The sequence below is a fragment of the Bombus huntii genome, chromosome 6 (genome assembly GCF_024542735.1).
Source record: "Bombus huntii isolate Logan2020A chromosome 6, iyBomHunt1.1, whole genome shotgun sequence".
NCBI lineage: Eukaryota > Metazoa > Arthropoda > Insecta > Hymenoptera > Apidae > Bombus > Bombus huntii.
The window spans coordinates 7,759,776-7,881,671 of record NC_066243.1 but is presented as its reverse complement, the minus strand read 5'-3'; the positions used below and the strand labels follow the sequence as shown (position 1 = coordinate 7,881,671).

Here is a 121,896-nt window from a genome sequence, read left to right as displayed (position 1 = left end):
TACGAAACATTAGGAAAATATAACTATCCTTATTCGTTAGATTTGAAGTTTTTATCTTATTACGAATTTCGGTGTTCGATTACATCGTTGCCTTACAAGACCCAATTAGCGCAATAGAAGGAAAAGACGAGATCAGAACGTTTTGCTCGTTTAGTGACAAGATGATACTGTGTATTAATTTATTGCCGCCTTATCGTAGATGTAAATTTTTGCCAACAAACAAAATGTCTGACATATGTTTGCAAACAAGAATACGAACGTCAGAAGAGGGATATTTCCTACAAGTCATGTCAAAATTGGTTAATAACTCTTTCGTGACTTGTACGTTTCTTTGTGTTTGAATGACATTGGCGTGATACCGTTATTCCTAACATTAGCAAGTAGGTAAGTAAAAGTGGCCGAAATATTAAACGAACCGGCTAGATATGATAGATAGCATCTGTTCGCTATGCATTACGTATTTCCTTATTTGTCAGTTAAATTTTTTTGTTTCTGTTAGTGCGCAAAGGTAACCACAAATCAGGAATATACGCTACATACATACGTTATTCGGTTACCGCAAGCAGAGACACGTGCATTCAGAATTCATAGCCGGTTGGTAATATCGTTTAATTATCTTAGTAGCCGTGATAAGAAGATTTCAATCGGTTTCGCAACGTCTTCCATTTTTCTTACTCCAAGGTTACCGAAACTGTTTGAGTTAAACATTGTTGATTACTTGTTAAACAGAAAAAGAGGATCGTCAACGAATAAAGCTTCCTGCTTGTATTTTACGTACTTCATTTTTCGATAGCCGAATTTTATATAAATCATACGATTAAGAAATTGGATAGCAAAATCAGTCCAAATAAACCAAGTTAAGATTTCATATATTTCAAAGGGTATTAAAATAGCGAAAGATGAGCGTCGTTTTTAAATACAAAGAAAACATTCTCATAAGAGACACAGTAGCGCTTTATCGATGAAAATAATTACTGGGAACGTTAAGAACTGGTCCTGATATCGCCTCTATCGAATAATCGTTTCTATATTTAACGAAACAATGATAAATATAAAATAAACATAGTCGAATTATGAGCAGCAAAGAAAAAGACTTTCAAACTAACATCGTGAAATTTCACCGTTACCTAATACTTTAAAGAGCGATCTTTCTTTGTAGAAACGTATTCTTCATCGCGATGTAATTGTATTTTTCCGCTTTCTTTTTCCAGTGGTATACGACCACTAATTAACGTGAATCGTATAGGTTAACGTGGAAAATCTCAAAGTATCTCGAGGTCGAAGCAACTACGACAACACGACCGCAGGCCGATCCATTCTTCGATGGAAAATTAAATTTCAGCAATTAACCGCCAGCTATTAGCGGTATAGCTGTTTGGTGTGTGCCATTAGCAATGCGCGGGAATAGACGGAAGAGTTTACCAGCCGCGTAGTGTGCGCGTGTGTGTACATCACGTCGGCTCTATTAAATCATAATGGGTTCACAATGTGAGACTCTGCTCCCGGAGGTTGACTAGAAACGAGCATAGACACCATACCCAAAGCCGAGGCTTCGTCTATCTTGCTGAGATCTGTATCTTTCGACCAAGTCCTAGTTGGGAATACCCTTTTTAAGAATGAGACATTGGAGGCAGCAGACGATGAGATAATTGGAGCGAATTTCGCTTAATGTACCTTTATATTATCATAATTGTCAATAGACATATAAGAACCGACGTTGGTACTTTTCTTTACCGGCCTATCTGTTTACCATAAAGTTTCAATTATTTCTTGGAATTAAGCTAGAAGATTTTTTTCTTATCGGTGTTCTCTAGCACATTATAGTACGTATTACATTTCGTATTATCAAATATTGTCCTCTTGTTACTTATTATTATCTTATTATTATCACGAATCGTATTATCAGCTTTTTAGTGGGTTACATCCGAAGCATTCGAGTGATTTTTATTAAAAATGAGTTTGTAGTATTCTTTAACACTCGTGGAGACATAAATGCTGGAGACAGCGGAATAAATTAACACTACGTTTCGCCGTTGTTTAGCGAAATATCTTTTTTATATCTAATCGCTTAACTTTCCATTTACTACAGGGAAATTGTAACTTTACCAGTAGCGGTAAGACATCGTATCGATGAAACGTCATTGATCTTTTGCTCGTCAATATAGTGCTCTATTAGCCCACAATTTTCTTCAAGCTATTCTCTGTTTTCCATATAGCTATTCTATATAGAAAGTAATTTTCTAGTCTACATTGAGTCAGCTCCGAAGTAACTTTCATTCTTATAAGGTCGCATTATCGACATGTCTCCGCAAATATAGATTATCAAAAGTAGACTTTTCAGGATGGAGTCAAATACAAATAAATTCTTCTGATGTTTAAAGAACGGAGAGGAATACAAATAATGGAGGAAGAAAGAAGGCGTGCGCGCAAGAGAAAGGGAGTAGGCAGTAGATCAGACAGTGAGCGAGGAAATAGAGGGGAAGGAGACACGATGTGATCGCAAGAGAGGTAGAAAATGTGCCCGCTTGATAACAGCAACGCGAACCGAAGTACCATAGATGCATCACAGTTCTCCGCGTCGTGATCCTCTGTCGTCCGATCGGTTCTTCGGGGTCGAAAGTGGGGGTCCGCAGGAGATTTCGAACACGGTTTCATCTGTGTCGCTCTCAGAAGACAATTTCAGTCGGAAAGGAATATCGTTCGTTTTCGGACACAACATTTACACATTTTGCAAGAACCGTGTCGTAATTGCTTCGCGAGACGAACCTGCCACTCCATAGGATTCTTATAAATATTTTACTTATCCTTTCGGTGGCGTTCCGGGTATTGGTCCAGCCATTATCCTCAATCGCTTTCGTTTCGACAAAAAAATCTTTTTTATCTTACGGTAGGTGTGAGTGAATTTTGTAAGAGCTTTCATACTTTTCAATTGCCTCGTTTCGAAATTTACATCGATTGGTAATTATCGAGTTCGACGTGTAGTTTTCATGGCACATTTTTAAATTGTTCTATTCGTTTATTCCATTGAAATTTATCTCGTGTATTTATTTCTGATATTACGTATTTTCATTGCTTTTCAAATATTTGAATTAGTTTAGCCAGATTTAACCAGATTTCGCGATTTCTCTGGTGATTACCGTTAACGCTACTGAATGTTAGGAATAGTTGTAAAAAGATAATATATTAACGATATCGGTTAAAAGAAGGCAAAAATCTACTGCAAATAAATAGACAAAGCCAAATAATTATTTTGATATGAAGATAAGGAAAGATTTGAGGAGTTACTTTTATCATTGAATGAACTTTGTTTTTATTGATTATATCTAAATTAAAACGAATATCCCCCGATTTGAAGCATATACAATGGTACAGAAAATTTGTAATTACATACGTACTTTCACATTTCCAAACGTCTGCTTCCATTAGTCATCTGTTCTTGTTATGTATCATCAAACTTCAAGACGTTTCGTATAACGTCAATATAAGATGTAACGTACATATGAAATGTCATTCTTAAGGTTTTCGTGAGTGATTAATGAAAGTGTACTCATAATCCTGTCCAAAAAAAAATCATTAGATTTCTAATCTGACCGCGTATATCTTCAGGTTAAAGGTCATCGACATATCTTGATCGAGTGTCAGAATCAGATCGACGCACGATCGGCTTTAACCGCGCGATACCGAAACATGGAGAACACGTGACCGTGGAAAAGTAAAACAGAAGTAGAGTGAGTAGAACGAGAAGCGCCGAGGAGCGTGTTGAAGGAAAAAAGCGATGCCAAGGGCCGCGAGAACAGCGGACGTCGATCGAAAACGTGCGATCAGCGATTGAGGTCAGAGCGATCTCGAAGCTGCAGAGTGGCTAAGTAGTCAACGCGTCGTCGACCAACATGAAAAATAACACGAGCAACCACGAGAAGAACGGGCCGGAGAGCCTGAAGTTGTTGAGGGTACCGTCCACGCCGCCGACTACCCCAACGACGCCTACCACGCCGAGTTCGAGAGGTCTCGAAGACATCTTCAGAGATTTACCCATCACCGACGAAACCTCCTGCGGGATCTGGTGTATACGGAGCCCGACCCTGCAGAGATTCGCTAATAAAAAGGCTTATGTGTTTCTGTACGGTGTGCTTGGATGTATATTCTCGGCGAGTTACGCGTATTTCAACGGTACCATTACTACCATCGAGAAAAGATTCAAGATACCTTCGAAAACGACAGGTGAGAATCGATAAACTTTGACGAAGACGAAGTAACATGGTGTGCTTCCTAACATTGCACGACTTTCAGTCATCAGCTGAAAGACTATTGTACGTAGAATACATACAAGCGTGTAAATTTTCTGATCGAGTTTAGGTTTTTACAGTTAGTAGAATGAGAATAATTCAGATCTTAGATAGGTACATTGAAAGAACTTTTTCTTTTCATTTTAATTTAAAAGCACACCTTTATATGGTAAGTTTTATGTTAAATAATCAGGTTCATATAAAGGGTAGTTATATATTTCCAAGTATCGTAATACGACATGGATGAAAACGATTTCTCTGCGATAATGCATATGATAGCGAATGATCCAATAGCTTTGAGAGATTTGCTAAACGGACAAGAAGTATGCGATGTCCTTTTTAACGTGTATCGAGTGTTTGTACTTTATATCATGAATCAATAGGAGCGAGGCAATTTAATTATTTCCACTGATCCAGAACATTAAACATGCATTTTTTTTCTAGGTCTTATCTCTGTGGGTAACGATATCTCGCAACTGTTTGTATCCGTGGTCCTGTCTTATTACGCAGGAAGGGGTCACAGGCCTCGATGGATCGCATTCGGGATTTATACTGTGAGTTTTAACGAAACAACTTGCTCGTTCACAGTCACTTAAAAACATCCTGAGTTATTTATATACATATGTACTTGATTTCTTTCTGTCTGTCTCTCTCTTTCTCTCTCTCTTCTCTCTCCCTCTCTCTCTTTCGCGAAGACCGTAGAGAAAACTATCAACTATCGGCACACGCCCCGAAGAATGAACTAGGAGACGTCATAAACCAGCGGTTGGTCAGTTCTTAATTAAATTAGGAAGCGTTGAAATCGTAGCTCTACGCTCATTCACGCCTCTTTCCATCGTACTCTCGCCACAGTATGCTTAGCTAAGCACTCCATTCATTGGGCAGTGAAAAGGCGCTGCTGGTATGCGTGAACCAGCTCGCGTCACGTATTTTCAATAATTATGTTGAAATAATTCGCGTTTAGTTAGAAGCCAGTTTGTATCACGTCTATTTGGAGCATTCAGAATTCTGCTTGGTTGTATTACGCATAATTAATATTTTCGGAAGTATGAAAATATGACGTTACTATGCTAAATAACGTGGAATAACAACGTGTTCGTATCAGTGACATTTCGCTCGATGTTTAGGTAACTGAAAGAACTTCTCAGTTGCATCGTTTAGAAAAATTATTTATTGCTTTTTCTCCTTCTTCTTTTCTTATTTTAGTCTATTTCTTTTCATATTGATTTGTAAACTATTATCAGTAGAAACATTTTTAAACTGAAGATAAATTTATATATCGACATATTACGTGAAAAAAGGTATATAATAAACCAGAGTGACATATAAAAATCTGGGGATCAATTTCTATCGACATAGTTTCAGTCAAGAATTGCTTGCGCATGGTAAAAAGGTATCTTTACACTCTGCTTACTCTGCACTAATCGTATTCCATGAAACATCGATTTTTTAAGAACCAATGACCCTTAAGAAATTAATAAATCATTATCGAATATTTGATTTTCTAATGTAACAATATAGAATAAATAGAAAATTAAATTTAACAAAAGTTATGCTTCTTTTTTTTTTATGTATACGTAAAACTGAATAATGTTAATAGGATAAAAATTCATAGACCTTATAACATTTGTTTGTAGCTGTTTTTCATAAATTAATTATTAAATGATGATTAATTCATATTCTAATTGTTTGAGATTGTTTTTGAGTCCTTCAACATCTTTCGTTACGTCTTTTCGATGAATTAATTACTCAACGTTTATCTCGCATAAGACAGTCGAATACGCGATGAATTATTGTCAGAGCAATCGTTAGATAACGTCATGGTAACAGTAACGGTAAACATGACTTGTAGACAATCGTGTCTAACGATCGTGGATATAACAATTTCATGAAGTGCATGGCATTTTCCAGGCTGATTTTATTTAAGGTATTCACTCAAACTACCAAAGCAATACGTTTCATGATAACCAGTAATCACAAAAAATATGCAATATAAATCTTCAGAATCTTCATTTTATTTGATCTTTATATTGCACTGAATCATTGTCTACCAAAGATATCGTGTCTAGATACCTTTATCACGTTTACAATTTTTAATAAATTGACACTCTCGCCAATATACTATACATCCACGTGATTTACAGGGTTTCAGTATGGTGGAATATAATGAAAATTGTGCCATTTCTTTTCGCAAAATTTTCTAATTATGCCTATTTTTCGAATACAAAGGCAGGTTTATCATTCAGAATTAGCTTAAAAGATTTGAGTGTTAACAGTAGCGTACCTTGGTATTGGTTAACAGTATTTTACTTTGGCTCATTGTCGATCGAATCGTATCTACTTTTCTGTCATTAGAAAATTTCTTAAATTTGAGGAAAATATGAAAGTATCGTTATTGATATGCATGACTTCTCTTTTCAATCGCATGTTAAGGACATTTTTAAAATATTGAAAATCTTCTTTTTTTCGATTGAAACTAAAGCGAGACCGAAACTTGAAAAATGCGCACATTACAGTAGGCTCAAATAACGGTTCAAACGTTGGATAATTTAGTCTTGTTTCTTGAGTAGATAGCATTTAATCGATTAATTAGGGAAAGTTTGGAAATGAACGTTTTTCAAGATTTTTTACAACTACTATCTCTGTACTTACGACTATCAACAGCACAAAGTGAAAAAATAATAATTGGCTTGATATGGAATAAATACAGAAAAGGAAAAGATATAAATTTCACTTATTTCTAAGTATGGTAGTTATGACACTGAAAAATGTAACTTTGTTACGAAAGACGTAATAACACGTCAGCAGTTATTAGTGTGTCAAACATTGGTCATCGATAATATTCATATTTTAATATCGTAATTAAACTAATGCTAACAACTTATGAAACAAACGAATTATTCCTATTGTAGGAAGTAATAAAAAAATTTACTTGCTTTGTTCTTTAGGTAGTTCTCTTTTGCTGTTTAACGATGCTGCCGCATTTCTTATATGGTCCCGGAGAAGACGCTCTTCTGCTCACGAAAGAATACGGAGCGAAACCGCAAGCTGAAAACTCGAGTCATATACCTGATAAATACCGGAAGTTTTTATGTTTCGGGAAGGAGAGTCGAGAGAATGAATGCGACGATGACGATGGAAATTTCGCGCCTCAAGTGTTGCTGTTTATAGCACAGCTAGTATCAGGAGTTGGTGGCTCACTTTATTATACTTTAGGAGTATCCTACATGGACGATAATATACAAAAGTCAAAGACGCCAGCTCTAATCAGCTTTTCGTACTTCTTGAGAATGTTGGGGCCGGCCATTGGTTATGGTCTAGCTTCGTTTGCCCTCAAATTCTACATCAGCCCTACATTAACGCCTACGATTACAACACAGGATCCAAGGTACGCTAAATAATTCATAAAACAGATGGGTAGTTCGATTTTTTTTGCAATGAAAAATAACATCGTTAGAAAATAGTGAGTGACAGAGTAATAAAATCACTTAAAGTCAAATTTCAGAATATCAAATTGAAATATATATGATACTATTAGCACAATGATTCGCAAAAGTATTTAAACACATGGCTTTCCTTTTTAATATCTATATTATATGTACAACTAATTTACGTTTATAACTGAAATCATAATTTTCTGCCATTTTTGATAGAACAATGTTGTACGATTATTATTTTAAATTATATTATTATTATAAAAACGCCGATGTATCAGTAAAACGAATGAGAAACGGAATATTAAGTGACCATAAAGTTACATAAACGGATGATACTTCTAAGAATTGGAAATTATTATTGAGCATATTCTCAAAATTTTGGTTACACCATTAGAATACTCAGTCTGTTATATAACTATAAATTAAAACTTTCCTTTATATGTCTTTAAAGATATATGTGAATCTCTCTCATTTATTACAACAAAATATCAATAAGGAATTCTATCATACTTAACGCGTTAACTGTCATGGAAGTCATTCATCAGTCAGATCAGGAGCGATCGGCGAGATCAAGAAATCAATTATAGTTATCTAAATCAAATATCCATAAAGTTTTGAATACCTTTGATGTTACGATAACAGTATAAAGTGATAGATGCACCATGAAGTTCTTAAATAATTTGATTGTTTATAATAAAATACGTTACCACCGGATCATATAAAAAACATATATAATTCGTGCGCAAAATAAATTTGATAGCAGTAGTTACACTGCTAGTTAAGTTTTCTATTAGTATATCTATATTTTCTATTAATAAGATGAACTTATTGATGCTTGAACGTTAATAGGTGGTTAGGTGCCTGGTGGCTGGGTTGGATTATCCTAGCGTTCCTTCTTTTCGTCTTCGCAAGCATCATCGCGCTTTTCCCCAAAACGCTGCCCAGAGCTGCAGCCCGTAAAGCATTAGCGTTGGAGCGAAACAAATCGGCAAGCAATATAAAAGACGACGAGGAACCAGAGTTACCCGCCTCTATCGCGGACATGTTGAGGACGTTCAAGCGGCTGCTAACGAACACTACCTTAATGTGTAACAACCTAGCAACTGTCTTCTACTTTATGGGATACATGCCTTACTGGATTTTTATGCCGAAATATATTGAAACACAGTACAAACAATCCGCTTCCGTTTCCTCGTTAATTACTGGAACAGTCGGTTTGGTCTTCAGTGCTTTTGGAATTCTTCTGTCCGGTTTAATCATCTCCAAGTATAAACCCAAGGCCAGATATTTAGCCGCGTGGAACGTGATGGTTGGCGCTATATCGGTTGTAGGGATGATCTCTTACGCGTTCCTTGGCTGTTCCGCCAACGACAATCAAATTACAGTTCAACCGGATGGCGCCTTGAAGACTCTACTACCGTGTAACGAACAATGTCATTGCGATTACGTTACTTACAATCCTGTTTGCTCGGAACATGGGAAAACCTTTATATCAGCTTGTCACGCTGGATGTCGCAATATGAAGGTTCGATATCGCATTTTTTCTAAATTTAAATTAATACCTTTTTTATCGAAGTATTGAAACTATTTCTAAACTAACGCTTTTACTGCATCATCTATTTTATTTTCTACGATTTTGTTTAAAAGTCCAAGTCGCGGATATTATTTAAGGACAAAAGGGAAAAACGAGGAACGTGATAAAATAGTTTTGCTTCGAAAGTTCATCCGTAAAGGAACAAGATTTAATGAATTTAACTATATCCTTTACAGTATGAGGTTTATGCTTCTATTAGGTGTCAGAAAAATTATGGACAAAGAAATAATTGTTATATATTACATTAATTTGTCTGTCAGTCGAACATTGCAAGTTTCTATTATTATAAAAACAAGGTCAGTTATTTCGATATCGAGATACAATAGGACCTTGATTTTCGATTCGAATCGGTCGTTCGATTATCCAAACCACATCGGTCAGTAGAGAAAAGCGAATATATGTATATTCTAAATATGCCTGTTTAATGTCGAGAACAGAATGTAGTGTACACGATGACAATGCCAATAGAGTACATGAAATTACAGCAGGTAGTATGAAATATAATAATATATTTGATATATTATTATATTAATATATAATTATTAATATATATTATTATATTAATATATATTATATATTATATAATATATTAATATATTTGAACGATACACTGGACAGATTGAAAAATATAATTAACGAAGAAATCATTGAAAGAGTTAAAGGAGGATTTAATAATAGCGAAATAGCAATGAAACAGATGATGTTTTTGTAAAGGATATTCAACATATGCACACATTCAAAAATATCCATAGCAACATAGACAGGTATTACATGATATGAAAGATAAGAGGAAAGTAATCCTGTGGAATTACTTATTTAAATGAAAAAAGAAAAATTGAAAACATTCTCCGTTTTCCCCTAATCTTCTAATTCGAATAACGTTTAAATACTCAGCTCGTAATAAACGTTTGTATTTAAATAAGACGATTAAAAGAAAAAGAAAATTATAACTTAGACGCGTATTTTAATTTCAAATTTTAATAATTTATTAATTTTGTAAATGCGTAATCGTTACATTTCTATCCAATTATTTCTAGATGCAGGCTAATGGTAGTAAGATGTACACGGAGTGTAGCTGTATCAAACCAAAATTCGCACGTTTGCCATTTTTGTTTGCAAACAATAATTTTACGTATACAACAGAGGATCCGCTTGAGACTCCAGAACCTGATGGGTCAGCTCCTTTAGGCACCGCGGTACCGGGAGCCTGTCCCGTGGATTGTATGCATAAATTTTACGTCTTTCTGGCTGTGGTTTGTCTGCTCAAGTTCAGTGGCGCGACTGGAAGGGCGTCGAACTTCTTAGTTTCCGTTAGGTGCGTCGATGAGAAGGATAAAACAGTGGCTATGGGCTTTGGATTAATGATTATGAGCTTATTTGCGTTCATACCATCTCCCATCTTGTTTGGATTTATTTTAGGTAAGACACGTTATTTAAAGAGAATAGAAGTTTTTTCTCTATACCATATGGCGTTTCGATTGGTTTCGACTGAACATTGTCAGTACGTTCTATAAATATAAGTAGATGTTATCGAATTTTACTAAATTTACTATAGCTAATAGAATTTTAGAACGTAATATTTAATTTATCGAATATTATTTTTATGGTAGATTAAAAGTGTATGATATAAATTGCATTAGAACTTATATTTAATGCGAGAGAGTTTGATATAAATATGTCTACTGTATATGATAAAGTTTTACGGTATGATATGGATATTAAATATTTACATAAACATAGACCATTTGGTGCCTGTTTTTGGTGCCTTAAAAAGATTATAATAAATGTGTAAAAGAGAGGGAACGATATTTCTGTTTCCAACAGCACTTAATTTTACAATGTTAGACTTTTAAAAATACTAATTTTCGTACGAAGATTTTGTATTGATCCTCTGTGACGATAATATGATGTGAGGATTTTTACTGTTATAATTTTTTAATGTGGCTTCAGAAAAGAAAAATACTTCTAGAATAATTTCTTATTATTTAGCCTCACAGAACATATTGGCAATCATTGTCGAAAATGAACTAGGATAGCCGACATACAGAAAGTACAATAGTAAAGTATATAAAACAGGTTGTGACAAACGAAATAACACAAATTCAAATTGTCATGTAAGAGATGGAAAATTTATTTTAATGAATGAAAAATTTAGACTATATTATTCAAAGTGATGTTCAATCTGTAACATTAGGAAATAATCTGTATTTAATCACAAGAAATCAAATATTTATTTACATATACATTGAATATTTCCGTTTTCTGTTTAACGTGTGTCTGTCATTTATTCGACTAAAGATTGGCTAAATATTTCTCCTTACATATTTGCCCACAGATAAAACGTGTCTTGTTTGGGGAAAAACATGTTCAGGTACAGGAAATTGTTGGCTCTATAACGGGGAAACGTTGAGATATCTACTGAACTTTACAGCAGCCAGTAAGTTTGTTGTTCGATTCGTTTTGGAAATGTTAACTCAGACTTAGCAAATATTTCACTTCCAAAATAATAAAATCATATATCAAAACAATTTCGTGCGCCTTTTTGCATTTACGCTCGTTATCGAAATGCCTTTAATTCTTTTATTGCACTTATGAATAAATGGAAAAGTAAATGGAAAATATGGTATTATTGTGAAAATGCCAAAAATCGCACGAATTTTATTTTGTATCAAATATCGCTTGAAATTTCGATTTATGCTACATAATATTCTACCTTTAGAATAATAATAATCCGTCTCGCAAGATAAGTTCGTTAGCATTATGATATTTTTCTTCTTAGCGTTCGTAACGATTGGTACGTTGTTTGACGTGGGTGTCTGGTATTTCGTGAAAGACGTAAAAATCTTCGACGAGGAGATCGAGCTGAAAGACATAGCCGAAGAATCGGGAGAGACACTTTGAAACTGAGCCACCAACGATCGAGCTAGATCGCTTCGTTTCAAGGAAATGTGGAGTTAAGGTTGAGGGGCGAAGTCATTCGTGAAGAGAAAAAAAAGACGGGAGCGTTGGAAAAAAGGAGAGCCGACGAATAAAGACTTTACAAGTACCTTAAGCAACTTTTTGGATATTTAAACGCTCGTAGTACCTCAGGTAGAACTTACTGTTGACTAGTTCACTCGTGAGGCATAGTATTTGAAGAAGAAAATGAATTTCATTTTTTACTGTCCCCGTTTTATTACCACAATTAATAATAGTTTTCATCGCTTATGAGAAGCCTGACACCCTCCTATCAGATACAAACAGCGTAAGAAAATACGAATGTAAAGAGGCTCACCAATAACAGTACGAGACATTCGAATTAGTTATAAACCTGCGTTTCGTGTACAAAATATAGTCTAAAGATAAAACTTTCAATCCATTGGTGAAAGGAGGTTTTTTTTTTAATTTTTAATCGAATAGCGTAGCGTAATGTATCGTGTTTCTTCAAATCAATGAAGCGTTGCCATGTTTTAGAATAATATTAAGATGAAAATCTGTTCGAATACGATCATTATATATATACATATATTTTTTACTCGAAGCAAACTAATTTACGTAACATAAACTCGAACGCAAAAGTTGAGGAGTTATTGAAATTATATCGTATTAATATCGAGGTTCGATTGGTTGCAAATAATCTGTCAATTGACTTTTTTAAATCGTTAAAGAAGAAGGAAATTAATAAAAGTACATAGTATGAAAACATTCAGGTATATTTAATTTTTATTTGCAGCACAACTCGGAAGAATGTCACTTAATAAAGATACAGTGTTATGTGGAATTCTGTTGTCGTAAACAATCCCTGTTAAAAATGAAATTGATATCATTAACAATAGAAAAAAGCAATAAATTAGGGGATTTCAATTTGAAATAGAAACTTATTATTTTGAAATTTTTATTTTAATAGTATATACACGTGTTTCAATAAAACAATTTTATCTACACCAATCTGTATTTAAAACCAGCCGACTATTTGTAAGGATGATTCTTTATTTTTGAAATTCGAAAGAGATACTATATACCTATATATACCTACTTTCTAATTAACGAATTAAAATGGTACATTTATTTGCACAATTACAGTTCAAAATTTGGTGATTGATTTTCATTTTTGTTTGATTTACGCGATTGTATAAACCATTCAAGAACAAATAAATGAGACGAACAAGTTAATTAATAACATATTTGAATAATTTCGTAATAAATATATAAAAGAATTTAACAGATATATATATTGAACGTTGTAGTATTTGTATTTTATACATAGATATATCAAAGAATAACAATTTGAGTCAAAATTTTTATTATATTTTTGTTGAGTCACATTTTTAATACATAACCAGTGTATAAAACAGTTTATTAAGGTAAGTTAGGTATATTCTGCCTGAAATACATAAAATTAAATAAAAATGGACATATTATACAGTGTTTATATAAAAATATTTCTAAATAAAGAAATTACTATAATTTTAGATATTATTATTAATTATATGAATATATATGAAATGCATCGTCATATATATGAACAATTTAATTTTTCCGATTACTCTTTAATTTTATTTTAATTCGTTCGTCGTTGGCAGTGTTATATAAAATTAATTGTGGTCATACAGTCTTTCTTGATACGTATCGGTGATTAGTTATGTCAATTTGTTTCTTTTTTTTTAATATGAAATAGATGTGTTACATGAACATAAATCTAAAATATTTATTTTCTAACAGATTCTAATGAAGTACGAAATTCATCTATATTTTTAGACGAAGAAAACCTGTACTTAATATATTTCATAAATTTGTTATCGACTTTCAATAATCTTGATCATTTCGCTTGATAGTAAATATAAATTTCCACTCGAGTACTAGAAAATCCAATACCACAGAAGAATTAAACTAAAAATAAAGTAACGATACTTTTAGGATAACTGACCGTATGTTATCTTAACCGCTCCACTTTTTTTCGCCGATTCATTATCAGTGGAAATAGATCGAGTTAATTATGTTTGAGTTCTACAGCTAAACACTGTAATTTTCATTGTACTCTAAACATTAATAATCAATCGATTTAATTGAATTGGAATTTTATGGAAATTCTGACTGCTATATTTTTTTCCTATAAATCTTTTTATAGTATAGATATAGTCTGTAGATCGCTAATATTCTTCTACTGAAAATTTTTACCAAATTCAAATTATTGTCAATCACCTGTAAATTTGTACTTTCTATATCTGTTTTGGTCAGTCGTGGTTATAATGGTATTGTATAGCGAACTGTTTTCATTCCTCCGATATAGATAATTACCAATAAAAAAATATAACTTGCATATTTTTCTAAATATCCAAAAATTACTCCTTTGTTAATGTTATTTAAAAACTTGATCACTTGTTTGGTGTTCAAGACAGTTTTAAAAAATTAGATATGATTGAACTTTAGCACTAGTTTATGTTTATACAATATAATAGGAAAAATATATTCTTTTCCTAAAAAAATATACTTTCATGCTAATAAATAATACTGACCTCGTAAAATTTGGAAAGCAAGTTTGGGAAAAATTTATATTTTATCTTTGCACGTCGCATTATACTTCCTCCTTCTAATAGAAGGAGATACTTTATACATTTTTATATTATTCTTAAGTTACATCTTTTTCTTTAAATGCAAAGAATTTAGTCTTCAAAAGTCATAAAAAAACGTATTTTTATGATATTAATAATTTTTTGAGCATTTTTCTGAAATTTCAGGCAAAATTATTTGCTTAAAACTATCTTTGATATACAAAATACTCTCTTTAATTCTTATTTACCTGTACTTAGAAGTATTTTAATTAATTTACTTATACTCCTTCTATTCTACAAAGATTCAATTAGTTATATGTTACTTTACGAAACTACAATTCAGCGAAACAAATTTTTTGCAACATATGATTTCATAACATATGATTTCATTAAGATTAAAGAACTTACTTTTACGTGGTAGCTCACGCTTTAACGGTTTATGAATAATTGTGCGTATTATAGAATTAAGATTCGACAGATAAAGAAAACTAGCCAAAAGTGTTAAATAAATAAAGTGTCTTTATAGATTTTCGTATAAAATTTCAAAATAGAGAACTGATATGTAACATAGTTGTACATCAGAGATCAGTGCGCAGTGTTCCTAGACTGCCTTTACTAGATGCTTTTGTGCTAACGCTTTCGCGGGATTCGGATCGATTTGCAGGAATCTTACCATCCGTTAAGCTGCCGAACCCTGATGAATATTGACTCCTCGAGAGAGGTCTTTTCGGTGCCATAGCTACTAGCGGGATCCCTATTTTACTTTCCATGTGAGTTCCGTTTTCACTTGATCTGAAGGACTCTTCGCCTTCTTCGGTTTGCTGTTCAGCGTTTAGTTCATATCGATCAATAAGTGATTTTACACCTTTCGCGGAAGCACGCGAAACAGGAACATCTACTATTGGTATACCAACTTCGTTGAAATCTCCCTTCTTCTGTACCTCAACGTCTTGCCTCTTTCTCGAAAATTTGAAACTGCTGGTTTCCGAAGAACCATCTATGTGTTTCGCTTGTCTCGGATCCCCGTAGTTATCCGGATTAGGAAATTCACGTCTAAAGAGCGAGCTTTTCGCGGAAGAGCTGCGATCGCTGGTATAAACAGAATCGTAGTCCTTCCCCATAATACGCTTCCGCGATCTTGGCTCCACGCTGCTTAAATCACTTTCTACATCGGAATCGAGATTCAACGGCTTGTATGCTATCCTTGGACTCGATTTTTTTTTGCTTTCTTCGTCGCTAGAACTTAACTCGTCCTCCGACTGTAAGTTTCGAATCATTGACTTTCGATTTTGCGTCGTTTGATTCAGCGATGATTTTGAGTCCGTTCGACGATCCCCAGGACCGATGGGACCATATTTCAGAGTTGTTTCCTCACTCTTGTCTTCCTCTTCTTCCTCATTCTTCTTTGACAGACTTTCATTTAGGGACCTCGTTGATATATTCAATTCCTCGTTCGCGATATCTACTCGAACTGGCGTGTCATCTAAAAAAGGATGGTTTTAATTTAATCGTTCCACTTCTTAGTAAAGATAAAAGCTGCATCAATACGACATTTCATTTACGATTTTTCTAACACTGCGGTTAGGAAAGGGATGCCAAGCATTTAATTAATATTCTTTCTTTTCGCTATTATTTCTTTCTTCACTGGGGTCTTTGAAATTTACGAAGTTCACGATAATATATTTTTAGACTTATGACAAACTAATCAGTCGTTGAAATTCTTCTTGCATTTCTGATTTTCGTAACATGCTTCTATGTTTATTACTTCCAAAAGTGTTTATGCATTATTTCACGGCTTGTCTAATTGTTTAATTACGACACGATACAAATATCGCTACATATGAAAGATCAGATAACATTGTATCGATGTAATTTAAATAAAATTATATATACGAAGAAAAATTCCGTTCCGTAATATTTAATCATAACATATAAGAGCTTTAGAATATTTTTCTGAACAATCATGGCTTCAAGTTAAATACATCTTGAATTATAATAGATTTGCGTTAAATGGTAGTTGTTCTTAACATCAGTTGAAAGTTTTTCTAAGTTTAATTATTAAATTATTAGATTATTAATTATTAAATACTTGAGAAGGCTGATGTTCTACAAATCACGGTTGCCAATGTACTTACTATCATGGTCAGGCTTAGTTGGTTCCTCTTGTTGACTAGTCGCAACGTCAGGATTGCGCATCAATTTTCTCAGTTCAGTCGCTGCTGCTGGTTCTTCGTCTTTCTGAATATAAAGCTCCAAGTCTCTGCAGAAGAACCACACTAGGGTTTTCAATATGACAGACAGAACTAATAGTGAACCTGTCATGTAGCACAGATAGTTGCCAAGCTTCAAGCCATCATGGAGATGGCACACAGATCTTTGAGTTCCCCAATGTCGGCACGTTAGATTTGCAATCACATCGTAAAGAATTTTTCCGGGAATATTCGCAAGTATAGCCAAGCACGACATCCACAAGCCTATGCTGATGGCCTTGTCCTGCGTGTTGACTGATCTCAAGATTATCAATATATCTCCCACGAAAGTTGATGCAACTAATATGCACGTCAACAGACTTCCGGACTAAAGGAGAGAAAACTATCATTGACTAAATTATAATCGTTGCTACGTAACTATGTTAAAGAGCTAAATTTATGAAATCCTAGGGTTTCGAAATTTAGAAAATTAAAAATTGTAATTTAGAAAAAGAGATGAACAAAAAAAAAAAAACGAGAGAAATTGGAAAGATATATAACATTTCAAGGAATAGCAAGATACTTGCCTCGAAAAGTATCCAATTATTTTGACAACTAGTAGAAGTGCAAGGTCCATCGATCACTTCCACTTCCATTCCTATCTCTTCTTCTATGCAGCTGCAACCACTGTAAATTGTTACGCCATTTATAAATTTGGAAGAAGTGCATCCAGCGTGACAAGGACTATAAAAGACAAAGGTGCCTTTGTTATCGCAGACTGGACGAAAATCAGCGTCATACGAACAGCCGCAATTTCTGTTACAATACTTCAACAGGACGAGACTAAAAAAAAAATATATACTGAATAATAATGACTAAAATGATTATTGAATTAGCTATTCCATTTGCTGATGATGTACTTACGATCCGTTTCTAGTGGTACCAACAATAGGCTTTTTCTCACAAGTTGAGGCAGACAATGAGAAAATAATTACAGATGCTAAAAGTACGACGATGATACTGTAACCAATGATACACTTAGCACCAGGTTTCGCCTTCGAAATAACTAGGCCAGAAACGATCACGATCAAGGCGACTAGAATAGGTTTCAAGATATCTGAAAATAGGTAATACGTTAACTTAGTCATACGTTATACGACATTGTTATATCTCAAAATTGTATCTCAAAATTATACTGAGATGTAATTCGTATCCTACTTAATATTAATCTTGACGAAGCTGGATCCTCGAAGCCGAGTAACATCCCACTTGGCTTCGGTACGTGAAATCTTGATTGCGCAATGAGATTTTCGAAACTAATAAAATGCACAATCGCCATAACGTAAAGACTACAAGAAACGACTTGGCAAATCAAAGTTTTATTAATGAGCAGTCTACCGACCGATGGCCAGAAATTGGAATTACCAGCTTTTCGGCTAACCAATCTGCGAGATGTTCGATTTTGATTGTTGGAACTATGTAATAACGAGGCAGCAGCTTTTTCGACAACCTAGTGGAAGAAATATCGTTTTATAGATACGTGTTTAGTATCATTAAACAGGCAAAAATAGTTAGATAATCACCTCAGATGGTAGCATTTGAGGGAACCATGAAAGAAGCAAACCAGGAACTATGAGTAGTATCGTTAGAATTGGTAACCCTAACCACCATGCGCCGATTTGTTCTCTGTAGGACTTTATCAAGCTCAAAGTCACTGCGTCGACTCTGTATGAATAAAAGTTTTCACAAAGCATTGAATATATATTTTGCGTAAGTTATATCAGTATTTTAAATTTTGATTTATTAAAAAATAATTTTGGATATCGTTATTCTGGCTTTTACCAGAACATTGGTGCTCAATAACTTTCAATATTTTTTTTAGAATATCATATATGCAGAACTTTACAGTGGTATCTGCCTTTAAAAGGTTATAAAATAATCGAATTTGCGTAAATTACAATGAAACATAAGTAATACATTTTATTTATAATTTTAATTCGAATGAATTTTCGTTAATTCTATGAACATTTGAAGTCGTTATTTCTTTCTAATTGAATGTTAGTTTGCTATTTATAGAATTTTAAATAAGGCACATTATATATATTTCTGATATATATATATATATATGTATAAATTAGAAATTTAGCTCACCTGAGACAAATCCACGCCAGGATAGATCCTAGAAGAATGCCGAAAATCTTCGCAGAAATGAGAACACCAATGAAAGCAGCTATGTGTTTTTTCTTTGTATTATCGTCTAAATAGGATATACCCAACGCAAAGTACGCAATGTTCGCAATACCAGATATAATTTGTACAACGAAGATCATTGAAAATGTGAAATAACAGGGCTGACTCTCCTTTGCAACAATCCTAGAAGAAGCGTCGAAACATAGATCTCGACTATCATCTGTAAAATGATATGTTAAAAGTTGTACTTCTCTTCTTTTATTATGTAATACATCAATATCCTATTACTAGGTGTAAATTATAATTTATAATTTAGAAAAATTGTGTTTCCAACGAAACTTCAATGCTTCTTATTCTATTAACTGATACGAGAAATTAATCGTATTTGTAAATGTATAAGAAAATGAATTTACTCACGAATACATAAGTCTATTGATAATGATCGAATAAGAAATGTATTATTAATATGTATTATTCACCTGCGTATATCGACATATGTGTCATGTTTTCGGTTTCTTCGATAACTTTGGTCTGATGCGTCAGATGAGGAATTATCATAATAAAATACGAAATGCTTTGCAAAAGAACTATACCGCCAATCCATGCAGCTCTGTGAATTCTATCACCCCAATATGCAACGACTATTCCAAGAAGGAAAGGTGTCAAATCAGATATTATAAGTACCCATTCTGCAACATTCAAGGATAGTAATTAGTGATTATCGTTGATCTCCAAATTTCTGTCTTAACGTTCGTACTAAAAATACTTTTGAAACTTTATTTCACAGAATTGTGGTATAATATACAAAAGCCGGTAAAAATCTTCGTCATAGTTACGAATAGACCCCGGATTTATATGCATTTACAGTGAATTTAGTGGAACAAAAATGCACAGAATGCACAAGATATAAAATATATAAAATATTCAAAATTGTGTACTCTTTGTAATGTCTAAGAGATGAAATGATTCTCGGCTTAGGTTCTATTTCTTTAATTATGTTTAGAAACATATGAATTTGAACAAATATTTGAAATCTAGTGGCGAAAAGCATTTGTACGATGATAGGAATTTTAGGAATACATGCCCATTACATAAGGATCAAATTGAAATCTTCTTCCGATCGTAGGTCCTGTTATGAAAAGATACGCGTAAGCAGCGGCTTGAATCAAGCCAACCCATGAGAGTAAGCCAACGAAAAGTCGGCGAGTTGCAAATTTTGCTAATTTCGGACATGGTAGTAGTCCACAACCGCAATCTATCGACTGATTCGGTATCGGATTAGCTGGACCAGCAAGGCCACCCTCCACTTCTGATCGCATCACTTCTTGAAGATGTATAGCCATTCCTTTAAAATAAGATCAACTGATAAAGTATTTGCGGTGTTTTTACGTTTCTTCTGTTTACATTATAAATAAAGTTGGTCACGCTACATAAAGAAAATAAATATACATATATTTATTACTGAATTTTTAAATCTCCGCTAATGTTGAAATACCACTTTTAATTTTCCTTGCAAACACGTACGATAACATGTTTGTGTTAATATTCTTTCAAAATAGATAGATATTAAATTTACCGACTGGATATAACAAATATAATAAATATCTACATTGTACTCTGCTAGCAGAATTAAAATGTTTCATACTTCAGTAGGTTTTGAAGACTATTAAAGCAATATTGAATTACATACTCCACAACTTTGTAATATAATAAATGTTAAACAAAAGTAATACAACGAGTAATTCTAAGTGTAAAAACATGACAATATTTCGTTCGTATTTCGTCATTTTTGATGGGTTAATGATCAATTCTGCTATTACCTACATATATATATATGTGTGTGTGTAACACCAGTTGTAATTCAATTAGCAATGTATTTCACGTGTCTAGCGATTTATGTGTCACGATGAATCACCTGGTGACGTCTCTTAGAACTCGTAGTTTAATTTTTACTGAGATTCTCTGTACCGGAGAATCGTCGTATTCGGCATAATCAGCATTTTACATATAAATTATTTATCGTTTACGACGCGTATATCAAAAACTAGTTCAGTTTTATTGACCATTTCAGTAGCCTTTGTTAACTTACTTTTGTGAGAAGTCGATCGATCAACAACTTCTATTTTTACGCACTGATGAACACGCCGATGTCTGTATCGATGTAACCACGAAAACTCGATGTGCAATCACATGTTGGCATCAATCACAACTGGGTTTTGAGTCGTTTTATCACGTTCGATTGCACGGTTTGTTTCGTTTCACGAAAACGGGTTAATAAAGCGCAAACCTACTAACGTGAGACCAGAGGCGAGGCACTTTTAGTCGACGCACGTTATCTTGTTACAGATACGCTGCTCAGATATCTTTCGATAAAGGTAGAGTGTAATATACGCATGTGCTACAATAGGAGACGGTAATACTCGTACCTCGAGTCAGACAGGAAAAATATTTATGAGATGCGTATGTCGATCGCCGGTTAAGTGATAATCCATAAATTCAATATTTAAATGCGTGAACGATGTAGGTAATAGATAAAAATCTTATCGACGAAAATCTTTATCTGCACAATTACGAGCTCGCACGTATAATATTTAGTAGTCTTATTACATGATTGGAGAAATTTCATTGTGAAATATCATTGATTGATTGAGCAATTTTCTGACAAATTAACGATGAATCGTACGTAATTCTTCGATAATCACGTTACTTATAACGTGGATTTAGTTTCTGATTGAAATTAAACGGATTAAGTAGGTTGTTTTTTTCATATTTTTCATCCTATTTTAATTAGAATTATTTTTCAATTAATCGCGCAAGGGAAAAGTGTGCAGATCAAATAGATGCTTCAGAATACAAATATATCCGAATTTGATTTTATTTCCTTAACCATAATTATTATATCAAATGGTATAAATCATTGCAAACTTCGTACGTTTTGGCAACATGTCTTCAATTTTTTTACATAACATGTGTCTCACTGCGAATAATTTGATATCTCGCTGGTAATAATCACGGTTTACAGATATTTATATCCTAAAGCATATGTTTTACTTGCCTAGTTCTTAGAACAAATGATAACTCTGCGAATTAAAGATAACATAGTTATCAGCTCTTAAGATTATTAAAGAATTTAGAAATTACAAGACCTTCTTCGATACATCAATCAACAGAAAGGATTAAGGAAAGTGAACTTTAAATACAAACAATTTATATAGTTTTTTTTATATAGGTAGATTAATATATGCCGAAATAAAAAGATGGCTCATAATAAAGGTCAATACACATTGCTACATCTAATTCCTTTACGTTATTTACAGACACATACAACTTTTCATTACTGGAAAGTTTGAAATTAATTCATTTCTTCGGATGAATATATTAACATAAACTTGCATATTTAAAATGGCATAAAAATGAACGAACGTTTAATTAATCACCGAAACCCTACAATATCTGGAATTCTTGGGACATTAAGGATATCAACGCCATCAATTCCGGTGTTTGTGGTGCCTGGGAACGAAAAATCTATGTTATAGAACGTATTCGTTCAATTTGGTATTCCGGGTTGCCTGAAACAGCGAGTTGGCAAGGAGAATCCCGAAACTGTCCAATTTCGAAAATGGCATCGGCCGGTTCCACGAGCTTGGCCAAGCTCTAGCGCTTCCAGAAAGGAGTTAGCACGCTTAAGCACACTTAAGTCGCTGCCATAAGAAAATGACGAATGCCAATTAGCATATGAAAAGCTTCCCTCGTTCGCCAGTTCGGTTGGTCGAGCTGTGCTCCACTCTTCGAGGGCTGTTCCTTCGTTCGGGATGCTTGGCAGGGCGATCACGTTTTTGAATATTAAGGGCAGGATTACACCGAGGGCTTAACGCGCAAAATTTAGTCCGGCGGAGCCAGAAACGAAAAGAAATCACCCTTAAGACCCCAGCGTAACGGAGGAATAGGAGACACCAGAAAATCGGCAAGAGGACCGACCAGGGATATACGGCCCTTCCAACTTCTCGACCTTCTCGTCAGCCGCGTTATGCATCATTTTCTTAGCCAATGACACTCTTTTCTAATGATAAATGAATCTGTCTGCTGCTGAAATGGGAATCGGACCGGCCTCTAGCACGCTACAAAAAAATGAATGATAAAATTTCACGGAATTCTCGCTTTGAGAGATAATTGAAATCGTTTAACAATGAAACTACCAAATATTATTTCGAACTTGTGAAAATGACAGGTTACAGATCTTTTATTTCTTTAGCCATTAAGTTACCTCCTTTCTTCTTTCTAGGATAGTTCCTTAAATGAAAACTTTTCTAATCGTGAAATTAAGAGTTAATAATGACAGATTTAGTATGTAGAGACATAAGGATATAAAGTAAAATATGCAAAGTAATTACTATCTAAGAGATTGGCAATTCGAACGACGAACTCTGTTACCAAGTTAGAAGCACGCAGGTGCTTTCGACAAAAGTAATATCAATTTTTATTGATGCTAATCTCTATGTCACGGGGGTTGTATGTACCTGTTTACTAGAAAACAGAATATATAATACAGAAAGAACACAAAAAGGTAGATCATTTCGTTAAATTAAACTTTCATGAATTTGTCATATATTAATTGGCAATTTCAAAGAATTTTATCGTACGTAGAAAGATTGTGAATAACGTGTAATTGTCATGGTAATTATCATGGCTTATAAAAGATTTCCTTTCATTCAAGTGAAACATTCGTCATTTATTTGATAACATACATAAGTATCCAAAATGAATATCGTTTTAGCGACACCGAAGAATAAATAAAAACAACTGCACGTTTGAAACAATAGGAAAATTCAATTTGCCAGATAAGTACGAAGAGGGATAAATGTTACAAAGTTGCATCAGATAACTGGTGTACGTATGCTTGGAGTTCTGGATGGATGCTCATCAAGGAGCCATAGACGGTAATATGCTCGTTCATAACGATCGCACAACGCTCCAAGTATTATAACTGAAATATAGAAATGTATTTATATACACGCGTATGTAAGTACATCTATAGATATCTCACACAGGAGGATGCAGGCTTTCCATTAGCGGAGTAAGTGACCACCGCTCGCATTTTCTTTGATGTTGGTTAATTTACTAATAACATCGTTCCACGGTTACTCTTCGTCCACCCTCTAAATATTTGTATCGCCAACATATCGACTTGTCCTCGTGTAATTAAGCTACATTATTATTTGAGTGGAAGCAGCCGGGAAAAAGACCCGCGACGTCGCCAAACTTCAACTCCTCCCAAAATGAACTTTCCATCAACCGTACTGCTGAACTACCGCAGATGAGTTTCTACCCTATGTATGCAAACTAACATAAGCCAGGCAAATATGTGTGATTACTGGAAGCAATTGATTTGTTTAAAGAAACTGATATTGTTCACGCAGTAATTTAGTACCAAATAAATCGAATATTTAACAAAAGTTCATAAGAACGGTGTTAGTTAATTCTACGATACAGTCATATGCAATACTGTGATGTTTGATCAGATAGATTTTTTACTTTATGTACACAAGAGTGATTTTAATTAACACCGAGAACGAAGGTATGACAAGTAAAAGAAAATGATAGAACAAATGAACACTGTTTTTATACATCTGTAATATTAATTCAAATTATATACAATATCGCGACTGTATATATTAGTATTGAAATTATTGTTGTGAATTTTACATTGGAAAATCAAAAAATTACAATTACAAACTCATACGAATAGAAAGATAGGTATTTATAACAATTAGATCATCTTACAAATAATATAGTTCTTTTATAAAGTTAATTTTTATATTTAGTACATGATTATATCTAGCAGATTATTGTATTTTCCCTTGTTTTTCGCAATTGTTACTACCTTTCTACTAAATTTTTCACTCTTCTTTTATAAAATAGACGTGACGATTATAGTGGCAAATTGCATATTCGTCAGAAAAACTGTATTACATAACAACACGACTTAAAAACACGCTCGACCCACCAAAGTGGCGAACAAAGATGTACCAATAACAAGTATATCTTAAGCAAAACAAAGATATTGTACAGGGAGAAACGTTTTAGGAGCTGTTTGAACATTTCACAACTTCCTTACACGCATCTAACCGAGAACTTTCTGAAAGCATAATCTTGAACGATCAGCGTAAGATGAAAAAAAAAGGGTAGGAAAAAGAAAGACTATCGAGGAGGGTTGAAAATCACGAACGGCCGTCTCAAAATTGGAGAGGGGCAGAACTAGAGGAGGGATCGCCAGTTCGGCGATCTTAGCAGAGGATTACGTAGAATTAAATCCTGGTCGGGGGCGTGCCCCCGTAACACTTAATTTTTCCCCCGATTTTTTAATCTCCCGGTAAATATCGTCCCACTCTGTCCCCCTTTTCCCAACCAGTCGGCCGTTCACGTCTTCTGCGCTCTCTCTTACCATCGTCAAAGGAGAACCCATTTAAAAACCTCATCAATGCTTAAGCCCCCGCGCTACCATAGGAACTAATCCCTCCTATTTTAACGCAGGACGAAGGTGAGAGAAGGAACGAAGCGGGTAAGAAGAAGAGAAGCAGCGGTACGCGCTTTTAAAAGTAAGACTCCGCCTTTATTAGTAGATACAACAGTTTTATTTCCACCGAAAAAAGGCAAAGGAGGCAAAAGAGAGATCCCACGTATCGCGTCTCTCGTTGTTTCTTTCTTCTTTCCACTTCCATCGAGTTCTTAACTCGAACGAGGCCCCCGTCTTCGAGAAACGAGCTTACCCAGTGCTACGACCTTTCAGACACGCCTAATTGGCAGCCTCTGTCAACCGGGCAAAAAACTGGTAACACGTCGCCTCTGAAACTTTAACGATCACGTAATCGATATATCCTTCATAATATCGTTTTCACGGCTTTCGACTTTCATTTGGGTGATCAAACCTTTTACCTTGTATATATTGATATAGTTCTGCAGCAACTAAAATTCAATTTCGTACGAAATGTAGCCAATTAACGATGCACAAGTGTCATACCGAAGATATGCATATTTCGATTTTATGGTTACTAAAGTTATATTAAAGTATTGATTCACGTTTGTCACAACGTTTCAAAGCGTAAAGCGTCTAAAATGGATGTATACTCCGAAAGAGTTACATGCACCGGTTCAGTTCTAATTTATTCCGAACCAAAGTGATCTTTCCAGTCAGTTTCGCTATTCTACTCTACATAGGTATCTCAATACCTTATTTACATATTCTATTCTATTCTACATAGATATCTCAATATCTTACATATACAGTTTAGTAACGTTAAAAAAGACTGTAAATGTTACGAGCAGCAGATTTCTCGTACGTCGCAAATGTTTCAATCGAGCTGGTACATTTCTTTGAAAACATATTTGTTGAAAACATTTTTCACGAGCATCGAGCTTTGGCCGGGCTCGTGATACGCGGACGAAACAAGCTCGCGTCGCGACTGTAATACGCTTTAAACTGTTAATAGAGTATCGTGGACCGTGTTTGGCTGCGGTTGAATCTCAAGTGTTGGGCTAACATTCATGATGAAATTAATCTGGAGCGGCCGATCGGGGGTAGTGTAGCCGTCGGTTAAAAAGCTCCTGGCTTTCGTCGGTGGACCATCCCATAGGTTTGTCCCCTTCTCGTTGACCTCGACCCTTCCACGGGATTCATTCAAATACGAACGCGGTTGTTGCCGCTGTATTCGCGTGTGTAAATGTCCGTCTGCGACTCTAACTTTGACCGGTGATCACTTGTGGCAAGAGTCCACTGACAATATACCGTGCGTGTTGTTGTACGATTAAATATATTCGTTGATTTTTATCGTTTTACTCTGCGATTTCGTGCGTTTTATCAAAGGAAACGTACAGATTGCGGAATATATTTCTAACATTCGGAATCCGGTGTTGTGTTTGCTCTGTTCGGCCGAATTTGTTGCGTAAAACAAATCGAAGTAATCGTTGAATGTCTATCGATTCAAATCTTTTTCTCTTTTTTTTTTTTTTTATTTCACGTTTTGAATCGTTCAATCCTTTCGATACTTGATAATACGGAGCTATATTACATTTGACTGCTACATGGATGCTCGTACCGACAATTTGACTACATCAATTCATCCTTTGAAGTTTATGGTATAATAACCTCAGTTTCTTTCTCTTTGTTCCCCGTTTGCTTTTTTAAAGGAAATACGACGCAGGGTTTTCCATAAAAGCACTGATGAGATAACAGTCTTCGACCTAACGAAACCACGGCAGGGGTGAAAGACGAGCGCTTAACATGACAATAGCCACTCAGGGAAACTCACACCACTCGCCTACAACGTATTCCCATCGGACTCAATGCAAAGGTGGATCACGACTAAGAATTACAAACCTTTTATGAATCACAGATCCTGATAAATCGTTCTTTCAACGCGTCTCCCTCGTTAATCTTTACTATTTCTCTGAACAAATTAGCGATTCTCTTAAAAACAAGCAATTTTTTTTTAAACAAATCTTATCGTTCAATTTTATGTCACGTATAGATACATATGTTATAATATGTGAAATACATATACGATAAAGTATCTAGTTAACTAACATTCAGTATCTAATGATTTAACCTTCAGATTCGTATAAAACAATTAAACTTGCTATATACAATACTATGAGACACTTTTCATCTTTACCAATATCTATAGTAACGAAACAATGATAAAATATTACGTACTCTAGTTTCAATAAGAAAAAATATCAAAGACAAGACAATGACTAAAATAACATATAGCAGAATTAATTTACAACGAGGAAATTATTTGAATCAAGTAAGAATTTCAGGCTTACATGAAAGTAAAACATTGTAGTGTTATTGGGTCGTAGGAAGGTTTTCGTTCGCTGAATATAAAACAGAACAAGTAAAACTGTAATTAACGAAATAATGTAAATAGTATAACAATAATGATTCTCATTCGACACGATTATTTAAGACTTTGTTTCCCTGAACTCCCTATAGGAAGTACGACAAAGGTACGGAGTATAAAAATAATGTGTAAAGAAAATCCGTATAAACACTCTCGTGTGTCAACAATTCCAAATTACAGCTTATTTTCTGTTATAATTACTTACTGCGTAGGAAAATTTCAAGGAGCATCTCTGATTTCAATAAAGACGTGACCACGTTTTCTCGTGAATTGTTGAAGTCGTTCGCAAAGATCGGGCATAACATAAATTTTCACGATAGTCATAATCTTAATAAACGTATCCTGCTTCACTAAACTCACTTTGTGTACTGACTGGTCGATCCACGATACCTGACTGTGTTTACGTTTGGTTTCATAATCCTCCGAATCTTGCAGAAAAACAGTAAACAAATATCCAACTACATTGTGCCTACCATACACAGAACGATACAGCATATAGTAGACAGAACAGAATAGAATAGAATAGAATTTTTTTGGGATCTTTGTGTCCTAAATCCAATTCTACTTAATTTCTCAGATGCAACGAAATGCGTACTCTATACGTATTTACAATATTGACTATAAGTATTAAATTCAACGTGATTTCATTATTTTCACTTTTACTTTAGATATATATTTTGTATCGAAGGGAATAAAAAGAACCAGATTAATTCTGGTTATTCAGTACTGTAAAGTTCTGCATTGTTCAGCGATGAGAGATTTGAGTATAGGCAAGCGATAAAGATGTTAGTGTATAGTGGGAGAAAAACTTGGTCGAGTTCTATAAGAATGGAAACATCTAACCCATTGAAATGTAACATTTTTTTGCATTTTCTTTTAGTTATTCATCAACGGATTAAATAAAAATGCTTGCTTAAAAATTGCAACATATTTAATGTAAAATAACAAATAAGGTGAAATTTCTTAGAATTTCCTAAAGAATTTAACGAACGAGTGTTCTAATACTTCTGATCGCTAGTGTGTATTAGAACTTATTAATTATTGATTGTTATAATTAATATTCCGCAGCGATCGCAGACTACGGCAAATATCTCGGTTCGCAATGAAATTACGGAGTTTTATGCCAAAGACTATGTACATTTATCAATATCGTAGTCCGATGCATAGATAAAATTGTGTAAATCGTTTGTATACACACATAGAGAAAAGTTGAACTTTGAAAAGCAAGTATTTGCTACCAGAAGACTAAACTAGCAATCTGTTAAATCAACGAGAACCGCGGAAAAGGGAAGCGACATCAAGTTTGTCCACGCTAATTTTCCCTGAAAAAAATAATTGCCAGACAAATAAGGAATCGGGAGGAAAGTTTTGCGCGAACCCCTTCGATGTATCCGCGCATAAAAGTAAAGGGACGGAACGTCTCGGACGGAGGCGTGGGAAGGCTGAAACAGACGTAGACAGAACATCTTTTCCCCCCGGTGATTTTTTCAAATAAGAGTAAGAGTTTTATAAATCAACGCATACACGCAAACAGATCAAAAGGCGCGTTTCTGATAATTGGTAGAAATCTTTCCTTCCAGTCCCTTCGACCCTCCATAAAGAAACGAACCCCTTCGACATCGCGATCCTGTATACACCTTCGTTTGAAGATTATGCACATTTGACGGTAGCCGCTACGGAAAAACATGGTATATTTATTTTATACGCTCGATACGCGAAGCAGTCATAGTTCTAAAAGGTAGTGGTTTCAATGGGGTATAAGAGGGGCTCGATGCAGTCTGGTATCGACAAGATCGGGGGTAGTCGCTGGTCGTACAGTTCAACCAGACGAGGGGCGGTTGCCGCCGGATGTCTTTGCTTTACGCTTTACTTTTATTTATCGCCGTGAAAGACGGAATTCATGGCGGCGCGCTGCTACCGTCGCAGACTTTTCACGAAAGAGGGAAAAAGCAGATGGTTCCCCTCCTACCATCGTGCTAAATGATACTCGGTAATTTCATGAGTGGAGTCGTTGCTTTTTTCTCTGATGAACTCTCCCTCGTCTACGATTCTACAAGAAATAAAATATTCCATGTAAACCAGAAATGTTAACGTCTAAAATTTCCAAGTTAAATAGAATCGTCGCGTTGCATCGCACGAGATTGTTTATCGTTTCGCATTTTCTTTTCTTTTTTTTTTTGGTATACTGTTTACGATGTTTATATCAAAATTGATCCATGCGAGAATTTCGGAAAGAATGACTCAAATTTCTTTCCAATTTCCACCTGGTATGATATCACGAATTTATTTAATTGGCATTCTGTCTCTACATAGAAAAATCCGAAAGAGATAGTAATAAAGAGATCTATTCTTTAGCAAAGTATTTTCTGTAAATTTTTGGACGATAGTGGTAAATTCGCACAGTACATCACGATATACGCACGCATAACTCGGTTAGTATCTCAGCACTCGATATCGACGTATTCCGATCTATAAACCATAGATCATAAAATTCGGTAGATTTCATACTAAATCGAGAAGTCTTGAAAAGGGTTGAAATCCTCCTTAATTTTGGGACGTAGATTCGAAAGAAAAGAACGAATGAACGAAGGAAGGGGTTAACTTCTAATTGTTTTGTTAAATGACGCGCGAGTAAGAATCTCTGGAAGGACTTAAGCTCGAAAGCGAGCGCCAGCGGCGGTTTCAGTTCGTTTCGTCTTCTCTCGTTCTTCCTGTTTTCTTTCTCTCCGCTCTTCCCCTGATTCTTCCACTCCTCTCCGCCAAGCCTCTCTGCCGCCTTAATTCTTAGCTTTATTCTCTTCTAAGACTCTCTCTTAATTTCTTATTTCTCCCTCCACCGACTCCAGCCTGCGTACTATCTTACCTTTCGCAATTTATACTCGAGAAGAAAGAGAGAGAGAAAGAGAGAAAGAGGCCACTGAATGCCAGGCTTAAGCAGACAATGCTTCGCTTTCAAACGGCGGCTTCGAAGACCTTTCTTTCGCATTAGATACTTTAATTCTTTAAACGTGTCTTTCCGCCGGCTGAGATACCCTTCGCCGTTACTACAAGCTTTTCTCCAAAACTGTTTCGATCCACGGAAAAGATTTATTTTCCACGATATTACATTTAGTTAATGATTCTCTTAATCCGAAGAAAATTAATTTCTATGAAACATTCCTCGTGGGAAAGTTTAATTTCCGAAATAATGTGATACATGCGATGAGTATGAAGATATCCATTACCAATATAATCTTCGCTCAGTCGTACTTGTGAAATACGACAATACCGATTAACTTTCTTCAAATACGTATACGTACGAACGTGTGTTAATTCGTTAATAAGGAAATAACATAAGATTTACTTTCTAGGTTATAGCAGCGTTGATACATTAAACGTTACTGAAAGGATGTTACTTAAGGCGGAAACTATCGAATAACTGTCAAACGTTAGTATAGATAGTTGACAATGAGTTGTCGAACTCTTCGGAAATGTCGCTGCAAGTGACCTAGACCCTAGACCAGATATGAAACTAACAAAAGCTGTCATACAAATGTTTCAGACTATGGTTCAATTACAAAAATTAATATCTAGCTACGTATGTAATTAACTTATCGTTAAAAAACACGATGACAACTTTCCTTCCTTTCGTACAAACTAGATACAAACTAAATAATCTGAGGTTTCCAGAAAAGAAATTCCAAGTTAGAAATTGATCGTAAAATAGATATTTATGCATCAACTTCTACTAATATTATAGCTTATGAAGCAAAAATTCTTCTCTTCTCTATTCGACGTAGATTTATGTATCAGGTGAATGCAAAAATTGGGTCGGCTGCTGCATTATCACCAACATTGATTTTGTAAATAAATTACGATAAATTTAAATGAAAACTAATACTACATAATAACTTTGCGTATCCTACTTTAAGAATATATAAAAAATGATGAATTTGTTTATTTTATATCAACGATTGAAGTGGGCAAATGTTAAAGTTCAAAGTTGCATGGATTAAAGTTCGTACACCTCGTTGCATGCCATATGAATTTAAGAAAACTAACAGCGCAGTACAAAAATCTGTACAAAATATATATCGCAAGTATGATGATGAAATTATAAATGAAGAAATTATAAAGGATGATTTATTCGTTTTTATTTTATGGGTATTTTGCTTGAAGATGAACTACAATGAAGCGGATCATTTACAAACGAGGAACAAAGCAAACGGGCATTGGTGACTTCATAGACTCTAGGAACCAGTAGTTCTTTGCCAGAGGTATTATATATATTACATATATATTATACACATATATAATCAGATGAGGAGTATAGTAGTTGGAAAAGAGTCGCAGAATTAAATAAACAGCATATGAACACAGAGAGAACATTTAAAAATGTTAAAAACACTTGTTATACCTTCAGTACGTAAAACTGATAGAACTTTTATATTCACGTGTTATATCTTTTTTAGTTATTGCTCCTCCTGGAAACGAGTAATATCTCAAGCACCATTTATTGAAAAATTTAGAAAGATTGACTTTGACATATAAACGCGTGACTTTACCTTGATCGGTATGGTCCGATTTTTGCAAGCAAATAATTCCTGTTCTATGATCTGATAGTGTTTCATAGGAACACCGACCAACGTAAACTGCTATAATTATTCGATACCTCTTGACACACCTAATTGGACAACTTGGCCGGTAAATGGTACCGGAAGAGAGCAAGATGGAGGAGATAGGAAGAAGTTGGTGGTAAGGGGTAGAAGAGGGAAGAGACGATACTGACCGTCGATTTCTACAGACCATCCATGGACCAACCATCGGCTCGTAATGGCCACTTTGAGGGCCCGCCATAAGCTTTCCCAAAGAGACGAACCCTTGCCCTAAGTGGTCTTACACCGACGTTTCGACGAGGTAGATACTTACTTTGCCTATCCGCAATATGACCTAACCTTTTGCTCTGTTCTGTTATCATTCTCTCTCCCCAATCCTTCTCTATCTTAAGTTTACCTTTCCCTCTGCTCCCCTTCTTCCTCATCGTCTCTATAGCTTATACGTTTAATTAATCGGATATCGAGTTTCATATTTTCGAATGCTAAACGATTCAATACTTGCAACTATCGTGGAAAGAAATTAATCCCACGATCAGTGCAAATTATTAACTTCCTTATTGTTAATCTCAATTAATCTGTTAATCGGATCGCCACTTAGAGCTTCTATAATTACGGAATGAAAAATCAGGGAAGACAGATCAATTTCAATTATGTCGATTTTAATCATAGCGGATAAAAGTAAATATGGTAGAATTGGTATAAATGTAAATGGTATAATTTACTTTTGGAAATTAAGAATTATTACAACCAAGAAATTGTGAACCTGAGAGATTTCTCTAGTTTACAGGCTAATCACAACTGAAATATCGCAACTGGTTCAAATCGTTCAATGAATTATTAACAAAATCCGTAGCTATATTTCACGATTATTATAATATTCATGATGATATCGCAGAATGACACAAAATCTTCGATATTCATTCATGAATTGTTGAATCGATAACAAACAGTGTAGATAACAATTATTACAAACTGGTAGTAACAGAAATTCATCGTTACAGTTTCCTCGTATCACGTCCCCATGTCTTAGCTAATTCACACGATATAAGATTAAACATGAGATATTCGATCTTCGGTCACGTTGCTTTAGCGATCTGCAGATATTCAGATTGTACAGAATAGAAGTTCAGTTCGACGGTTTTAATATCGCGAAAACCAATTGACTCAGAGGAAGTCGAGAATAGGGGGGGGGTAGGAAGGTAGAAGAGCAGAAGTACCATCGAAACAGGGGGTTCAGAGACTAAATGGAGGCACTGCAGAAGCAAGGGTTAACTCAATAGAGTTATAAGTGAATTACTTATCGCGTACACCCAGTATACAGACTAGATGCGTTTAGCTATAGGTCACGGATACTCAGGGAGGAGAATAAATTTCATCGACGTGAATAAACACACGTAACCCTTTTTCCTACCGCGACAACTTTTTTGAAATTTTTTCCTTTGTCCGACAACGGTAATGGGATTAAGCTTAACTTCGTTACGAAATTCGAGTTCCACATGAACCTTTTTTATGGACACATGGGAAGCATAGATTAAATTTTCTTCTTTTTCAGCGTTGCCAACTCTGTTCGAGAAGGTACTTCCGAAATCATTTAACGTCAACTGCATTTTGAACAGACTTTTATTATTGGAAATACCAATTGATATAAAAAATAGTAGAGATATGGAAGGCTATGCACGGGAAAATTCTTTATATATTTACTTTATTGGTACATTCGTTTTCCTTTCTATTCGATTACGTGTCGCTTACCTTTCGATAAATGGAGCTAACACTTTCTGACAGTGGTAAATTGTAGAAAACCAAATTCTAAGGGTTATGCCCTTCGAAAGCCCTTACGAGGTCTTCCAGTACTGGGATCTTTGATGGACGCCTGGTTGCTCAAGAAAATTCAGTTAGTCCGTAGCTTTGTGTCCTATCGCGTTGTAGGGGTTGAGGGGTGATAGTGCTCGGACGGATGTCTCTGCTTGGAACTTAATTAGCCGTCGCAGCCTTAATTACCGCTTGATATTGCTCCGGAACAATTAACGCAATTAACCGGAGAAAGTGTTGCGCATCCAGTCTTCTTTCGAACTTCTTCATCTTCGATCGTTTGTCGTTACAGAAGTGTTACTCATACCCTATATCGAAATGGAAAAATTATGGAGAAAGAATCAATTTCATTTCACTGTTGAGTCATCTCGCATTTAGTTCCTCCTATTGTATAATTAACTTGTGAAAAAATAATTTCATTCTTAATGTAATACAGTAGATATCGATAGTAGTAGACAGGCACTAGCGATATCTGTTACGATATGCGCTTTTTGACTGAATAAACGTAAAAGGTATACGATTTAGCTATTGCTACAATATTACAAAAAACTTAATTTTTCTAACATCTATCTCATTCTTTCTCAAAGTCTACCTTAGTATTCTTTAGTAAATAAATATTTATTAAATATTTCTCCCTCGTTTATTATATATTTCCGCTCTTATTTCTACCATTTATTTCTATACCAATAATAGGAATAACGATGAGAATTAAATTCTCATGGAGTGGGTAGTTAATATTTACAAGACACCTATTGCCATAATTACGTAATGATACGTAGCTTTTAGACAAGTAACTTTCGTGTGAAAGTATCGTAAATTTGACGTCACTGACACTAGAAAAATACCAAATACTTTACTGTATGATGATCCTATATAACGCATTCTTTTACGAAGAATCATCGCTGTATTCGTTTTGAGACAAACTCCATGCTAGAAGTGTTTACGTTTGAGGACGCGATCATATTCCCATTTTGATTGAAAAGGTTGATATCGTTTTTTGAATACATCTCGAATCGGATTGGTCAATCGTATAACTTATTCTTCGCCAACAAATATCAAACAGTTATTACAACTACGTAATTCGAATATTTCCTTCAGCGTTTTCGCGTACCTAGTCTCGTCAGATTAATTCGAAAGAACGATCTCGAAGAGTGGCGAAGCGGTAGATAAGTGCAGCCGGTTGAGCGTAGCAGAAACGCGGAAAGGGTGATGTTCGGGAGGGGGTGAAACGAACGGGCCACGAAAGCGCGAGCGCCGCGAAAGGGATGGGAACTAGCTCGCATAATATACTCGTCGCGGCATAATAATTCAGAAATTTGCATGTACGCGGGCTAACTCCTCAAGTAGGTTATCTATGCTGAAAGTTTTCTTCGTGATATATAACGCATCCACGGTCGAGTAGCGGGAGAGAAGCCGCGTCTACATCGCCTTACGTCCACGCCGTTGAGGGGGTTAGAGACGAGGTTTCGGAAGCGAACTTGCCTAACTAGGCGCAGGTACCGCGAAATATACGTTATACCAACGGGACATTATCTTTTCGAATTTGAATTACCGATTCCGCGTTTCCCTTCTCGTGGTTAATGCTGTCACTTATAGGAAATTTATACGCGAGCTATACTTACGTCGTTAGGATCACCAAATTATATCCTTGATATTTTATATGGATGACATTTCATATAGAGTGAAATTCTGTTATGTTTTAGAGAGAAAATTAGTCTTTATACGAATACTTCAAGACAAACTTTACGAATCCAGCTATATGATAAATAATTTTATCTTAAACTGAGGGAGCACAATTTTTTTGTTTCTCGTTAAAACTCATGGCTTATATGACCTACCCTTTTGTTACAATAATAAAAATTCATAGCAATTGCTTTCATTAATTGCTCGGTTGCGAGAACGTTTGTTATCGTTGTCGTTATCTTGGTTGCCACAAAAATAAGCATAAACGGTTCGTTTAAAATCTGGAAATTTTCGAAAAGGCTATAGCATCTTCACCCCTTTCTAGCAATTTCTCGAACTTTCCCAGCTCTGATTAGTCTACAGTTATCGCTTAAGCAGCTTGATGTCGAATACCACACGAGCAAACCCTATTCACTAGATTTACACCCCCAAATCTCTTTCAAACTACGCACCTCAATGTCCTAAAAGGGACATCGTCGGTGTCCTGTAGCAAGTATGTCCCTCCCACTGTTGCAAACCTAATCCAAATTTCAAAACCTCACATTAGCCTTTGAGGTGATCGCGCATCCTCCGCTCCCTCAGTCTATCGCATAATGTTTTCGTTTCACGTATTCGTACATTTTCCAGATAATATTATACTTTCCCGATAGTCGTATGCAACGAGGGTGAATCTCCTCTTTCCTATTACGGTGTATTATACCTACAGATTTCTGACAAACTACGAATATATCTACCCATCTCCGCTTCCTTTCTCTCTGTTTCTCTCTCGTTTGCTCCATCTTCTCGTTCGTGCTGCCGGTAACGTTTTCACCCTCAAAGGACCTGCTCGACATAGTCAGAGGATTACGATGTACAACTCTATGTCGAGTTAGAATTTGGTGACACGAAGATGAGTATGTATATGGGAGTTTATTGAATGAAGCTGTATTAAATTCAGTATCATTTCAGGCCGACAAGGAGATAAAGGAACTCAAGGAAAGAGCATGGAAGCTGATTACATTTAGATCGAATTTATAGTTACGCTGGGAAAAACTATCGTGATTCATTAGCAGCATCGTTATTGATTCATAGAGAGATTTTAACAAATCTTAAAAATACAATTGAGAAGTATTTTTGTTCGACGATAATTGTAATGTTAATGCGTGGCAATTATATTTGTATTGATCGTCAGCTATTATTGTTTATCTGTAAATTACCTCGAATTCAGATTTTATTTGGAAGAGATTTGAAATCGATCAAACTAATTTATAGAAGCAATTTTGATGTAAGAATATAATCTTTAGATCAATAAATATAATTTTTATGCTGTTTTTACATTTTCTGTGTGTTATTACATTAATTACAAAATCGCTTACTTATATGATTACGTTTGTATATTTATTTTTCACATGTGTTATTGCTTCCATCGATTATAACGTAGCTAGTGATTCTTTAAAATGTACGGTTATGATATCGATTATACGAAGTTGTTTTGTGAATTCCGGATTGAAAGGAATAATTACGCCTGAAGGAGATTTAATACTTTTATTATAATTATTACCCATATTTAGTGCCCACTACGCTCTATCTTTATATTTTCATATAAAATTTATTATATTAATCTTCTATAACGATATTATGCATTCCGGTAATATTTAGATATATAGTACGGTACGCAATAAAATTTAATATATACAATGCACGATTCTATGATACACAAACGTTGTTCGAGTAATACAACTATATGTATACTCTACAGATACTTAAAATGTATCCGGACACTTGCTTATTTTCAACAAGGTGTATTTTAATTATAAAATTAATTAACATATATCATTAATATATTTTTGATAAATATTCACAGACTGATGACTCCATATGAAACGTAGTAAACGCTGCTTCTAATTATTATTAACCTACCAAGTACACTGGTGAAAGTAACGAAGTTATTCCTTGTTCACCAATAACTAAAAAATCCTTGTATCAGTCCCATGAACCAACCAAATTGTTTATTCCAATTATTTTGTTACGCTAAACTATTCGTATTATTTACATTTCGATGCAGTTCCTTCGATCTATCTAATAACGTTCTCAAATATATTAGCGTTAAAGAAACTGCACCCCTTAGGTTCGTGCGACAGCATAGTCACATAGGAAAAGGACGATCATGCTCGATGGAGCGGCAAAAAGATCCGTACCGATGACACGAAATATTTTTCGCGGGCTCCCATGGCGTTCTGTTCCGGCAGGAGATCCTTTTTACACGCGCGGAAACGCGACCGCTTTTATGTGAGTTAACGCACCGACGCTCGTAGATCCATAACGTAACCCCTCCGACCCTCGTAAACCAGAATTTATTAACACTTCGAACGATGGGGGAGATTTGCTAAATGGTTTTCAATTTGTACCTTAACGCATCCAGACCACATGCTCGACAGATTTCGCGGCATATCGCGTACGTATTTCCGAAAAGAACTGTATATTTCTTTTCTTATTTCAGATATTATTCCAACCAGTTCTTCTTTATCGCTTACGCGTCTCGAGCATCGACTACGAAATTTAAATTCGACGGCTACTTCCATTTTATTGCCAATCCTGGTAATTGAATGAGAGAGAAAGTAAATCAATGAACGCTTCGATGCTTTGGCTATGTATTTCTTATATTTCCTTTTTTTCTGCTTTTTTGTTGTTTAAATACGCGATTCTCTACGTGTAAGTAAATCTTTTATCGAATTTAAATTAATGTCGACATTTTGATTATCGTCTCCTATTTCTCGCTTTACTTTCCAACTATCTCTCTTGAGTAAACGAGCACGTAAGGCCTTCGAGAAACTTTTATGCAGTTACGCAGATTTACGAACTGCTATATTTCAGACGATAAACATAAGAAATTTTCACTTTTCTGGACGGAAAGTTCATTTTCTTTTGTTTTCATTATCAACGACAGATCCTGCGACTACCACTACAAAATTTGAGAAATAAAATACCCGGTTGAACTGTTTTAAATAATATTTCGTAATACACGTATATAAATCTTCGAAGAGAATCAATATTCGTATGGATGCGATTTATCGATGTGAAAGCTACTTTGAACCAGCGTATTAAGAGAGTCTATCGGTAAATTAAAATTCGATAGCGCTGTTTATCCCTACCAGCTTCCGCGTTTTCTTCGTTAAACGTTCCGAGAAAAGTGTTTGACGGTTTCAGGAAGATGAAAAATACAGGATGACGCGTGCTAAACGACCTCGCCCTCATGGATATTGGCATGCATCGCGCAGGACGCTCATAATTTTCTTGGTAAGCTTCGACAAATTAGCCCCGAGCATACGTTACCCTCGCTTTAGTTGTCCTCCGTGGTTCGCTTGGCTCCACCTAACAGCCCCTCCGCTGCTCCTAAAAAGTCAGATTTTCTCGAGCAAATGGGCAAGCTTCTATTTTTTTTCCACTTTTTCCAGCGATAGCGTGTGTCCAAACACGCGTACAAGCGTGTACATCCGCCGGTACACGGATGCAGAGTTTGGCGAGTATAGGGAAAGAGAGCCGAGGAAAGGGGAAAGCTTGCCGGTTTGGAAAAACTCCAAGAGGAAAGAGCGGCGCTTCGCGTCGCGTCGTATCAGGGGTGGCTTCCGAGAGGAACTATCCTCCGCATAGAGGGATGAGAGGGACGGGTTGCCGGTTCGAAGGGAAAGCTACTCTCTTGGTGCTGGAAGGCGTGAGTCGCAAAAGCTCCGCCTGCAAGCTTCGTGGAACACGCCCCGCCGGCGTAGCTTTACCACCCACTGTGGCGATCCTGGAAAATAGTCCGACCAGCCGTGTCACCGGCGAGGCTTCGACCGGTAACCCCTCCACGGTTAAACGGGAACCGTAGTCCTTCCATCCGTGATCCATCCCCTGCTTCTCGTTTTTTCGTTTCCTTTTCCTCCTCCTCCTCCTCCTCTTCATCTTCCTCGCCTCCCCCATCATGCCGTCTCTCTTCCTTCTATTTCTCCTCGTTTCCCTTCCCCAACCTCCTCTTCCTCCGGTCTCCACCCTTCGAGTTTCAACTTCGGTCCGCTTTGCACACAGATTGCATCCGTGGCATCCGCGGATGCAATCATTACCTCGCTACCGGTCCTTGCTCCTTTTACAAGGAAGACGCTCAATCTATATACGGCCAGACTGGTTAGTTTGTACCCGTTCGTGTGCACGTGTGTGTCGTTTGCATGGGGATGGCTGGTCGGAAGAGTGCATCGTTCAGGCAGGGGTTGGAGAAGTTTGAGGTAAAGCCTCGTAGATGCTTTATTGGCTTCACCGTTGCGATAAGGAGCGCTGGGTTACCATGGGAAATAGTAATATAGGGAAAAGCGTCGCGAAACTGGATTCGAAATTGGCAGCGAGCGAATTCGTTCTTTTACGTTTCGCTAGAAATTTATTGGTGATCGTACTATTTAAATGTCACCGGCGCTTTTCCAGCTACATATAGTGAAATTATACTGCCGATAGAAAAAAGAATTTTCTACCCTTGTATCTGTAAACGGCATCTCGATTTTAAGCGAACGTCTAAAATACAATTAATCGTTAAACGTCACTGGCAACAAAGACCGAAGGCAAGTTCGCACCTTTTAAGATGCATTTCATTTAAAAAAAGAGAGTCGTTCCTTTGTTTGAAGGTAAAATTGTTTGCGCTTAAAGATGTAAAGCAATGTTCAGGAAACCGTATAAAGAAACAATATTCGCATATTCGATACATAATAAACACGATTTCTTTTAAACAGTATTCTGCTTGGAACGAGAAATCATCGAATACATTGGTCATAAGGTAATTATATTAATCGTTTTATTCCACATTGTTTATCAGTACTGAAAGAAATATACAGAAACGCTCTATATCGCAAGAACGTATTCTCTGGATAATTTGAAAAATACATGGCTTTAATGGACAAATTGTTTCAATAATGCTAAAAAAATCAGGGAACGATCCAATTTAATTGAAGTAAGGGAAAGTAAGATAAAACTGGGTAGCTGATATAATTTTTCCGTTAACGAGAAATCAGAGTGCGAAAGAAAGTTTAAACTAGTGTTAAGCGGGCCTGATACAATGAAGAGATTTTCTTTTAAAAAATAATTTAACTAGCTGAAAAGAAAAGAAAATTTCTCAAAGATAAATTCTCGGTTCTGTTCTACGATTAGAGTACAATACAATCGGAGGTACTCTCATTTTTTTCAAACTACGTATTTAAACGTCAAAGTTTAACAATACCAAAATCTTTCTTAATCATGATAGTATTTTCATATGATACCTTGAGCAAGTGCATTCTATCGTTACTTGTTCATAGCAACTAGCTAAATTTTTCAAGTTAATCAAAAACAATGACAAATTATTGAGAATATCGATTTCCACTGAAAAATACTGTAGATTAAGCATTTTCTTGATACGAAAATCCAGCTTTTATTTCAGCTTACCTGATTGACGTATGGAATTGGATTTGAAAAGTGTAGAATGTTGTATCACTGAATGAAATCTCCTGATTTCCTCAATCTGTCACCAGGAATTTGCCTGGAAGATTTTCGGCTGGCTTCAGCCAACATGTGGTAAGATGCACGAGACCATACTACGTATACAGACAAATTCGCAACGCGTTTCCATTATCTTATTTCGACCTGAAATACGTAACTGCGTGTCTATATCTCGCAATAATAAAAAACATAAAATTTCAACGAATCGAAAATATCTACACCGAAAAATCTCAACCTGCGTGTTCAAGCACAGATTATCACCGTAATTATCGATCGAATATTTTAGATACTACATTTTTATTCGTATGAAGTTTTAACAGGTAATTCCGTTAAGTTGAAAGTAAATTGGAGTAGCAAGAGGGAAAAAAGAAACGATGAAAACACCGTTGAAATAGTATGGAACGTTGAATGGCAGATGTTACGTGAATAATGGATTAACAGGCGAACACTCCCCTTAATCCCGAGATTATCTATTCTAATACCGTGGCGCTATCGGAGCTTGGCCGAGATTAAGCTGACCGATCTGACTGATGAACTTTTTCTTCATTCGCATAAATCGAATATCGTATATCGATATCAATAACTTCTCTCGCAATCTGGGTTAAACGACTTTTGCTGTTTCATTTAACTGAATATAAAGTATGTATCCCGATGTGCGCATTCAACGCGTCATTTGATAAATGGAACAACTTTATAAATGAAAGCAGAAATAACACCGAATTTAAATAGTAAAAAAAAAAGAAAAGAAACGGTAAAATATTTTAAACGGTAATCATTATTATAGTCGATGCACCGGAAACCGGAACTGATACGGAACGTCGCGGTAGATATAAGCAATCTATTACTCCATGTAATCTGTTACAAATGTTGAACAATCATAACGACACTCGTTTCGAGATTTTTTAAAAATAGATTTTCAGTTATCTTTTGGTCTTTATTTGTCAATTTCTGTGTTTAATAATTAATACCCTGTATCCATTTTATGGATTAATTTAGAATTAATTGCGAAAGATACTTACACATTGCGCTAAGACCCTTATTTTCACACACCTTTGATGCAATGATGAATGTTTTAATTTTTCTGACGGTCATTCTATTGAAAACGCATAGTAACGTACTAGACTTTTTTTTATTCCATTATTCATTCATTAGCTTCCAGTGTTTTTCACACACAAATCTATTTGTTATCTTATTTCGTTATATTACTCGCAATGTCTTTATGTGCGAAACTCAATGAATATTTCTGCTTGAATTGAGTGTATGTGAAGCCATACATGAGTCATATACGAATGTAACAATTTATGTTCGTGTAGGAGAATATGCAAGAACAGCGAGAAGCACCGAAATTTCACAGATATGTTAGCCACGAATAACGTTATTACTTATTCGTCGTCGCTTATGCTTGCTACAAATTAATTCCCTCGAATCGTATAATCTGAAGCCAAAATCAACGCAAGTATCGTCCATGGTGTATGTCCCTTGAGTGTTAGCTCCTTTGATCTAACGTTATCTTTGTTCTTACGCTCAAGTATGATTTGGTAAATTACAAAATTTTATCAAAATAGAGATTTTATTAACGCGAATTAATACGAACATATCGGAATAGCGAAAAGCCAATATTAGTTACTCGACTAAATCAAATCAACAAAATCTATAGGATTATTTTATAAAAAAATGTAAAGAATTTAAATAATGCAATAATTTCAAAGGAATTATCAAACGAATAACGTGTCAACACATTTTAACGCTAGAAATAGTCATGTACCATTATAATTTTTGTGAGAGAATTTCAATTGAGCGAATTCTGTAGTTGATAATATATTTCGATATCCATTTATGTTCTTTAACATTTTAAACATCCACTTCGAGATAAACTATATTAATATATCATCTATTTTTCATAAACAGAGGCATTATGTTTATTCATGAACAAACATCAAAATTTTATCTAAATTGCATTTAGCGACACTCATTTTGTATTTTATAGGTATAGTATAAATTATTATTTTTATAATTCGTTATCTGTAGATTACAAGGCAGTGCGTTTATGAACTAAACACGAATGCACTAAATATACGTGATATGAGCTAAATATGAATTCAGTTCTGTTAAATTTCATATAAAACTAAAATTATCCATTAACGTCAATTTTAAACTATTCCTTAATACTTACATACGTTTGTACTGTTACTGTTAAAAGAAAATTAGTTCAATATTGGCTTATCATAATAGATTTATCATAATAATTTAACCGCGTTATAAAACCACAATATGCAGAACAAAATTTAATTTTTTAATATAAAATTTTTCAGCTATATAGATCTTTAAACGTTGCTGTACTTTTACTGTTCAACTCAACTTATAAAATTCTCTGAACTTGAAATCATGAAATGTAAATACCATTAAAAACACTAAAGCATTTTCTTTTAATTGGGAATTTAGAATCGCATCAATATCTTGGCTATTAACGGCTACTTAGTAGTTAGTAATATACTATAAGTTTAATTCATATTGCCTATCTACCAAGTAATTTTTATATTCTATATTGTGTATAAAATATAGAACATAGAAGAGGACTTTTATCAAGGAATACATAATAACAATGTGTAGATATTACAACTACAATCAATATATTCTATCCTTTATAATTTTGTTTTACACTGAGAATTTTCAATTTTATAAATAATTAAATTTTCTAGACGAATACTTCTTAGTTAAATTTTGTTTTATTATTAAAACAGTGCCATTAATTATAGTAAGCGCTATCACTTGAAATACTTATTTCCCTCGATTTATTACGACAGAAATATGATACATTATTTATGTATGAGCTATTATATACTTTTAGCTTGTCTGAAAATAATATAAATCAATTTATACATTCGTATACACAATTACATATTATAATAAAAAGAAAAACATTCCTTTATAAAGTATTTCTATAATTTTGTCGGTTAAAAATAACATTAATATTACGATACATGAACGCTGAAAGTAAGATTAAAATTGTAGATAAAACAATTTTAAAGAGAAATATTGAAAGATGCTCGTCTCGACAGAAATATCAAAATACTTGCTTATTCTGAAGTTGAAAATAAAGAGCGTATATAAATAAATATTCTATCGTACGTAAATATTTCATTGTACGTTTCTTTTTATTTTGCTTCATTTGAATTTCCCCGGGTATTAAGAAGTTGCTATTATTAGAAAATTTACAGCCAATATCAAAAAGTATGTCAAGCTTAAACTCTTTCCGCGAAATGTTTTTGCCGAAGCAGAACGTGAATAGAAGACAAAGAAAACTGACGCAACTGGATGAATACAGAAAGATGAGAAACTCCTTAGTGCAGGAGAACAAACCCATAGCCGAGGAAACAAGTTAGAAGGGGCAGGATCGAAATCTTCGTAAGAGATCTTAATTCTCCGTCTTCCGGCCCCTGGTCTGCGATGCCCACGACGAGATGCTTTGCACAGCGTGTTGCAGGTACACAGGTGCAACAGTGTACGTGCATCTTATCTCTAGACACACCCCCGGACTGAAAGTGGTACAGCTAAGAAGAGCGGGGTATATGGGAAAACTAGCTGCCGAACCAGAGAAGTGGGAGTCGAATTATAGCGAAAGAGAGAGACGGAATGAGGAGAGGAGGGATCAGAAGAGAAAGAAAGGAAACTAACAACATCAGGAGGGAAAGAGAAAGAGAAAAGCAGATATAAGTAGACACAAGGTGAAAGGGGTGAATAAGGCGAAGCAGGAGAGAGTAGAGGAGATATGAAAAGAAAAGCAAAGAGAATCGAAGGACCAGGAAACTTTAAACGAAAACTTGAAAGAGAAGAAGATGAAAGGACGGCGAAAGATAAAAAAGGGTAAGATCGTGCGGATGAGTAAAAGACAAGGATAGAGGATATGACGAATCACAGGAGAGAAAAAGAAAAAAATGAAAGAAAGATGGAGTGAAAAAAGTGAGCGGGGAGGGGGGAGGAGAAGGAGGAGAGGAGGAAAGAGAGAAGCGGAGAAACTGCACGGATGAGGAAGGTAGTTCCGGAGGGTTTGAGGGTGAACCATCCAAGTGAGGACCAGGATAGTCCTCGACGGTGGGCGATGGTAGCTGGCGAGGTGGTGGGGTAATAGCGACGGCGGGTAGGGCGTCGTAGGGGCAGAACCAGCGCCGCGACGCTTCGGCACGCACAGTCGCGGCTGGAACGCCGTCCCATGCGAACGTGTTATTCTCGTGGTTCGTGTATTCTTTTTCAGCATCGTGTATAATATTCACGACCTGTTCACATTTAGATCGGGATTTCGAAAGAACATGATCGAGATACATGTTACGAAAATCTTTCGATCCACATTCCGCCCTGAAGATGGATTTTCTTTCAAGATCGATGAAAATCAACGTTAAGTTTCTGAAAACATGACTGAGAATAGTGTTCATTGACGATGTCGTACGATTAATAACTGTGAGACCGTTTTAAGATTAAATCTGTTATCGATCGTTCGGAGTGATTTTGACGATGACATTGAAGCTTTTCAAGCTTGATCAGAGTTAATCGATCAAGACCGATTTTCAACTGAAACGTCATACGATTGGCCGATCGAAAATCAATTTGATTTAGTGACACTTTTGCAATTTACTTAACCAAGAGTACATGTTTTAAACTCTCTTTAAAGACTGAAATATTCCTGGAGTGTTTTGCAAACAATTTTTACCAGTGTATATATTATTTATTGACATAGTGTTTCTATTTAAACGTATAGTGAACTTTTGTTCCAAAAAATCAAAAGCTATCGTATGTATCGAAAGAAACTGAAATTTAATATTCGATCGGTTTAACATTCTTAGTGTAAAGTCACGTTCCATACATGCGCTGTTTTCATTGAGTTTCGAGATACTGTCGCATCATTCCGCAAACACGTGTGTGCAAAACCATTTTTTCTCAATCTAGTCATAAGTGCGCGCGGTCGACGCCGTTATTGATCCAGTGATTAAATCAATTTTACTATTCGATGGTATTCTTAATAATCAATAACGTCGCGGTAAAAAAAACTTCTGCCATGAGGATATAACCGAACGTACGTAATTACGGTTAATGAGATTTGAAGCAAAGTGTATGTCCTATATTAGAGTGTGTATCTTGTGTATGGTATTGTGTATGCTAAAAAATTGACATTAGGAGACGTAGAATAATTAAGGACGTTCGAAATATGAATAGACGCAATTGTGACATCACAACAAATTTATATTTGCATGGTGAGTAGCGAGAAAGTGTAGCGATTTTGGGTCTTATTCGTTGGTAAATTTCATGAACTAAGGACAAACATTAATCAGTGAAAATAATCGAAACAATAAATGTCAGTGTAAAATAAAAAATGGCGGCGACTTCCGAGTCCCAGGATAATTATTGAGGAACTCTTTACGAGGGAATGGATTTTCAGAGCGCTATGGACACGTTTGTAGAGGCATGGATGGCTGCAAATACGAAAACAGATCAAGTACAGGTAAATCATATGTGTATCATTAATAATTAAAAGCAAATGATTATTCAAACATCCCTTTCGCTTCTGATATTCATATCGAAGAAATGATATCCCGATTTTGGCATCCGTGAATAACATCATTGAAAAGTAACCCCTTCTAACATTACACAGCCAATTGGCCACCCTAGCAATTTCTGCCCTCTCGGAGCACTTCAACTTGCCACCAAGCTAATTCCCCGATATCAATTTGCCACTTTTCGTTAGATCTTAGAATAGACAGTTTACTTGGATACAAAAGAAAGTAATTCAAATATCAATTTTTATATTAAGTAAATATAAAAAACTATAAACAATCAATTTTATTATATAATACACGAGACGAACAATGATTTATATAGATATATTAATCATAAGCTGGCAATAATTACGAGTTAAGTAGTTAAGTTAGTTAAATAGCTAGTTGTACAAGTTGGTTGTCTTAACATATCCCAAGAAAATTGCAAGTTAATCACCGATTATAACATTAACAGGTCAGTTCTCAAAAATATAATACCTACATAGAATACGTGTCACATCAGAGATAGTAATTATTAAAAAATCATACCGCGGTAAATGAATAAGAAATAACTTCAATTGAATCCGAGAGTAATCTTCAAGATTTAGAAACATCAAATTCTTTTAACAGATAATCAATGAATTATATATTGCCTTTAATAAATTCAAGACAATTAAGAGATTTAATGCTATCTTGTCTTGCAATTTGCTGATTATTCTAAAATTTTTTAACATAAAATAATTTACGAGGGAACAATTACGGGTACCACGAAATGCGTCAAAGAAAATAAAAGATTCAACTTGACGATTACAGATTATGTCGAGTACAGTAAGTGCTACAGAAAATGGAATTAAAAACTTCATATGTACTTAGATAATATTGGTTAACCAGATCGTTATATATGGTCCTTCGTAGTAGGAATTTCTTAAGCAGAAGAAGTCGAGTGAGGTAGACAAAAGTGTCAAGTATGTATGTAGATTCGGCGCTCTAAAATTTCAGAAAGGCAACCGGAGCGGTGCTAAAGGTGGTAGAGGTGGTGGAAAGGGTTGTCAGATAATCCTTGGTAAAACCGCGGGTCGTATGTGTTGCGTGGATGGCCATACGTACGTTTACACGTGTACGTACGGGGGGTCACGGGTTCTGACCACGATACGGATGTGCCCCTGCCTTCTTCCTGTGCTACGACCACGTCCACGTTCTGGCATTCAATGCAATAAGACCGCATCTCCATTGACCAGTCGATCTCTCGATCGTCAGAAACTTCTGATTTTTATTTCTGACCTAGATATTCGAACGTTATTCCGATCTCGGTGTACCAACATCTTGCTGTCTTAAAAAAAACCTTATCGTCTTCGTGGTACGTTCTACTCTATCTATAAACGTTAAGGATAACAAAATTCTTCGTAATATAATATTTAATCTCACAACGAATGTTATTGTTTTTATACTGCAACGATATTATCATTGTAACATCAATGGATATCCGAAAATTTCCAAGACACGGAAGTTCAATGTGCTCGTCATATGCATGCACTAGTCACATACTTTTTCTAACTGTTACTTCTAATGCGTGTTCTCAATGTGTTTCACTTTGTAGATAGAGATTAGATGGAGCAGGAAATAGTTCGAAAAATATTCTTTGCTTTTTTTCTCAGTCGTTCGAGTTCTGAGTGCACCTGCACGTATAAAAACACGACTAAACTTGGTGCGTGAGAAGCGACGAAATCAAAGATAATCCGGTAATGCCTGTTACGTTGATTTGTCAGGGAATCGAGAGATTTCCTTTTTTAGGAGTGTTGCACCTTGTCAAGATTACGCATAATGTAATCCGTATTTTTCCTCAATAAACAGAAGAACAATATTCCGTGAGGGATTCGGTAGTGTTATATGGGGTTTGTTGGACATCCAAATCGGCCCCTCCCTTGCTATTCTCTGAAGTGTAACAGGCATTTACCTTCCGCTCTTAAAAATTGAGGGGAAAATGTAGGGGAAGCAACTCTACACGTCATAGCGACAAGTCAGTTTCGTATGCAAATAAATTTCGAGTTTTTCTCAACTGGTCACTACCGAAGTACCTGGTAATAAATATTAGCGTTACGTATTAGGTACATAAATGTCACGTACGTCAAACGTAAATTATCATATATCGTTACATTACATTTTACGCGCAGAACATAGGAAAGATTTCGGAATAGGCAGATATTTTTATATTCTACGAAATTTACTGACAGAAACTATAGTATGCTATATATGCTGTATATGGCGAACATAATGTATTTTTATTGTTTCAACCAAAAGCTTTATTCATCTTAATTTCTATCGAGCATTATCAAGAACAATAACATTTTGAAAAAGAAATTGCTATATAATAATATTACGTACGTCAAACAATAATCAAAACAGAGGTTATTAAACGGAATTGTAAAGGTATTCACTAATTCAGATCTTTCCTTAGATTAAATTCATTAAAAGAAATCTTGTGCGAAATAAATGACATAAATATTCCACATGTGATATTTAAATCACGAATTTCTTGCACAGACAGCACGACGCGACGTTTTTTTAATTTAAAGGACATCGTATGCTTTCTGTTAACATGGTAACCCAAGGAGAGTTGGTAGCTTTCAAGATAACCGGAATACATATTCGGTGTTCCAAAATTCCAGTAGTGAAAAGCAGATTCCGGTAGTCGAAGATGCGTCCTTGTCGTATTGCGCGCAGGAGTATACCGTGTACGAACACCGAGGCCACGTGTGCACTCGAAAGTGCGTACATGTACGTCCGAGGATAGGTTCGAGGCACGCATGGTCACGGTATTTGACCACCCCAGCTACCGGAATGATTGTAATCCATCTATCCGGCCGCCGAAGCCGATACATCAAATGCACATAGAACTTTTCTCGTCCCTTTCCCTGACAGTTCCTCACCCAAGTTTTCTGTTCGGTTATCTTCAACATCGAACACACTATGAATATCTTATTAATATTTATAAAAGTGTTGATACTTAGCCTTACATTGTACGTCATTTGTCTAGAAATGGTAACATTGATGATTTATTTCTGTAAGAAACGTTTATCACGTTTCTTCAGGTACATCGCGATCCGTTAAAAATGTCTAATCAACACACAATAATCAAGGTATTCCTGTCGTAATACAATTTTATGCGATCACATCCGTTGTAGGTTACAGGTACGTTACGATAAGTGCGACGTTTTTAAGCTGTAAATAGAAAATAAGATATCGTGCGTTATCTTCATTTAATAGGGAGAATTCTGCGTGTAAATAATAATATTTCGTGATCGTATATCTCTTACTTATCGTGTTACTAATCATAATAAATTATTGTACATAATCCAATTCAATAGTACATAAGGAAGTTTGAATATTTAGAATTTTGAAACACTCGTAGCATGTGTTACGATTTTATTGATTTCGTTCAGCGAACGATTGAAATGATACTCTTCCTATTTCACGTAGTATTCTTTCTTTCTTTTTTTTTTTTTTTTTTAGAAATGACTAGAAGGCAGCGAACATCTGGTAGCGAAATGAGCAATTTACGTAACGTAGTCGTGGAAGCATCAATCCGTGGATTATCTACCGCGGGAAGAGGGCCAATTATTGTACGTGGATATCGGCCATCTGATATTTCGATAAGCCTGATTAGAATGTTGCACGATTAACGTAAACCACAGAGACATTTAATTCCATTCTATCGATATTGGATAAAAACAGATATTACATTGGTCGGTGTTATTCAATCGCTAATCTCTTGTCGGGAGGACATTTTTTAAGTGCTTTGCTTTTACGAAATTGCTTTCGTCAATCATCCAATGCTACTTATAAATTGGAGTTGAAAGATGAGATGTGATCGTTGATTTTGAGTTTGTACACGCTTACACAGAATATTTAAAACGTAGAAAACCAGTTTACAGCGAGTCACCGACTTGTAAACTGGTTTTTTCGTTAATAAACGCTAGAAGATTATATTAATAAAAGGAGCATATTTAGAAATTGAATTAAATGTTTTATCTATCGAATGTTTTAAATGCATGAAATCTACAATTCGTGTAAAACGATACAAATTAAAATTGTTCCAATTAATCAATTAACAATCAAAAGCAAGTTATTTAATACGATTTTAATCTATCTTCCGCTTCAAGCAATACATTTTCAAATTTGAAAACCTCCAGACAATTAAATTTAATAAACGCCACTGTTATAAATAAATTACACGTCGTATCTAGCGCTGTTTTCTTGCATAACGAATTATCCGTATGAAGCCGCGTTACGAAAATATAAATTTAAATTCAAGTTACAGGTAGTATGCAAAAATAAAATAAATCGTGATCACCGTTTCGGATTTCGTTCGATACTGGTGCACGTCATGAAGAATAAAAATCAGCATTCGTAAAGAAAGAAACCATTTAGAATTTATCAGATCAAATGCAAATAGGAATGGAGTCCTACTAAAATTATCCGGATAAGAAGAACGAAAGTTAAAATTTCAAGAAAATAATACGCGTGGAATACTGGATAATTTACGCGTTACGGATATGGTGGAAGAACACGAGCGGCAAGGTTCGACACGAAAGACGTCACAAAATTTCTGATAGGAAGATGTATTAATTTAGAAGGTTATTGAAGCTGACGCAAGGAGTACTCCGAACTGGACCTATGTTCAATTGCCAAACATTGTAGGCCGACCATTTCTAGTTCGAACTTACGTAAGCTCGTTAGAAAGACGCGACACAAGTCTAGCCGCAAATAAATTCACGGAATTTCTGGGGCCTTTGATCGTCACAGGACCAGGCAGCATTTTACATTGGTCGGCGATTAAGGTTATCGTCTTAACGGGAAACACTCTAGCAGGAAACGTCGTTGACGCGTATCTCTGTTACACCCGGTAGATAAGCTGATCCGCCGATAAACGATGCCGAACCGTTGTTTGCGATGCTGGCATTAATTCGTGATGATGTTGCATTTTGCATACAACAACCGAGTTTACTTTTTATTATTCGTTTAACTTTTTTCGGACTAACATTGATAGGCACTTCCTCTTTTATTAACGAGAGAAACAGCCACGAATTTGCTCGGTATAATTTGTGAATTCTTTGCTCCGCTCAGAAATTATAGATTGTTACTTTCGCTTGCAAAGGATAAAATCGGTAGCCACGATAATCTAGAATTTATGGTTACATCAGTTATACGTAATATATGTAAATATATATTTATATATATACATACGTAAGTAACTGCATAGAAAGACAAGGGGTAATTTAAGTAATTACTTAAGTCAAAGAAAACAAAATTCCCTCTTGTGCAGATTTAACATTGAATTCCTATCTTTAAAACTACAGCTGCAAAACTTAGGTACGTATTATACATAAGAGTACTTTCATTCTGTTAAATTTGTCGTCGATTGGGACGACGATATTTAAATTTCGTTCGTATTTTAAGCATCAATTTCTCTTTCTTTATCGAATTTTTGAAAGTAATATTCAAAAAATCAATCAATCAATTAAAATTAGGTAATCGAAAAGATAGTACAATTAAGAAACGGGATAGGCAAGCAGTGGAATCTACGTTGATTCGGAAATTGTTGGGATATACAAAGGAATACGAACGCATCTTTGCACAGTGAATGGTGCATCCCCTTTCGCGTCACGTCGAAGTTACCGCGATATCACTTGGGGCGTTAGCCGGATAAGCCGCTAACCCCATCCACCTGTTGCCTTTTCTTATGCGTTCCCGCTTACAGGCCCGCGTTCATCCTCATTCCTCGCGTAGAAACGAGCCAAGGAGCAGTCGTCCTCTTTCAATCCTCGCTCACCTCCGGACTTTGCCTTCCTCCCTCGTCCACTACTTTATACACCGGTGTCAGGCTTGTGCTCCTTTCCTCTCTTCGCCGCTTCCACGGTGTCTTCGTCAGTCTCTTTTCTTCTACGTTTTCCTTCTCCACCTCCTCCGCCAGCGCCGTCTGATTCTTTTGCTCCTCCGTCTTTTTCTCTTTCCTTCTCTCCTGCAGTTCCTTTTCTCACCACCTTGTACCCTCTTGCTCTCGCACCCAAGCCCGGGTCTTCAGCGGTCTGACGTGTTTTTTGCGAGTGCATACCTCGAAGCAGCTCCCGAAACAGTAGCTGGTACCCCGGTACAGTCCGGACCAGTGAAAAAATCAGCGACCCGAACTCGGTCCTCTCGTTGCCTATCCACCGATCAACGCCAACCGTCGAATATTTCTTCGATCATTTTCTTGCGATAGATTATTGCACCGAAATGATGGGATTTACACGAACTTAACGCCAACGTACCACATCACGTTATATTCGCTTTAGTTGTTTTCCCATTATTTATGGCCAATTCGTGCAGTCGACGTACAATAATACTGTGTAGTTTATAAATAGATGCAGTTTATAAACAACTTCTACGGCAAAAAGAGCCCGCTTTGTTTATTCTATTGTCTTCGTGATAGGCGAATATGAAAAAAAAGAAAAGAAAAAAGAAACAGTAAGGAGTAAGTATACAATTTATTCTTGAAAGTGGAAGAAAATGCCAACCTATAAAATATAAGATTTTATCATTTGCAATTATATGTAGAATTCAAGAAAATCGAATCGCGCGAGAGAACGTAAGATCATGTTAGAAATGGCACGATCAAGCCTACTACTGATTCAATATTGCTTATCTTACATCTTTGTAAAATTTCGATGATACAATCTGATTGAACTTTGAATCTATTAATTCGGCAGTGGCAAAAATCTACCTATAATGGCCGTACAGAATTATCGTAATAGTTTATCAAAACGATGTATCGAGTATAAGGTGTGTATCTATATTTCGAAGAAAGTATTGTCACGTATTTGACTCTAAGAACTGTTTACGTAACAAATTAGTAAATATCACGAATTGATTAAATGATTTTTTATTTCAAATAAATAGTTAAGTTTTGTACTTTTGTTCGTTTATTTCCTATATTTTCTTTTTAGGAAACAATATACAGTAGAATAAATATCTTAGGAAACGAGGCATAATGAATTTATTTTCTGTAAATTTACCAGGATTAAACGCAAAGTTTATATCAAGAGTACTGTGTTAGGTATAGGAAAATAATGTGAAGAACGTTGATTCGATATATTCGTAATAAATAAAACTTGAAAAATATTTATAGCATATTATTATTAGATACAAAGATAATAAAATTTGCACATGGGACTAAATTATCAGCCATTTATGTTACTATACAGAGGCTATTTTACTTAACATTCGATATATTACAAGAACGATATATTATTATGCAAATTAATGTTTTATAATGTAAACTAATTTTATTTATAGTTTATTTATAATTAAAGTTAGGATTTATTTATTATGAATTTTAGAAAGTGATGCTGCAAAATTATACGGTATACAATTTTGCTAAATTTGATAAATAGTTGATAATATTAACAATTTTGTAAGCAGAAAATGATTTTGTTGATTCATAAATTTTTACAGCCCCTCTCTTTTCAAAAAACAATTTTGAAATCCATTCGTTTCTTACTTTATAAAAATATTACTGATTAATTATGATGATTTATATCATTAATTATAAAACACTCCATATATAACAAGTATTTCTAAATATACTTACTGTATTTTTTTGTGAAATGTGCTATCTAATCAAATTTAATTTAAGATCTTGATGCAACCAGTCTATTCAATATACTTCTACATTAATTTAGCTATATTTTTAGATAAAACAACATGTCGATCGTACTAAATTAAGCATTATTTTATCACTTGTATTGTGATATAAAAAAGTATATTTTTAATCTTCTAATTTGATTTTAATCATCATTAAATCTCTTACTAGGTTAAGACATTTGATCCAAAATTAATCCAAAATTAATTCAAAATTATTCGTACTGAACTTACTTATAATTCACAAAAATTACAAAAAATATAGGGTAAACGAACGTAATTAATTGTAAGTATGTACTATGGCTTCATGGACATTTTTCGCTATTTTTTCGATCGTTTTATTAGCATAGTAGGATAACGGCCAATAAAAATTGAGAGTAAAATGCGTTGCGGATCGAGAAGATAATGACGATAGAGTACGAGAGGGTTAAACGGTTTCTTGGTCGATTTGGTCATGCAGTTCCTCGGAAGCGTCATCGACGATCCAGTTTTCAGACAACGAAAACTGCCACGCGGTGCATTTCGCACTTCGGTCGTAGTGTAGGATTGTCGCATTCTGGGCCCACTTGACCCTCGTTGACATCGTGAACGGCTTAGCCGTTAGTGTTAAGTTCAGTTCACTCATACATAAATCTAAGTCCGCGCTTATGCCTTAGCAGACCGTTGTCGGAATTGAGCACGTGTTCAGATTTCATCGACGAGAACGCTTAGATCATCCGGCTCATTCGATACGACCGAATCGTCGCGGATTCGACTATGTTAAGAGTGTCGTCTCATCGGAATTAATGACGAAATTATTACGTTGTTCTCCTTATGTCTATTATTAAACCGCACAATTAATGCACAGCTTTCCTTGCGTCTACTTTATCTATCTTTACGTGTCTGCTAACGATTGTTGATGATCGTTTAAATTTATCACTTTATTTCCACGAAAGTTACGTTTTACTTCTTATTATTAATCTTAACATACACACACAGACACACACACACACGCACGCACATATATATATATATACACACAATTTTTTATTAACGTGTATGACCTCTCGTCTAAACGTTATATTAATTTATATTACTAATAATTATCAACAATGCAACAATGCAATGTAATTGGGAAATCGCAACACTGTTAAGATTATATTACGATATATAAGCTATAAAGATAATTAATGATTACTTTTTTTCGATGTATAATAAATATTTTGCATTTTAATTCACAAGTATTTCACAGTTTTATATATTTGAAAGATTTGTTATTGCTGTTATCACCAGATATTTCAGAAAGAATAACATATAAAAGATAAATTACGCTATTATCGCGAATCTTTATATATTAAATAAAAGCGAAAATATAATATATATTTTCTTAGAATATAAATTTACCTTAAGAACATTTTAATTCGGTATTTCACGTACTTTAATCCATTTAATTATAACCATATCAGTAAGTAGACACGTCTATAAACTGAGAATTCGGAATTTTCAATGAAATTAATAAGTATTACAGCCTTTGTGTAACGTAGCATGATAATCATAAACCGTAACTGTAATCCGTAATAATTGCAATCCAGTTATACACGATTTTTGAAAGCAAGGTACGCACGTGATTCTTCATATAAAATATATACAGTTCCCTTTCCATTGTTTTACACGATTATCATATGTACAGTTCATGCATCTGACAGTTGTGAAGTAAGGAGGAAGAGGGGGGCGGTTATAAAAAATCTCATTGTATTTGACAAAATGATAGTAATTAATGGTTTTTAAATATGCACATGATTGGACGTCTTTCTGACCTATTAGTATTTCTAGTTTAGTATGTCATTCATAATATTGTTACTCACAGTTCACCAGTATCTACATTTTGGTGTATGTATGTATTTTTTGGGATTAATAAATTCATTGTGAAATACTAATATATAGACTATCACTATCTTTGTTGATATTTGAATTTGTGAATATTTAATCATCAAATGTATAACAATTTTAACAAGTTTTTCTAATGTATTGTACGTACTCAACGAACGAGAATTTTTTGCGATTCAATGACTATATTATATTAACAACGAGTGTATGTTAACAATATGTACATATTGTCTGAAACTATACATGATAATTTTCTGAGAAATCTTGGGAATGATCCGACATAAGTAAATAATTAATTAGGAAGTTGAACTCTTTCGTTTGCAGAGCCAAGCTTTGGCATTGACACACAAGACCTCGCCACCTTCGAGGCCGAGCAGTGTGTCCTCGTTACCGAGGAGTCCTCAGTCTCACCAGTCCCAACAGTCTCAGCCGCAGAGTACTACTCAGCTTCCGCCGGTGCATCCTCATCAATCGCAGACACCCCTAAGCACGCCCCAGACACCGTTTGCTGCGCACAATCAACACCCCAAGCAAGAAGCAAATACAAGCCCCAAACAGGAAGGATTCGATCTCAGCAAATCTACCTCCAGTACGGGTGAGCTTTACCATTTTTTCCATTTCTTCCATCTATCATTCGATGATCGTCGATGGCCGAATTAAATCAAATAAATTGCTCCACACTGATTTCTGACAAACAACTGAAATAAGATCGGGAGAATTTTATTACAAATAATTTGACACTGTCGGGTGAAACCGCTTATTCATAAAATACTAGAATTAATATTTAAATGTTATAATATATTCTATATGATAAAGATATTATGTATCATACCTTATGACACCGTACTGTGTATACAATACAATAGAATATATATCGTATTTTATAGAATACTTGCACTATGCAAGCTGTTTATAACAAACGACATTGTAAAGCTTATTAATTAACTTTATGAAATTATAATGAAAGATTTTAGCGCGGTTCTTTCATACTATAATCGAACTTACTAATTATTTTGATCACTTTAGGATTATGAAGACAGAGATTCCAATTTGTATCATATTATTATATCGACATAAAATTTTAATTCCATGAAAGTATTACGGCATAGTTTCCAAGTTGCATGATTTCAAAAGAAAAAAAAAAAAAAGAAAAAACAGAACATCAACGCAACATTTTATTCGCAGTTATTTTTTAATCAATCTACATTATTCAATTCTATCTTCTGACACTGTGGATACGAAAGGTTTTGCTCGAGGAGTTGCTTAATATTTATTTCATCATTGTTTTCTTTTCTACCAATTGCTATAATTCTATTAAGTTTGAAGAAGTTGAAATGTTTACAAGGATAGCACTTTTTTTTATACCATAGCGATTCTCTATCTGATTTGTCTAATGCCTTGTAAGAGATATATAAGTTTATTTTAATATTACATTAATATTTATTTAATGTGATAGTTTATTTAATATTATATTTATATAACTTTATTTGTGTTTTTCGTTAATGTTGTATTTACATAAATTTTATGTATTATTTTATTACTTGGTGCTTCAAAAACCAGCAAAGTTATTCAATTTTCTTTTTCGTTTTAATTCCTCTTTTGTTTCGCTTATTTATTTATCCTTCTTAACTACAGTTTCATCCAAAATCACATTGAATAGCTCATGTGTTATTTTCTTGGACGTACATCACCTTCATGGTATTGAATCGAATAAAAACGACTTCTATATGTTTACATCGTGAACCTTGGTCTAGACTATCAGTGTCGATGATGCCACCAAACTATCCTTCGCCACATATTAAGTTATTTTTTAATAGTAATTGATGCGCTTAAAATACGCCCGTTTAAGAAAATATCTATTTGAAACGATTTGATTTAATATAAAAGATAAACGTTTCCAATTAAAGATATTTATTCTACATTGAAAATTGAACACGTCTCCAAATTATTTACTGTATGCTAGATAGGATGTTAATATTATATTATTATTATATATACATTTTTTATTTACCTGTATTAACTATGATTAATATATTATATGCAAATTTTATATATTGTCGTACATTATACATATAAGAATTAATATGAATATATGTGTTATATATAGGTAATTATATTATTTTATTATTATTATTAACGAAACATTCTGCAATTGCAGAAGCACGTAAACGTACATTAAATTTTACATTACGATGGCGTCCCTATTCTTGACAGAAGCGTATTTTTCGTCAGGTTCTACATTTAATTTTCATGATGTCAAATTTTTCTAGCCATACAAAAGCACTACTAAATGATAGGAAGTGTAATATAGGTACTTGGAATTAATTAATTAGTGTGTAAATGCTATGATAAATATCTACAACGGTGTTTTAACGCTTTTTGTATTCACTGTATATGCACATGCGATTGTTCTAATTTTTAATTCTACCAAACTTTATTGAATATAGTATAAGCGCATCTCTTTTTAATTTATGTATAATTTTGATGCCTTAATTGGTTCATTTTGTGTTGCACTGATTGGTTGTTTTTTAGTTTAGCGTAATGATCACTGTAATCGTCCAATTAATCCCGCGTCTTTTCAAACAATAAAAATAACCCGGTAATACTGTTCGAGGAACAGTGGAACCGTTAACCATCGCAATGTACAAGTTAAAGAACTTGGATTCCGTGTTCGTAGAGCAAGTTTCCATCGAGAATGACGAACAGCTTGTGTGCGTAGACGATGGAGGTCGCTCGAAGGGGTCGTTAAAGCTCGTAAACGAGATAGACTATCGGCGGAATTTCCTTGATCCTCGATAATGCAGTGGAAACAATTTGCACGCGTCCGTTTGCCGGAGCGAACGAAAACCAGAGTCCACGCTTGGCTTCGAGACGTATCGATCCCCTTTGACAAGTGTTTCAACGCGTTCCTTAAATAGCAACATGGATCTAGAATATATCTATTTATTTGCTAACGAAAAAAAAGAAAGAAAAAAAGATGAGAGAAGAATAAAAGCAAATTAAAGAATCCTTCCCTTTCGTATAAATTAGTTAAATTAGTTTCTTTAAAATACTACTCGTAATAATCCATCTTACTCGTAATAATACCATCAATCTGTATCTCTTTTTTCTCTCGAACCGTTAATACGATAATACACTGTTACGTTTAACCATTTAAAAAGCTAAAAAGTTTAGAAGAAAGATAGTTTATGGGGCATATTCGAATGTTTTTGAAAGATATATCCCAGTGGAATTCCCATGATCGTGACTTTGGGTAAGAAAACGGTGATCGTTGAAATATAGGGAGCGGAAAAGTACATATTTGCCCTTGGAATTTCGAATGACGAAGGCAAAAGGGAAGGGAAGACGTGGAAGCACGCACTTCTTCAATCTACGGATTTCGAGGATCCTCTTTAAATCTTCAGCGTCAAGACTAATCCTCGGTCTTCAGCCGATACCTCCTTTTCCCACTCTTCCGCCGTCTCCGTCGCTCTTATCTCGACTTTCCCTGTCGTTTTCGATTTTTTTAAATCCCATGAAATTCTACGAAACCTTGGGATCGATGGAAAGAACTGTTTGCTCAACTAGCTCAGTTCGATGACTAGCCGATGATTTCTCCAGCGCATAACAAACAAATCTATTGCTTGGTACTTCATACCGAAAACTATCGAGATATCTGATGACTGATATTTAATACAACATGCATAAAGTTGTTAGAAGGTAGGATAGACAACTGGCTCAGCAATTTGTAGAATTTACTTTAATTTAATTTGTTTTATCGACAAACTTGTTACCGTTGTGCAAGAGGATTTATTAACGCCGGTAGCTTAAAACTTGCAACATGTAAAATTTCGTTTTGAATATTAATTTTATCGTACAAAAGAGCTCAGCTAATATATTTGTTTGAGTTCATGTACAATCTGTTTACATTTAAATTTAATAAGTAAATTTTTGTAACTAGTATCATCCATATTACATAGACGTTCCTTCAATGATTCATATATAAGTCTAATAAATCTAAATCAAAGATTTCTAGCGTTTTTATATTAAATTGCGTCGATTGCGAAGTCTCTTAATTTATTTTTCACGAAAATTAAGTATTTCTGCCTTTACTGTTACTTGCAAATCTCTCTTCTTCTTATTTCGTTAGAATCATGCAGCGTTTACTATTGTTCGTAACACTTTTAATTCGAACGTAATATTTCTACAGTAGAGTTAAGCAGAACCTCATCATTAAATTTCATACGTCCTGCTACTATCTGTTGGAACTTCTTCAAAATAGCTTTACTGGAAATACAGTACAAAAAAGACGTTGAATAAAAATACCTTTATATTTCTTCGATAGAAATTGCGTCGTCTTGTTCACTGGCTGGCGAGTACGACAATCGCGACTTAGGGTAATAGAGTGCGTGTACATGTGTCTCGGTTCTACCTGTGCGAGGCTAGCTTGATTTCTCGTGTACGTATAAGGGTTGAGTATCGAGAGAGAAGGATATTGTAACCCTTACAATCTAATCCGGATTAAATTTGAATCCCTGGCTATGTGGCTGGGCGATCCGCGAACATGTACTACACCGTCTTGCAGCATACGATTGAACTCGTTACGACATTTAACCCATTCTCCAACTCCATTTAGATTGCTACGGAACTGGAAATCGAACTTTTGATCCCCTCGCCTATTGTTTATCATCCAGAAGCTCTGAATTTATTTATCGATTTACCTACACCGGTATATTACGGTTTGATACGTTAAAAAGCTTATTATTTTTTAATCATTTTCAATGGAAACTTTAATCAGCTATGTGATATTAACTATGAAAGAATCAAAAGCGACTCGTCATTTGAAGACTTCATCCGTCTTTCTAGTCGGATGTCAATAGTGTTCCATTCGGTTCGAGTTATTAATTGGTAAATTAATGAAGGAAATGTGAAGCGAGTGGTAAAGCTGATATGGAAAGTTCCCTAAATGTTCAAATTCATGACATTTTTGGTAAAATTAGCACGTATTAATGTTATATCTGATTTATAAAAACTTTGAGGCTGTGCACGGTGTAAGAAATTATTAAACGCTTAAAGATAAAAATGATCTGTATTGCAGAAATTGTCCTGTACGCATACAGCTACATATGGCTTGTAACTTGACCACACAGAAAGCTAAAGACAAAATCGATATCATTATTTTGACAACGTTCATACGATGTACGAATATATACGTATCTCTCATTACTTACGTGTGTATATATGCGATTAATTTTCATTATCTTATACGTGATCTTCTTTGTTACAAGCTATACCTTTTGACAGAAGATGTTACTAAATATGTATTATCTGTTTATTTTCATATTTTCCATTTTCTATTCTAAGAACTATGAACATAAGTAATGAAATACAACTAGTAGAAAGAAAAAAGTTTAGCTGTAAGCTAGTATTTAGTAAAACCAATATCTACATGTAAATGAAAAAGTACGTGTAACGAATAACACGGAAGAAGATTATTGATTTATAGATATTCTATATTTATATGGAATGTATATTACATTAATATATATGAAATGTACGAAAATTTAATGTAATGTAAAATGGTAAATTGTAAACCATCATCGAAAATTATTGCGACGTTGAGTAGTTCTTAACTATGAACGCAATGTAATGTCAAAATCTATACTTGAGCGTGGATAAATCCGCATTACTCGTATTTAATCGTATCGCGATGTCATTCGTCCGAATAAGAACAAACAATAATCCGCTTGATAAATATCAATCAGCACGCGAAATACCCAAGTTTTTAAAAATGATCCTTTTGAAAACAGCGAGATTAAATTGTTAGATAACGATAGTTATGGCGAGAACTCGTGAAATTAATGTAATCATATAATATAGAATTATAGTAATCATATAATACTAGAATTCGAAGGAAAAATGATTGCATTCGGTCGCGGGAATTCCTAGCTTAATAGGAGTTCCGTTTAAGCGAAAAGAAATACACGCGTAACAAAGCTGATTCGGAACTCCGTTTAATTGCATTCCATTTCGACGAAATTCGCGTCTATCGGATTTAATTAAGATTATTCGAAAATGTGAGTGAAATTTGTTCTCCGGAAGGACAGAGAGCTCCGTCGTTGAGCTGGTCGTTAAGACGAAAAATCGAATGAAACGAGGTTTAAAACAGAGTGTGTCCCGGGTGAAATGAAAGAAGAGTCGGTTGTAGACTTTCACGTACACCCTGTAGATAATGCCTCGACTGTCGTGGAACACACAGGATATGCCAAGAGTGGAACACTGGTGGTGTGAGCGCGAGATGCGAGGAAGAGAGGATGGGGGTTAGGATTAGCTGAGTTGTGTGCGTTGGATTTCGGATTTGGGGAGCAGGCGGTGGGAGGCGGGCAGCGCACACTCGACCAATAATCCCGGATTAATCCCAGATTCGACCATATACGTATACACATGTACCGAACCAAGGACTCACACAGTTACACCAACATATATATCCTCGCAGCGAGTTACTAGTACATTCGCAAGGGACGCGCATGGAGTCCGGTCAAACCAAGTGACTGAAGTATACGTGGTCGCAATACGCGTACATTTACACGAGCGTGCACCTGCAGTGAGGCGCGATCGCGCACACCAAGAGAAAACGGTGCACGCGCGTCAGGACTCGGAGGAGAGAGAACCAGGCCGAGCCGCCAAAGGATTTGGCTACACGCACACAAAGCCACGCACACACGTGAGGACACATCGATGCAACGGCCAAAGATAATCCTCACGAATACAGAACCTGGATAATCCCCGTGTAGAACCGTATATACGGTTGCCGGATCGCGTATGCGTATACACGTACGAGAGCACACCTATCACGGACGCAGATGATGGTCCGTACAAAAGGGTGGCGCAGAGAACGACGGCGGGGGTGGATCAAGGGTGGCGACGCGGGGAGCTGGAGGACTATGGCAGAGCACACAAGGTTTAGAGGCTAAGCGGCTCATCCCCCAGAAAGCTTTACATCCCGTCCTGATACGACGGGAATTCTACGAACGATTCGAAAGATATCCTCTTTGTGAGTTGGGGTCGAGGCGCGAGTATGCGCGGCGTGACGCGCCGTACTGCTTCGGTTTGTATGGAAATATTGGTCGGTAGTCGGTGTGAAAGGGACGCAAGACGATTTTACTGCTCATCGTACGGCTGACGATTACAGGAATGCGCCGTGTTTTTGTGGATTCTGTTTGTTTGCCTGTGCACGGAGAAGTTCCAGTTTTTGGTAAAATCCTGAATCGTTTGCGGAGGATTAAACACAAGGAAGATACGCGCTGGCCGGTATCTGCGACTCCAATTACTCTCCGATGTATGTATATTTCATGCAGTTGGGAATATCGGCAGTAATAATTTATTAACATCAGACGATATTAATTTATAAGACACGAGGTTTCACCGCTGAATACAGAGAACGTGCAAGCAACTGCATACTATGTATAACATAGTTATTATGTAAATTCCATTTTCCTGGAGATAGAAGATAGATTATGACTTGGGATTTAATTTGTACTTTTTACGATTAAAATTCGAATATATCGTATGTAAAACCTTATTATTCCACGAAAGAATCTTCTTCGGGGCACTAATTCATGGAGACCCATATGGATTTTATCTCCCTCGTTCCTCTCCGCGGAGAAGAAAAATGCGGGGACACATTCGCAGAGGCCCACTCCTCTGTGACCATAATCTTAATCCTGGATTAAATGATCTGGGGTTTGTATAATCTCGCCATTTTGTCCCTGAAACGAATCTCAGGATTAGAGAGTCTAAAACCTCGCAGTCGTACTATGACGATAAATCCGTGGATCATATAACCTCAATACATGCACATACTCTTAAATACATTGTAATAAATGACACATATAAAGTTTATTGACTTTGACGTGTTCAGCGATGTTTTAACATTTGTATAACATATTTGCGAAAATAAAGATAGTAAATATCGTCACTTTTAATTAATTAATACGACCAATGGTACATTTCATGTTCTTGAAAAAAAGGTATTGAATATTATTTAATAAGGGGAAACAATTCTCACATATTAGAATATAATAACGTCCTCGTCTTGATATTTTAAAAATTCAGTCATTGTAGAAAAAAACTCTAAAATTTCTCAAAAGAACGTACGTTGTACAATTGATTTAATTTTTCAACGAAACATTAGCTAAAACTTCCCGCCTTAATAAACTGTTTTAAATCTAAATTTTGAAATGGTTAAAATATATATTTCGTTCTGAAAGGTTTGAGAAATTTTTATCTTAATAATAACCTGTACATCGATTAATAAAAGTGACAATTTAAAAAAAAAGAGTTTTTACCTATTAAATAAATTGAAGTCCTTATATGAGCGCTCGAAGGCTTCGCGACAGATCATTGCGGCGAATTTCTCGTGTCAGGATAACAGAATGTGACAAGGATTACAACACACGGAGGTCCTTCTTGGCGCGCATCGTCGTAGGAGCGCTCTTAGCCTGTTGCATCCGACGACGAGAAAGAGACGAACGGTAGCACTATAAAGCTTTTACACTTCGAAAGCAATACAACTTTCTTACAATTAGGACTGTTCTGTCTGCTGGATTTTGTCCAGAATCCGGTCAACTTTAACGCGAGAATTGGGATAAAGAGCGAGGAAGGACATTAGGATCGCAGGAAAGAAAAAGGTAGACTTCCTTGTAACACCGATAGCATAGGACGTAGGATATGAGGGCCTGATCCTTGTGGATTTTTAGACTTTTCAGGATAATCGATTTGGAACACAGGTACCAGTGTTTTGTAATTCTTCTTCTGTGATCCTGGTGCTCAAGGGTCATTTCTTACCCTTTTTTACCTTCCCAAACACCTCTTTATTTAGTATGTTATCCGGACATACCATTTGTGAAGCTTCAGCAAATAGATACAAGTTGTATCATACAATAAAGTGAAACTTCTCTTAATATTTTTGTAGTTTTTTCCCTTTATTTTATATTTTATACGATATAGCCAAATGTTGTTATTATTGACTGTAACTTAATTCTGTAATTTCTTATCAATATTAAACTACATACACCAATTATATTCAACAGTATTTTCGTTTTAAATCTTTATTTACAACAATGCTTCCAGATTTTCCGTCTAGAATTAAAAATTTTAATACTGCATATATTATTATAATTAATCGTATTTCTTTTTTCACTATCGTACCTATGCTATTCTCAAGAATGATCTTATCCATAATTTTCCCATTTTATTTTTGCTATTTTTTTATTGATTCATTGGAGAATTATTCTATCTATAAATTACACAAGGTCCCAACAGTTTTCAAATGTAAACTTTTCTTAATCCTTTTATTTCTTCCCATTTTTTATACCGTACATTTTCACTATTTAGTAGAAGTTTTCGAATGTTGGTATAAATTATAAATCGATTCCTAATAATTCGTAGGCCTACTAGACGTCTCGTGGATCGGGCGCGCATATTTTGTTAGAAAGTAACCTATCTCGGATATTCCCGCCTTGGTCCGTTATTCGCTGGCCAAAAAGTCACAAGTATCCTTTTTACTCGAAAAGTATGCAAATGAGATCCTTTGTTTGACACCTGCCGCCTTATTTTAACGAATGGGAAAGCAGAAGCGGCGAGTAGGTGTCCTAAAGCACATTCCGGATTGTAGAAATGGTTCGTGACCCAAATAAGGGCTTTTGTAGGATCCCGACAACCAGGATAGCAGGATGGCAGGATACCTCGCCCTTGCACGCGAGCTTTATTCGTCGTATAACGCGTGCCTCCCTCCAAACTGTTCACTTTCTTATAAAACTTTTCTCGTCCCATTAGTTGTTTCATATTTTACATTTATCATTTTCCGTTGTTTATTTTTAGAATCTCTTCTATCTACATATTCTACTCGATATATTCATCTTCTTCTTACTCTACTTTTCATCTATATTTTCCTTCAACGATAAATTTCAAAGGATTATAAATACAAGCTGTAGCTGTTCTGCTACTTTCTTATGTCTACAAAAAAGGAAAAATAATGCAGTAAATATATAGAAGTTTAACTTCTACAGAATTCGAAACAATCTAAACTTCTGCTTATCAGTTTCGTCAAGTTCGTTTAGTCGAAGATTTGATGACTTATGCATCGAAGGATTTTCATGTAGCACGTAATTGATTGATTTGTTAAGGTTTTGATTGAATGTCAATTGTTCGAATTCAACGTACAAGATCGTTAAGGAGTTAGGAGATGGTAGAAACTTTTACGAATGCGATCGATTAAATAATGGTCAGCTTCTGTGAAGAGGAACAAGTAACTATAGAAATTAAATACGTGATATCGAGGATCTCGGTGGAAAGAATACGGCCAATTGCTCTTCATTATGACTGATTTATTTTTAATAAGAATTCATTGATAAATTCTGCTTTTGTAAGATCCTTGTCATTTTTTGTGAATGATTCATATACCTTGATAACGTGTCTATCGTGTTTATCGACGTGGCACATAACGGCGCACATTGATGTTAAATTAATTACCCTGTGTCTATCTTACGTCTAATCCTGCTCTAAATAATCTTCTGGATTATATAATCCCGTCATTTAAGACCCAGACTTACTAATCCCTGAAGCGTCTTTGGCAAACAAAACGGTAAGGTTGCATAATCTTGAGGATTATTTAATCCAAGATTAACAGAGAGACAGTTGGATGCATTAGTAAATTTTTTGCGCAACTTTTACAAAATAAATTAAATGTTGATTTACAGATATACACTAATTATATTCCCAAATATATCCGATTAATTTTTTAAATAACGTTTACCTTTGCATGTAAAAGAAAAAAGTAAAAGTTTCTTTTCTTTCTTAAATTCATTACATAAAACTTCTCTGTGATTTCATTTCTTTTTTCCAAATACAGAAATGCTGCATTATAGGACATATATTTATTGCGCCCAACAATATGAACGGCAAATTGTTTTTAAGGAATTATTATTAACATAAATTATATCACATCCTTAGGAACATTTCGAACAGGTATACGCGTTTATGTCTGTCATAAAATCGATTTTGATCGACGCGTGACTGTGTACAGTCTGCGTTGTAGATGATGCGCTTAAAATTGTAAGTTACATTCAACCAAGACCGAATGCAAAAGCCATATAGAAACTGTCTTTGTTAGAAATTCGAAAAGCACCGAGAACGAGAAATCTTTGGTATTGGAAAGATATTTTATTCACTACACATCTCTACTTTGTATCTTGTTTAATAAAATATAGATGTACGTGTTTCAACTATACTTGTTCAACATAATAACTTGCATTTGTTATGATTGTAATACATTTTGAAATATTGAACTCGTAAGGTACTTTCATCTCTTGTTACTTTTGGCTGCAGTGTACCATAAATAAATTTATTGACGAGAAATTTGGGAACGCTACAGAAATTGTTGAAATTGTAAAATTTCTTGAGATTGTTCTTTATGTTCGATTGTTGTGATAAATATTGACCTTGCTAGTAGAAAAAAGAACCTTCCAACAGGGTGGAAATAGGAAACATTCTGCGAATGTTCCTTGGGAAACTAGGCTGCATGTTTCCCTAATACTCGAGTAAACAAGTTTCGCTTATTTTTTACATCGTGCACATGTATTTTACACGCATCATGTGAAGTGCAGGACGTACCGCTTGTAGAATAACAATGGAAAATATATCCATCAAACGATTATGAAATAATTCTGTATCGCTGAAAACAACAAAAGGAACGTTTCAATGAATTAGTGAAATTATTATGAATTTGCAATTTGATAATCATCAAAAGTTATTTAACCCAATTTCATAATACGTGGCATACACAATTTATCCCCCTTTAATGATTTAACAAATTTCTTTATCCGAGATTTCCAAATTACAGAGTGTTCAAGTATAAAATACAATGTATCCTTTTTGTTTCTGTAATCATCCGTTTACCGGAATGTAACTCGCGTAAAGACATCTGCTTGTCCTTTTTGAACGATCATAAAAATACTTTGGGCGATAATTAAAAGAATCATCTTGCGTTGCAAACGTGTTATGCTTGAAAATATAACGTCTTTCACGTTACGATTGTTTTATCGAACAAATTTAAAAATACAAAGTACCTTGATTATAAAATTGACTACTTAGAAAATTAAGCTGTACGAATACATATTACAACGAATAAAGGATTCATATAACAGCATTGTTTAATTAGTAACCATTCCATGCATTTATATAATAAAGATCCTGACATTTTTTTCGAGACCTTTGATATATTCAACAAGCTAGTGATCCCTTATCAGTTCTTCCCATCGTTTCTGTTCTCCTGGGATAGAGAGGTCACACAGTACCCTTACCTACATTCCCATGGGATAACGTGGAGACGCCAACAAGGATAGCGTCAGCCAGCAACAAGCGTAAGAACGAACGGACACCGCGTCCAAATATAGGGATGCATTTGTACATGAGACTAAAGGCGATCCAGAGGGGATATACGTAGAAGGTGTTATCAGGATTACAGATCCTTGCAAGCGGTTCAGCCTCCCTTCGCACTATGTGAAAGGAAGAGGAGTAGCTATATCATAGCAATTGATCTTGAAGTAGAGGCGCGAAATAGAATTGATATTCACGTTATTGAATTTACATTCCTGCTATTCTATATTATATAATTGTATGATATAGTAACGTGGTATTATGCTAATTCAGTCACTCGCTTCAAAACATTCGCTCGTACTATTGATAATTAATTTTCCTGAGATACGTCGTATAGAAGTTTTATTTTTCGAGTTGATGGACAATAATCGGAATAAAATGTAACAACAGCAATAATTTAGAAAACCGTGATATGTTATAGAAGATCAAAAGGATTACTAGGGTATAAGATATAATACATAAAGGAGAAACATACTTCTTCAATTTTTGAAGGGAAAATTTGTATTTCATAAACTGGCGTGTGCTCGTGCAATAAGTATTTAGTTGTCTAACGCATGTTATTAATTATTTATGTTCATTTGTTAGTATGTCTTTCTAGAAAATATTTTAAGCAGGGTTTTATTATTTCAGGAAATAATCTGCTTCTGAAGTAATGCAATACTTTCAAATACTTGCGAGTCAAAACCAATTGAAACAGACACATTTAATTAAGGACTATCTTACCAGGAATCTTCAAGAAGTTGCAAACGATTCCTGTTGTACTTATGAACTCCTGATAATAAAACTCCTTATACTGGGCTTAAATCTAGGATCAATGTGATCCTGTAGCCGTTTAGCCTGCTCCTTGCGCCAATAAAGGATTATGCTATACGTTCGTCGTATAAAACCCTGATACAGAAGGCCCTTCGATTTTAACCTAAACAAGACGATAGGAAACCAACCTCTATAGCTTTTCGATTTCTTTTCCACGTTCCTATTGACTAAAGAACTCGCTCATCCTTAAAAGCTCAAACACTGAGCCTTCCTTTTTCGTTTCCTTCTTGCTGGTCAATTTAAATTCCCTTTAAAGAACTTTGCGCATAGCATATGATATGCATGCTACATTTTGCAATACTCTAACGGTGCAACTCGTGTTTCGTAAAATACTGCAATTTCATCGCAAACATAGTTTTAAAGAAGGCACTAATTTCGGCCAATGATCCTAAACGCGAGTAACTGTACTTGTCAGTTCCGCAGATACACACGTTCAATACCGTACGATTATACAAGAATTCATTTTATATTACGTTTCATATATTTTACACGTGGTGTTCGCGTTCGTTCCACGATACTTTTGTTATCATACGCTTTTTTAAAAGCAATTAGTCCCGGTTATAACGTTAGCAGAAATAATTTAATGATTCGCAAAACTGATTGATGTCGAAACTCCCTTACGAACGATGAAAAAATTAGCAAATTGCTGCAAGATCGATAAAATGCATTTTCCACTTTAAAAGAGTAATACGTTCGTAGGCCGTTGCTCGCAAATAAGTCAACTCGTCCTTGAATTAATCCTTGATCCTCGAAGCAGGTCGAAATAATCTGAGATTAAGCCTCGCACTACGACATCCCCGTACAAACGAAGTGCACGAGGTGCCTGTATATGTGTAACGTTATTTCGAGCAAAAAGCGGTGAGAACGAAGAAAGTAAGAGAAAGAGAGGAAGAAAAGGAAAAAGTAGCATGAGAGGCCGATGCGAAAAAAGGTCGGAACATGATCTTAATTCCGTCGAATAGGGACCCCCACAAATCTCGATCTTCCTGCTTAGCTGAGTTGTACCCGGTAGAACAGAAAAGGCAGAAGGGAGAAAGGAAATAATTTCCCTAGGTCGACCTGGTTAAGATTCATAATTTACGATCTTGGAAATAATCCGTGGTGTAGAATAGAAGGGAGAGGGAACGCGGATAGAGGGGAGAGGAAAAAGTGTGTGTATGAAAAAAGAGAGCGGAGGTAGGACTTATCCTTTGATCCAGGATTTATTTAACTACGGTCCTAGCGCGAGCTTATCCCGGGGGAGGTTTTAGCCATCGAGGGGCCACGCTATTGATTTTTAGCTCGAGGATTAAAAGCGCACTTCCGTGATGCTGTGTGCAAGACAGCGTATGTGTGCATTGTGTACATGTGTTATAAAATAATCATCGACATACAAGGCGAAAAAAGATAGATATAACATTTACACTCAACATTGTTGTATTATACAGTAATGAGTAAATTGTATAATATATTATACTTTTGTATATGACCTAGAGAAAGAGAGAAAGAGAGAGAGAGAGAAAGAGAGAGAGAGAGAGAGAAAGAGAGAGAGAGCGTGGGTATGAGAGTAATTGATATTTTTTTTACAGGAAATAAAATATTATCTTGGCATTTATTAAAAATTATTGCACCGAGAAATATGATCATTATAATAATCTGTTGTATAACTGCAAATTGTACAATATTATGCCAGAATTAATATAAACTGGACACATTATGCTGACTATTTAGCTCCAGCATCATCGTAATATGGAAGGGCAAACTTGGATAAAATTCGGACATGTTCGATACGTATTGTATTTTTCAAAATATACTGGTCAAGTATTTACTCTTCGTTGTTAATGTAGTTGATACTAACAAGCTTAGAAATCTATTCTGTTCTCATTCAATGATCTTTTCATGTGAATACGAAGTGCTATAAACATTTGTACTTAATAATGATGTAATGTTCAAATATATATATATATGTACATTTATCAGTAATCTAAAGAACAAAATTTGACGAGAAGCTTATGGAGATTTCTTAACTGCAATAAAGTAAATAATACTATTATAAATACTATCGTGGCTAGTACGGAAATATGAAAATAAACTGTAAAAATAAATAATATCATTTCAATAATGAATAATAAAATAAAACAAACTTTGAGGCACATTACGTAATAATTACAAAATATAGATATAAAGAAGATTTACATGTTGATATATTTGAAAGAAAATAGAATAGATTCCCTTACATTCTGAAATTTAGTTCTGTTATACCGTAACCTGTTAGTACCATCTATGGTGAAGGAAAATGAAAAATCTAAAAGTTTATTTCGCTTCGAGTCAAGCAAGAATAGAAATAACCCTGCAGCGTCATACACTACATCTTTGGTAGATCTAGTTGATCCAACTAAGAGGAAATACTTACATATTTAGCAATTAAATAGTCAATGTAAAATCGCATAATAAGTTTCTTTCATACATAGGTATATTAAATTTAAATAATCGTATACGTTTCAATAACAATAATTCCAACCTTTAACAGTCACATATACTTTAATGAAACGCCAATAGTTACTAAACTGAAATATAGTATTTCGTTAAACCTTTTTACGATAAAAAGAAGTATAATTTTGTAAATTTTCTAATACCGAAGGTTTAAATAAAATTGCAAATAAACAAATATTTATAATATACCTGTAACAAAGTATAATTTTAACGAAAAATTGCCGAATGTATAGCAAGTATGTATATACAGAGTGTGGTACGGACTGATCATAACGATATTTGAACTGATCCTCAATTTAACGTCACAAAAGCATTTTTCAAGCGAATGTTCATTGACATTAATTGAAGAGAATATTAGTCCTTTTTTTTTATAAAAAGACTTGAATTTTTTGAATAACATTGTACGGATTGATCATAACGATATTTGAACTTTCATTGATATTAATTGAAGAAGATATTAATACATTTTTTTTAAATAAAAAACTGGAGTTTCTGGAATAACATCATGTACTTTCCTTTTCTTAATCTCAAACTGCATGATCCATGTATTTCCAAAATAATTTCTTCTTATAATCTAAGAACATGGACAACATATTCTATATCTGTTTACAAATATGATAAAACAATGGAAGGGTTGTATCTGTACTTTGAATAGGAAAGAATAAAATAGTCATCCAGGTACGGCTATATAGCTCCATTAGCTATGGAGTTTCAAAAAACCAATTTTTGGAATTTTTGTCTGTCTGTCCGTCTATCTGTTTGTATTATATTTGCATCACGTAAAAACTACTGAACGGATTCTGATGGGGCTTTCTCTGTTGTATAGCTTAGTGTCGGAGAAAGAAAATAGGGTACGTTTCGTCTTAATCCGTTTTGTAGAAACTGAGGAACAGCCTAACATCTGAGTTGTATACGTTCCCATGTTTTGTAGAAGACGAGCAACGATTACGTTATTGTTCACGTTATATTTGTTCTGAAATCGAACCTTTTCGTAATTTAATATTTTTTACTACAGAAACTAATCTAACTGATAGCACAAAAGGTATCTGGCTTTTCATTCATAAAAATTCATCTGCTCAAAAATCATTCCGAATATTAATCCACGCGAACGAAGTTGCGGGCAAAAATTAATTCTATTTAAAAACCACAAGATGATTTCGGTTTATCATAGAGAGAAAATATTTCCTTCTGCACCAATAAATTCCTGCCTTCATTCGATGCTAATTATCTTTTGCTTGAAATAGTTTTCAAAGCTCAAATATCATGATAATTGATACGTGTTTTAGCGCGTATAAATATTCCATAATCGACTTTAAACGCGGTCTCTGCTAAAATGGATTTTTACTCTGAAAGATGAAAATTACATTGACAAAGATAAATCCAAAGCAAGTTTTGAATTAACACATAATCTCATGAGTATGTAAATGCACGCATATAATAATATCTATAGCCGAGCATGATCTTGGGTATGGTTACACAAATGCGTAGCATGCTAATTTTGAAGTGTAGGATTTAGTGATCGCTGTGGGTGATTCGATGAGATTATCTAATTTCATGGTGTCAGAAATGGATCTCAATTTAAAATGATGTCGTATTTTTTTGCTACAAGAATGGTTACAAGATACTAATCAAGCGTTATCATAATTTTAGAAACGAGGTCACCGATATTCTAAATGGAATTTCACACTTTCACCTAATCTCTCGATCTTTATCATGTTACATTAAGCTCGTGTCACGTTATCTTATTTTTATCTGTATTATTGTTTACGATTAACCTAAGATGCAGTCAATAAAATTAATTCTTTGAACAAAGAGAGTGATTCACGCTACATTTCATGGTTACAATGTATGTACATTGTGCATACAGCATTCAAAATGTATGTTGTCATATGATTTACTTTTTAATAAACTGTGCAAATAATGTATGTATAATCTGTCAAATCCATAACGAAATGGTGATTGTAATCTTTCAATATAAAATTTAATAGCGCTACAGTTTTATAGGGAATAAAAATGATCGATAATATCATTCTGAGAATATCATTTTCAGCAGATAAAAGCTTCGAAATATATGTACGTTTCTTTTTTTCTTCTTTAATACATGTTTCAGTACGTCACATTTACGATTAAATGTTCTTAAAACGCATCATACGCGATTTTTAATTTTAAAATGTTTAAATAATTTCCGCAAGAAGATACGCCTCTACGTGGTATTCTATAAAAAAAAACTCGTTCTCAGCAAATAATTTAAATGGCAAAATTCTTTTTCTCGTTACGCGCATAAAGTGTATAATAAATCCAATCGTTTGTAATTTCTTGAAATATATCTTTGTCCGAAATTGGATAGGCTCTGAAGCGATTATGAATATTGACGAAATTTGGACCAGTGAGAAATGACGAAAAATGGGCATTGTTGCAAGCTGCGGAACAGGTAGGTACAGCATCCGCGTACAGAAACCGCTCCTTCCTCTTTTCTCTTTCAACGTCTTGTTTCGCTGGCCGATGAATGTGATATCTGGAACGCGATTCCTTGCGGCGTAAGCGCGTGCGAGCAGCTGAAAGTGCAATGAACGGCACATCGGAAATCCGAAAGCTAACGATGCAACGCACGAAAGGGGTTGATAAAAAAGTCGCGGCTTACGAGAAGCGCATGGACGACGAACCGATCGACGGCTTTAGGAATATACGGCCGGTTATCTTCACGGGTCACCGGCCACGGCTGCTGGCTTAATCTTCGCCAACGTCTGACGAGAGGAAGAAGACGAAGGAGTCTCACAATCAGAAGAAGAAGGGTCGACACTTATCTTTATCCGAGCGACTAACAACCGTTGAGTGCCACTTGGCTCCTTCGTTTTACCCGCCGCGCCATAACAACGATTAGCCGCTATGTTTTAATCTTTTAATCGGTCCTTGCAGTTTCATCAATCTGTAATATCTTGTAGTGGAATAGCGGCGACATTTCAATAACATCTCAGTCTTTGCCGTTTCTTATCGTTAAGATGGGAGAAAACTGCCGCCTTGTGCGATTGAGTCCATCCTTTTCCTTCGTTCAAGTAATTGAATTAACATTGTAGCATCAAAGAGTAGTTTAATCTTTCTTGTCAAAGATCTCATTGGTGCTTGTTAAATAAAAATTTTCATTAGAACTACCCTCTTCGTTCCGAAGATTCTTATAGATTGTTCTTAAAATTGCAAGATAGAACTTAAATTATTGCTTGCTGACTTTCACAGATAAATACGTATGAAGTCAATTTTATCGAAATTTTTATATATTTATATATTTCTAGATATTTTATATAATTTTTATATATATATTTCGATAAAATAACAGTATCTTTCGATAAAAAAACATATGCTTATTACACTGCACCTGTAATGTATATTGTATGTTATCATAATATAATATGTTACACTATGTTGAATACAAATATGTTTCAGATTAAAGGGAAGAAATAGGAACTAAAATATACGTTAACGTAAGGTAATAATCTTTTCGTACATACAATATACAGATCTGTAAATGTATACCTAGAGCAGGAGAGACGAAACGATACCGCGAGATTAGCGAAGTCCGATGCCTTACTAATAAATCTTTTCATCCCAAACTTGTAAATCATTGATTTTAAAAGACACGATTCAATGAATTTAATGAAACTGTAGAATATTTCACATTGTCAATCCCTCGTAACATTTGAAGTTGTTTGCTACATTACATATCATGCGTCTATAATTAACTATATGAGTATCTCTCCTCCTAAACTGTAACAATAGTCACGTATTTTACGCCGCTAAATCATAACCAACCAAAACAACCTTAAGGTACGTACACCAGCTGTGTGTTCAAAACTTATTTATATCTTTCAGCACTTGCTTTTTAATCGTTATTTAAATTTATACCAGTACTCTGGCTGTATACTTTTTATGACTTAGTATGCTCACTATCTCGGCTACACAAGTATTAGCGTTTTATATTAATCATATTTCGCTGGTACGATTTATCACTGAATCATTATCTTCGAGCTTTCCATAACAAATTGTACAGCCCCTGCTTATTAATATTTCTCCGAAAGACAATGTAAACTATCTCGAATAAAAAGATGATTTATTCGACATCGGTATCGGTTAATTAAAATTCTTGCGGAACGCGAGGCGCCCTGGCGACAGTCAGGTGCAATGTCGCGAATGGTTATGGGCGTCAGCGAATAATGTGTGCGTCCCTGCGAGCACGAGCTGTGTAAATCGTATTAGGGATTATTGCACGATCAAAAATATCCCCGTAGGATAATCCTCGAAGGTGGCAACAGTGTGTGAGTGGCATTAACTCTCGTGTGTACCATGACGCGTGTAGGTATACACTGATCCCCTCATCTTCGCTCTTTCTCTTTCCACCGTATCTCCAACTACGTTTTCCAATGTACTGGTGGATACGAGTTTGTGTGTGCATGCCACCACGTCGGCCTCTGCGAAAATCCACGCCTCTGCATCCTGTTTTCGATTTATCTTTCTCCTCTTTCAGGCTCACGATGGGGCAGGTGATGTCATCGATGGGTGCCTCCGGCCCTTTCCGTAATCACGCTTTAAATGTTTATTCCCGGGCGTCTACTCGATTAGATTCCAAGTAAAAAAAATCTTTAGGAGCAAGACAAATACCCCGAATTTACCTCAGCTATTCTAGCACATGTGGGACTATAAATCATTATGTTACATATTAACTTTTGTACACGTCTGGCGTAAGGTATGCATTAACATTTTAATTTGAGTAATATTTGTAAGATACTTTACACATGTTTTATGCGACGCCAGTAATCATTATAATGGATATATTAGATATTAAATAAATTTTTACCGTGGTTCTTCGTCTTTTATCACTAGAAGATTGTATATAGAATATAAGGCCCGTTAAAAAAGGCATTAGCATACGAGATCTTTATTTAATGTTTCAATATTTATTTTTCAATAATTTTTCAATATTTACATAACACATATTTATCCAATTTAAGTAAAATATGAATATTTAATACAGGATGTTGGGTTGTATTAGATGTTTCCACAAATTATTCATTCAAGCGACATATTTTTATTTGCATCTTTGTTTGCTCTCCAATTAGAAAAAAATACTACTACCTTGTTAGAAAAGATAAACAAAGTAAAGCTTATATTTTTTAACACAAGAATATTACTGTGTTATTATAATGTAATATGTTACATGATGATAAATGCAAATATGTTTTAATCGTATCGATCTTGGATTTGTAGGGATATTATAACAGAGACAAATATCTTATTGCATATATAAATAGATCAAGGAAAATATGAAACTTTTATATTAATAGAAATAAATTTTAAGGCGACTAAATTTCAATAACGGTAATTTTCTTTTGAAGTCGTCTTATGAACCTTAAGAATAGCCTGAAGCAGGATAGAAAACAGAAAGGATGTGTCGTTGAATTACGAATTTGCTCTCATTGTATAATCATAATAGTCTCTTCTGGAACCTTAATATTCTAAGACTCTTATAAATATAGATATAAGACAACATCAAGTCTCCGTCGACAACGTCTCCTGACTTTATTTTTAATAGGATTTGTTAATTGCTTTTTCCTTATGTTGCAACGCGCATGGACAAACAAACTGTATACTGGAACCGCGACGAATTATAAAGAGTTTCTCCACTCGAAAGCTGATATCATAATTATTTTCACATTCACATCGTCCGAATTTAGATACTTATGTTTAACTACTTAATTTTCAAACGTGATTAAACCCCTGCAGCTAAAATTTTGTACACCAGTGAAAGAAGAGATTCTTAATATCGATTACAGATTTTTAATTTAATTTGAAACTTGGGGGATAATTATTCTCGTAGATAAAACGTTTACTATCGATATAATAACGTACTAACAAGATAAACTAAATAGCATATGGACAAGCAAATAAAGTAAAATTTGAAAGCTATAAACATAGATTATGTGAGTTGCAGAGTCCAGAGCTTCAGGTTCAATCTTATAGGTTTTGAAACACAATTACCAAATTGTATGTTAAATATTTGTATATTATAAAATTGTTAAATTTGTATTGTATGTTACAAAAATATGTACAAGCATTTATGCGAAAAGTAATTTGGCTTACTTCGTATTATCAGAAGAGTGCTATGTAATTATAAAGTTTCGAATTCTGTTATTGATATTGTAGTGCTGACACCAAGAATTATTGCAAAACATTTGAACTAATTAGTACAGACGGATATGAAGTACACGTTAAGTTTATTATTTTACATCAAATAATTACTATTCGATATTTCAATTATTCAAGTTTTTTCATGGTAAAATTTATTGGCGTATCATAATTGAAAATGGAAGAGGGAATCTCGATCCTTTATATGAAATTTAACAAATCCACGATTAAATTGTATTAAATGTGGAGCGAGGTATATGAAGATATTTTCGTACCAAAATCGATTAATTTCCTCGGCACATGTTATGCAAAGATAAAAAGTCGTGAGATTCAGTCATATTATGTTGAAATTTTGATCCATTCACTAACAACATGATAAATTATAATGAAGACAATGTGGTCCACTCTGTGCTTTAAACGTTTCTAGCACTTGTGATATTACATCTACCGAATCAACTAAACATCATACCAATTTTGAAATTTTTTCGGGATAAGAAACAACGAATCGCCCTTTCGGTAATCGTCAATTATGTAATGTACTTAAAATATCGGCGAACTGATGCAATTACTTACCCATTGAATTGAATCAATAATCTGTTCCTCGATGTTAATCTATCGTTTATACATATTTAGACATTTTTATATTATTTATATTATATAATAAATAGATAAAATATATTTTTTAAATAAAACCACACTAACCTAATTTTGAACCATGATTTTGAATCTCGGCCAACTGCGTACAGTTAGTAAATATCGATACATAAATAAAAGAACAATAGTTGGAGTTGGATAAAAATAAGTTCTACGAAGATACCTGGATCTAGTGAATTTAAGTAGTTATAAACTGAGTTTGTTCAACGTTAAGGTTTTACAATTGCAGCGATTAAAACACGTGTTTCTATATACCTACATTCTACAAGAGCATATAGATTTTACAAAGCGTCAGCCATTTCTTACAAATAAATACAAAACTAGAGTAACGTAATATGCAGGCAAATTACTTATTTCAACTTAAGATTACCAGTGTTTTATTTAACCCTAGTTATGGAACACTTTTATATTATAATTCAGAGAATGTAACAAACATATGAATCTTTTATATCAAATTGCATCAGATGCTGACATAATTTATGTACTGTAACGTACACGATTACACGAATGTAACCAACCGATTATCTTGCGCCTGACATAAAATTAAACATAGCATGTTGCTAGCTGCTCCGTTGTAGTAAAAAAATAGTTACACTTCTATGAATTTTCTATGTTAACACTTCTAAGGTGACGCAAAAAGAGATCGCATAAAATAAAGAGAGCCCCTTGGCATCTGCTACTTTTTCGAATGAAAAGGTTTCTGATCTGAACGTATGCAACACGGAACTTCGATTCTTTAAGAAACACATTGGCAGTGTGCGAAAGAAGACGGAAAACGGCTCGTCACCTTCGAACAGGGGCAGGGCAATCCTATTTCTTTCTTATGCAAAATCTTCGTGCGCGTAGCCGTGTTAAGGGATTAAAAGTCCGCTCCGCAGGGTCAGCCGAAGGCTTAGAACGCCTAACAAGATTAGCTTAAGACGCCGAGTCCGCATACCCCGAGGATTACACATTATGTATTCACCTGGATGTATTCACGCAGAGATCTAGTTCGAGTTCCTGTTCGCGTCGAAGACGATGCTCGCGAAAGCGCGGCTTACCAGAACGGCGCGTCGGTGACCGCGCGATTCGATCCGTTCAAGTGATTTCCCGACCAATAGACTTGCGTATTAAGCTTCTCGTAAGTGATAAGTTTTTCTTCGCAAATATTCTTGCAGGTTTAAGATCATGAAACAAAGAACTATGCGCTGCATGCAGCTCGTTGCTGTAATGCATGTTACAGAAAGAAGAGTTTCAAATTTATCGAGCTTCTGCTGCTCACCGAGAAAAAGATAAAATATGTAATTGATAGACTGTGGATGTTTATGCATTTATGGGGAATTCAAAGGCGAAAGAGACAGATAGAATGCGCGTGCGAGACAAAAAGGCACGAAACATCAAAAAGTATAGTATTCGTTATGATATTTATATAGTGGTTCGTTTCAGAATCTATATTAAAGAAATATGTATTAGGTTATTTTCCTTTGTGATACTCTATAGATTACATATTAGAGATTATACACATTTTTCGGTAACTTTATTTACATTTCAATTTGATATATATTATGCTGAAACTAGCAATGCGAATTCATAAGAGGGAATAAATAAATTTCATGTAAATGTTCTGAACTACGATCGAAGTAATTAACTTAGAATCATAGACGTGTTAAGAACAGATAATATGAACAGAATAATTAATAGTTCGTGTTTAATCATATGTCGTTTTACAGTAGAAAATTATTTTCTCAAAAATTTCTCTTACCGTCTTGTGAAAATATTATTTACGTTTATATTCTAAAGTCTTATGTTTTCAAGCTCTATGTTTGGAAGTAATAAGCACAACAATAAAGTTTGATTGTGAGTGATTATAGTGTACGCTTCAGTATTTGGCATAGATTTAAGTAGTAAAACCTAATCCTAACATATCCGAATAACGATAAAATAAATAAAGGCAGTGTTTATCCGTAAGAGAATTTGATTCCTAAAGTTCAAAACTGTTTAATTAATTTAGAGAAGGTTGAAAAAAAAGAAAAGAATAATACTTCCACGCAGTAGGGAATGCATTAAACCTTCGATCATTAAGGTGTTATCTAATGCCAGGGGAACATTTTCATAGGATACGACATAATCTTCCGTGGAAGAAGAAATCACACGCGACTCTGTTGAGCTCGGCTGAGTGTATTGTAATAATAGAGTGCGTTTAGACAGCGATCCTATAAGAGTAGAAGAAAGAGAGCAGCGTCGAGGGGGAGCCTTATCTTCCCTGGTTGACTAGAACTTTATTTCGAAGCGAGATACGGGGTCTCTCCGCGGCTTTTAATGTCTTTTCTCTCCGTGGTTTGATTAAGAGAAGCAAGCTCCGACAAAGGTCCCGTGGCAAGAACGTGGAAGAGAAAAGGAAGAATGCGAGTGCCGGAGATAGTGCGCTGGCTAAAGTCTTGAGTAATTGTAGCCTTATGGTCGTCAGCTCGTCAAAAGTCACATTTACCTGTAGCACCGTGACGATTCAAAACAGAGGTGAGACTTTATTATCCCTTATTCCCTGCTGGGAATTCTATCAGATAGCGACAATTGATGATGTGCAGGAATTGTAACTGCATGACAAATACGTAACAACGTATAGGAATTTACCCATGTTATATTTTCGAAGTTAAAATTGAATATAAAAACTTATATTAAGAATCAATTAACAGTTATATGTCTATAATAGGTATATATGTAATAGGTATACGCGTATGGCAATTAACTAAATGCATATGTAAAACAAGTACATCTATCGTAGTAGGCGGAAATTTAACACAAGTAAATATCACAAAATACTTATAATAGTGACGATTCTTTTACCCTAAGTTACCCTAACGTTTATGATGTTACATAATATTTAAGCAGTGCGTAAACGTAGTTTTTTTTAGAGGACCGAAGAAAAAATAGCAATAAAAATTTTCTTAGGCGGATACCACTGATATCAAGCAAGGATGGTACGAGTAAGTGGTGGTTTTGGCAAGGGGATGTTCTGATGCGATTTCACGCTGGATTTGCCTAAGATCTCCGCTAAGGAGCCCTTTAACCCTCCCCTTTTACCCTCCTTCAGCCTTCACCCTTCCATCACCGATTCGATGCTCGTGGCTGCCGTTTTCTTCGACCCCTCTCTCTTACCGACCTTAGCTTGCTCCGACCAGCGTCACTTCCCGAGAAACCCCCGAAGATTACGTGCCTTAGCACAATGTCGCATAAAATGCCTTCATTGTTCAAAAGAACCGGCGAAACTATTGTGTTTCAATTATAACCCTTCTTGCGTGGTATTTCCAGTTGTGCGAAAGAAGAGCGATTAGCAACAAAAATGTAGCAGAAACGTGGGAATAAGATAAGTAAATTATACATATGATGTAATATAGTCGATATTACGTCGATGGTAACGTGAAATATTACGTAATACGTAATACGTAATACGTTAGTAATACGTAATATATTAAATTGAAAAATTCTCCATGAATATTTACTGTTTGCAATTAAACACAATGTTAAGATTTTTTAATATTCTACAAAATGGAAAGGGACGAGACTGAAAGAAATTGAAAGATAAAGGTTTGAAACATCATTAGCAAAATGAAACTCGTCGGTCCTCCGGGAACCTATAAGCTCTTTGAAACGTTTATTTTTCCATGGCAAGTCGAGAAGGAATCTTGCTCAGTTCCTTTGCATATCCGATCGTCTTTGATGTTACTTCAGAACGCACGCAGCTCTCATCGATCTCCCTAAATATTTTAGATCGTCCGAGCAAGTGGAATAGCTAAATCCAAAGTGTTCCTCGGCCGATGGCGGGTTCAGGTTTTGCTGAAACCCTCGTGGATTAGGAGCATTCGTGTTGCGCGTATATCCGTATTTTAAGGACGCGTGCAAGCCACTGTATACAGTACGTTTGCTTGTGTGTGTATCCTGATTTGTGCCGGTCTCTCTCTCTGCGCGTGTATGCAAACCCTTATGGCTTAAGCTAAGGCTAAGGCCGAGGCTCTCCCGTGGGATTACTACGTCATTCTGCAGGACTCTCCGGTCGCCGGAAGGATCAGCTCTCTTCCTTCTGAGGATTTCGTGGAGGACTCCATCCCGTTTCTAAATCAGGTTGTCAGCCACAGGCTGAATCATTTCATACCGTTTAGCGCTTCTTTCTTTTAAATAATCTTTAATAACTTTCTCCTTATTATAGCCGTAAGGTACATTTATCTCTAAGAAATAGGATATATCTTGAAGGTTGTACGACATTAAGGATGCACTGCATATTTTGTACAATTATAAATGGCAATTTGAGTAATTGCGCATTTGCATTCTAATACTGTAACGCATTTAAGCTCGGTAATTGCGTTAAAAAATATTTGTTAATAATTCTCTCCGTAAGATTTGTATTCATATTTAATGAATTCTTTTTTTAGGCAAAATGTCTAAACGATAATTGAATATTTCTCAATTGCGAATCATCTGATATTTTTTTGACGAGAATTGCTTTCATATAAGAAAGACTTTGTGAAATAATTTCCTAAACAAAGTGACTTGTACAGGTAGAAAAAATATTTTCTACTCTTCCTCTTATAAAATCGTCTTTCCCCTCTCTTTTATCATTCACTGTAAAGGAAGCCTAGGTTTTCTATAATGAGTTTTTTAATTTCCTTCCTTTTTTCTTCTTCAATTGTTTTGAATATAAAATAAAAATTCTATTTGTCAAATATATTTCGTCCTTCATTTATTTCAGAAATTTTACATACAGTCCTATATAAATTATATTTATTTTTAACTTTTAACACTGTGACTAAATGTCTCTATCTAGTAGGAACAGATATTTTGAGAAAGGTGGGCTTCCTACAATTTTCCAATTGTGTACATCTGACGCGAATACGATAGCTGAAAATCATTTAGAAGCACGCTTTTTCGATGCATTGACATATAAACGTCTGACACTTACAGGAAATTCCTGCAGCGTAAATACTGGCTTTAGCCGAAAACAGTACAGCGGCATACGTCAGACACTTGCAAGGAATCTCACGCTAAGCGAAAATGATTGTCAACATTCCAATTTCCGAAATTTTAAGATTATCTATATTTTTTTACGACTTTTGAGAGTTTGAAATTTTAGACTTTTACATTCTTTGAAACGAGACAATTCATCGACACATAAGAACATTACTCGTAGAAAAGAATGAAATTACACTTGTGTGATATATTGAGCTTCGACTAATTTTTAACGGCACATTGTTTCATTTACATTGTTTATACGTACATGAAAAAATGAATTCCATTAACTTGCATAAATAAATACATCGATAACTTAGTAAATTAATAAATTGTAACTGTATAATCGTACACAATTTTGGAAACGATTTTTATTCTGTAGGATATGATACTTCGAAATAAAATTTAATTTGTTGTCGTACAAGGAAAGAACCGATGCGTATGTGTCCCAACCACCTGTGAATTTATCGAGAATCATACGATTATCTATAAGTAAGAAACAGCATTTGATTTATTTCTTCAAAGTGTGTAAAAACGAACAGTGATCATTTTTTATGGTATTTTAAATAAAATATACATATACGCGGAACGTATCATTCGCGTCATACAGGTCTCCATTGTATGTACAATTGATAAATTTTATGCAACAATAAAATTTGTTGGATATGTTATCTTGTTTATCCTCTCGCTACAACGCATGTGTGACGCACTAGTTGCTTATTACAGTCCTATAATCACACATACGTGACGCATTCTAAATGCTCCTTGGATCGTCTACCTATCATTTTTTTTATTATTATATATATACGTAAAAATATATGACATATTATGTAACATGCTGAAAATTGGAAACTCGAACTGCGAACAGCGACTTTTGCCTTAAACGGCGGTAGCGAAAGTGTTAAATCAATGCCGAGAGCCTGAAATTTCGCAACTTAAAATCTTGAGAGACGAAGCTATTGCTTATTGAATCGTTAAACTTTGCAAACTGTTTCCATACAGTCGAACAATAACGAAAATATTGCAGATGCTTAGGGGATGACCTATATTCTTTAGAAACGTGACATGAATATAATATTTGGCGTATAACCCGCCATATGAAAGATAGCGCAAAAATTAATTCAATGCTCAAAAGCGATGAAACAAATTCATACAAACGATATGTTCGATTCAGGTAACAAACTTTATTTTTCTCACGTTACGTGAAGGAATGGCCATATATACAAAATCGAGAAATGTCAACCTATGTGTAGCTATCCTTAGAGTGAATAAGATAGTATCATTTGTTTTGCTAGCCTACTTAAAAGTACTATCCAGTACAGTACAGTACAACGGTACAACAACTCATTCCTCGAATGTTTTTCACATATTGAATTGTACATAAACACGGTATGTTTGCTGCGATATATACATTTCGTACATACATATCTCTGTTCCTTAATCCAGCATTATAAACCCTGCGTAAAAACATCCTGATATAACTCGTTAAATTAACATATAGTATTTAACGTCGTTTACGCTACTACGTTTATTGTACCCAGAATCGAAGCGAAATCATTACTTGTTTAAAAGAAATCAATTAAATTTATGCATCAGGCAGACATCGCTGTTTTTCCGCAAACAGCATATTCTTATTTCTAGACAATATTGGTTAACATTGCATAACTAGGGAAAAATCCATCCATCAGCTTCCACCCCGATATCTCAGGCTCAAATTAAACAAATAAACCGAATCTCATGTTAGCTGTCTTCTCTGATACGCTGCAAGACTTTCGAAAGCGACAGACTGGTACCGATAAGAAGTTTCACGATATTGTTCTTGAAAATCCAACGAATAATCCATCCATCGCCTATCGGTAATAGACGACCGGAACCTGTCCTTGGTGCCACTTAAATCATCCCCCAATGAGTTGGCGCTTACAATAACTCGTTACCGAAAATCCAAATTAAGCTCCTTAGTCGAGAAATTTACGAGACGTTCTCCCTCTTCGAGAATCCTGTCCCCGCCCGTCCCCCGTCCCCTTCTAGTATCTTACGAAGTTTCCTTCCTTTTCCTTCGTTCGACGCAGTTTACCAAAGTAATTTTAATCTTTCGAGTATAGTGCGTGCACACAAATGTCAGTTACCGCGACGAACGACGCGAAATCGTACGAACCTGTGCAGATGTTGGAAAACAAACTCTTCGCTCGTGATGTGTGTGCGTGTAAGCGCGCGTACACTCGCATATTCCGCATATAGATACACGCATATGCAAAACACCTATATACATAGAAACGGATATACATACAGGGAAACGGTAGCGGAGTACGAGCGAACAACGCCCTTCTCTTATTCTCTGTCGTGTATAAGAGCTTACTCTCTAAGCGTCTTAGGGCAAGTTTTCACCCTTGCTTTCATTCAACGGCGACGCATACGTTGAGAGAATGATCTCGACTATCGAGTAAAACGCGCCTCGGAGGTTCGGATCGAGGTTCAGCGAAATACAAAGAGATTAATATTTGCACGACACAACTAATGAGTCCGGTAGAAGGAGAGAGAGACAGAAAGGGAAGATCACGTTGTTATATCAAAAATGGTCCGAAATAAAAGATTAAGGAGACATATTAACTCTGCATCTTTGCCAGTCACACACTTTTCTTTCATCCGTTTAAAGCTTACATGTTTTTTATTTTCAAACTTTTGATGCGATTTATTCTTCTCATCCCTGCTTTATTTTTATAAAAGAACTTGGAGCAAATTGGGAATTATTTTTAAATTCTACATATAACATATAAACTTGTTACATTCGTCTCTCTCATTTTTCCGTCCTCTACATCTAGTACACCAATTAACTGAGATAAAAAGTCATGAAAAGACAAGAAATAAAAAGCGTCGATGAAATCCAGAAGAGAATGAAATACCATTTCGTTACGATCTGCTATTTCGCGTACGATCGCGCACTTTTCAATCGAGTACTGTATTGAGATGTATTTTTTAGCACGGTGCGTGATCCTGTCTCTAAGAATCGGCTAACACTTAGATTTAGAAGGTTTCGTCGCGTGGCTGGTGATCTTATAAGCCACACTAGCCGTGAGGTTATCTCATTACATCTTATCTGGTGCTTTCTCCCCAACGCGAGCTTAGCGGTGCTGTAGAGCTTAAATCGCACGCGAACTCACGGACACAACCTTCGTATGCACGCAAATGGAGCACGACCAAGCGATATCAACTTCTGATTTTTTATGTCGCGAATATTACGAAGAATCTTCTTGATCGAACATTTTTCGCAACGCTTAATCCATAATGGAAACGCATGATCTGTAATACTAAATTGCGTTGCATTGCTATTGCGAACTGAATGTTACACTGTATCGATATTTTCTAAATTAATCAGACAGAGCATGAAAATTGGCATTACAAATGTTTAATCATGCTGCAAACAATATGGTACGTTGGGAACACGACACGGAAGATTGAATAAACGCGAAAGGGAAAGACTTTGAAAGAGGACGGGTGTAGATAAAGAGTTCGAAAGAGTTGGTCGCTTATCTGTAAAGGCCGGCATCCGCCGGATCAGCTTCAGATACCAAAAACGCCCACACTTTCCTTCTAATGTACGCGCTTAGGTTAAGTTTCAAGAACGGAAGTGGCAGACTTCCATAGATCGCAAATTCCATAACGTGCTAGAACGTGTTTGCCTCCAACATTTTTATAGATTCAGATTTATTTGCAATCGACAAGATAGACGAACATTGAATAATTTAAACGTTTGCTCGTGCACGAATGTTATGTCTCCTACGTTAGCCTAGGTTATTACAGTAATAGAAGATACTCTCTTTGTACATGTAGAAAACATTTGCAAATACCTTCGTGATATTGTCTTTTATTTTATACAACAACAATAGACAAGATTTTTCATTTACCTGTGAATTGTTTTCGTTTAAATTTTTACCGTCAAACATGGATTCTAATATCCCTATTCTTTAGTCGAGGCTTCGGGGCACAGCTTGATTCGATTTTGAGAGATTAGACAAAATCGTCTTGGATTACCAAGTCACCAAGACGAAGGGGAAACCTTAGGATCGAAGACTTGGCCGTACTACGAGTCATCTGCATAGCTCTGCTCTTCCGGATGTAGAACATTAGATTTGGTGCGGATTTCTGTTCTTGGAACAAAGAATGCAAATTGTTGGCAGTATTTATCAAATGTTCGAACAAACATAATATTTTGATTTCTATAATACCGTTATAAAAATCATTCAATTACACGTAATATGTATTTCCAACGAATTATTTGCAGTACAAACAAACTGATTTATATTAAAACGAAATGTAAATGCACAAATATCGTAGTTAATCTCAATCCATCTCCACTCTGTAATTTGCAGATTTCATGGATATAAATATAAATATAGAATTGAATATATAATAGAATTATGTGTATGTATACGTATATGTATATAAACAATGAAAAAAAATTTCGTTTTCCACCGTAAATTACTTAATCAAAATTTCTCTGCAACGAGGCAAGGAATTTTCTTTTCTCTATCGATGTATCTAAATGATCCTGAGGATCTTTCGACAGTGATTTAAAAACGTTCTCACCAATCTGATATTATAAATAATCATCCCCTAAGAAGGAACAGGGGTCGAAGATATAGAAGAAATATTCAGTAAAGATTTTTCGTCTCATTCCCCTGGCAGCTCCGTGTGCACCTAAAGAACCCATTATCACGGTAGCGTGGAATGGGTGATCACGGGGTGTCGAAAAATATGTTCCAACTTTTTATCTTGTATCTGCACCGCCGACTTGGCAATGGGTGCAAGAACCAGTCCGCTAATTTATCGTGTAGAACTTCGTTAAACGTTAGCTATGTGAATTACATTTACAAGGTATATTCAAATATTTATCGAATCGCTTATATATTTTCTTATACATATATACTGTACAATTTCATTTTCTGTAATACATTTTATCTTAATAACAGTCATGCCGTCAAGTTTTTTTTTATAAACAATAGTTATTCGATACAAGATATTTTAAATTAAATGATAATCTTTTAATACAATTTTATTTATTTTCTACGCGAATTTACGAATATTAGATTCATATAATACAGACGTTATGCACTATAAATAATTACTTGCTAAAATTTATTTGCGAGTATTTCAAAATTTAAAAGACGGTATTTTACTACAGTACTCATTTGCAGTTACGTAGGATTATTAAGTTTTAGCTTGTAACTGGATATTATTTTTAACTTTTCCGTTGAATATTTCTTACAAACATATTCTGAAAAGACATGTCCGAAATTTAATTTCAATCTCTCCAATTTCGTAAAAAAGGCAATTTACGCTTCAAAGGATCATTAAAATATATACAATATGCGTGCAGAATAGATACCAAACACAAATATGATAGATTAAGTCGTTCATTGATCGATTTGAAAATATAGCAACTTTCGTAAACGAGAGAAATCTATCAAGAGAAAAGTTGTTTCGTTTCTTCAAGGGTTGTCTTTGGGATGAATCTTATCTTGTAGCGAGAACTGTCAAAGACGAACCGTCCTGACGCTTCCGTCGTGTTTCCTTCACAGCGCAAACGGGGAGATAACCGGAAGCCCGATAGGGTCTACACCAGAAATGAGAAATGTCTTTGCCGCTGCAGAGATTAAAGATTTTGCGGATGAGTGGTTGACACTTTTTCTCCTTCTTTCTTTCTCTCTCGTGTATTGAAAACAAAAAATATATGGAAAGCTACGTTACTGATATTTTCAGCAAACTTCAAGCACAATGAGCATTAACATCGTAACGGATACTAACAATACATTTTGCCATACCTATATTTCTTTAATTTAATGTCACCTAAATCGAACTTGTAAATTTTTCTTTCCAAGTTTTATTATCTATTATATAGATGTTATTTTACTGACTATATATGGCCTTCATTCTAGTAATATTTATTTAAAAACCGAACGCGTTCTTACGGATATTTTGTAACGGAAAGAATAAGAAAAATAAAATGAACGCGATACATTTTGTGATATTAAAAATTGACGAAATAAATATCAAAGCAGTAGATTACAGCAGCGGATCTGTGCGTATCAAGAAAGCTTGCTAATAAACAGACCGCATAATACGGCCGGTCGTGGTCAAATCTGCGGAGTATATGCCTACCTTAAACCAGCTGATCCCCATACAGAGACGACGCTAGGGCAGGGCACCTTAATGAAAACTATACGTCCCTGGATTAAGGTGGCCACTGGTCAGCTTTCGGTCTTCCTAGGTACGACCTGTCTTATGCATCCTGGGGGTAGACCCTATAGCAACCAGCGTATTAGATGGAAGTTTAGGGCATTAATACCTAATATCATGCCACCGGCAGTAAATCCTTTGTTGGTCATCTTACTGGTAGACTTAGCACCTTACATCACCGAGTATTGAGAACATCCTATATCAGTTTATGATTTAATATGTAAGTCGATCAACACGTTCATAACGAAGAAATCATGCATATTGAAAATAGTTCGTGGTAAACTTCGATATTTCATATTTAATTCGTATAATTGAAACGCGGAAACAAAGGAAATTAAGTAATTAGATGATAAAAATATTTAGTAGAACACAATGTAGAAATTATACTTCCTTCTGCTTGTGTATTCATTACATTACAGAAATTTTATCGTTTAATATATAGACAACTATCATATATAAAAATTTATTGGTTATATTTACATATAATTATTCAATTATCTATTTAATACGACTATCTATTTTTTTATGCTCGTATATCGTAGCAAAATAATTTGCCTTATAACATTAAAAATTGACAAAAAAAGAACAGAATCGATTTCTCAATTACTTAATTCCTTACTGATTGTGTATTCGTATAACGAATAATTGACATCTATTCAATGGAAAATTAAAATAAAAAGCGCCACATATATATCCTAGATAATTAAAAGTACGACATAATATGTATTTCCGGGATGAATAACTACTTACAGTTATCGTTTCATTTTCAGTAGAGAGATACCGCCGGTATTTTGATTAATAAGTATTTCGTTGTTCTCCGAATGAAATCGGCAAAACCAAGTTTCCTTCCTTCTCCTTCTTTCGTTGTTTCCTCTCGTTCTCCATTTCCTCAGTTTCGTAGAAGTCTGGGATTATAACCTGAAGTGGGATAGACTCTGGGACTTAAGTCAGGGTTACACAAGGATCGCAGCTATTGTGCCATCGCCCAGCTCTTATTGTCTCGGGATAGACGAGTGGATCTGCATATGCTTAGCACGAGAGTTAGACTTCTCTCAGCGATCTTCAGCTTCACGAATCATCTGGACCCTCGAATTCAAATCCTGAAATGCGAAAGCGTGTGCCTATTGTCGGTCGAATGTATAGAGCCGGAACTAGCTTGATTGTTCAAGAAGCCCTGTTCTCCATTTTGAACGATTGAAAACTTTTGTCGAAATACTCTGACTTCGTATTACGTACGAATCAGCCGTCTAATTGTCGAATTATAGATTATTATAATACAGCACTACAAGTTACCTTGAAATATATACAAATATTGTATTTAATTAAATTTTTACTCTGTGAATTATCATTAACACGAATTATCGTGTTTCTTTGATAATAAAACTGTACATTTAATTTAATTAACATTAGTCCAAAACGGATAACTTATATAGATATTTAATTTTTTCTAAAGCAGGTAACTTATATTATTATTGCTATTAGAATTATTATTTATATTTATCATATTACGTCAAATACTAAACATTAAAGTATTTTGAATTTTATAGAAGTAAAATTTTCTAATTAATGTGTCGACATTTCGGATATTTTTATATATTTCCGAATATTTCTATAAATTCGCTTTATACTAGAAAGTATCTTTTGACACTTACATTTGCGCTACAAAAATTAAATGCTGAAAGAGTTTTACACATCTCTCTACAATTTTATGAAAAATGACGTAAATATTTGGGAAAATCGTTATAGCAACAAGTTTATCAAGATTTTCTACAAATCATTTCTTATTTATGAAAAGAACTAACACTTTACTAATTTATGCAAATGTAAACTCGAATGTCATGTTTGTGCGAATGTTATATGAGAGAATCTTAAGAAAGAAAACAATGTTGATTTCAGGAAAAAATCTTCCAGTGCACTGTGTAGTCGAGACGATTCACAATATCGTAGAAACGCATGTAAGCAACTCTCGTGAGAACTGGCGGAGGCCTCAAGTAGAAACGGATTCTTACGTTATCATCCCTGTGGCTATGCCTTTCCAAGTGAGTATTTCTTTCTTTTTAATGTAAAATTAAGTATTACTTTCTAAACACCGCCATTCATTTTTCGGAAAGTAATAACTTCAATCAGCAAATATAAAATTCTAATAAACATAGTAGTTACAAGCATAATTTCTACATAAGAATGGTCCAAAGTTCTTTTTCAATTTTAGCTGTTTGAATATTACGAGAAAAAAGTACATGATAAGTACATTTCTGTTTATTTTTTTTTTATTGTAATATCACTTTATAACTAAGAACAATTTATGCTTTATAAAACAAGCAATATTTAAATGTCCTTGAATACTTTAATAATACGACAAGCGATATTTTTTAAATTACAAGGATGGTAAAATACATATTTAACTCTAAAATGAAATAGAAAGATATTTTTAATAACATAAAGTTAATTTACAATGTACTTGATTTTAAGACTGATACTCTATAAAAAATGGAAAATGTAACAAGTTCTTCCCTTGTAATCTCCATTTATAAATTAACAATTCAGTCTCCCGACGGTAGAAGAACAAAATATAACGCGTAACGTTTAACAAAAATAATTTTAACTGTGATTTAATAAAAATAGTGTCATATAATCTGGATAAAACGATGCGCCATTTACCCAGAGTTTACAGATTTCCTGTCTTTAACTTGCTTAACTTAACCCTGTTTTTTACTTCGACTATCACCACATATTCCAATAGTATTAATAAGATAATTCTTTCGCCTTTGCAGGATTTAGTAGGCGAGGCATTAGTACGTCTTGGTTATTCAAGCGATTTGATACCAAGCGCTAGAGGAAGTATCGTCATAAGGAACTGGAAACCTCTGCCAATGGAAAAAGTTGCGGACGGTCCTTTGTTAACAGTGGGTGATATTTTAGCTGAACTAACATCAGTCGCCACTTTGAAGATTCAAGTATACCGATCGAGGCCGCCGCCGCCTAGTCCAGCGGCTGAAGTTAGAAACAAATTATTAAGATTACTGTTACTCCATAGTCATGCACTTCTCGTCTCAGCTGGTTGTCCTTTAGACGAGGTAAGTTTATCAATTTTAAATCAGTTTTTTCGTGTCTTTATGTTTAATACGTATGACAACGTCCAGAAATACGCGGATACTTGCTCGTTTCTTTAAAATATTTAATTTAATTACAAAGTTATAAAATGGAAAAAATAGAAGTACTCATCCATAGAAAAATGTAGGACGATGTTATCCTTTATCAGAGCTGTCGTACAATATCATGATATGATAAAATTCATTTTTAAACGTTAATATGCAATAAAAAAGATTTACATCTGTAGACGTTGAGCAACACCATATAAATGTCTCTTATGGAACATCTTTCTTCATCATATTCGCTTGATTGTCAAGTTACGAATGAAATAGAGAAAATTAAGAAGAATCGATAGACAAAAGAAATTCGTAAATTACGTTACGAACCGGATTAGCCCATAATTAAGTTATGAAGTATGTTAGTATGGTAAATTCAACGTTGCTTATTAAACTGGTTGTCAAAGAAAATATACGCAGGGATGAACCCATGCAACGTGTGGTTAACGCTGGGAGCCGCAGGAAATGTTACTCGTAGGCCTTGTAACGTTAGCTAATCGGTTACTCGAGCGGCAAAGGTATACCGTTGTGGAGTTTCTCAGCGAATATTATGATTTGATATAATGGTATATAGTAGAGAGTACTGTATATGCATATTCTGTAAACTGGGGCATACAATTGTTCGGTGTAATTATCGCGATTTCTATGTGTTGACTCTAACTACAAATCACAAAGTAAGGGTTGCAATAAGCTCGATCGCGACTTTGATACCTGATCTTCCAGAGTTTTATGGTACAAAGACTCTTGTCCAACTGGATTCACTTAGCTCTTGTTCTTATTCTTTTTATAGCCAAAAAATTAAGGAAAAGAAAAGTAATAGGAGAAGAAATAGAAGAAATGTATAGATGAAATCTATGCACTACGTGGGTTTTTCACGGAGAAGGTCCATGTTTCGCGTTGATCTCACCTCACAGAATTCAAGCCGAGCATCCAATTCTCAGATAAGAAAATTAACTATATAGCGCGAATGTAACAATTATGTTAATAGATTAGATTATATTAAATAAACAATTTATATTTTATATGGCATCCGTTGACTCCACACGTAAAAATAATAAATATTGCTATCATCAATAGTTCCTCGTTAATTTCTATATTTTAGTAACGTTATGTATTATTAATACATAATAATCAAGTAAAATGTCTACATACTTACGAATAGCAGTATATATTCATATATCATAAACAGATCCGGTCTTGTCTGTTTTAAATATTTCCACAATATTGTTACATATTTCTATACTGTAATATTGTTTCTTTTTTACGATAATATTTTTGGAAACTTTTTCAAACAATGCTTTTGTAACTAAGTTATAAATGTAATAGTATTACCCAGTGTGAAGCAGTATCATAATGACAATTAAGGACATAAACAAGTTATTGAATGTTCACGAGATTACAAATTAAATTAACAAGTTCAATCAATTGTCCGAACAAAGATTAAGATCGGCTAACGGTGTTAAAGCATTAAACCGCGAAATTTAAGAACAACTTAAAGATCAAGCAGCCGAAAGGAATCTCCGTGTAAGACCGCTTAAAAATGTTTAAAATGTAAATCTAACCAGAAAGTGCTTGTCTTCGGGACACCTAATCTCATTAAGAAGTCCTCCGTCTTGCGCTCTTGTTCGTCCTTTAAGAACTAGCAGTAATCTTTGCCAGATTTTTGGTCTCGATCCCCGTTGATCTCCGCTTTAAATAAATGTTTTCCCAGTTTCAAACAACCACAACAGTATCTAAAACCTCCTTGTTCAATATAAGGAACATTTCCAATTAATTAAACCTATTGTTAGTTAATAATTCTACAATTTATTTTGACTTATTTTAGCCCATCTACTAACATTTCCAACATTTACACGACATACTACAAACCATTAATAGATTTGAACAAGAATGGAGCTATAGTATGTATTTTATATTCTAAACTTTCACGATGATTAATTAGTATATTTGTGATTTTGTCAATCGTGTTATTAGTATATTGTACATTTCACCTTCAGGTGAAAGGTTTTCAGGTCTGAAGAAGTGAACTGGAATACTAGTACTAATAACACTAATACATGTAATACTAATAACACGATCGAAACTCGAAAAATCACAAATATATAGTATACTATAGCATTGTTATCCGTGACCATATGTCCTACGAGTATTTACATTAATATTTATAAAATTATTCTCTACATATATGTATTCATAACGCAATGCAATGATACTCGTTTTGAAATGATTTATCTTTACACTTCGAGATTTCAGCAACTTCTAACAATTTTTTAAATTTATTTAATCAATATCGATTTTCTTGTTAATCCTCTTCTTGACTTTCTGTCGCGATACACATTGCTTCGAACATTTCACACTGTGGCTATCAAAATGATACTCGTAACAATATATCTACTGATCATAGCTTACTATACTTACCATATATCTGAAGAACTTAATAGTTGAATAAAATAATATACATTTTCAAGATAAATAAATAAAGATAATAAAGTTCTGAAAACCTAGGTGATTTTAAAAACATCATGTTTAATTCGTAATTGAAATGATCATTCTCATCGATTGTCCAGAATCACGTTCAAAAGAATATTAACAACCAAATGACCGAAATAGAGACATTTTTTCTAATTCCTCGGAAGAGATAATCCTAAGGACTGGGTTCACTCGACTTCGTTTCTTCGAAGGTTGAGGCATCATCGTACGATTTCCATGAGAGAGCAACGCGAGCGCGCCCTTTCGACGGCAACGAAGATCTCATAGCATGTGATAGGATTACCCTTTACTCAACCAAATTCGCAGCCTTCATCAAAAGCCCCCTCGATATCGGAAGAAGGAGAAGGGTGATGGGGTATGCCACCCCCTTCGGGCGGGCATTATCTAAGTGCACTCTCTTTGAAGATCCTGCTATACTCGCCCATCCCTGAACTTTAATGCCGCTCGCGGTGGTCTATGATTACCAATTTTCCCTGACAGACGTTTCCTGTTCGAGTTTCGGTCCGTCGACTAATGGCGAACGGCTGTGATGGAGAATCACCGACTCGAGTTCATGCGACTTAATCTGCCGATCATTTGGCCAAGACTCGACATTCGCGCTAGCTAACACTTGCTAACCAACCGATTTATGAAGTCTCGACAAATTTGCATGATTAGCTGTCATGCCTAGAATTGCCTTCCTTAACGTTTAGTATCATTGCCTGGAGCTTCATTGTTCCAGCAAGGTCTTTATGTAGACTCGGATCAATCAGAAACGCGAATTCATTGTTCCATAAATGTTAGATTTCAATAATTCTCTCTAGTTGCGCATACAAAACATAAAAACAGTAGACTTGCTCTGTTCTTGGTAAATACGTGCATACATATGTATACCTCACACACGATTTGGCAAGAAGAATTTTGGAAGATATATTAAGAGAAAGTATAATAGAATTTTTCATCGATATTTTTATCATGTCATGTCATACCATTATAGGAGAAGAAACGTTATATATATATATATATATATAACGTTAGTTCATTATTCTGAGCAGCAAGCAACTAGTATATTAAGTAAGTTGTAGGTAATATCCTCATCCGTTTTCATCGCGGCAAAGTGAGCAAACACAACACGACTACTTATAAAGAAGTAAAGAAACATATCAGCGGAGATAATAATTTGTACATTGACGTACTGTGTGAGAATGTAGTACTAAAAACGATATGCGTAAATAAGAGACAGCGGCTGGTAACATTAGCAAATCTAGAATCTCGTAACAACAAATTTAAATCCTTGTCTAATTTTCTTGGTGGTTTTTCTGCTGTGTCTCCCACTAGTATCCAACCATTAGCCTCTGTATTACGAAAAAGTCTACATTCGAGCATTCGTTGACAATATGAGTTCAGTCGAGAATATTTGATCATCAAAATATTTGATATCAGTTCTTGCGATGACGATTGATTTACTACCACCCTGCGGATGATCAGCTGACGCTACTGCGTCATCTGGAAATAATAAATAGGCGTAAATCAGAGCTCGAATTACAGCGCGATGTTGTCAGATAAGCTTGGGTGGCCCGTCTTTTTTCTTCGACGGTGTTTACATGTATATCAACCGATTTCAGAAATCTCGTGCCCTGTCAACCGCTTTGTGTCTCGACTGCCTACCTGAGTGATTAAGTGCTGGGTTGTAAAATTCGTCGTATGAGAAATTCTAACGGGTGACAGCCTGTGGATAATAATTGTTCTGCGCCGTATCTGACGCTACCAAGGTGCCATGGATACGCGACGGATTACCGCGTTATTAAAGTGGCGTCGAGCACCTTGATCCTCGCGGGCGGAGATATTTGTTCTTATAAATCATTGTCCAGATAACGCACACGTTTGTCAAACCTCGTACTACTTCCTACGAATCTAAACTTTTCCATAATCTGGCTTCTTAATGCCACACCACCGGTGGAATTATATCGCGCGAACAACGATATGTATATATTTACCTCGATACCCTCCTAACTCGTATTATCACTCGATACAGTAATACTTATAACTTTATTACTGTGTAATTTTTATGGACGTCATAGATATTATTAACAACTATTTTCATACTGGGTGTAATTTGTAAGAAGCAAATAAAGTCGTATAAATAAAAGTGTAAGATACATACATTTCCAGGGTCGTTTTGAATTTAAATAGCATTGTAAAAATCACATCGTACGCGTTAAATTGTTTGTTACATTACTTATCTTTTAATAATCATTTGTTATTTTAATTGAATAAATAATCTCCTATATAATTTTGAATCCACTGCTTATGGAGCAATGATTCATTTTTCAATCCAACCATATTTTGTTCCGTTTTTTGTTCTACTTTTGTTGTATATATTTATATTACGCATAATAATAAATAACAAGGTAGAACACTTCAAAACTCGCAATTAAAAATCATTTCAATGAACTTCTGAGACATATGCTTCTGAAATTCTTTTTGCACTAATACGTGAATAAAACGAATACGTATGAAAGTATTTAATTTAGTACTCATCTTTCCTCTTTTATTTAACATTTCAAGTTTGAATAATTAGTTTATATCTTAGTTGTTCAGTTTCTACTTCCGTTATATACGAACATTTACAATCCCTTCTTTGTTAACAAAATTTTTAAACTCCCCAGGCACGGCACAGCGTTCCGTTTTCATTTTCGTACGTCTAATGAGAATATAACATACGTTCGTAAAGAAGTATCTATTGCATATAATGTAATAATTTTCTTTTAAATTATATAGTTTTTTCAGTGTATTTATTTGTTTCATTCGCCGCTTATTTCATCAAGTCTTAAATGGAAACAATTGAGATATTGTTATTATATTTGCCGCACTCAGCAGACACTCGGTGTTATTAAAAAGGAAGCAACGTACTTACAAATGTAGCAACAGAATAACGTTCATCGGCAGATGCATGACAATCGTTTATGTATCTGTAACATGTATAAATGAACTTAACCGCGTGTACGCATCAATTTTTATCCGGCGCAAACACGCGCGATATCGTCACAAGTACGCACGTTCATATGCATACATACATATATTTCTCCATGTAATCTAATGAACTGTTGAGAAACGCGCGTGAAACCTTCGCGTGAATTCATTCGTCCGTCGACTCTTAAAAGACACGATTCTTCGTGAGTTTTCTATGATCTTTATGAGATATAAAAGTGCATAGCTTTTCAGCAAACATTTGGCGTTTTGATGTTTGAAACAGACATTTCCTCAAATTCATATGTAGCTGTAGAGGTGTATATTTCCCGATTGGCAGGTTTCGGTTAGGCATCACAAAAGATTACACACGGGGACTTTCTCTGCAAAGGCAATAAAACGTTATCACTGGTAGGGGGTGATGTAGCGGCACAAGAGTTAGAATTTGCTTCAAATCATGTTGTTGTTTTGGCTTCGGAGTATCAAGACCGTTAGGTCACGGGTATTGCAAGGAGTTATGAACTCCGGGCAAAACAATGCCGCCGCTACATGGAACCGTAAAACAAGACGAATTTGTATCTTTTGACCTTCTCCTGACGATTATAAATAAACGAACGTGATCGCAAACGAGTCAGCCTAAACTATGACTAAACGACTGTATAGATACCGTTTCGCGACAAGATCTGTTTTGAATACACTGACGATTACACATATTAGTAGTCTCATTATTCGATTCCCTACATAGCATTTAATCTAACGGCACTATTGTATCGCTAATTCGTTCTTAGAATCACATTATGTTCATTATCTTTACTTGCATTTTTCTTGTACCAATATCCTTGTTTGCCAAAATCGTAGCGACTGATAAAACTGAATCGCATTTCAATGGCGTCCTGTGTGTAATTTAAACTGTTCAAAAAATTCAGCTATCTTAACGTACAAAGGATGTTCTCGACCAAGAATAAACAGAAAGAAAGGATCTTAAACTAAACAACGAAATAACAATCCGGGAGGCGGTAAACATATTTGATCATTTATTTTTGCAGCCAAATTTGAAGGTTATTTAGACAGAATTATTACTGTTTATTAAGAAATGGAAAGTCTAGTTACGGTTTTTTGATAGACATAACTGCGGCAAGGCTTTAAATAATTTGGAATAAAAACTGGTTGCACCTTCGCGAAGATGAAATTTAATGTAGTAATTAATCGTATCGTGAAACTCAGTAAGAAAGTCTGGCGGATAAATGGAAAATTAATCTGGCCTGGAAATAGTGAAAAAAGAAGCTTAGTGGACTTATTTTCGTACGGCTGAAAATTAATCAGATGACAATCTCATAAAATGAGGAAAGAAGACAGTTTGGATGTTATTCGAAATAAAATATTTCCTGCAAATACCAAGAAATCCGTACGTTTTTTCGTTTGCGGTCATACAAGGAACGCAATTTTATTCTCACACGCTTGAAATTTAGCCACATAACAGTTCAATGTATGAAGTAATGAAAAAAAATAGTCTGGCTGTCATTTTGAACTACCAAAGACAAGCCAGGCTCGCCAAATGCATTAATTGGCGAGCGCTGTAACTCTCTATTGCTGAATGAACAAAGGTGACCGCGGTCTATTTGCTTAATTCCGCCTTTTAAAAATTTTTAACGCAACGAAGACAAGTATGCACAAAAACGAAGAAAATTTTCAAATTACTTTACTACAGTAATTGCTAGAGTTCAGAGACAAATTGTTGAAAATAAGTGCACTAACTTCTTTCTGTCAAATCTTCGAATTATCGTCAGACTCGTTCTTCAACGTTGTGCGTCAGCCAGACTGTTGTTTTACATAATTTCATAATAATATTAATGATTAAAAAAATTTTCGTATGTGCGAAGATAACTGTACCATACCTTGGAATCAAACTGAATTTTGTAAGCCTGTTGTATTTTTTAATTAAAATTTTTTAAATAAGAAGTTATTAATCAAAAAACGTTGCCAGACTGCAAATTCCATAATCGAAGATCAGTCACACTACTTTTCTACTAAGTTTGATGATAGTATTGATAGTATTAATTAGTATGTCAAGTTTCATGTATGTGAAAAAAAGAACAGTGTATTTATATTGTTAATACATTGTTTTCATAAGTAATCACTAGCCAGACTATTCATTTGTTAATTACCATCATTAAAAAGAATCGGAATAGCTGCAAGTATTGCGTATGAAAATAAGCGATCAAAAATGTTCACTGTCTCCCGATCTATAACGTGATAAGCAAAAACCACTAAATAAGACTCAGTACCACATTCCAGTACTAAAATACCTAGAAAATGCACTTTCAAAGAGAAAGTTACGAGGATGCTGCCATACTTACTGTTTAACCAACAACGAAATGCATTGAAACTTGATAGAAGGTTCTCATCTTTGTTGCAATTGTTTCAGTTACTCAAGTACAACTTATTGTTTGATTTGCAGATGACACTGTTATCTCTCTGTAGAGGTGGAAACGATTTATCAGAGGAAACTAAACGAAACTTCGAATCTTGGTTGCAACAGCAACAGTTGGGTTTAGGTCTAAACCCGATAGTACCTTCCTCCAACCATCATCAGCATCACACGCAGAGCCCTCAGCCGGATGGAGGCGGTACCATTGGATCGGCAGGTGGTACGATCGGTCCTCCGCATCCCGCGCTTCTTCAATACTCACATAAAACTAGGATGAGAACGAGTTTCGATCCCGAACTGGAGTTACCACGGCTTCAGCGATGGTTCGGTGAGAATCAACACCCGTCACGTCAACAAATTCAACACTACGTCTCGGAATTGAATGCCCTAGAGTCTCGACGAGGCAGGAAGCCCCTGGACGTAAATAACGTTGTCTACTGGTTCAAGAATGCCAGAGCCGCTCAGAAGAGGGCTGAAAACAGGGGTGTCAATGGTTACAGCCCTCCTGGGCTCAGTCCGAGAGGCGCCAGTATTGTCAGCGAAGATTGTACAGACGAGGAAGAGGATTCAAGGAACCAGGTATGTGCCGAAACACGAAAAAATTAAAACAATTGTTGCTCCTGTAGCAGAGATACGGAGTCAACAGATTTTGATCAAAGCTCATCTTGATGCAATTGAAAACAAAGTTGTAATTTTTTCAAAAAGAAGAGCAAAATATTCGATGTTATAATAATGAATCAAGTATAACCCTAATTTTGGCAAATTTATTTTTCAAACAAATATTAAAACGAGTATTAATCTTGATCGCTTTTAAAATGAAATTCAGTTAGTAAACATACGTTTTTAAATAAAGTATAAGGTACAGCAAATTTACTATTGCTATAACGATTACTAATATGTAATTATGTTTAATATGTAATTATTATTATGCATTTATATTTCAGTCGACATCACCTTCTCCCTGTCCACCTGGTAGCCCACCCGTTGGTCCATTGTCACTTACAACCAGACCCGAGGATCAACAACCTGCACCTTCAACGCCATCCTCGGTGAAACAAGAAGATGCCAGGGTATCCTCCGGTTCAGAAGACGACGAGACAAGACCGACCGGCCCATTGCCACCTGGATTTTCTCTGGTTCCTAGTTCAATGTTTGGTCATGGAATAATGTATATGTCACCTTATCTGCCGCCACGTGGATCTGCTGGTTGTTCCACTAGCATGTTGGACGAGAGGAGGAAAAGGAACCGGACATTCATTGATCCTGTAACGGAAGTACCGAGACTCGAAACTTGGTTCACTCACAATACTCATCCCAGTCACGCGGTAAGTTGAACGATGCTATTTAACCATCGACATGTACATTTGTCATTACTCGGCATTAATACTCATCTAGTCATTGAAACAGTTTTACGATATTTCTTGGATGCTTGAAGCTAATACTATTTTTGAAATTTTGAATAAATATATTCGTGCAAGTCGAACGAGAATGATCAATAATAATGTACAGTACGATGGCCAATCTTCTTATCTAGCATTTAGAATTACATTTTTTTTTCGCTTCCTGATTTGATGTAATAGGTAAAAATAGCACTCATGATTGCTCAAGCTTAAAATATTAGTGCGTTTTAAATATGACGTTAGTAAAAATGAATTTAACATCGCTATATTATTTCATACATGCTTATACGTGATTTTATCCTTTCTATGTCCTTGATTGTAACGAAGATGTAGTCAGAATTGTACATTGCATTCTCTTAAAGATTATGCGTTTAATTCCTGTGGCTGTGAATAAAAAAATATAATACAAAAGATAAAATTTACACACTTTTATACAGAATGGTTCACTCAATATAGTATTTAATGCATATTCATTCGCATAACTTAAATACTTTCCAAATTATAGTCAAAAATTGTTATATACGAAAGTTACATGATTTCAAGAAGCACGCAATCTGCGTACTTTTTCGTGGAATTATTTCCTTCGAAAGATTTAATGGTCTACTTTGTTTAAAACAGCATTATATTTTTTGTACTATTTGTTATATTCTTTATTCCAAAATTTTAACAATTCTAAATAAAATATCTGTTTGTATTTATACTGACATATGTATAAACCAATTAATTAACCGAATATTTTGTCTAATATATGGAAAATATATCTTATTCCTTTAGTAGTGATAGTATTCTCAGGCTTCATACGCGATTATGAAAAAGAAAAATAAAATTGATATTCTGTATAAATGAAAAGATAGATATTTATGTTCAAATGTATAAAAAAAGTGCTATGATATTTACACGAGGAATATTATTAAAATGATAATGGAATAAACGAAAAATTACGTAAAGGTACAAATTATGCCAAATAAATACTCAAAAAATGAAGCCAAACGCTTTCTAAATTATTAAATTGAAAGTTATCTAGTACTAATACATTTTTGGGCAGATTTTTTTATTCTCTAAAATTTTTTTAAAATTTGAACACGAAAAATTATCATCCTATTTGAGAAAATAAAGTTCAGTTTAAAATCTCTAAAATGATTACACGTGAAACAAATCATGTTCAATGTGTTTATAACATAATAAATTTAGATGTTATTCAAGATATATGAGTAAGATAAACTACATTACATATTTTATTATCAATAAATGCCCAGTCTCACACTTACTTTTTCACTTTAAAAATTCAATAAGAATCAAGACGTAACTAGAATCTACTTTGTTTATAATTTTCATCCCATTTTGTTACTTTTGTCAATCAATCGATTATTTTAAGAGGTTTAATTTGTTTAATTCGCAGTTGATTCTGAAATATACGGAGGAGCTGAATCGGATGCCGTATCGACAAAAGTTCCCGCGACTGGAACCAAAAAATGTACAATTTTGGTTCAAGAATCGCCGGGCCAAGTGTAAGCGCTTGAAAATGGCCCTTTTTGAAGGCGAATCACCACAAACGCACCCATATCATGCAGACTAGCTCGTTTCCTCATGTAACGTAAAGTAGGAACAACCAAGGTGTCACAAGACACGATCATTTATGTACTGTAAAACGGAAGAAAAGAAAAGAGGAGAATTGGAAACATCGTTAATCAACCTGTTATTCTTTAATATCGTTGACTTGTGACCATATTCGGTGGTTACATTTTTGTTGTAATTATCGCGTAATAATTAATATAATTATTATGGACCTTAATAAGTGTACATAATGAGAATACTGTCGAATAAAAACTATACGTCATGATTTATAGCATCGTCATTATCCTTCTTAAATAGTATCGATGTGTCTATACTTCCTTGTTTGTAAATACTCTTCTCCTCGTCTGTTATGGCTTAAGGAACAAATAAATAAAGAATCTTTTCAAACATGCGATGCATTGAGATATTATTATACCCATTTCATAGTATTTATTTTATTTATCCATTTACTTATGCTACCAATGAGGCATAATTGGATAGTAAATGTTACATATGTCATTATTTACTTGAGGAATGAATTTTGTTGAACTGCGAGACAAATTTTTCACTTTTATGTATTATTAATAGCAAGAATACGTATCTTTTGATATTTTTACTAAGATTTTGCATAATTTACTAGAACTTAAAAGTAATTTTATCGAAAACATTGATACATTTATCATTTAGTTAATCGTTAAAATGCGTTAACTTGTTAAAGTGCAATGTTGAATATATGCAATATCAAATAGGAGGGGGTTAAAATTAGTTTTCACATACATCGATGTGAGAAATGTTTATTCGTACAAAAACGATTTTGTATTATTTTTATATATTTTTGTTATATTTAGTTCTATTCAGCACCCAGTCCTATTCAATATCTAATTAGATGCGGTATATAAGATATGATACAGACCAGCGTAAATGTCTGTAATAATGTCTGCGAGTCTCGAAACGTAGAGTCTGCGGGGTTGAAATCTCACCCCAAGATGAAATCAACGTGTTGCTGTCGAGTCAACTCCGACTCAAGCTTTACAATAATAATCAAAGCCTTTCTACAGATTTGGCAAAGAACTATACTTGTCACATCAACATAAAATTATCACTTCTTCAAAATCAATACTACAATTTTATAGTATATACAATTCGATGTTTAAACCATTTTTCTTTTAAATACAGTGTACGTGCTTGTTTCGCTACACATCATAATCTTAATTATGTTTTTAAGTAAACTGGAGATGTTTACTAATTTTAAGGAATGTATATGAAAAATTTTATTATGTACTAACTTATTTAAGATCTGTGAATATTATAGCAGACCATATATATTAAATAAACAGACATTTTAAAAGAGAATCTTATTCAACGTCATTTATTTTTATATATAAAATCTACAAATTTTTTAGATGTAAATGTATATAAATCATAACGTGACATACACTGACACTGAGCTGCATTAAAATTTGTTTAATTCAGTACGAGATGCAAATTGTTGCCAAATTTCTTTCAAATTTATTTTCGCTCAGTTAAAATGAAATCAAATAAATTTCTCGTTCTTAAATAATGCCAAAATTAAAAAAAGCTAATGATACAATTATAAGAGTCAACTAATAACTAAGATTTAAATCAACTTTATAGAAAACATAAAATTTAACAACACGTTTTCCCCATGGCGAATAGTATGCAGAACTAATGATTAAAGAGGAAACGGATCTTTCTATCGAAGTTCCTGTGACGGTATGAGCGAATCTGATCAGAGGATATCAGACTTTCGACTCCGTTTAAGTCGACAATGCTACACGAAGATGACGAAGGGGAAGTGCTTTCGTCATCTATGAGATACACGCATAGGACGACAACAGGGAGATCGTACTGAAGTCAGGGCGGATTTAATGAGGATAGGCGGATTTGTCCAATTAAAATGTCTTGTAAAGATCCACGTAGGTCGATGCTCGTTCATTCGCAAAACATCGAAATTCGACTTCACCGCAGCAGCCTCTTCTTATCCGAGACTATACAGGTACAAACTCAAACTGTTATCCCTTTCGTTATTGAGATTCGTCTCTCGAGTGAAGCAAAGTCGAGACATCGTTAAGAGAGCGGCAAAGATTTAGGGACGTTCTTCAGGAAATCGGGACTATTTTACCGATATCGGATGAATCGTATAAATATCGAATAAGTTTCACAGAACCTGGAAATTCATTAATTTTTTTACTTCAAGATTTCTCTTACCTTTAAAATAATAAAAAGATAATATATTAAATAAATTACAATAAATTACAATTAAATAATTAAGAAAATTGCAATGTATTGATATCTTGTATTTCTTTTTGTATTGTATGTCTTTTTAGTACATTCAATAAACGGATAACGATTTGTTATCGATACTCCGTAGCAAAAGTTTATTCAATTCACCAAACCTTTGATTTTACTGGTGTAGTGCTTCACGTAAATACATACGTATCGTCAACGATTTTCCTTGCATTTTAGCAAAAATTGTGTTAAAAATTGAACCTTATTTAAACTTTCGTACTTCAGTGATATCGCTTTTGCAATTTTGATAAATTATTATTTTCATCGATAGCAAGTTAAAAAGGAAAAGATAAATATGTGTACATGAAGATTAATACATAAGAATAATCTTCTTTTCCGAAATATCATTTTTGGTTTCAAAAAGCTTCACTGCAAAGGAATACTGGAGTTACTAACTGAACAATTCAAAATGTTGTCTGCAAATAAAATAAGAAAACATATTAAGATCAAGCTAAGTGTTTCAATGGAAAATCATGTTTTTCATTTAAATTATGTTGGTGCTCGTTAAGACAAATTAATGAAGTATCACACTATTTCATTCTATTTTTATGAAAGCTTACAAAGTTGAGCGAAACGATGAGTTATCTTCGTTCCTCATTTTTGCTTGCAGAATCCATGGATATTATTTGAGCGAAAAACCTTTGAGAACTCTGCATAACATTCGTTTTGTTTGAATTATAATATATATAAACTAGACGTATTAAATATTCAATCATTCTATGCAAACATTTTTGTGCGTCGTTGAAAAAGTGTGTAATGAAATTAATCATCTTTCTTTAATGATATGAAAAATAAAAACACACTGATGTAGTCATACTGCATTAAGTTTTAATTAAAAAAAATGTTGCCTCACATATTTCTATAAACAATTAATTATGATTAGGAATAATACGTACGTAGATTTATGTGTAAGCACTTATTTGTAAATTTGATGTTCACGGTACATTTTCTACGGAATTTCGTCGTTTCTTGTTGAAAAAGATAATCACCATAACGCGTTAAAAATTTCAACTTTTGACTAACAATGACATGTTTCTACAAACGAAATAGGAGTACAACTAAATAATTAATTCTGAACTAGGCATTAAAATTTCACAAATCTTGAACGCGGTTCGAATATTTGATTCGAAAAACGCCAGAATGAAGATTCAGAAACAGAGACGGAAATAGTAGACTGTTCAGACGGATAAGAAAATTGAGGTCGAAGAGTATGGAAGAAAGAGGGTGGAATGTAAGAAGCCGGTAGGGTGGCGGGCCGATGCCTTATGAAAATCTAAAAGTCAGCAGCCTCGAGGATCATCTCTCTATCTGATCTTAATTTGTCAGCCGACACAGGAATAATTTAAACCACACCCTCGCTAGTAAATCGTTATAAGGAATGACATTCTCGCCCTGGAAATCTTTCCCTTTTCTGTTCTTCGATTAATCCTTAATTAATATTGAATTTTTATTGGATTTTTAAACAACAGATACGACGAGGCTCCGAATGAAATGTAAAAATTCTTCTAATAATATCGAAAATTTACATGTTTTTATAAGTACATTGTAAGATTTAAGAAGATCCCAAAAATATAATCAGTCATTATATAGTTCATTTACAAATTCTAAAGTCGTGTCATTTATTTGATTTGCAATATCCTTTCATATTTCTACGCTTGTCTTCGTTGATATTCCCACTTTACTAATGCCTATTACTTTGCTTGACTGGAAATATGCTTTCAAATATCAAGTGATATTGAGATTTTTCCACTCGTACATACCTTCAATTTTAGAGACTGAAATGATTTATTATTTTGAGTTTCGTGTTTGCCAACATTGACTACTTAAAAGCTAAGTCGATTTCTTTTAAATTTAGTGCTCAATCATATACTGGACATCTTCATTATGCTTACAATCATAATTCGCGTCGCAATTAACATTTCATATATGCAAGTGCGGTGTAGAATCGGAAAGAAATCTCGCCAGACTTGTCACGCGATGCCATATTCTTTGTTTTGTATATATGTGACACTTTCGGCTAATACGCGCAGTTAACTTTACGATTGTATCGATTCTATCGAAAATGATCAATTAGGTTTGTATTTCGTTCAGAGGACTTCTTTCCAGCTCTGTACATATACAGCCATTTCCTTTAACGTCATTTTCCATTAGATATGAATGTGACGCGACTACCTAATCTAACCGAACGATGCTCAACGAAGCAATCGATGAAACTCAGAAAATGAATTCGGAAGCGGTCGACAAATCCGTGTGGATAACGAAAAATTGGGATTTCGGAATAAGAACGTTCATGTTATTCGGTAAACTATGGCCTCGTCGCGATTGTACGCTAGAAAAGTAACCACGAGACGTGGGTACACGTCGTTCCAAAGGAGCATTGTGCGCGCTTCGGCATTCAGAGGACGTTCTTATCTGCCTATCCGGAGAGCTGTCAGCAAAGTTCCTGAATAATAACGGAGAACAAGACAGAGAGATCGAGAGAAAGAGCAAAACGGAGAGCCACGCTGTTCTCCTATCAGCCGCGGTTAGGATATGCCTAACTATTCTGTTTCCATGCAGCTGCCGGACGTTTCGTCGTAGATAATGTTGTCCATGATGACTAGATCGTTGGATGCGATCAGTAAGAGCAGTAAAAGTGTCCTAATACTGTTACGTATCCTATATAAATGCAGAAGGATTTATACGAGAATAATGGTTAAGGATAATGACCGAGTAATAACCAGGTTATGATTATGATTATAGCTTAATCTGTTGAAGATGTGACGACACAGTACAATCTCTTTATTTGCGTAGCTAAACAAATTCAGTATTTTTTGGAAATATCACTTTTCGGTTATAATTTTAGAACGTACAGGCTTACGATGAATCATCGATATTTTTATGCATTTCTTGATTTTGGCACAATCTTAAAAAGTTCCTATCTTTTATCTGCAAATCTTGAAAGCAGAGTAGTAACTAATTAAGATAATTTATATAGCTAATTAATACATAATCATGATCAACTTGCGAGTGTTTTCATCCGCACAATCGACTTTTATATTATTGCGTTTTATGAACATTTAAAATTCTGAAAATGTATCTGTAATTGTTAGCGTCACTGTATAAGAACAATTTTTCAGCAACGAGATAGCTTAATTTCTAATTACTACAGTATGGATTCTGGATCATAAGTTCTTCTTTTCTTAAGATGGAAATAAGGATTGTGTAAGAACTATCAATGTTCTGTTCTCATTCATTTCTTTTTACTATTAACTTTAAAAGGAAAGCTTTGAATCTGCTTGTCTACGTTTAAATGCTCCCAAAATTTCTCTCGATACAATAACAATGCTGCTCAAATTCTGCGATATGTAGGTCGAAGCAGTTACTTATATTAAATTCGAAGGATTAGAAAACTACTGTCTATCGTGAAAATACGTGTTAATGTGCAAGTAGGTCAACATTGATCTTCAACATGTGACCAAAAGTAAGAAGCAAGAAATGGATCTCCTTCACTTTCTATGAGTTATCAATTAATGTAAAAAAATATCGTGAAATTCCGCAAAACTAAAAGAAAGAACATTGCTTATACCAGGTACGATAAAGCAGCATTAAATAGGTTGGAGGAAAAACGAAATTGTTTGAAGTGTATATATTTTCGTGTCTTTTTAGGATTGCGCGTAAGAGCAGAAAGACAAGGAAAACAAGGACGAAACGACTAAAAGGCAGATGAGAGGATGGTTAAGACGAAATCGCAGAATGTTAAAGGGAGAATTCGAGAGTTCGCAAATTAGCCGCAGGATTGGCCTTATAATCCTTAAGGGATGGTAAGGTCGGCGACGCAGCTATTCTCTTTGACTCTTACTCTCCCTTCTGTTATCCCTTAACTTCGTCCTTTTCATTGGTCGATGAAATCGTGGATGAAGACATATAAACGAAGTCTGACCTCCTCTTCCTTATTCTTTAATCCCACCCCAACCTCGTCAGTAGCTATGGTAAAAATTACGAGCAGCGGGGAAAAAAGGACGAGAGAAAGAAAGAGACAAAGGAGATAGATAGATAGATAAAGAGAGAGAGACAGAGAGTGAGAGAGAGATATTGAAGTGCTGCGATTGAAAGTAATGAGCCGTGGAAGGAAGATCGCCGAGAATGGTAGGCCGTATCCCTCGGCTCCGTTAAATCCGAGGGTCGGATAATTAATCCCGTTAATTTATCGGCACCCGCTCTACATCTTGACCGTGCGTGCAGCGAAAGACAACCCTCTACGAGAGAGAAAGAGAGAGGTCCACAGGAGACAGATTTTTATGATTTATATAATATCCGTGGGTGGCTTACAAACTCACTTATACATATATCTCACATAAAGTTGTAATATTTAATACGGTTGATTTTGCACATGTTTAATTACTAAAAGAGACAAATTAGAATACAATGCTTCGATTAAATAATAGTTTCTTTGAAACATACCTGCTATATAATGTAATGTAGTAACATGTTAATTAGGAAAAGAATAGAAAATTATTTTCTACGATGATTACGTTAATATCTTATTCTTCCTTCCTTAATTTCTTATAAAGGATACCTTTTTATATATTTCATTTTATTATGATTATAATATTGTGCGGAATATTCAATATATTGGTAGCATCCCATTATGATAAAAAATTGATGGAGGTATTTTGTTTTCAAAATCCTTTCATATAGTTTTTTAAATATCGTGAAATTGTAAATTGTAGAAGTACTGCTTTTTAAGCTTGTCTATAATTGCATAAAATTCATGTATTAAAATTTTAATCCACGTAATAAATTAGAATGGACATTACTTTTCATTTATATTTCAAATATTTACATACATCTATAAATATAGTATTTAATTCGTGAACATATAATTAGAAGCATGAGACATTATTTAATTTGTATTTTAATTCACATATATAAATATAATTAACATGCCCTGGGTATATAAAAGTTTACGATTTGATCTGGTGATTACTTAAGTAATAATTGATTATATAAATAAATGCTGCCAAAATTGTTATTTATTAGTGTAGATATATTGCATATTCGTACTCTTTCTTTTATTCAAAATAATTAATGATTGCTAGATAATTTTCTTTGCGCCAGAAATAATTAGCTCACTTACTATCTAAAACTGATCAATAAATTTTATGTTAGGTAGTTCTGCAATTAAAACAGTATTTTTAAATATTAAAAGAATGTTATTACGTTTCTTCTTTTACATATCATTTCTTTATGCATGCAATTCATTTGGAAATTAGCAATGCAATGAGTCACTAAAGATTGACTTAGACATAAAAGATTGAAATGGTTGGTTGATAATAACCCCCTGGTTGCAGAGTTTAATCAAACGAAGTTGATAGATATTTAAATTTAAATGATTACATGACTTGTCAGACTTAACAATTTGGCAATACATTTTTCGTTCGCGGTTCCTTTAAATCCTTAATAAAAAATATTTCACGAACACTTAATTTTTATTTCCTATTCAAATTCTTAGATTTATGTTACTCTTTTTTTATCCTTATTTGAAATTCAATGTTTCATTTTCAACTAAGTTTTAATGCGGAATAATTTCAAGTATCGGAGCTCACCTATGTTAATAACTTTTATACCTTTATCTGATAGAAAATAAGAAACAAGAATTGGGTATAATAGAGAGTTATGGGTGATTATGTTTCGTGATCGATACAAGAAAGTTGCTGGTTCGGAGAAAGGCAACATCGCCTCTTAATTGATCTATAGTCGAATATTACACGATTGGACAGAACATTAAGCCTCCAAAAGTGGCCGCTTAGTCGGTCATTGGCCGAGATCTATCGTAGAAGTAGAATCATGAGGAGAGAAGATCATACCACTTAGCCCGACCAGCAAAGGAGCTCTTTTCGCGATCGTAAATAAAAGAAATCCTTGTAATGGCTTTCGGCGAAGATCTTGCCAGCTTCCCTTCCTTCCTCTCGGTATTTCGCTTGCCCCTCGCACGGGCTATTAAGCTCCCAGAGGCAAGCACCCTGCACCGAGTCGTATCAGAACCCTGTAGGCTCGCAACAGTCCAGCCAGCAACCACAGTTAATTCCTTAACCCTTATAGACTTCGAGAAAATTTAGGGACCCGCGGAGGAGGTACTGTTGGAACGTATAAACTGCCACCGAGAAGGAGGGCTAAAGAAGGAGGCGGAGGAAGTCTTGGAGAAACCATGAGCCGAAGTAGGAATACCAGGTGCTCCTGGGATCTTGGAGGCATCTTACGCCCGGACGATACATAATTTATGTTGCGCTCTGGTGGGCTTAAGACAGTATTAAGATCGACCGAACACCAACATTCTACTCCTTACACCTCTCTCATCTCTTCCTCTCTTTCTCTCTCTCTCTCCCTCTCTCTCTCTCTCCCTCTCTCTCTCTCTCCCTCTCTGTCTCTTTTTTATACCTGCATAATCACCTATATACGCAAATGTAAAAAACCGCCTCTGTCGTACGCAGAAAGATCATTTGAATTTTAGGAGCCACTGAAATCGCAAGATCAATGAAGACTGGTAATTCAAGTGCTAAGTTTCTAATGTAGGATTTATGGTTGATCTGTATACCAAGTACAAATTTGTTATTTCGTACGAAATTCTCTAAAGTGTACAAAATATTAGAGAAGATAATTGAAATAGAGGACAGGTGCATTCATAGAAATGTACAGTAATATAACAAACAAGATGTGCGTATGATGATGATTATTAGTAGCGGGTATAATAATATCTTGAAGTATACTATGCTTTAAAGAATTTAAAAACGAAGCAGTGGATAAGAGCGAATGTCATCGTTTATTTCATTTTCGATAAACTCAAGAATGCTGATTAGTTAGTATTTTAGGAGGATCAGCGGGAATTTCATACAGCTTAAGGCCCATTCTACTAGAAGATCAGGGTTCGACAGAGGGGTTGTTGATACGATACCAATAGCTTTTAGCCATTTCATGATTGGCCAAACAGAATCTTTTCTCTCTTGACATATGATCGTGTCTTTTTGATCCGATAGACGTGTCCTTGCTAGGAAACGGTAACAAGACACGTAATCACAAACCATAGAAGAATTTTCCAGTAGAGACTTTCAACAAGTTCATCCCTTTTCTCATATTTATTTAATAATAAATTTAAATTTACACTCACAGTATTTTTCTAAAGATTTTTGTAATCGAAACCGAAGAATCAAGTCTTTTTACTTAATGAATTTAAAAAAAATTCGTCAATTTTCTTTCTCTGTAAACAGTACACGCGTCGTTTGCTATTTATTTTGTATTTTTGTCTTTTTGATAAAAGAAAACTATGAAGTGGCTCGAACGTACCTTATTTTCTATTATTTTAAGTTGGTCGCGAAATTAATACAAATAAACTTATTTTAAACGTTTGTATATATAAGGAACCACTAAGCTGTAAATTATACAACAGTTAACCCAACTATCTCTCTTAATTTATTATATAAATAGACATAGACATTTTACAAGCGATTTATAAAAATCGCTGTTATATTTCTTATATTGTCATTAATATATCCACAAACATAGTATACTGAAATTGATGTTCCAATATCCACTGTAAAGATTTAATTACATAAATGGATGCTTCTTACAACTGACAGTTGTTTAAAATTAATACAATAATATACTTACGCAATAAGTCAACAACTAATAATATCAGCGAATTTACAAGATTATTGATCCTATTGTTCGAGAAAATTCATTAGCATACGTAGTTTGTAACTTGTAACGTAATTTGTAAAATTTCATTAAAACTTCACTAATAATATTTGCTCGATCGTACAAGTGATCCTGATAACTTTTACAAATTAAAAAATGTTTTTATAAAAGAACAAATATGTGTATAATTAAACGATAGGAATCGGTTTAGAGATTTGAGTCTCCACAAACAGGCGACGGCGAAAAGTGGTGTGATCCCGCGGGACAGGGCAAGGAGAAGAGGACGAGACAGGGGATCGAAGCAGTCGAGGATGGAAAAATAATTGAAAATTTTCGGACGGTCAAACCGGTGCGATGGGTTGGGTACAACGCCAACGATGTCTTGGCTGGGCGACTCGTGATAAAGCAAAGAGCCTGTGCTAAATACTTACATAAATCTGTATTGCCTTGCGCAGCACGAGAGAAGCTTATACTACTCCTACACGACCACGATCACGCGTACACAAACTCACGTGTAAGCGAACATAGAAAGACATCCCCACAAGAAACGATGTAATCGGTAACCTTCCGTGGAATCGAGGATCGTCCTTTGAAAATTAGATGCATTGAATCAACGTAAGAATTCCTTCGATCCCTTTGCTTCTTTGATTTCCACATATGGGTTAGATTATATTTGCAATTCGCAGAATTTGTTAATTACGACGTAGTAATCAAGGTGTAGAATTTTTAACTTTTCAACATTTTCATTTAGTTATGTTTATAATACACAGAATTGGTTAATTACTATGTAATAACCAAGATGCGGAATGTTCGACACTTTTCAACGGAATTTATATTTTTTTATTCGTTCGTTTGTATATATAGGCTCCTATGGAACAAATTTGAATCATCTATGGCGTTTTGTAACGCAATGGAACCTACTTCGGTAGTCGATAAAAAATGCAAATATGATGAAAGAGATAGATGTCCTGTTTGATCTTTGCCCTCAGGTATAACCATTTTTGTCTTTCAGTGGCGTGTAACTGCTTATTTAAATATGTGCTCGGCCTGAACTCACTCGACCTGTGATACTCACGTTGGACCTGAATGCAAGTCTGCAGTTAAAATTTATTAATTTGACAAACATTCCATGAATATTTTTGCAATTTTGTATAGAAACAATTTCGCTAAGACGGTTACGCTATATTAATTTATTATTATAAATTGTTTAGATCAAAAATATGCTTATACGAATCTTTCTTATTGTCTTCATTTAAATTATATGATTATACGATTATATTGTATATGAAGAAACTTAGCAAAACTTGACGAAAGTTTTTCTAGGTTCATTTTGTATTATACTAAGTATATCTTCGTGAAAAAAGTGAAAGTGGTATGCATTTCTCACACGATTTCGATGAATGACGAGAATGAAAGAGATAAACATAGAAATTTCATAACGCGAGAGTTATCTCCTTATCCCCCTCTTTTATATCGAATGATTTTACGTTATAATTCACTAGAATCTTCTAAATTACAGCCTCTAGATTAATTGCAAGGTTAAAAAAATAGAATTTGACATTTGAAAGTAAAGATTTAAAAGTAACTATGCTTATACTTACTAGAAAATTGCTACTGGATCTTATTGCCTTCTGAATGTATTTATACAATTTTGGTAAATAATAATTTGTCAATCTTTTAGTTATTGTTTTAATAAAAAGAGAAGTAGCAGAGAACGAGGTACGTTTATACGAATCGGCTGTAAATCGAAGGTAGTATATATTTAATGTTGAATATATAACGACAGTGGTAGCTTCGAAGCTCGCTTGTAATATACAGGCAGCCATAAATATCGAAACACACACCCGTCGACGGCCTCCGCCAAGAAGCGGAGGGTGCAGAATGGTATCTGTAGGGTAGTTCCACAAGAGACTCAATTGATAAACGGATAAAAGCGGAGCCACCGTGGTTTCGTTTCATATAGTGATAACAAAAGTGTTAGCTTTGAAATTATCCTAATTATTGATCGCGTAAGAAAGGAATAAACAGAGAAATAAAGAAGTTAGTTTGCAATGTATAAGTTCATCGTATCACTTCATCGTTACTTTTATTAGTTATTTCACGACTATCATCAAATTGAAATGACACAAAGTCATTGTCATTGAGAAATGTAATTAACCCCTTAACCTACGATTTACGTTCGAGAATTTTGGGCCGAAAACGTAAACAAGCTACTATATATTATATTATATATTATATTTGGCCCGATCATCGTACTACGGGCTATGCCCGTAATATTTACGTTTGACCCGATCATCTATTACGGGATATGCCCGTAATATTTACGTTTGACCCGATCATCGTACTACGGGCTATGCCCGTAGCGGTGGGTTAAGGGAGTTAAAAATTAAAAACACAATTCAACTTAACCAAAATAGACATTTATGTGGATATGACAAGAGAAAATTGTGCTCAGTGCTCGATTAAAAGATAGATCATTTACATATATACACAACAATTTGTAAAAGTGTTTTGTTAGCAATAGGACCTTACTGAATTCGCAGTTACAAATTTGCAACAATGTTAACCGAGCATTTAAGGTATCGACAGCGAATAATCATGTAACAAGTTCACGTAATCCGATAGACAGAAGGCCATCAGAATCGAAGAAAGGAAAAAGTTGGAATAGGCAAAGAGATTGAGTGTTGCCAAAGAAGAAAGGAAACGATAGCAAGCGAAGAGAAAAGGAGAGGGTGGTGGTTGGTTCCGGAGCTTCGCTGAATCCGCGGGTGTCAGAGCAATAAATCTGGCGGGTATATCTGAGCTCATGAATGTTATTAAGATACAACCCCCCACGAGCTGAACGGAGCATAGAGCATGGGGTGTATACGTAGCATCGTAGGGAGATATAGGCAGAGTCGAAGAAGGAAAGACGCTGCTGGTAGATCGCAGGACCAACCAAGAGAAGGCCAGCAGCCGAACCTGGTGGGAACGACGAAGAAGAGAAAAGAGAAGCAACCCGGAGAAACGGTTATGAAGAAATACCGCCACCGGTAATCCCACCATAGATCACCGCCTCTGGTGGCCGCCTCTGTATCTTCGCCTCTTTTCTTCCTGTTCTTCTTCTTCTACTACGGCATGTTCCTCTTAGTCCTCCCCTTCTTCCTCGTCTTAGCTCTTTCTTCTTCCTTCTTCTTTATACTGTCCTCTTCGTCTTCGAGGTCCGCGTCTTAATACCATAGACTTAACTCTCACTTTAATTCGACGTTTACCAAGAATCATATCAGCGCAAAACATTTGATTGTCATTAAGACGATAAAAACGTTTAACGATTAAAACGTTGAGATCGTTACGTTAATGATATATTTTGGTATTTCTTTGTTTTTATGCGTTCTCTATTAATATCGTCTGTTAAAACAAGAAGGAATGATTCATTACGTTACTTGATTATTTAGTCACATAGCTAAGATAGTATTGTAAAATATCAGCAAAGTATTTGTAATATTTCATCTACTTGTTGTTTTTGCAGTGAAACAAATTTAAAAAATATAGAAATCTCAAAAAGTGAACCATTTATAAAAGTATAAGGGAACTGTACGTCGAATTTATTATTGTAATGTACCTCGATCCTCGGGAAAAGTTTCAAGCAGACAATAATCGTATTTATTAAATCATATGACTTAGGATAGTCTTGAAACTCTCGGACATATAAGTTCATCCCTCTTCATCGTTGCTTAATTAATTGAGCTTCCCAGTACGAAATGGACCGCGTTCTCGACATCAAAGTGAAGCTTTCGGTCTTCCATTCGCCCCGGACTGCCTATCAAAGTGTCCTGCTTGCCAATTAATACCAGACCCAGATATTTGTCCGCCGGTCTGCGACACATCTTATCTAGTAATAATAAGTAAATACGAAAATCTGGCGAATCATTGGGAATGTGGAAGGATTAATCTCTTAAAGCCTGAACGTCCTTTTGACGTTATCGAATCTGAATTATACATATGTAATCGAACTTTCTTTGCTTCTACTATATATTTATTATTATTATTAGCTTCTGATTAATTCTAATATAATTAGCCTCTATATTTTAAACCTTGGAAGTGTCCGATGTACGTATCTACTATGTCACGAAGATGGAATCGTTGATTAAAATCCTAATTAAAATCGCCAGCTTGAGGAGTTTAGAAAAATTGGAACTTTATTACTAACAGCATTGTGAACAATGAATGAAGTATTTAATAACAGTAGTTTATTATATCTCAGTTAAATTAGATTACACCAAGTTGATGAAACTGAAACTTAATTTTTAAATCAATGATAAATATCGAATGAAATAAAATTATATCAAGTAATGTGAGAAAGTTGCCGATGATGTTTCAATATTCTGACTATGATGCTAGACAATAGACATTTGGTTAGCAAGTGGAATCGAGGGATGATCGTGATCACTGAGAGGGTTATACTGTTACCAATCTCTTGCACTGTTTTGTTTTACTCATTCGCGAGTACAATCTCAAGAAAATATATATAGTACAATTAATTATTAACAATTATAGCTTTTTAGCGATGAAACAATATAGACAATAACAATGTTATTTAAGATAAATAACAATCGCGTATATCCAACAGCACCGTAACCCTATTGCGATATAGTAAAACGACAAACGACCTACAGAAAATTATTTCCTTCGTCAGGATGTCTTGAGCTTCCAACGCCAAATACGGGAAATATTTTTAATCCTTCACGAGCAATAAATTTTAATAATTGCCTTGTGTATAGTAATGTTTACATATAAAACTTATAGCCGTCTCTTGAGTTGCCTTTGTACTTCTTAAAAACACTACATACTTCGTAATTTTTCTGGATACTCTTTTTATTTCTTACGTACATGTTAAAGTTGCGTTGACATTGTTTCGTCATTATTAAGTCGGAAGGACTCGAAAGTCACGGAAGATTGGCGTTTAACGGCTGGTTGTTAGCAGGACGATTCGATTCGCTGTCCGACATCCGGAGCCCTTTTCCCGGGCATCGAGAGGAGGGCATCCTTGTTCTCGCGAAGATAGAACGCGGAGAACGGTGTATGAAACGTATACGTGTAAGCTTGAAGGGTGGTTTATGTATCGCGGGGGCAAGATATCCGATGATTTAGCTGCGGTCTCGAGGCCGTTCCGTCGAGAGTACTCGCGCCGAGTGTCTTCTTATCTTGCGGCTGCCCGCAGTAACCGCGCTGTAATCTTTTATTAATTCGGCGACTTATGAAATTTATCGTGGCTTTTGTTTACCATGGCGCCACGCCGTCTTAAATCTCCCTATTCGCTGCCTGTTCCTCTCTTCTTTTGCATTATCTACTCGGCCGGCATGGTTCCTGCGACATTCACCACGGGGAGCGCCGTTTTTGGAAATCTATGAAAACCTATCTTACTCATGGCAAGTTTTTACTCGAGGGTACAAATACTTAAAACTTTTTAAATATCAAATGCTTCTACAGTCTATTAGAGCGTCTATTTGGCGTGAGATGCTATTTAGTATTTCATTTCAAGGGTGAAACGTGTTTCTTTCTGTCACTTATAGGGCGCTTCCCAATAGAAACGGAGAATGCTGCAAGATTGAATCACGAATTTCCGACATAATAGGAAAACTTTTAGAAACGTTAGAGGAATATGAAATCCTACACTCTTTGCGGTCATCTTTGCTGAGAATGGATGGAGTAATTTAAGATTCAAGATTATTGTGCGTTAGTCTATTAGAGTCAATATTATTGTAAATTAGCATATTTCCTTATTAAAACTATTAACAAGGAGTTTTCAACTTCGTATATCAGTTGAGAGCATTGATTATATTAGGTATCATCTTCTCCTTGGAAAACGATTGTAGATATAATTGAAGGCATTACTTTGCTATTAGCGTTTAGAGATCAAACTTTCCTACTCGTTATTTCGAAAAAATTTTTTTTTGATGTATATAGTAAAAGGCTTAAAGAAACAATCTTAGATCATATAAGTAGTAGAATATATAAACATTGTTTCAGTCAAAAAGTTCTACCTGGAATCACTCATAAATATGCAAACGCTTCTTCGCTCACTTTGTAACGGAACTTTATCAGTTTGCGACGTTTAGCGAATTAAATCTTGTTGATTAAGTTAATTACAATAATATTCCTCAATCAGTTTAGCAGAATCTTCTTTATCTGAGAATCTACAGCTTAAAAACCAAACGAGTCGAGGCTAAAGAACTTTATTGGCATATTCATACAGGTGTCAATTTCGGCATGTACGAAACAATACTATACTAAATAGAAAGGATAAAATCGCCTTAAATCTTCAGCTTATTAGTTTTTAATTTGTATTTTTCTAATTAAATTACTTCGTATCAACTTACGCAATCGTCCAGACGAACGGTAATATATGTATTTGCATATACAATATATATATATATATGTATATATACTACTTTTACACAATATTTTTTGACCTTAACGCTCAGGCACAGTTAACTGAACGTCTTTAACACGTTTTTGGTGCCAATGAACGATCGCATTTTCATATTTATAGAAACACTTTCTCTCTTTCATTTCTTACTTTATATTTGGCATCTATTTAAGTGTATTCTATAACAAAACATAACTTTTATTAACATTAAAATTTACGAAAAAGGAACATACTGCTAAGAAACAATTCCGCTAAAAGAAACTATGCATATTTGACAGGTCAGGTCGCAGAAAGTTGTACGTTAAAGGGTTAAATCATAGAGAATTCTTAGCTATGCTATACAGTACATGTACTAGAATTCCATATAACGGTGGCGGAATGGCGCTATATTATTATTAGAGTCCCTTAAGTCTAAGAGCCTTAAATCTGCGATAAGTTATGGGTACCCCTTTCCCCGCGCTACCGTATCCAGCTACCCTGCAACCAACTCCCCCAGCCACCACCTTCCACACCTTATACCATTTCTCTGTAATATCTTAGTCTACGACGGCGCCTCTTTGGCCTTTATCTCGCATACATTATACGGCCCTGAGCGGGCCGGGCTACATTCGAACAGGGTGGGGATGCAACTGAAGGGGGTCGAAGGGTAATTGAAAATAACTGCCGTGTCTGAAATACGCCTAATCCTTTATATTCCGACTAAGATAAACCTGATATGATCATCTGCAATTTTTGGTTATCGTACTTTTACCTATGTAATTTCCCACATGTGAAATATTGTAAGTATCCGCAATTGAGATTAATCATTATTGTAGGAGGGTAAGTATTTTCTAGAAAATTTTTCTTCTGATATAAGATAGAAAATTCGTTATTTTGTCTATATTTTTGTACACCATAAAAATATATGATTTTTACATAGATAGACATCCCTTAAATGTAAAATGTTATAGTAAAAATGTTAACTTTACAAATTTTCTTGACACACTAAAATATAGATATATCGTTAAAATGTAACAATTTATTCACATTCAC

General features: G+C 34.8%; 3 protein-coding genes across 5 annotated transcripts; 2 read left to right on the top strand and 1 right to left on the bottom strand.

Annotated features, from left to right (window-relative positions):
* Nucleotides 1-2,544: 2,544 nt before the first annotated feature.
* On the top strand, nucleotides 2,545-14,367 carry LOC126867200 (solute carrier organic anion transporter family member 74D-like). The gene is made up of 8 exons (XM_050621454.1): nucleotides 2,545-2,887; nucleotides 3,607-4,221; nucleotides 4,731-4,840; nucleotides 7,235-7,674; nucleotides 8,573-9,248; nucleotides 10,355-10,736; nucleotides 11,653-11,754; nucleotides 12,097-14,367. The coding sequence occupies exons 2-8, from the start codon at nucleotides 3,891-3,893 to the stop codon at nucleotides 12,216-12,218; spliced, it is 2,163 nt and encodes a 720-aa protein (XP_050477411.1). The 5' UTR covers nucleotides 2,545-2,887; nucleotides 3,607-3,890; the 3' UTR covers nucleotides 12,219-14,367.
* A 980-nt stretch (nucleotides 14,368-15,347) lies between these two features.
* Nucleotides 15,348-21,459, bottom strand: LOC126867201 (solute carrier organic anion transporter family member 1A5). The gene is made up of 10 exons (XM_050621455.1): nucleotides 21,317-21,459; nucleotides 20,312-20,572; nucleotides 19,707-19,916; nucleotides 19,189-19,447; nucleotides 18,621-18,762; nucleotides 18,256-18,547; nucleotides 17,962-18,154; nucleotides 17,625-17,880; nucleotides 16,984-17,425; nucleotides 15,348-16,331 (listed from the first exon to the last, which is right to left on the bottom strand). The coding sequence occupies exons 2-10, from the start codon at nucleotides 20,568-20,570 to the stop codon at nucleotides 15,427-15,429; spliced, it is 2,958 nt and encodes a 985-aa protein (XP_050477412.1). The 5' UTR covers nucleotides 20,571-20,572; nucleotides 21,317-21,459; the 3' UTR covers nucleotides 15,348-15,426.
* Nucleotides 21,460-45,852: 24,393 nt separating this feature from the next.
* Nucleotides 45,853-104,757, top strand: LOC126867202 (homeobox protein dve-1). Of its 3 annotated transcripts, XM_050621457.1 has the most exons (9): nucleotides 45,853-47,183; nucleotides 50,728-50,837; nucleotides 57,085-57,355; nucleotides 92,401-92,543; nucleotides 93,276-93,578; nucleotides 101,548-101,845; nucleotides 101,909-102,096; nucleotides 102,462-102,842; nucleotides 104,317-104,757. In XM_050621457.1, the coding sequence occupies exons 1-9, from the start codon at nucleotides 47,147-47,149 to the stop codon at nucleotides 104,491-104,493; spliced, it is 1,908 nt and encodes a 635-aa protein (XP_050477414.1). In that variant the 5' UTR covers nucleotides 45,853-47,146; the 3' UTR covers nucleotides 104,494-104,757. The 3 variants fall into 3 exon arrangements, with proteins under 3 accessions (XP_050477414.1, XP_050477413.1, XP_050477415.1); XM_050621456.1 differs by having other exon boundaries at nucleotides 101,548-102,096; XM_050621458.1 differs by lacking the exon at nucleotides 50,728-50,837 and having other exon boundaries at nucleotides 45,854-47,183; nucleotides 101,548-102,096.
* Nucleotides 104,758-121,896: the final 17,139 nt, after the last annotated feature.

Excerpts from the sequence above, each read along its gene's own strand:
- LOC126867201 (XM_050621455.1), bottom strand. The coding sequence starts at position 20,570 with ATGGCTATACATCTTCAAGAAGTGATGCGATCAGAAGTGGAGGGTGGC. Across the intron at positions 19,917-20,311 it reads ATTTGATCCTTATGTAATGG|AATGGGTACTTATAATATCT; the intron begins GCATGTATTCCT and ends TGAATGTTGCAG. Across the intron at positions 19,448-19,706 it reads ACATATGTCGATATACGCAG|ATGATAGTCGAGATCTATGT; the intron begins GTGAATAATACA and ends ATCATTTTACAG.
- LOC126867202 (XM_050621456.1), top strand. The coding sequence starts at position 47,147 with ATGGATGGCTGCAAATACGAAAACAGATCAAGTACAG. Across the intron at positions 47,184-50,727 it reads CGAAAACAGATCAAGTACAG|AAATGACTAGAAGGCAGCGA; the intron begins GTAAATCATATG and ends TTTTTTTTTTAG. Across the intron at positions 92,544-93,275 it reads CTGTGGCTATGCCTTTCCAA|GATTTAGTAGGCGAGGCATT; the intron begins GTGAGTATTTCT and ends TCGCCTTTGCAG.
- LOC126867200 (XM_050621454.1), top strand. The coding sequence starts at position 3,891 with ATGAAAAATAACACGAGCAACCACGAGAAGAACGGGCCGGAGAGCCTG. Across the intron at positions 4,841-7,234 it reads TCGCATTCGGGATTTATACT|GTAGTTCTCTTTTGCTGTTT; the intron begins GTGAGTTTTAAC and ends TTTGTTCTTTAG. Across the intron at positions 11,755-12,096 it reads ACTGAACTTTACAGCAGCCA|CGTTCGTAACGATTGGTACG; the intron begins GTAAGTTTGTTG and ends TTTTCTTCTTAG.